Source organism: Mesocricetus auratus, unplaced genomic scaffold (genome assembly GCF_017639785.1).
Source record: "Mesocricetus auratus isolate SY011 unplaced genomic scaffold, BCM_Maur_2.0 Super-Scaffold_100006, whole genome shotgun sequence".
Taxonomy (NCBI): Eukaryota; Metazoa; Chordata; class Mammalia; order Rodentia; family Cricetidae; genus Mesocricetus; species Mesocricetus auratus.
This window is the reverse complement of record NW_024429190.1, coordinates 97,106,505-97,220,039: the sequence shown is the minus strand read 5'-3', so window position 1 is coordinate 97,220,039 and position 113,535 is coordinate 97,106,505. Positions and strand designations below refer to the sequence as shown.

At 41.3% G+C, this 113,535-nt stretch overlaps 1 protein-coding gene across 4 annotated transcripts; it reads right to left on the bottom strand.

The window, feature by feature from the left end:
* Nucleotides 1-3,693: 3,693 nt before the first annotated feature.
* Nucleotides 3,694-93,985, bottom strand: Bmpr1a (bone morphogenetic protein receptor type 1A). 4 transcript variants are annotated; one of them, XM_040747700.1, is made up of 14 exons: nucleotides 93,847-93,985; nucleotides 49,905-50,009; nucleotides 43,465-43,569; nucleotides 41,015-41,230; nucleotides 37,994-38,156; nucleotides 36,236-36,338; nucleotides 29,497-29,593; nucleotides 29,239-29,338; nucleotides 23,437-23,581; nucleotides 18,439-18,631; nucleotides 14,814-15,111; nucleotides 8,759-8,934; nucleotides 7,684-7,814; nucleotides 3,694-7,600 (listed from the first exon to the last, which is right to left on the bottom strand). In XM_040747700.1, the coding sequence occupies exons 4-14, from the start codon at nucleotides 41,079-41,081 to the stop codon at nucleotides 7,475-7,477; spliced, it is 1,599 nt and encodes a 532-aa protein (XP_040603634.1). In that variant the 5' UTR covers nucleotides 41,082-41,230; nucleotides 43,465-43,569; nucleotides 49,905-50,009; nucleotides 93,847-93,985; the 3' UTR covers nucleotides 3,694-7,474. The 4 variants fall into 4 exon arrangements, with proteins under 4 accessions (XP_040603634.1, XP_040603633.1, XP_040603632.1 ...); XM_040747699.1 differs by lacking the exon at nucleotides 43,465-43,569 and having other exon boundaries at nucleotides 49,905-50,012; XM_040747698.1 differs by lacking the exon at nucleotides 43,465-43,569.
* Nucleotides 93,986-113,535: the final 19,550 nt, after the last annotated feature.

Genomic DNA, 113,535 nt, shown 5'->3' with positions numbered 1-113,535 from the left:
ATTTCTTACCTTTTCCTCCTTGCTTCACTCAGTGTGGCGGCCAAGAGATGTCAACCAGCAACAAGGCTGGGTATGACCCTTGCCCCCTTCATTCTCCCACTATCTGACTGGCCACGCCCTCCCCGGCATCTCTTAGGAGGGAGGAGGGAAACTGAACTCCCCTGATAACTTTGGAATAAAATGATGCCCTCCAAAGCTCTGCCTTGCTTACTGCTGGGAGGGAAAAGTTTGAAGCCCTTGGGGGAGTGGGACAAAATGAAACCAGGACAAAGGAGACTCACCATTGTAGGCATATTTAACTATTACTACTCAGTTAATTGTACACACTCTCTAGAGGCCGCCTCACTAGGCAGGGACATGGTCAGTAGACAGGACAGTGAAGAATGACAGTTCTCTCTGAAGCATCTGCATGCGGTTTTCAGGTTTGCAAGTCTCTGGACCCTACCACAGGCTCAAGAAAGCAGCCACGAGAAAACAAAGCAGGCTTTGGTAGAGCTTAGTGTTCCTCGGAAGGGACCGTCGCCGTATTAAATGGGTTTGACTTGGTAAGGGGTTGCCAGAACTTCTCATTTCCTGCTGAGGTCCTCAGTTCAAATAACTGAGAATTTACTTACCAAGCTTTACACACTCAGTGTGCTGAGTACCAGTGTCTCACGAACAGTAAGTCAAGTCACTCTGTCACTGACAGTTTGACCATGGGCTAAGCCACAATTCTTCCACACATTAACCCAGCCAGCGCTTTCTGGGATCTTGACCACATCTCTGAATCTTGCTCACCTTGGCGCAGCTCTGCTGTGGAGGCTATTTCTGAACTAGGGCATGTGTGGTTGGGCCCCCGCAGACCAAAGCCTGGGGAGCCATGTGTGTGGCAGACCACCCTTGTTGCCCGCAGACCTGGGCATCTTGTGCTCCATGTTGCTGTTTCTGGCCAGTCCCTTCTGAGGACCAAGCTGGGATGTTAGCGCAATGCAGTCTCAGCACTACAGACTTCCACCAGGATCCCTGGCTTACAATACAGTGTGAATCAGTCCCCGAGAAAGGGTCCGTGTTGCCAGCCCTCACAAGAAGGTAATCAATAAAAAGCACTAGACGGTCAGGTCTTCCACTTCTAGAGGGAGAAATAATGGTTCTTTGTAGCAAGGGGCTTTCTAAGCAATAAACACACCTGATTACATCTGACAAAGCCTTAACATCAAGTTTAAGTCACATTTTCTGTTTAGACGTATTTCTGATTAGGACCCCAAATCATTAAACATTTTGTGTGTAGGCAGGTGTAATGTCTGTGTTCATTTGGGTATGTGGTTATGTGTGGGCATGCAGGGGCCAGAGGTTGACACTGGGTATCTTTTTTTCTATTATAATGAGACAGGGTTTCTCTGTGTAGCCCTAGCTGTCCTGGAACTAGTTTCATAGACCAGGCTGGCCCTGAACTTACAAAGATTCACCTGCCTCTGCCTCCCGAGTGCTGGGATTAAAGGATTGCACGACCACTATCCAGTGACCCTGGGTATCTTACTCAGTCATTCTGCACCTTACTTTTTGAGGCAAGATCTCTCACTGAACCTGGAGAAGATGGACTCCTGCCTGTGTCCCCACCCCCAATGCTAGCATTACAGATACACATTGTACCCAGCCTTTTACAGAGATGCCCGGGGGAGCCAAATTTACATTCTCAAGCTGGCAAGGGAGGCACCTTACCAACTGAACCATCCCCCGGCCTCACACAAGGTCAGTAAGAATTTCAAAATTTTGATGGAGTCTCATCTGTATTGAGATACCTGACACTAGGTGGAAACTTTCCCAGTGCTCTCCAGATAGACAGGAAACTGACCTAGGGCAGCTTAAAACACTTGTGGCCCCCTGAAAAGACAATGAAAGAGCACCAGAGCCCCATTAAAATGACTTAGTGATTCTTTGCAAAGATAGGAAAGATGTAATAAAATTAAATAGCAACATGGAATCCTAACCCCGAATATTAGGATTGCTGGAGAGCCTCAAGTTTAAACTGTCCCAAATCACTTGGGAGTTCTGGGGCAGAAGAAATAGGACAGCTGCTGGCCCTCTGGAGGCAAAAAGCTGAATCACAGGTGACAACAGTGATGTCAGAGTTAAGTCACCATATCCTGGCTAGTAATCAGTCTTATAATCAAGGACACACACTCACAATGGACTGACAGTCTCTCAAACTGAGTCGAAATAAGCTTCTTTCAACAGATTCTATTCAGAATTTCATAACAGCACTGTTTTACGAAAACATGAAATGGGGGCTCCTTCCGGCAAGGAAGGTGCAGCGGCTGACCCTAACTAAGCATGCGGAGTAACATAACCCAGTAATGAATCTTTTAAGATGGAGCCGTGTCGGGCTCCCTACAAGGAGGTGCAAATGAGAACTTATTGCAAGCTACCTGGCAGGTGACAAGTCTCAATGTAGGCAGGAAATAAGGCATTGTGGGCTAAAAGCAAACCAAGCCGGGGTTTCCGTCTCACTGCAGCAGGAACATTGTAAGGAGAGTTAAAGGTCCCTTATCAAATGGAAGGAATAGCCTCGAAGAGCATAACCACACACAGCGCAAATAAAATGTTTGATGATAGAACAGTATCAAGAGCCTTAACTTTCCTTTATTGCAAGTAAAATTGTAATATACATACCTGTATTTAGGATCTAACAAAAAATAGGGTTCATGTACAATGATGCTCAATATGTACATGAAGATACTACTCAGGCAGGGCTAGGGGATACAGAGTTTGAGGTTAACTTGGGCTATAAAAGCAAGAACCACTTTTATCCTTTCTCTAAAAATGAAAAAATAAACCACAACAAAAAATAATTGAAATAAAAGGAGATCATAAAAATAAGTTATTTCCTTTATGTGGTCACATGCTTGTTTTTGAAAGTTTTTTTGTTCTTGAGACATGGTCTGGCTGTCTTGGAACTATGTAGACCAGGCTGGCGTTGAATTCAGAGAATTCACAAAGGCCACCATACCTTGCTTGAAAATTGGGTTTTATTTCTTGTTTTCATTTTTTTTCAAGACATGGTTTCTCTGTAGCTTTGGAGCCTCACTGTGCAGATCAGGCTGGTCTCAAACTCATAGAGATCCACTTGCTTCTGCCTCTGCCTCCCAAGTGCAGGGACTAAAGGCGTGCACCACCACCCACACCCTGTGGTAGGCACCTACAGTCTCTACTACTTAGGAGGCACAGGATTGCTTGAGTTAAATTTAAGAGTATCTTTTGTGAGAATGGAATGGAATGAAATAATGCATTTGGTCTTTTTTCTTTTTTTCTGAGACAGAGTTTCTCTGTGTAGCCCTGGCTGTCCTGGAACTTGATCTGCAGATCAGACTAACCACCTGCCTCTATGTCCCCAAGTGCTGTGATTAAAGGCGTGTGCCGTCATGCTCTGCCAATATATGGTGTTTTCAACTGACACATAATAGAATACTATGATCTTAATGGTATTTTCAAAAATGCAGGAAACATTCAAATGTAAATAGTGGGGCTGGGGAGAAGGCTTGGCAGTTAAGAGCACTGGCTACTCTTCCAGAGATCCTCAGTTCAATTCCCAGCAACCAAGAGATGGCTCACAACCATCTATAGTGGGATCTGAGGTCCTCTTTGGATAAAGTCAATAGGGCACTCATACATATAAAATAAATCTTAAAGAAAAAGACAATCGAATGTAAATAGTGGTGTCTGTCAATAAAACGGAGTAGTTTATTTGCTTTATTCTTTCTTGTTTCCCAAAAGTTCTGTCATAAATACACATTTTTATAACCAGGAAACAATGTTTTATTTTTTTATAGAAGGAAAAAACTCCCCTCACTATAGTAGGTTCATTATCTCTACATAAAGGCAAAAACATATGGCCACTTACCTAGCCATGTTCCGTGCTGGGTTTCTGGAAGCTGAAAAGCATGTTCAGGAACGTATATATGTACACTGACTTACTTATTATAGAATCTCAACAAACGACTTCTGATACACAATAAATCCAAGAACAGCATCACAAAACACATCACTGAAGTATACTAAAATAAGGTTATTTACTGAAAAATGATACATTGGACATAATCTGTATATAGAACAAAGCAATTAATGGTAAACTTAATAAGGCACCTTTTAAATCAGATGCTGTACAAAATACATTTAGTGTGTTACATATCAAAGATGAATCCATATTTTTGGTGTTTTACAATTGCATAATAAAAATGCTTCCTTTAACCTGTCAATGCCTTATATACAGTTTCCCTAAGCTATAATATTTTCATTTTATACAATATATATACTACACTTTAGCTTTTAAGTGGGAAGAACAAAGGTCACTAAAGAGCTTAAATAAAATTCCACTGAAAGAGTACAGAGTACAACCTAAAATTATAGGGTTATGTCTAATTCTTTGCAAAAGGCATATTCATAAGCTTTCCTTATGGGATGATCCTTCCTGTGGATTCACACACTGCACCAGAGGAACAAGTTCTGAGGAGAGCAAACTGTCACTGCTTAATATCTGACCAGTCAACTTCTGTTATTACCAAAAGGGCTGCATAGCCTTCCTTTCTACATGAATTACACTTCTGTTGAAATTATCTTAGACATCTGGGACATTTAAAAACAATACATATCTGAAAAACAAGTGTTTCACTAAGGAAATCTGCCCTGGAATAGACTACTCAATATCCAACTTGATCTTGGGCCAAACCAGAGATGCATGGTTCTTGGAAAATTACTGTCTTTTTATTCTAAACAAGAAAAACATCTAAGAAGAAAAAAATATTGACTATCACTAGAGTGAGTGAATAAAAACCAGCACATTTCAGGACAACAGCTGATAAAAGCTCTGTCACTTTATAGGATTAGGAGCGTTTCTGGATAACGTAACATGCTGACTGAAGTATCTTTTATTACAATATTTCCAGAGAAATAGGTTCTAATTTTATATTCAGTGCTGTAGAAGCCTCAGAGAATCAAGCCGGGCAAATCTTAATGTGCCCCGTACCCCAGCAACTCCCGACCATACAAACCACTCATGACATCTTCCTGGATCATTTGGCATTTATTTAGGTAGTTTGGGTTTTGGCTTTTATATTTTAATGTTTTAAAGGGATGGCTGACACTAGCCATATTTTGTAAACCCTAGATTCAAAGTGGAATCAGGTTTTTACAAGTAATTAATACACAATACTTTCTTTTACCAGTCGGTTGTATTATTTTTTAAGTTACATTTGTGTTTGAATATGTGGAGTGCATGATGTGTGTTGGGGGTTGTGCCACAGAGCATGTGGATGTCAGAAGACAATCATGGGGTAGTTGGTTCTCTCCTTTCACAGAGATTAAAGTGCGGTTGGCAGGCTTGGCAGCAAGTGCCTTTACCCACTGAGCCCTCTCATTGGCCCTAAGGGCTAACATTTAAATATTTCACTTAACTGAAATTCAAATTTTAAAGTAAGAGGGAAGAGAGGAAAAAACAAGTTTAATGCAACTTTAGATTCTAGGATTCCAAATAAAGAATATAGCAGCATTTTCCTTTTAAATGTTACTATTTCTAATGAAAGGCAGCTTGGGAAGGCAGCAACTGGAGTACTCACTGTCTGCCCTACCATTAACTCCTGATAGCCCTTTTTCTTCAGACCAAGCTCATCAGAACAATCATTACAGTGGCCTCCATACACCATTCAAGCACGTCTAAGAACGAAGCCTGCCATTCTTCAGGTTTATCATCAAGATGATAAACCCTTTTTAAGACTTAAGTTTATTCAGGCAAAAATATATCCAGGTTAAATTGGCTTAGGTAACTCAGATATCCTATGTGTTCTCAGGTTTTGGTTACACTAGATGAAACTCATTAAACAAAATAGTCAAAACAAGTCTCAAATTTATAGAATAGGATGTGTAGGTATTACATTAAGTTTAGTTATAAATGAGTAGATGGACAGCCTCCCATTTAATTTAAAGCATTTGACTATATTAAAATACAATCACCTTTAATTCATGTTTCATCCAAAGAGACAATGCCACTTGATCCATTTATGGCTTGCTCAGAATAAACATTTAAATAGTAGGACACCAGCATGTAAGTTTGAACCAGAACTGTTCTTTGAGATAACAAGGCCACTATAAAAACCAGATCATTTTATTTAATAATAGCTGCTCAGTGTAAATATGGGTAGTGACCAGATACTGGGCACTTCTGATTCTTTATCTTCACAAGTTAGGGACCAGAAACGGTAAAACCAAATTTCAAAATATTTAGGTATCTAAAATACATTCACCAGTTACTGACAAATTTACATTAGCTGACATCCTTCATAAAAGAAGTATGAGGCGATATCTTAATAAAGTTTTTGACTGAAGTTTTTAAATGCATGAATTCTGAAATTCATACGTAGTTCTACTTTGAAACATTTCCCCCACTAAAGATCAGATGTAAGATCCATGTGAGCTGTTTTGTATAGAATTAAGTATGTGTGTATGTACGTATGTATATATGTAAAATATGGCTGTAAAGATGGTTATGTAAGTCTTAAAAATAAAAGCACATTACACATGATAAACAACTTCCCTTTTAAGAGGCACTGAGAGCAAAGACTTCAGAATTTGATCACAGACATGCATGTCGTTATCAGACACAGTAAGGCTGACTCCAGAAAGAGGCATTTTTCTTTCAAAGTATGGCTCAAAGCAGTGAGTTTCAACTCTGGACAGGTGTTTCATTAAAAAAAAAATTACCAAAAAAGAAGCCAGAATGGTGATAGAAGGAAAACAGTCCAAATTTATGGACACTTTAAACTGATTTGGCCTTTACAACTATTACGTTAAAAATAAAGTTGATGGAGGAGTTACTACAGTTACAAGGTAGATGACTTTTATGATATTGGCGATTGTTGATCAGATATTGCATGTTTAAACCACCAGCCACAAAACCCTCCTGAGCAACCATACATTCTTTTCTTCTAAGCCCACGGCAGCAGAGGAATCCTAGTGTGCACATCAAAGGCACGGTGCACCACCACGAACCAGGCAGTATCCCAAAGAGATCATAATCTACAGGCTGTTCACAAAGACAAACGGATGCTTCCTCTTACAGAAGGAAATGTCTCTCTCCATGTCTGCTGAGCTCATCAGTTCTCTCAAGGCTTTCACAGAAAGCAACACTTTATGGACAGGACACTGGGTATCCAGAGTTAGACCAGAGGCTTCTTACAAGATTGGAGTCTTGATGCAGTTCATAAAAACAGAAACACATAACAGGGCATCAAAACTACATTTAAAACAAAGCTACCCGTCCATGTAAAGAATGGCGTGTTTGGAGTCCCAATCTTGTATTCTGCAGAGTACTGAAGGGTTCACTGTTAGCAGCCCGTGAAGATGTGGCGGGAAAGTCTGAAAAGCCGACATCCTATTCCATGCTAATCACCCCTTTTCTCGGGTGAAGCTATTGCAGCCTAGATTCTCCCTCACAATGGTTTAACTGTCAAATCTTTACATCCTGGGATTCAACCATTTTTGCAAGTGTCTTCTTGATTCTCAAAGCTGTGAGTCTGGAGGCTGGATTATGGGCCCAGCATTCTGACATCAGCTTCAAAACTGCTCGAAGACACTAAAGAGAAACGTAAAGACAGTGTGGTGAGCAGAGTAACATGGCATTCACTGAGCACCGCACAGGGTTTGCCTGCAACTTACTTCATCACTGTTCCAGCGGTTGGACACGACTGGCCGCAAGCGTTTGACACACACAACCTCACGCATATCTTCATAGGATGGATCACTAGGCACCATGTTGTAATATGGTAATTGATATTCCTCCACTATTCCTGTAGGGGGCGAGAAGGCACAAACAGGGTAGGTCAATACACAGCACCTCTCACTGAACTACGGAACTAACAACAGATTTGTATATAAACAAGAAATATGTCCTGGATGGTTCGCTTTAACAAATACATGTTTTTCTATTATTTATGACCTGTTATTTTCCTGGCTTCTGACAGGGTGACAGTCTGTCAACAACGATACATTGTTTCCTTTGGGGGTAGGGCACTTGAGATCTGAGACAAGAGGACTGTGATTCAAAGCCAACCTGGGTTACAAGTAATGAAACTCTTAAACACACACACACACACACACACACACACACACACACACACACACACACACAAAGGGAAGGAGAAAGGAGATTTTCTTGAAATTTTTAGTGTAATATCTATTTACTTGTTTGTTCCTACTAGTGAACGTCTTTATTACTCTCTAGTGCAAGAGAGTCTGACCATTACCTGTGACAAGCTCATAAAGTAGGCCCACTACTGTTCTCATTGAAAGGGTAACCCTTGCCTCTTGTCTGGGACCCTGAATGGTGAGTCATTCTCAATAGAGGACGTCGCCTCTCAGGGGTTAGTAGTTCACAGACTAACTTCACGGTAAACTCTGATAACCTTCAGATGAGAGAGACTGAGCTTCTTTGGATGACAATGCCATGCAGTCACAGATGACTGAGGAGGAGCTAAACGCGTGTGAGAATAAATATACTAGGGAGGGATACTGGAGCATCTCAGCTCTTTCCTCTTGGATGACTGTAAGGCATTTTTACATTGAAACATGTGAGTAGTCAAGACAACTTTGTGCGAGACTTAGGGTAATTCTAGGGAAACCACAGGACCTGAGAGCGGTCCTAGGAAACCCTGACAGGTGACATATAAGTTAGGTATTACTTTTTAAATGACAGGTAAACAAACATAATCAAAACCACTATTCAAACTCCTACCTCCTGTAATACAACGACGAGCCATCTCCCAAATGATTAAGCCAAAACTATAGATGTCAGCCATGATGTAGGGCTGGAAATGGTTTTTATTCAGGCTTTCGTCAAGCACTTCTGGAGCCATGTAGCGCTTGGTGCCCACTCTGGTGTTCAATGGTATGTCAACTTCATTCGTATCACTAAGGCAGGAGGAAGACCATGGTCATACTGAGGGCCAACAATAGCTCAATCTGTACATTTTTATAAATATTTTTCTATCCAAATTCCTATATTCTTTACCACAAATCCTTGGGGTCAGATGTATTAGGAAATTTAGGACCTTTATATACTTTACATGCTGCATATTATATAACATCCCTAGCAGGGTCTGGAACAGTTATTCTAAGCCTTGGTACCATGCCTGCCACAAATCACTAACTCTGACTTTTGCACACTAAGCTGGATTAACACAAGTACCTTTCATAAATTTGGCCAAGGATCTATCACCAAGGAAGTTCTGCATTTCTCAAAAGGTCTACGGGGTGGCACAGCTGGTACAGTGCTTGTTTGGCTAGTGTACAGGAGACCCTCAGTCCCATCCCCTGCACCACATAAACACAGCACAGTGATCCAGGTCTATAATCCTAACACTAAGCACCAATGAGGTAGGAGCGGGATGATCAAAAATTCAAGGTCATCCTTGGCTAAATAGTTGGCTCCAGCCCAGCTTGGCTACATGTGATCCTGTCTTAAGAAAAAGAAAAAACGCAGTATTTTATGAAAAAGGACAGATAGTTACATCTGTAAATTGAATATGAAAATATAGGAGGAATTGTTTATTGTTACCATTTTTATACAATGAGCTTAGCATTTCCCCCCCCTTTTGAGACAGGGTTTCTCTGTATAGCCCTGGCTTTGCTGGAACTCACTTTGTAGACCAGGCTGGCCTCAAACTCAGAGATCCACCTGCCTCTGCCTCCCGAGTGCTGGGGTTACAGGCATGCGCCACCACTGCCTGGCTTATATAAGCTCAGCATATAAATACAGAATTATATTTTATTTTTCATGGATCCAATCTATTTAGTTATAAATAAGTAAAGTGATATCTATATAATAGTCATTCAGCAATAAATGATTTATTAGCTTTCTGGGTTTTGAAATGAATTTTAAACTTGAAGGTGTGATGCTTTGTTACTTGTACTCCTAAGTCTGGGAGGTCCTGGAAACTATTTTCCCTGGAGACTGACACAAAGAATTGTATGTGTTATGAAACGCCTGTGGTGGTTACTCTTTACTGTCATCTTGACTAGATTTGGAAGCTACTTTCTGATTATAGGTGCAGCTATATGAGCAGCTACCTCACATTCCCACCATGACGCTTTCTCCTTTCATAATGGACTACAACCTGAAAACATGAACAAAACAATTCTTAGTTTTTTGTTTTTGTTTTTGTTTTTTTTTCGAGACAGGGTTTCTCTGTATTGCTTTGGAGGTTGTCCTGGAACGCACCCTGTAGACCAGGCTGGCCTCAAACTCACAGAGATCCACCTGCCTCTGCCTCCCAAGTGCTGGGATTAAAAGTGTGCGCCACCAACGCCCCAAAACAATTCTTTCTTTCCTTAAAGTTGCTTTTGTTGGGCTTGCGCCATAGCTCAGCCATTAAAGGTTAAAGACAAAGTTGCTGTTGCCATTTCTTGTCACATCAACACAAAACATGGCATATGAAGTTGGTTCTCAAGGACAGGCCCGGTGGGTAAGAATACTTGTTCTATGTACCCCCAGTAACGTCACTGCTATGGCAGAGAAATGAGACTTTCTCTGGGACTGCGCGACACCAGCCTAGCTTCAGGATTAGTAACGGGCATCTAAGAGCACAATGCTGAAGGTGCTCCTCTGGCTTCTGCCGTGGGAAACGTGGCAGTGTGACTGATATGCCTGCAGCAGGGACTCATGGGAGGGATGTGGGAGAGCTTGTGTTTGCAGGCTGGAGAAGCCTGTGAGGGTTGAGAGCAGAACTTACGGGGCCACTCTGATAGGAGTCCGGAAGACCAGAGCCCTGAGTGAAGTGCAGAAAGTGAAGTTCGTGATGCTGTGGGGACAAGGACTCTACTGAGAGCCAGGCAAGAGACTACTTATGCTTTCCTTGGGAAGAGTAGGGCTGAGATCTTCCTAGGTCCTGAAACACTCACGCAAGGATGAATTAAAAACAATGAAGTACGGGCTGGAGAGACAGCTCAGCTGCTAAAAGCATGCTGCTTTTTCAGAGGACCTGAGGTTAGGCCCAGCTTCAGGAGGTTTGATGCCCTCTTCTGGCCTCTGCCGGAACTGTATGCATGTGATACATAGCTATCCACACATGCAAAATATCCATACACATAAAAGTAAAAAACTAAATCTGGGTGTGGTGACACACACTTTAATCCCAGCACTAGGGAGGCGAAGGCAGGCAGATCTGAGTACGAGGCCAGCCTGGTCTACAGAGTCAATTCTAGGATAGCCAGAGCTACACAGAGAAACCCTGACTCAAAAAACAACTACTGCCCCAACAATGAACTCATTTTTCTTTAAATATCCATTTTATTTGTGTTCGTGTGTTCACATGTGCTATGTGAGTACAGGTCTCTGCAGATGGCAGAGAGGGCAGTGGATTCCCTGGAGCTCCAGCTATAGGTGATTGTGGGTCTCATATGGGCGCTAGAAACAACAGTAAGTGTTCTTAACTACTGAGTCATCTCTCTAAGCCCACGAACTAAGTTCCATAGCAGAGGACACCTGAAGACAGCATGACAAGCTGTGGCATGGGTCATTCTTTCTTGTGTTGCGAGTGGGCACATGTGTGGAGGTCAGAGGACAATTGCAGGAGTGAGTTCTTCCTTCACCACTTGGATTCCAGGGACAGACCACTGCAGCCTTTACCCACTCAGCCATGCCACTGGACCGTACTCATTTTCTCAAAGGACTATAAAATTATTGGCTACTGTTCACCATTATATACAATAAAGTTAGTAATATGAAGTTAGGTAACATTCCAATACTTCCAAACTATATTCCTGACTTCTGCTGAACAAATACAAACACACAAAAAGGTAGAACCTAATCAGGCAGTGGTGGCGCATGCCTTTAATCCCAGCACTCAGGAAGCAGAGGCAGGCGGATCTCTGTGAGTTCGAGGACAGCCTCCAAAGCCACAGAGGAACCCTGTCTCGGGGAAAAAAAAAAGGTAGAACCTATATAGAAAGAATGAATTAGGTTAAAAAAAAAAGCATATAGGTCAATAATTTACACTGCAATAAATATTTTGCTCACTCACTTATGGCAGCCAAGTCCTAACCTGCCAACATGCCTAATTATATGATTACATTTTCATGAAGCACCTTTACTATTCCACAAGTCCTAACCTTTAGTGCACTGACCTGAACTCTGTGAAGGACTGACTCACTGAAGTCTGGCTTGGGTCAATTCAGTAAATCCAGCCTAGTTTCTCTAAGACAGGGAGCTACTGACAATGGTAAAATTCTGTCTTTCACAGATTGTGCAAAATAAGTCATTATATACATGACACTATATATTTATGAATATACTATATTATATAATCATGAATTTAAAATTTCCCAACCAAAACTTGCAATTAACTATTAAATACAGTTAACTATTAACTACAGAATCATCTAATGAGAAAAGTATGGTTTCAGGAAAAATTTTTATTTAACTGTACTCCAAAATGATCCTATAGAGAAGAACCTTCTCAGTTTGAGTGCCAAGGCACAGGCAGGCCACTGAGTACAGCTGTGGCAGAAAGGGGCCAGGCGCACTAAGTAAAGAGAGCAGAAGAATTCGCTGGAGTCACCATGTGGTTCAGCAAACACAGAAATACAAGTCACATGGCCATGGAGACTTTATCAAGGTTCTTCAAAAGAATACGCAGTAGGGTTGAATTCCCTAAAATAAGAGATCTGGGAAGTTGGAGATTCTAGAACTATGAATGTCTACTGAAGAAAAGCTGCAAGTATGGAATAGAGCCAGCCTAAGAGAGAGGGGCTACATTTACTGCAGGCAGAAAAACAGGATGGATGCTGCTATCCAAGTTCACTGGGGCCCAAACGATGCCATCACAAGCACCAGGCACCAGATGTGGAGTTGCAGGGCCAAGCGGTTGTTTTCAGGTTTCAGTCTTGCTTTGGTCTAGTTTCCTTGCTACGGGTGTATTCTTTCCTTTTGGAATGGAAATGTTTATTCTGTGACATAGTATATTGGAAATATCTACCTTAATTTTGTTCTCATAAAGGGCTCTCAGTTAAGGCATTGTTCCAAGTGTATGAGAATGTCTGACTTTGAGCTTTTGTTATTGTTGCTGCTTTGTTTATATGGGTGTGTGTGTGTGTGTGTGTGTGTGTGTGTTTTAACTCAAGGTATCTCTATTATGTACCTCTGGCTGTCCTGGAACTCACTATGTAGACCAGGCTGACCTCAAACTCAGAGAATTCACATGCTCTGCCTCCCGAGTGCTGGGATTAGAGGTGTATACCATCACACTTTGCACTGAACCTGGCTTTAAGCAACATTAGAACTATTAAGGCTTTAGGGACTCTTACAAAGAGCTAAATCCATTTTGTCTGAATACCATGAGGTAACTCATGAATGTTGATAATCAAGGGTGGAATATTATGACTTAAATGTCATGAGTCTGGGTGTCAAGTTGGCACGAAGCAGACCTGTGGTGCTTAGCTGTCTGTGTGGATGGATTTGGGATCTTACATTTAAGACACACAATTTTGGTGTGTCTTTTCAGTTATTCCTAGAGGTGTCAGTAAGGAGGATGACCTAACCTGATGTAGGCAGCACCAGCTGGAGCCCAGACGGAAAAACAAGGGGAAACTCAAAGCAATCCAAGCCTCTGCTTTTGACCTCACGCATTGGCACGAGCCACTGTAGGCTCCTGTCACTGCGTTCTCCCTGCCATGATGGACTCACGGAACCCTTAAACCACCAGCCACATTAAGCCTTTTCTTCCTTAAGTTGCTTTTGGTCAGGTATTTCATCTTGGCAAATAGAAAAAAAATAACACAACATCTGATGAATACTTAAGCCAACAAATAACATACTGATGCTTGCTTCAGCAGCACATATACTAAAACTGGAACAAAACAGAGAAGGTTAGCATGGCCTTCAATGAGTACTACCTGCCCCCCAAAAGTCACATGCCTTTAATTCCAGCACTGGTTGAGGCCAGTAGATCTCTGTGAATTCAAGGTCAGCCTGGTCCACAAAGAGTTTCAGACCAGCCAGAGTGACATAGTGAGCCCCTGCCTCAAAATAAACAATAACAAAAACTCATTTATTATTATTATTCAGATGCATGAATGTGTGGCTGCATGAGTTTATGTGCACCAAATACAGGTGTCCACGGAGGCCAGAGCCCCTGATCTGGAGTTATAGGTTGTTGAGATTGGAGCTATAGGTAGCTGTGTTAGGAAGCAAACTTAGGTCCTTGCAAGCATAGTAGTGCTAAGTCATCTCTTGTCCCTCAAACAGCATTTTTATTTTATGGCCTTAAATGAATTCTGAAATGTGAAGTAACTATTCCATTCTGAAACTACATTATAATATATTGTAGCTGCTTCCGCAGTTACCTGATTTTAGGGTGGGGTGTGCTGAGACAGGTTTCTCTGTGTAGCACTGGCTGTCCTGGAACTCAGAACTCAAGAGATCCACCAGCATCTGCCTCCAGAGTACTGGGATTAAGAGTATGCTTCACCACCACCCAGCTTCATGGTAACTTTTTAATACAGATGAACTGAGAGCAAACTTAATGCCCATTATTTGGGTCACAAGTGACTTGTATATAAAACGGACAACTAACTGAAAAAGCAGCAAGTACAAGTAAACGGAAGTCAAAGATTATGTAAAGGCTGGCTGGAAATGTGATTTAGTAGCAAGAGTGCAATTCCCAATAATCCACAGAAAAGTATAGTGAACTGCAGCTTTGTAAAAAGAAAAAAACAAACCCCAAAGCAACCCTAATTATAAATACCTGTTAGATATCAAAATAATTTCCAAATATAAATGAAAAATCATTTACCTGTTGAATTTAACAGCTAGACCCAGGTCAGCAATACAGCAACTTCCATTTTTCTTAATAAGGATGTTTTTGCTCTTCAGGTCTCGATGAGCAATTGCAGGCTTTCCTTGGGTTCCATAAATTTCTGTGTGGAGGTGGCACAGACCACAGGCAGCAGAATAAGCTAACTTGAGTAGGGCTCTGGTGTCTAGTGTGGCACATTTCAGGAAGTCATAGAGAGATCCATTTTCATGGTAATCGGTAATCAAATACAGCTGAGTCCAGGAGCCAGTGCCTTTAATGTCTGCAGCTATAAAACCTGTTTAGTGAATGAGTTTACAAGGTTAGCTGTCAGCAGAGGTGCTAGGCAGTTAAAATGCATATTCAGGATACTGGGAAAGAACTACTTATTTAGTACAGGCAGAAACTATACAAATTTCCTCTAATTTGATCCATAAAGTGTTTCGAATATGTAACCCCCCCAAAAAATTCATTTCCTATGTCACTACATATTGTAGAGTCACTACAGATTTACAATAACTTTATAGTATTTTAAAATGTATATGTTAGGTGTGTTTGTGGAGAAGAAAGTCGGGGGGGGGGGGGTGTCGGATCTTCTAGAGCCAGAGTTACAGACAGTTGTGAGCTTCCTAATGTGGGTGTTAATAATGGAACTCAGGTCCTCTACAAGAATAGTATGCACTCTTAGATACTGAGCCATTTCTCCAGTCCAAATTTACAGTATATTTGTTTGTTTGTTTGTTTGTTTTGTAAGACAGGATTTCTATGTGTAGCTTTGGAGTCTGTCTTGGCTCTCACTCTGTAGACCAGGCTGGCCTTGAACTCCTCCGCCTCTCAAGGGCTTCAATTAAAGACGTGTGGCGGCACCACCCAACTACCTTTACAGTATTTTTAAAGACAGGGTTTTGCTACGTAATCCAGGCTATATTCAAACTTGTGATCATCCTGACTCAGCCTCTTGAGTGCTGAGATTGTACACATGTGCCAACACATACAGCTAATAATTTATGATAATCCTAACATTAATCACAACAGTGATAATAATGACTAAGAAAAATAAATCATGTATTACACAATAACCTGCAAGTACTATTTACCTACATGATTTTCTGTTGAACTGGCTCTTTACTTGGGAGTGGTAGTACATGCTTGTAATTCCAGTGCAGTATTCAGGAGATAGAGGCAGGAGCACTACACAAATTGAAGCTGCCAAGGCTACAGAATAAGAGTCTGTCTAAAGACAAGACAACAAAAACAAAGCCCTATCACAGAACACAGAAATTAAAATAAAAGTTTTAATTTCAAGTTGGAAAGTAAATACTTAAAATTACACAGGAAACAGAATTTTTGTAGGTGAAATTATATTTACACAAAGCCATGCATGCTATAGACGGCCCAAATAAGCTGATTTATGAAATACAGAAAGGAAGGTTGTCTGCTGTGGAATATTAGTTGAGGATGTTTACATTCTTTTATGTTGCATTTGTTTAACTCTGTGAAGCTGTTATCACTTTGCCTGTCTAAAACACTTAATAGGTCTAATAAAGAGCTGAATGGCCAATAGCTAGGCAGGAGAAGGACAGGTGGGCCTGTGAGGCATAGAGAATCAGCAGGAGGAAAAATCTGGGAAAGGAAGATCAAGGAATTAGAAAAAGGAGAGAGAGAGAGAGAGAGGACATTGGAGGCCAGTCACCCAACTACACATCAAGCCATGGAGTAAGAAGTAAAAAAGGTATACAGAAACAGAGAAATGTAAAAGCCCAGAGGCAAAAGGTAGATGGGAGAATTTAAGAAAAGCTGGCTAGAAATAAGGCAAACTAAGGCCGATTATTCATAAGTAAGGATAAGCCTCCATGTGTTTACTTGGGAGCTGGTTGGCGAGCACCCAAAAAGCAAAGAGGAAAACAACCAATTAAAAGGGGGAACTAAACTCAAGGGCTTCACTTCTAATGATTTAGAAATAAAGGGACCAGACCCCCACTCAGCCCCCTGCTTTAGTAGCCATGACAGAAAAGACACACAGGAAACTCCAGATCCTCTGGCCTCTCGGAGTCTAGGGCCAAAACTGAACACAAACAAACTCCAGACAACTACCTCCCCCACCCCCGCCTCCGCCTTCACCTCCCAAATGCTTGGTTCCTGGCAACTGTTTGGCTACAAGAGAAACTCCAGGGGGGGAACCAAAACCTCCCCTCTAGTCTCCAGGATATAGTTCTGAAAACTATTGGTATCTACGTACAAAAGGCTACCTGCAAATAACAAGACAATGCCATAGAAACCACAGAATGTTCCCTCTCAGCACTGACCAATGAGAATAATAGGTACACAGGTATTAAACGCCAAAAACATGACTTTGAAAAATTTCTTGATTGTTCCCCAAATGTCAACCAATCAGAAACCAACCCGTACCTACTGATGTAATCCTGTAACTTTTGTCTTTAAAACCTAGTAGACAGGGAACTTCACTCCCTCTGGAGGCTGCTGTGTCAGCTAGCCAGACCACCAGGTCCCTGTCATGGTTGGATGAACAATCATTAAAACCTTGCTTTTGCAATTTGGTGGGTCTTCCTGGTAGTCTCTGGGGACTTTGCAACTTGGGCACAACACCAACAACAGTTTTAAGGGGGTGGGGGAATAATCAGCTGTTTTCCTTCTGTGTGTGCACAGATATCTGCATACATGTGAGTGAGCGCCTTTGGAGGTCAGGGGTCAGACAGCCTTACACGCTGTGTGTTCCTCTTGTGTCTCATTGGCCCAGAACTTCAACAGGTAGGCTAGGCTAGCTGGTCAGAGTGCTCCAGGGACCCACCTCTCCGCCTTCCATGCCTCGCCATCATTGTGATCACAAGCCTGCACTCTAGCATACTTAGCTCTTTAAGCAGCTTCAACAAGTGAGCCATCGTTCCACCCTGCTTCTGGTGGTTAGTTTGTTTTTCTTTTCTGAGGAGGGGTTTTAGAGATAGGGTGCAGCACTGGCTGACCTGGGACTCGCTCTGTAGACCAGGCTGGCCTTGAACTCAAGGCATCTATCAGCTTCTGTTTGGGATTAAAGGCTTGGGCCACCACACCTGGATATACTTCTGGTGTTTTAAGCCCTCAGCTCATGGTAATTTTTTACAGCCCCAATAGGAAATAAACACAAATGTCTCACAACAGATAGTGAGAAGCAGCTGAAAAGGAAATGCAGGAAAACAAGATCTGTTTATACCCTCTACTGGTCAGGAGCCTTCACTACTCACTACTGAATAAATGAGGCCACGAGAGGATCATATATTGGGTACGGAAAATACAAAGATGCTACACATTAGGTTCTTCTGCTGACAAAAGGCAAAGGCAGATACAGTTAAAGCTACCCTAGAAAAAGCACTGAGGTTCTCTACAAAATACTTCCATTATTATGTATGTTCAATAAACCAGCTTTAATTATCCTTTTGAAACTCAATGCTGTTTAGAGTAATGAAAAGCTTTCTTGGCATTCAGGATTGTGTTCTGGTTCACTATGAATTCTACTGGATTTCTTTCTGCTACACAAACACATTTGAATCCACATGTACTTGGCAGGTTCTCTCCACAATGGAAACACCCCTGCCAGAATGAGGAACTTATTAAAGCAAAGGACACTCACCAAGTATATTTTCATGGCGCATTAGGACCGTCTGGTAGATTTCGGTCTCTCTAAACCAGCTGGCTTCCTCAGTGGTAAAAAACACTTTGACTGCCACTTTCTCACCACGCCATTTACCCATCCATACTTCTCCGTAACGGCCTTTACCAACCTGCCGGACCATCTGAATCTGTTTGGCAATAGTTCGCTGAACCTATATAGGAAAGAAAAAAATGCAGTTTTGAGCTCTGGATGAAAAGAATCTATTAAGGCCGACTAAGCTGTGATAGGTCATCCCATTAAAAAGGCTGGCATATTCAAATAGCACCAATGCAAACACACTAACTCCAATGTTTAAACTGCAGTATCTAAGAGCAGCAACGACCAATGAATGCATTCTGAAATCACACACAGTCACCCTTGAGAAGCCTCCTTCCCCACAGATGTGGGTTTGGTTACTTGACTTCTCTTGGGCAATAGAATAGCAAATGTGTGACCAGTGAACTTCACAGATGCTTGTGGATCTCAGCCTACCCTTGGGAGCCCTGCCTCCCACAGAGAGAAGCGCCTTGTCAACTGTCAATCCTATGCACAAGCTATAAATAGCACATCAGTAGCTGAGCAAGTCTAGAAAACACACTTCCCAACAGACTCAGAATCATGAGAAATAATAAATGTTTTTGGCTTCCAGCCAATAAGTTTAGGGAAATTTACTATACAAAATCTAAATAATTAAAACCCCTCACCTCAGTCTCTAAGATCCTAGATGATCTGACCCAGCCCCGGTTTTCACTATTTACCTATATTTCCCTTATTCTGGCTTTTCTTTTTTTAATTCAATTTTTTTCATATAGCGTATTTTGCTCATTCTTTCCCCTTCCCAAACCCCTCCCAGATCCTTTTTAGTTATAGGTGGGACTTTGTGTCTAATTCCCCTTCTCAGTGCTGGGATTTTATCTTGTCTGAAGCTGTGCATGCTATCATAGTTTCTGAGTTCTATGTGGATTGGTCCTGTTGAGTCTGGAAGACACTGTTTCTGTGAGTTGTGCACCATTTCCGGCTCTTACAATCTTTTGAATGTGATGGTGATCTGGTTCTGACAGGATTGATTCAGCTGATCTGGATGGCCAGGCAGATCAGCTATCCCTTTCCTCTCTCAACGTTCCATGTGGATCCTTCTCAAAACTTCCCCAGACAGAAGAGGAATGGTCTTCAGTGAAGGATAGAGAAGTAACCTAGCTCCCCTACTGTAACCTCCAAACAAATCTTCAGGCTCTTTTTACAATTTATTCCTCTCACAGGATCTTACTGCAGGTCCAATTCTCTATACAGTACTATGTGTCTTGCTTTAGTATTCTCTCTCTCTCTCTCTCTCTCTCTCTCTCTCTCTCTCTCTCTCTCTCTCTCTCTCTCTCTCTCTCTCTCTCTCTCTCCCTCCCTCTCTCCCTCTCTCTCTCTCTCCCTTCCTCCCCCCTCATTGGCTGTACTGGTCAGAATTATACTTTTGTCTTTTATATACACCTTTGCTTGAATTCTATTCCTGGCTCACAGACCATAGGTAGTTATTAGAAATGATATTTGAAGTACATGTATACTCTATCTTTCATTTTCAGAAATGAAGAAGAACATGGTGCTCTGGTTGGAAGTGTGTATCTGAGGCTGAAACTACGCAAAGCTGACCTGGCCTACATCCTAAGTCACTTAGTGTGGACTCTTTCTGTAATTTTTTTAAAGTCAGGACCATTCAAAAACAATTTATACATAAAATAAATGTCTACTCATCTAATTACCAAAACCTCACTGAAGACTTAAGAATATTTCCATTGTCCAAAGCAGTTCCTCCTTTCATGATTCTTTCCTCCTGTGCTGGAATTGCTTACCTGTTTTGTTCCTACCTTTTCTAAGCTATATAAATAGAAACACTCTGTAGTTCTCTGTACCTGGCTAATTTATTTATTAGACTATATTTGCTATGGAAATTCACCTTTGGGTCTTTTGTGTAAACACATTTCTGTATTTCTAGGGCAAAAAGCAGAAGCACTGTTTTATTGTACACACCTTTAATCCCAGTACTCTGGAGGCAGAGGCAAGTTTGAGGTAACCTGGTTTACAGATCGAGCTCCAGGATAGCCAGGGCTACACGAAACTGTCTCAAAAAATAAATATAAAGAACAAAGTATATGCTTAACCTGTTAGTAAACTCTCAATTATTTTTCAACATGCCTTATCATTTTGGGTTTAATCAGCTATGTATGAAATTTCAAGTTAATCTATATCCCAGCAGTACCATGGTGAATTTAACCTGCATACCCCTCATGATAAAGATGTATCTATTTGTCATTTCTAATCTTTAGGAAAGTGTTTAAATCTTTTGTTCATTTAATACATTTGAGCTGTTACTTTGTATAATCTATATATTTGTCAGATCTATTTTACTAGCCCCTGACTCATCTTTTGATTTTCATCCTATTTTGTTGTTGCTGTCATCTGGTTTTTGGAACAGGGTTTCCCTGTGTAGCCCTCCTTAAACTCACAATGATTTCTTTAAAAATTCTTTTTTTCTTTTTCTAGTTTAGGTTTTACATTTCATCTGTCCTCCATTTTAACGTAATTTTGTATACTGAGTGAGGTATAGGAACACATTCACCTTATAGCAAATGGGTACCTGAGGTTTTCTTCTCTGCATCATCTCTTTAATAGGCAATTTATGGAACACTGAATTACTTCAGTGCTTTAAACAAATAATGACCTCATGTAACCTTTATAACAAAATCTTAAAAAAAAAAATCATTGAGCACCACTGGTGGTGGTGCACGCCTTTAATCCAGCACCTGGGATGCAGAGGTAGGTGGACCTTGGTGAACTCATGGCCAGCCTGGTTTACAGAGTGAGTTCCAGGGCAGCCAGGATTACACAGAGAAACCCTGACTCAAAAAGCAGGGGAAAAAAACTCAGTTGAGCAGGGTATAGTGGCACACACCTTTGATCCCAGAGCTTCCAGGCATAGGCAGGCAGATCTCTGTGAGTTCAAGGTCAGCCAGAGCTACACAGACAACAACAAACAATAAAATCAATTGACTGGGTTAGAGAGATGGCTCCGTGGTTAAGAGCACTGGCTGTTCTTCTAAAGAGCTTGGGTTCAATTCCCAGCACCTAAGGGTACACCACAACAATTTGTAACTCTAGTTTCAGGGGATTTGGACAGCCTCTTCTGGCCTCTTTGAGTACCAGGCACATGTCTAGTGTTACACAGATAAACATGCACATAAACTTTTGTCTAAATGTCCTTTTCTAGGCTCTACTCTGTCCCACAAATATACAATGCTAACTAGCGTAGCTTTGTAAGTAAGTTCAGAAGCAGCATAGTTAGTCCTGTGCTCTTTTCTAACAAGCTCATCTAGGCCTTTCTATTTTTATAAATCTGTTCATCCATTTCTGTGGAAGTTTGCTCTGATTTCTATTTGGATTGAAATGAAACAACCTTTCAGTGTGAGGCAACCTGACATCCTAATAGTGCTGCCTTCAATTCATAAGCAGACCTCCATTTATTTAGGTCTTAAGAATATTTAAGAATTGGGGCTGGAGAGATGGCTCAGTGGTTAAGAGCACTGACTGTTCCTCCAGAGGTCCTGAGTTTAATTCCCAGCAACCACCTTAGTGAGATCTGGTGCCCTCTTCTGTCATGCAAGGATACATGCAGGCAGAACACTGTATACATAATAAATAAGTCTTTAAAAAAGAAAAAAAAAAAAAAAAGAAACTACATACTTAAAAAAAAAGAATATTTAATTCACAAATTCTCCCACTGGAATAAATGCTTCATTCATAAATAGGCTACACACCCCTATCTATTTAGGTCTTAAGAATATTTAAGAATTAATATTTAATTTCAGGGATTCTCCTACTGGAATAAATGCTTCATCCTGTTCCAAATCATGGATGTAACGACCTCTGCTTGAGATGCTACAGTAATGTCTTTAAAAAAGTAGAAAACAATCTACCCTAAAAATTCTTAAGCACAATTAATATCAATTAATTAATAGTTAATATTCCAACAATAATTTTTGGTGTACAATTTTGCAATGGACATATTTTTGCTAAATATTTCATGCTTTTCACACTATTTTAAATGATACTATTTTCTTAACTTTCAGTTTCCAGACATGTGTTGCTATTGCATATAAAATCAGTAAAATTGAATAGTAACTTTGTAGTCTACAAACTGACAAGCATTGGTTGCTGTAGGTTTATTTGTACCAATCTTGGGATTTTTTTCATAATCATATTATCTGTATACAAATACCTCTAATCTCACATTTCCAATGCTGACACAGATTACATTAGACAAAATTTTAAACTGTCGATCAGTATTTACTTTCAACTAAACTATTAAATAGTATAAAAACCTACTTGGAAATGTAATGTTGTGATTAGGAGGATTGCCTCAGAATGCTGTTCTCCATCCACCCGAATTATTTGTAACCCTTTTTAGACTTAAGCATTATACTTCTCTCAGCCAATTAGCTTAACATTAAAGATACAAGGGATCTTACACTTGTTTCTTTGTTTTGTTAGTTACTAAAATACTTAGAACACCTAGCTGAGGATGGTGGCTCATGCCTGTAATCCCAGCATTTAGGAAGCAGGAGCAGAGTTAGAAGGATCTCAAGTTCAAGGCAGCCTGAATTCTACAAGAAGACCTTATCTCAAAAAACCAAGTACTAAGGATGTAGTTTAGCAGAGGAATGCTTGCCTGGCACCCCCAAAGTTCTTGGCTCAAACTCCAGCACCAAAGTGTATTTGCACAGGACTACATATCCTAACTTTTTATGTACAGATCAGACTTTTTTCTTACTTATGGCTTTTATCTTCCTTATGCTATTTTCCTTGGTTCACATATCTTACTTTTAAGCAATTTCATCTTTCTACTATTTCCTAGTCTGCAATAACTAGCTCACTTGCCTATGACGTCACTCTATGTCACCACGCCATTCGTACTAGTAAAGACCCTGCGCTTACCAATAAAGGTAGTCCAGACCCACTCCCAGAGCTCTGTGACTGGTCAATCAGGTCTTTCAGCGATTCTCCTACTGGAATAAATGCTTCATCCTGTTCCAAATCACGGTTGTAACGACCTCTGCTTGAGATGCTCTTACAGTAATGTCTTAAAAAAAAGCAGAAAACAATCTACATTAAAATTGGAACACTGCAACACTCTGAGCCTTGAGACTTGCCACACCATTATTCCTTCAGGCACAATCATAGCCTAATCAATCTTCACAGGAAAAAATTTTGTTACAGTCCACTAGAAATGGAGTTTATGAGGTAGAATGCACGCACGCACGCACGCACGTACACACACACACACACACACAGCACAGTGTGGTGGCAGAAGTAATGGAAGTTTAAGGCATCTTGGGTTACAGAGCCAGGCCTGGACTATGAAGTGAGGCCTTGTCTCAAAAATACGAACACACATCCCCTCCCCCATCCTAGAGTCCAGATGTAGTAGCACTAGGAAGAGGCTGGGAAAGAGGATCCTGGATTCAAGGCCAGCCTGGGCTACCCTATCCCTATCCCCAAAACCTCCAAACATTCCCTTCCCCCAGCACGTAACATGACACCATAGCTGTCAAAAGTATTTAAATGATACATTTTAACAATGTCTTTAAAAAAATCTGAAAGGATACCCAGCATAGAAAGCTACTTATCAGCCAGGCATTGGTGGCCCACGCCTTTAATTCCAGCACTTGGGAGACAGAGGCAGGCGGATCTCTGTGAGTTCAAGAACAGCCTGGTCAACAAGAGCTAGTTCCAGGACAGGCTCCAAAGCCACAGAGAAACCCTGTCTTGAAAAACCAAAGAAGAAAAGAAAGCTACTTATCACTTATATCTACAGACATACAGATTCTTAAAACTGTAATTGTATCTTTGCACTACAACAGCATGCCCCAATGAGAAGGGCAGTCATGCTGCATCCGCCCTTTTCCAGCAGCACTGCAGTTTCTCTCTTTGGTGCTAGAAAGACAGTTAAGATCATGGGCTAGGCGGAGGGTCTAGGCCCTGCCCCAGATCATATGACAGGCTTTGGAGACCCCCATGAAGGGCCTCAACCTCCCTGGAGAGTCGAATGGGGATTGGGTAGGGAGTTGGGGGTGCTTGTGGGGGGATCTGGGACTGACATGTGAAGCAAGCTTGTTTCTAATTTAAATAAATAAAAAGGAGAAACGCAAAACAAACAAGCAAAAAAGATCATGGGCTATTCTTCTTCAGGACCTGGGTTCAAATCCCAGCAGTCATTTGGTGGCTAGCACCCCTTTTGGCTTCGAACAATAAAGCATACATGTGGCACACAGGCATACATGAAGACAGGACATCCACACACATAAAACAAAAATAAGAAAATTTTAAAAAATTAAAAATTTTCTTTTTATTACTAAATTTGAGCAATATGACTATGTTGTGCTTTATTTTTTTTTTTCTTCTTATTTTTGGAATCTTTAAGAGTTGGTAAAATTTTTAGATTAATGAGTTTCTGGTTTTCATCCCAACTTGAAAACTCCCTGGTCATTGTTTCCTAAACATTTTTCTTCCTGTCCATTCCTCTCCATTGAGGATTCTAATTATAAGTGTATTGGATCATGTCTCATACAAAACTCTTTCAGAGCTGAGGAAACAACGTGTAAAGTGACTTCCATGCAAGTGTGAGGACCCGAGTTCAGATCCTCAGAAAACACAGAGTTGAGTGACGCGGTATCTGCATGTAGCTCCAGTGTCCCTGCATGGAGATGGAGGCAGAGACAGCAGAGTCCCAGGACTCTCACCGGCCAGCTGGATTGCTATGTGCAGCACTGAACAAGAGGCACTGTCTGTCTCCAATAAGGTGGGCGGCAGGACAGCTGCCCTGTGATTCCCACAAACATGCTGCAGCAAATGCACACACAAACCCTGTCTCACAGATTCTACTCTCATGACTCCATGTCCGCTTAGCTCTTAATTGGAATCTAATCTGACATTTTCCTTACCCATGCACGCTTATATTCAAGGTGTTTTAATCTAATTCCCTCAAGTTTCACTTAGATCTTTTTAAAAAGTTTTCCAGTGTTTCTACTTAAATTATTTTAACACCGCCTAGTCTACAAAGTGAGTTCTAGGACAGGCAGGGCTGTTACACAGAGAAACCTTGCCTCAAAAAAAAAAAAACAGTAACAAAACAAAACAGTAACAACAACAACAACAACAAAACCCCAAATATTGTTTTTGTTTGTTTACACAGTCCAGGCTGGTGTGAGCCTGCTATAGAATTGAGGGTGACCTTACACTCCTAATCCTTCTGTTTCCATCACTTGAGTGTGGGAATAATAGACGTATTCTTACAAATATTATTATTATTGTGTTATTTTTCCCAGAACAAAACTGAAAACAGCATGAACCCTCACATTTCTTTGTTTTGTTTAAAGACAGGCCCTCACTATATAGACCAGCCGGCCTCAAACTCAAGAGATCTACCTACTTTTGCCTGCTGAGTGCTGGAACTGACGTATGCTCCACCATGTCCAATTGGGTCATGTTTTTTGTTTTATGGATACAGGGTTTCTCTGTATTGCTTTGGAGCCTGTCCTGGAACTCAGTCTGTAGACCAGACTGTCCTTGAACTCACAGAGATCAGCCTGCCTCTGCCTCCTAGTGCTGGGGTTAAAGGAGTGTGCCACCATCACCTGGATTGGGCCTTGTTTTTAAAGTGAGACCAGAGCTACATTTACTCCAGGACTAATTTTATTCTCTGTCCCTGAAGCAGGGCTTATGATTTAACCAAGACCTATGGTTTCCTAGTCTCAAAGATGGTGGTTAATAGAGACCAATCCCAGCTTTCTGTGACAACCAATACTATTTCCTCTAGTCTTCCACATGTTCTTCCCAGCCTTGGTAGTTTTTCATATGAACAAGCTGAATACTGGATGGAGTCATCTGCAGAACTCAAGACTTCCTGTGAGGCTTTCTGCTGCAGAATATTTGTTTAACCATGCACAGATGTGTTGTAGTTGTTTAATTATGCAAAGATGTGTTGCTGTTTTATCTTGCCTGTCTAAGACACCATGATTGATTGGCCTAATAAAAAGCTGAATTGAGGCAGTGGTGGTGAACTCTCAGCACTCAGGAGGCAGAGTCAGGAGGATCTCTGTGAGTTCGAGACCAGCCTGGTCTACAGAGCAAGTTCCATGGCAGACTCCAAAGCTACAGAGAAACTCTGTCTTGAAAAACAAAAACAAAAAACAAACAAACAAAAAAGCAAGCAATCTGAACAACCAATGTGGAGGGAGAAGGTATAGGTGGAACTTCCAGGCAGGGAGAATTAAGTAGGAAGAGGATATACTCAAAAAAATGAAAAAGCAAAGGAAACGACAGGGAGACAGATGCCAGGGACCAGCCAGTCAGCCATGAAGGAAGCAGGGAAGTAGGGCACACAGAATAAAGAAAAGTACAAAGTTCTGAGGCAAAACATACCTAAGTAGAAACAGGTTAAACCTCGTTAAGAGAGCTAGTAGGAAGTCTAAGCTAAGGTCAGGCATTCATAATTAATAATAAGTCTGTGTCTTTATTTCAGAGCTGGTTGGTGACCCAAAGAAAATTTCAGCTAGTTTTCTGATGACATCTCCCCAGACTCTCACCTGTATTTTCTCATCAGAGATACCTACCCTTTCTCCGTGCTTCAGGCAGGAGCAGAGGCAATCTGATGCTCAACCCTCTGATTTCTGTCTCTAGGCATCTGTGTTCAATATGAGCGATCCAATCACAGGGCTCACTGGCATACGCTTAATCTGCCTAGGTCATTTAACTCTAGACAGTATCTTTAGGTCTTTTCTCCCAGGCTGCACAGGTTTCCCTAAAAATCCTGTCTGGCTTATAAATACAGTCATGACTGACAAGCCAAGGTTATTAAACTGATATTTAAATGTTCACCCATATCTTTTTTATTTTTCATTACCATGTCTAACCCCATAGTTGATAAACTGGTTTATTTTTGTTTTGAAACAGGATCTCATTCTGTAGTCCACACTGGCCTGGAACTATGTATGTAGTTCAGGCTGATTTGCTCAATCTGCTACTTTTATCTACAGGATGATGCTGTCTCAAAACCTACAGTGGAGAGTGACTGGGAGACGTTTACTGATGTGCACCTGTAGCACACATGCATGTGCACACACTTGAGCACACAGTCTTCTTTCATTTCATCTGGCCATTTGACAGACTAAAATTACCTCAAATTTTGTAATTTTTATATATTTCATATTCTTTTTTGTTTGTTGTTTTTGTTTTTTTCCTGACAGGGGTTTCTCTGTGTAACAGCTCTGTCTGTCTTGGAACTCACTTTGTAGATCAGGCTGGCTTGGAACTCACAGAGATCTGCCTGCCTCTGAGTCCCGATTGCCGGGATTAAAGGCCTGTGCCACCACACTGAGCTAAGAATATTTCTGTTGTTTGCTTTTTTAAAAGAGTCATACAGCTAAGAATGGAGGTATATACCTTTAATTCTAACATGAAAGGCAGAGGCAGGTGGATCTCCATGAGTTCCAGACCAACCTGGTCTATATAGCAAGTTCAGAGCTAACCAGGGTTACATCATAAGACTCTCTCAGAAAATAAAACCCTTCAGAAAGCCATGCATATTTCTTTTAAAAAATTGTATATTTTTATATATTTCTTTACTGAATTATACTTTTTTGGTTGTGAGCCTAACCTTTAACAGCTGAGTTATCCCTCCAGTCCAAATTATATTTTTTGACTCATAGAAGCTTTTTGTATGTGCAAAGCAATCACTTGTAGCAAGTACTAGCTGCCAAATTTTTCATTTGTTTCATCTTCCAACCTCTTGTGGGTTCTTTTTTGCTACGCACTACTGTTTTTATGTAGCTGACACTACTTTTGTATATTGTATTTACTTCCTTGTTTGCTTCCAAGCTGACATAGACTCAGAAAGGTTTTCCAAACTATGAATATGAATATATAATTCTAATTAATCTGGCTCAAATTTACTAAGTGTAGGGAATAGTCTCAATTTCATTTTTTCTATATGGCAACTCATTATCAAATTTGCTATTGAGTTTATCTTTTCCTCTTCTTTAAAAACACTGTATTTCGGGGCGGGGGGGGAGGGGAGGGCACGGGAGGAAGGGAGGGAATGGGAGAGGGACCTGGAACTGACTTGTGAAGCAACCTTGATTCTTATCTAAATTTAAACTGGAAAATAAAATTTAAAATAAAAAAAAATTCTGCCCTTTGGTAAAAAAAAACAAACAAACAAAAAAAAAAAACACTGTATTTCCATGTCACTGCTGTGGAGAGCACACAAGCACTCCTGTATGTCAGGCAAGTGCTCTACCACTGAGTCACATTCTAGCCCCCTTCCTCCAGGTTCTTCAATTTGACAGCTTCATCATGCTGCAAAATCCTTTGTGTACAGATTTATTTATGGGATTACCAACCTGTTTCAGTTATTCACATCCCCAATTTTTAAACTGGACATGTTATGTTATCTAAGAATCTGTTCTACAAATTCAAGCACAACAAAGATCATTATTCTACAAGTAAGAAAGTCACAAGTATTCTTGAATGAAGTAATATCCAAAAAATTAATTGGAGTTAAGTTAATCTTTCCTTCTAGGGAAGCCATAGCACAACTGAAAGGGTGTAACCAGAGAATACAACTTAATGATTTTTGAATTGCACACAGCAGTGTTTTTTTATCTGTTAGTTTAAAAACAAAAGACTGCTAATGTAGATTAACAAGATATTTTTATATAAAAATAAGTATGTTCTTACTTGTAACAAAAGCAGCTGGAGAAGATGATCATAGCAATTATACAGACAGCCATGGAAATGAGCACAACCAGCCATCGAATGCTGCCATCAAAAAATGGACCTGAGAATGGAAATCAACAATGAAGCTAGTATCTTCCTGTTGCATCTTACAAAGAGGGAGAGAATAATTCACAGCACTGAGTTCTAGGTTGCCTAGTTATTGATAGAGACAAAAGAAGTTACAGAGAATCGTGCCAGGACTTTTCTGGGCTGACCTACCTATAACCACAGGGGGCAGTGTAGGCTGCAAATACTGGTTGCACAAATTGGTTCGACAACATTCTATTGTCCGGCGTAGCTGGGCTTTTGGTGAATCCTTTAAGAAAAGAAACGGTAAAATTAAAGGGTTTGACATAGTAAATTGAGTTAGTATTGGTATATATAATTTATAATTGGTCTCCAAATCTTATGTTACAAAATATTTAGCCTGGTTTCGTGGCTCACACCTTTAATCCCAGCACCTGGGATCTCAGGAGGCAGAAGGAAGAAGCAGGAGGATCTATGAATTTGAGGCCAGTTTGGTTTACAAATGGAGCTCCAGGACAGTCATGACTTTTACATAGAGAAACCCTATTCCGAGGAGCAAAAGCAACAACAAAAGTGTTACTGAATATTTAAATCTTTTTGTGAAAATAAGGAAAATTATCCCACAAGTCTTATTTCCATAAAAAATAATCACTAAAATTCTTTGTTTCTCTATAATTTATAATTTTGTATTTTTTACCTTAAATGTTGGTATATTTAAATTATCATTCAGTTAATTGCTTTTAGTTTTAAAAAGTAAATATCTGCTGGAAAGCATAGTATTTTATTAGAATCATAAACTTGTCTGAAAATAAATCATAGTAGTAATAAGATGTAGGTGAGATTAAGATCAGACTACAAAGTAGAGGGTTTTCTAGTCAAACTGGGGTTGGGTGCTGGTTATGAACCAACCAGATAGAAAGTATGCCAGTCCTAAAACATCAGAAAATAAGTGCCATGGCTTTAGTCATGGAAGCAGATGTTAGAGATTATATGTTGACATTTCAGCATAGTCTAGGTGAAATGCATTCTGAACCAAAATATTAATAGAAAGAGCCTGTTCGTTATTATGAAGGTAGAAAGAATGTAAGCAGAAGTTAGCCATGTTATTCTTCAATATCAGATAGCCAGAATGGAAAGGACTCAGTGTAATCAGGAGTTACTTTATTTATTTATTTATTTATTTATTTATTTATTTATTTATTTATTTATTTATTTTGGTTTTTCGAGACAGGGTTTTTCTGTGGCTTTGGAGGCTGTCCTGGAACTCGCTTGGTAGTTCAGGCTGGCCTCGAACTCACAGAGATCCACCTGCCTCTGCCTCCCAAGTGCTGGGATTAAAGGCGTGCACCACCAACGCCGGCCAGGAGTTACTTTAAATAAGTGACCAAGAGTCTGTGGCTTGAAATCCCATCTGGGAAGATGGTCAATAACATTTAGAAATTTTCTAAAAATAAAGGAATAAATTCTACATTTTAACTGGATTTTTTACTTTTAAGATAATTTTTCCTTTGAAGTTATAAAGAGAAAAGAGATATGGTAGGGTTTATACTGCAAACTTCCAAATAATCCCGTATCTAGAGAAAATTAGCATGAAAGAAAGAGTGATTGCATAACTGAAGATGAATAAATGAAGTACCATGCAGTCAGTCCCAGGAAGGCTAAATGAGGACAGCTTTGCAGAAGATAAAGTAAAAGAATACAAAGGAAGGATTTCTTTGGCAGTCTTGGGTAAAAGATGTCTAAACCATGGATTATTGCCCATTAATAGCACATAACGGAAGAGGAAGACCAATCTTAAATTCCTCTTTGTCTCTCTCTTCTCTATCAAGGATGACTACAAGAATAAAAACAGACTGTACACCGGGCAGCAGTAACCAATGTTCCAAAGCCATGTTGACAGCCATGAGAGTTCATGCCTTCTAATGGGGGAGAGTATGGAAGATTTAGTATGACACTGCAAAGACAGGTATAACTTGTAAGATTCTAGAACAGTGAGTATGGATAACTAGCTGCACATCATATGACTTCATTTAAGGAAAAGAAAGATTTTCCAACAGATAGAAGGCAGCATGGTATAAATAATAATAACAATAATAAGCATAAATCCTCCCTAGCTTTGTCAGTTACTCACTTTTTTACCCTAAGTACCCAACTTTTTAGTTTCCTCTAGAAACCACTGGATAAAAAGTTTTGCCTTACAGAGTACCCATGAGGCAACAAGACGGCATGTACCAAAAACTTTGCAAACTACATGCAAATAGAAAATATTCAATAAATTGATTTCTTCTTCCTCTGGTGAGTATGACATGAATTCTGTAAGACCAGAAACCTTGGGCAGCCCTTCAAGAGCTGATGAGTCTTTACCACACACAAGCAATCAGCAGCACACACCTCATCTTTCTCATACAGGTTAAGGATACATTAGGAAAAAAAGGGGCATTTCTAAATTTCATAATGGGTGACACAGCTTTTCTTTCCTACATTCCTCCCCATGCCCCTTTCTCCACCCAACTCATTTTACCTACTTATAGACTAAGGTAGGGAATAAATATCCTATGGGAGTGAGGGGGAGGGAAACTGGAAACACCTCAGCAGTTAAGAGCACTGGATACTCCTCCACTGGAACTCACATGGTGGCTAACAAGCATCTGTAATTCAGTTCTAGGTGATCTGACACCCATCTGGCCACCTTGGGCACCAGGCACATACACAGTGCACAGGTATACAAGCAGGCAAAACACCTACACACATAAAAAACAAGTCAATCATTAAAATCCCAGATAAGAATGCATCTGGCAGCTATGAAATGGAAGAGCCTGGCTGAAGTGGACAGTGTCCAGGCAGAAGACAGTGAGTACTCATACTGCACTGAAGTCAAGAGACCAAAGGTGGGGTGAGGCTCTGACGGTGACAAGAACAAGAAAGACAGAGCCATCCTGTAGCAGGGAAGCAGCAAGAGCATGAAGCACATGGGAATCACTGAAATGTGCTTTGGCCTCTACCTAGCACTGACAAGAGGTCAAGCGTAAGATCAAGAAACTAGTCCTAAGTATCATGACAGTGATTGTGTTGTTATAGTTTTATGTCAACCTTACACAAACTAAGTAAAGTCATCTGAGAGGAGAGAACCTCAATCGAGACAATTTCTCCAGAAGACTGTGGTGTAGGCAACCCTGCAGGGCATTTTCTTAGTGACTGACAGGGCAAGGCCCAGCCCATGGTGAGTGATACCATTCCTGGGCTGGTGGACCTGGGTCCTATAAGAAAGCAGACTGAACAATCCATGGAGAACAAGCCAGTAAGCAGCTCCCATCCACAGCCTCTGCACCAGCTCCTGCTCCAGGTTCCTGTCCTGTTTGAGTTCCTGCCCTGGCTTCCTTCAATGATGGACTACAATAAGGAAGTTTAAGTCGAATGAACCTTTTCTTCCCAACTTGCTTTTTGGCCATGTTTCACTGAAGCAGTAATAACCCTAACTAAGGTAAGTGATGCAAAAGAAAATTACTGGTTAGACTCCTTAAGTAAAATTTTACTTTTCAGTTATGCTTGTCCTCTCTTTCTGCTTGCCTGAAACTCACAATGTAGAACAGGCTGGCCTTAAACTCAGAGATCTTGTTGCCTGAGTACTGGGATTAGTGGCATGTGCCACCAAACTCAGCTTCAGTAAAAATTTAAAAATAACATACTACTCGCATATTTTAGGATGACAAGCTATAGTTTCCAACATAAATGGAAGCAGAGCGGCCGGGCGTTGGTGGTGCCCGCCTTTAATTCCAGCACTCGGGAGGCAGAAGCAGGCTGATCTCTGAAGTTCGAGGTCAGCCTGGTCTACAGAGCGAGTTCCAGGACAGCCTCCAAAACAATACAGAGAAACCCTGTCTTTAAAAAAAAAAAAAAATGAAAGCAAAGCCAAAAAGATATTAATATATTCTGGCCCACTGGCCACACTAAATCAGACCTGTTACATCATTCCTTGTTCTATTAAGTAGAAAATAAACAATATAGCAATTTGGTAACAATTATCTTTTTTATTTTCTTTCTTGAGACAGGATCTGAGTATGCAACCCTGGAGGGCCTCAAACTCAGAGGCCCCCTGACACCCACCCGAGTCAGGGTTTCTCTGTATAGCTTTGGAACCTGTTCTCAAACTCACTTTGTAGACCATGCGGGCCTCAAATTCAGAGATCCACCTGCCTCTTCCTCCTGAGTTCTGGGAATAACGAAAACATGCACTTAAAATATAAAAGCACTAAAAATTCCTTTGATAACTTAACAATTTAATTTAAAGTAACAAGCGAAAACAAGGGTTGGGGGTGATGGCTCAGCAGAGGAGTGTGCTGATACCCAAGCCTGACAACCTGAGTAAGTTGCCTGGTACCCACATGGTGGAAGGAGACAACAGATTCAACCCGTGTCCTCTGACTTCCACACATATGCCACGGTGCACACACTCAACTAATCAATAAATGCAAATCCAAACACTGTGCAGAATTGTCAGATTTTGACATCCCAGGCCCATGATTTGTTAACTAGAAGGGTTTACTGTAGAAGAGAAGAAGAAAGGGGGCTTGACAGGCTCTGTTAGGAAGAGTACTTAACAAAACTATGTGCTCAAGATCCTACTGTCTAATAGTCTGTGCATACCTACAGATATGGGTGAGACAGCCAGATGCTGTTCAGATGAGGGAGATGTTAACATTTACTTTGTTACCATGTTATTTCATTTGATATACAAAATTCCTAAGAAAACAAGCTCCTTGCCAAAAGTTCCACTGCTCTGAAGAAGTAGCATGAGTTTGGACAGATTGTTAAGCCTGAAAATTAATTTATACTAAGTTTGGAACCAGCTTAGTCTAAAGTCTATAGGATACTTGTTAATAATGTTTTAGCTCAGAGCTTGTAACCACCGCTCCTCCTTGAATTTTTAAAAAAGTAGTTTGATAACATGTTGATGCCATAAAACTGGAAAAACCAAATCTGAAGAAATCTTAATGTTACAATCAGTCCTAGACAAATACAGGATAAGCAACAAAACCATTCCATCCCCAACTACTTGTATCAAAGGACCAACCAAAATCACTGTAGAGTAGAGGAGGTGTGGCAGGGAAGCAGAGTGAGTCAAAGACATGAGACTTTAGCTGGCAAAAGTTCAATGTACTGAGAACAGCACAACTGCCAAAGTACACGCAATTGCATTCAGAACCAGGGAGACAGGCGTTTTTCCTGCGTACACCACACTGAAGCGTGCACTATCCTGAAACGCTAGAGTGAAGGATGGAGCTGATTGTGTAAGGGCAGCTGACACTGTGAGGAGATGTGTGGAGGAAATAGCACACAAGGGCTATGGTTTTGGGGAGAGGTCAGGTCTGTTTGTACAACCAAAGAGAGAGAGAGACGGGAAGAATCTCAGTCACTGGCTTAGGCTTAGTGACTACAAGTAGAAACCTAGCACTCAAGTTTTCTATGAACCCTGCCAGTTCTGAAGAGGATTCATTTGCTGACATAGCTGACATATATACTGTTCCATACAAAGCTGTTTTTCAAAACCACTGGCAGGATCTCCTAAGAAAGTCACACGTACAATCTAGAAAAATCTGAAGGAATCCTCTCTGCTGCTCTTTTCAAGTACCTGCACAGAACCTTGTATTAGTTCTCTTCTGTGATCAAACACCACGACCAAAGCAACTTAGAGAGCAACACGTTCATCTGGGTGAGCAGGTCAGCGAGCCAAGAGTCCATGGTGGTAGAGCAGACATGATGGCAGGAGCAGAGACTAAAGGCCCACATCTCAAAAGGCAAGCAGAAAGCAGAGCGAGCAAACTAACAGTAGGTGAGGCTTTATACTTTTGTTTTTTAAGACAGGGTTTCTCTGTGTAGCTTTGGCTGTCCTGGAACTCACTCTGAACACCGGGCTGGCCTTGAACTCAGAGATGAGGTTTTATACTCTGCTTGTTTGTTTTCTTTTTTTCTGGAGATAACTGTGTCTCTGTGTGGCAGTCCTGACTGTCTTGGAACTCTGTACAACAGGCTGGCCTCAAATTCAGAGATTCATATGACTCTGCATACCAAATGCTGGGATTAAAGTTGTGTGCCACTACTGCTGGGCAAGGTTTTATATTCTTCTTTTTAAATAATAATTAAACTTGAAAAATATTACATGTCAATCCCTAGGCCCTCTCCCATGTGTCTAGGCTGAGAGGGTATCCCTCTGTGTGAAATGGGCTCCCAAAGTACATATACTATGGATAAATACTGATGAACTGCCAGAGGTCCCAAAGATTGCCCAGGCCACCTGACACCCACGTTCAGGTGGTCTGGGTAGGTCCTATGCTGGTTTCCCAGCTACCAGTCTGGGGTACATGAGCTCCCCATTGTTCAGGTCAGCTGTTTCTGTGTGTTTCTCTAGCCTGGTCTTGACTAATCACTCCTCTCTCTCTGCAACTGGATTCCAGAGTTCAGCTCAGTGTTTAGCTGTGGGTGTCTGCAGGTTTTATATTCTTAGAAGCCTGCCTCCAGTAAGGTCACATGCCCTACACCTTCCCAAGCAGTACAGGCAACTCGGGACCAAGTATCCAAATGCCTAAGACGATTTCGGACATTTTATTCCAATTACCTCATACTAAAACAAGGATTTAACACTGCTCTATTGGGGGGAAAAAGATACTATCCATTATCTTAAAGTTTTTCAGAAATAAATGTGACTATCTTTTTTTTTCATTAACCACAATCTGTGATGATTATAAAACTTTCTTGAAGTAAAGTAACCTGGGACTTCAGTTAGTAAGCTCCTATTACTTGACAAGCCCAGGCTTTCTTCAGAAAATGGTTCTGTGAGCACGGTAGTGTAAAGAGCAGTCCACTTCTGCTAGAACTCAGCTCCATTCACGAAGTTCTCCCCTTCTTTATTGCAGGGTTACAAATTAGATCTTACCTTGCATTGAAAATCAGAGCCTTCATACTTCATACACCCAGAAGCTAATGTGGTTTCTCCCTGATCATCTTCTTCTATAATGGCAAAGCAATGCCCATTAGTTCTACAATAGAGAAAAAGAAAAAGAAAGCACAAACAATTTCATATTAGGCAGAACAGAGCATGGCAGTACACATCCAGAACACTAGCATTCAGGAGGCTAAGGCAGGAGGATCTTGCACTGCAGGTCACCCTGAGCTAAATAGAGAGACTTGTCTGATAAAGAGGGCCAGAGGGGTGGCTCAGTGGTTAAGGGCACTGTCACCAAGTCTGAAGACCTAAATTTGATTTCTAGTGCCCAAATGGTGGGGAGAACTGATTCTGGAAAGTTGGTGTGTGTGCATGCTCACAATACATACACACTCCAATAAATCCATCTAGAAATTCTAAAAAGACATACAAAAGAACTGAAGATATGGCCTCTGGTAACTTGTTTTGTTTCTTTCTACATTAAATTGAATGCTCATATGATTACCAAAACCAATATAGATTTAAGCTAAATCAAAGGTAGTATGCATGAACTAAGGCCTAAAGGGTCAATAAGAACTCTATGTCAAATAGATAGGAATTCTACTAAATAACTATTCTGTGTGCGTGCTATTATGGAATTGCTCGGCTAGCCACACTCATGATCACATGCTAACATATACATGGTAAGAGATGAAAACAAGCTTTTCTGTGAAATGTTCAGCAGAGCCCAATAACACCTGAAAGTATATTTGGGAAGAACAGATGAAAAGATTCTGAAAGGTACTTTGTAGTGAATGAGACAGGAAAGCAGACAGACAGTCTGAATAACTTCATTTTAGAGACATTTACAAAAATATATTTATGTTTCATAAAGTTTTACCACTTTAATGTCAGTGTCCTTGAGCTTTTCCCTAAGGTAATACAAGAAGGATAAATAATATAATTTCATAGAGGAAGTTCTAGGTTTCATATCCAGTCTATTCAAAGAGCACAGAATGTGAGGGAACTATAAAACTTGGCCTTCATTATCACTTCTAAAACAAAGAGACAATTAATTGACTGATGAGACTGAAGTGCACAGGTTTTTTGTTGTTGTTGTTGTTGTTTGGTTTCATTTTGTTACTTGGTCTAGAAAGTCAATTCTCAAATGGGCCACAAGATGACTGAGCATGTGGAAGTGCTTGCTGTCTAGATTGACAATCAGTAGGAGAGGAGAGATGAGACTTCTGCAAGTTGTCCTCTGATCTCTTCATGTACAACCTACATACATATCGTGTACACACACAATACATACATGCTTGAAAATATGAATTCAAGTTTCATGACCATCTTTGAGTGGACTGAATGGTTAACATAAAACTAAGTAGGAAGTTAGCCAGGAGTTGGTGGCACACGCCTTTGATCCCAGCACTCAGGAGGCAGAGGCAGGTGGATCTCTGTGAGTTTGAAGCCAGCCTGGTCTACAGAGAGTTTTCCAGTACAGACAGAGCTATTACACAGAGAAACCCTGTCTCAGGGGTGGGGCGGCCACACTAAGTAGGAAATGCAAAGTCATATAAAGCAGATGTGGACCAGAAGTCTACAGAGAAATAACAAAACTATCACAATTTTTTAATGATAGCTAACAATATTTTTATATTCAAGGCAAGAATCCTTTCTTTGGAAAGATACCATATACAAAAGGGGAAAAATTTTTGTCTAAGTGTGCTTTTCATCTCCTAACTCTTAAGGACTGAAGCAAATACTTACATGCATGTGTTATTAATAGCATCATCTGGGCAGTGTCCTGAGCAATAGCACTTTAAGAAAGGCAAGGTATCCTCTGGGGCTAACGTCACTCCATTTTCTGGCTTCTTCTGGTCCGAGTCTGACTTCACACCAGTGCCATGGAGCATACTGTCTAGATTCTGCCCTGTATTAGAAAATGAAATTTGTAAACAATCATTCTTGAAAGCTTGTTTAATTACAGTCTTTAATGAAGAAAGTTTCTGAGTTTTCTTTTCATAATAACTGCAGTTAATACATCTTAAAAATAAATTTCAATGGGCTGTGTGACACTGGTCTTTAATCCCAGCATTTGGGAGGCAGAGGCAGGTAAATCTCTGTGAGTTCGAGAACAGCCTGATCTACAGAGCGAGTTCCAGGACAGGCTCCAAAGCTACACAGAGAAACCAAAAAAGAAGAAAAAATTCATATAATACCAATTTATAAACTATTATATACAGAACTGCCCAATTTGGCAGAGTGTATGGAGATGAGGCAGAACAGAGAGGTATTTGGCTAAGAGCTAAGTACTGGTAAACACTTTGAAAGTGTTAAATCCAGGACAGGTCCCTATTGCAAGTGCCCATTGGGCCGTGATTTTTCTTTAAATAAGCTAAACTATTTGAAACAGCCAACTGGCCATTTGATTGACAGCTGACAGACCCCTCCATGCTGCCTTCTTGCCTTAAGTGAGGAAATGTCACACTCTGACAGAGCAGCTGTTTTGAACACTCTAGAGATTCCTCTGAGGAAACTCAGCAGCAGCTTCAGGGACCACTGGAACCACTGGGACTGCTCAAGTTACAACCCAGCTTCAGGCGGCCTCACCCCTCACAACTGCTCCAGGCTCCTTTATCAAGGAGGTATTCATAAAGGACTTAAAAAATAAAAAACAAAAGCTAGTCCTAAGTCTTGAACCAAATCAAAATGAAGAGCCAGGAGGTTGTTCCACAGTGGCCACAGGAGACTACAGACTCCAAAGGACTGCCGACGCACTGAGGAGGTAACACAGCGTGAAAACTACGCCGGGATTGCAGGTAGCTAACTCAAGAGTCTCGAAAGCAGCCGGGCGGTGGTGGCGCACGTCTTTAATCCCAGCACTCAGGAGGCAGAGGCAGGCGGATCTCTGTGAGTTCGAGGCTAGGCTGGACCGACAGCCTCGAAAACAATACAGAGAAACCCTGTCTCGTAAAAACCAAAAAAAAAAAAAAAAAAAAAAGAGTCTCGAAAGTTTCCCAGAGTTAAGGGCTAAGGGATCTGATCTTAAGCTATAAATCTGCAATACTAGCTGCTGAGGACTAGTTTTCAAGGCCCAGAGTGTGCTCTGATCTGAGAACCAACAGTACTAAGCCTCTAATTTTCAAAGTCTAGAATCTGAAGTCTCCTTTGAAAGCCTGATTTGTAAAACTATGGCACTAAGGAGAGTACACAGCTGCCAACACTGAGGAATCTGTCTCGCCCATATTTGGTTACCCATGCAATGGGATCTCATCTGCTGTGTGTGACAGTTACAAGTTACTAGGTACAAAATGGGGAGAGATTTCAGGAAAGAAAGGCTGAGAAACTGTCCAATGATTTTGGGGTGGAGGGGTGCACAAGGTGATTTTTTTTTCTGTTTTTTTTTTTATTGCTTTGTTGTTGTTCAAAACTTGCAACTAGATTTAAAAATAATCTTCAAACACTTCTGTGGAAAAGGAGCTACTAAGCAACTTGCAGAGAACTCTAATTGCCTAAATAAAGGAACTGTGAAACATGAAATAAACCCTGTTATCCACCTTTCATTCCAGGGTAACTGGTTAGAATCCAGACCAGCTATCAGAAAGTGAAAGTTGCCACAGGCTTATGTAATAAAGCCAGGATCTTGCATTACAGAGCATATGGCTTCAAGTGACAGGTAACAACATAAGAGCACTGCATTTTTCAGGCCCTTCCAAGAGGAAGAATGGTAGAGCCAAAAGGACTAGAGAAGTATGAATTTTACTATAAAAATAAAGTGGTTCAGTATTGTAAACCCAATTTTAAACTTAATAACACTGAAAGACCACTAAAATGTTTGCTTTTTGAGACAGGGTTTCTCTATGTAGCTCTGGCTGTCCTAGATAGCACTCTGTTTGTTGACTAGGCTGCTCTCCAAGCCAAAGATCTGCCTGCTTCTGCCTCCCCAGTGTTGGAATTAAAGCCATGTACCATTACTGCCCAAACCATAACGTGAATGTATATGACCCTTTCTCAAATGGACAAATGGTGGGAAGACACCCAATGTCAACACTGGCTTCCACATGTAGGGGCACACCTTTGTGTACACATACACATACATACACACAAAATTTAATAAATCCTAAAGAAGAAAATGAAGATAGTGGTGATTTCTACCTCAAAAACTTTTATACAGCAATGCTAACAGTTCAAAAATACTGTCCTAAATAAACCACTGGGGAAGAAGTCTGTATGCAAATCCAATTCATCTGATCTTAGACATCACTATTAAGTTCCTGTTTGATCTATGGACATGCAGTATACAACAGAGGTCACAAATAAATTGTTTATATTCTATGGAGAAACTCTGCATAGACAAGTACATTTGTTTTCCACGATCTTCTCATGACAATAAAACAAATTTTGAATAATTATTTGTGCTTATTCTTTGTTGTATTTTAAAAGAGACAGGAATTTTAAAGCTCGGTCTCAAATACCTACCATTCTGTGTTTTAGGTCCTAAATTGCAGACTATTTATACTTACTCTCATCTGAGTCTCACAAGACAAGCCTCATGCTATATAGCTTGCCTGTTATAGATTAAAAAACGGTTCAGAAGCTAAGATTTTAAAAAGGTGTCTGTCTATATAAAGTTCACAATTCCTTCCAGCGTGTTCTTTGCTTCTTCACTTAAAGAGTTGTGTTGGTGTGGCTGACAAGTTTAGAACAAAGCATAAGCTGAGAGCAGATCAAGGAGTTTAAGTGCTTTATATACATAGAAATGACTTTCTGAAATAAGCTCAAATTTACCTTGGACATAAGAAATGATGAACAGACAGGCTCCCAATAATCTGATGTAAGTATATAGCTGAGTCATTGTTCAATGTCCACGTATCCTGTACACTGCCACTTTGAATTACCGGTCGTGCTGTTTCACTAATTTAAATGACTTTACTCAATGGGATTTCCTTTTAGAAGAAAGAAATCACTTGACAATGACTTTCACCTGCTACTTTCTTCAGATTCCTGGAAAACAAACAAACAAGGCAATGAATATTATGAAATTTTGGGAAGTTTTCAAGAGTGGAAGGGAAAACAAGCCTAACCAAGCTTGTAAATGCAGATATATGTTTTTTAAAATTTTGGTGTGTATTGGGGGCTAACTCTAGGGTCTTGTACATGCTAAAGAGTTCTATCACTGAGTTACAGTCTCAGATATGTTGGAATATATTTTTAAAGATTAAAGCTCTCGTTTTCTTAAGGCATTGTAATTATAAAGCCTAAATAATTTAGTAGAAAGTTGACTAATCACAAATCAGTCACAATAAATATACTGGATCTCAACTAACCAGTGCAGTATTGTACACACTCTTGGGGAAGCTGACAGTACAGAGATTTCTTAAGACTAGGAATTCTAAGAAAGCTGGGCAACAGCAAGACAATTCCAGCTCTAAAGAAAAGAAGAAAAACAAACAAAAACCTCATCAATAGCTTTCTCTAGTTGCCCTAATGCAATTAAATTACTTATTACGGAAGTGCACATTTTGGCTAGGTATGGTATGGTGGTACATGCCTCTAACTCTAGCTCTTGGGGGTTGGAGCCACAGAGGCAGAAAGATTGTGGGTTCTAGCCAATCTGGGCTACATAGCCGGACTGTTTCAGTTTACCCCACCACCACCACCCAAAAAGAAAGTTCCTTAGTATATTAAAACAGAAGACTGTGGTGTCAGTACACACTGTTTTAATCCCAGCACTCAGGAGGCAGAGACAGGTGGATCTCTGTGAGTTGAGTCTAGCCTGGTCTAAAGAGTGAGTTCCAGAACAATCAAGGCTACACAGAGAAACCCTGTCTTGAAAAACAAACAAACAAACAAAAAAGAAATCAGAAAAGGTTGAATTTAAAATAAAAGCTGTCCATCAATATTAATTTAAATATTCATTTGAATAAGAATATAAACACCTTGAACATTATTCCACAAACAGAAAAGACAGCCAACCTAGAAAATTTACATATTTAAATAAGCAGCATGCTCCTTTATCAAAGCAAAACCAGAAGCTATCTCTGGGGTGGGGGACTGAATGTATAACCTTAAGCTTGCTAAGCACATGCCCTAGAAAAATGAACTATACTTCCAGACTCTAGAAATGTACCTTAAATAAAGCTATTCTCCTAAAATACTCTAAATCTGAATTCATTAAGATAAAGCTGAGTTTTTAATATGGAAATCATGAAGTATAATCACTGTAGTTAAGATTTGGGTCTTAGCCAGCAGTGGTGGTAAATGCCTCTAATCCCAGCACTCAGGAAGCAAAGGTAGGTTAGTGGCTACAAAGCGAGCTCCCAAATAACAAACCCTGTCTTGGGGGAAAAAAAAAACCAACCAACCAAACAACAACAATAAGATTTGGCCCTTATTAATACACAGTAAACTCTTAAAAGACTTTTAAAACAAATTACACAGAAATAGGTAACGAAAAGAAAGGCTAATTTGTACTGAGGTTAATATAACTCTTTTTTTTTTTTTTTTTTTTTTTGCCTGTTTCAGGCAGCTTGGTTTCATTAATTTAGGCCTAAACTATTTCTAAGTGAAAAGGTTTTGCTTATTTATGACTTAACTATCCTTGGTGTGATTTCTACCAGGTAATATGCAATAAATAATAGTAAATGATCTGTGCTTTCTATATTACCTACTGAACAATTTTTTCGCTTTACATTATTGTGGAAATACAGGATATATAGACAGGTATACATTTTATAACTGATTTAAATCTAAGAGTTATTTTATATTGATTTGCTTTGGGGTTGTTTGTTTGCTTGTTTTTTGAGACAGGATCTCGCTATATAACTCAGACTGGTCTATAATTCTGGAACTTGGTGGTTTTCTTGTGTCAGCCCTCCAAATATTAGGATCACAGACATATACCACCATGCCTTACTGGTTTAAAAATCCCCACACATACAATCCCTTCCCTAACTTGTTCTTTCCTTGGACAAGAACTTATCTCCCTGAGGCTGGCAATGAATTCACCAGATAGTCAAGCATGGTCTTGAACATATGATCCTTCTGCCTCTCCCTCCTAAATACCTGGGGCTACAGGATTTTGCTACCACAATTGCTTTAAATTTTAGTAATTTTTAAAACTTCTATACTATAAATACAAACTGCTTCAAAAACATATTACCGAGATAATATAGTCTAAAATGATCAGATGAAAATGTTTGCAATGTGACAAAGCAGGATGTGTATAAAGAACATACCTCTTAACATGATCCAACTGTAATTCTAGGAATCCTTGTTGCTGGCTCCAAATTCAAAGAAAGTTTCCATATACTCCTAACCCTGGTCATTCCCTGTATTTCCATCTGCCAAGCACATATATATCTAAGTCACTCACTGCCTTTTCCTTCCCACTCTTCCAGATGCTAAGTGGAAAACAGCAACCCCCCCCCCAATAACTAGGCCAAATCCTGGTCTCTTTTTTTGCCTGCCTTGCTAGCTCTCAGTTTTTTATTCTTTTACTTATTTATCAACATTTGTAGAGAATGTATTATTGACCAAAGTAAAATACTAGAAATACAAGTATTCCAAATTCATTCACTTATTTATTTCCAAGACATGCTTCACTTTTAGCCTAGGTTAGCCTCGACTGTCTCCTGTCTCAGTTTCCAGGTGCGCATCTCATATCTAGCTTATGATTCTATTGATTTCTGCCTGAAGGAGCTCATAATCTTGGGTGGGGGCTCTACCGTGACTTGTTGTATTTCCTGTATTGGTTTCTTCATCAGTTTATGTAAAGGTGGCACTTGGGCTTGCTGACTACTACCTTACAAACTTATAGTACACAGGGCCTTTGATGTACTTTCCCTATCAGTCCTCTTCAGAGAAAAGGCTCTATTGCCATACTGACACAAGTCCAAATTCTAGATATGCCTTAAACCAGTAACTTAAAGTCCCTGAATGAGTTTTCTGTATCTTTACATAACCAAGGGGTACTCACTGGCTCACAGCTATCCTGAGAACTAATTAACACATTCTCCACTGGGCCAATACTATTATAAATGCTTTGTTAAAATTAATTTATAAAGTCCCCACAGCTGCCTCATAAGAAAGGTATAACTGAGGTGGGCTGAAAAGATTTAGTAAAGATCACACATGGCGATAGAGCTACAGTTCAAAAGGTCTGGTTCTAGACTCCATTTATTAATTGTTATTTTATACATTATATAAACTATACTATATAATATAAAACATACATTCTACATTGTAAAGTACTTAGGATTATAGTGGCACAGAGTAGGTACTCAATAAGTTTCACCTTCTCAAACATGACATGATGTGGTATATATGAGGGCAGCACCAACTGGGAAAGTCTTAATAGTTTAAAACATATGATAACTATAAAATCAATACAATAGCTGTACTAAGAACAATGCTAAGCCACCAATGTAATCTCAGGGTTAGTAGAAACACTACTATACCCCCAGAAGGTAAAAGACATAGTAATTATTCCATTTACATACAAATGGAACCAAGAGGTCCCAGAATTTAAGAGGAACAGACGGCAGAAAGGGAGAGAATACTAACTCATTAGATCCCCTATGTAAACAGTGTTCTTGCCATTGGATATTATTCCCTAATTATTGATTAAGAGCTTATTTTATGCATCAGCCTACTCCATCAAACACCAAGAATATAGTCATGATAGAGAAACAGAGCCATCTTTCATGGAGTTCACAGTCACTAAACGAGACTATTAAAATGCTATGACACGGGGTCAGTCGTAGCACAGAGGCAGAACTGTTTGTGGGAGGCTCTGCATCTCAGGGGAAGAAAATAAAAGATGGAAATACTTTTGACACAGAACAAGATGATTAAAAAATGTAAGCATATTTGCACTAAGCTGCCAGGTAAGAAAAATGTGGAACCCTGGACCTGACCGGCCAGAATTGTTCTAGATGGAAAAGCCGTGTAAGCAATGCTGAGGAGTAATACTTAAGCTGCTATGTGCAGATAAATACTGGTCAAGCTAATAGTCTGTGCAAAGATTTCTGAGAAACAGAAAAACAAGAAGCAATGCTTCTGAACCATGGCGAATTCAGTAGTGTAACACAGAAGAGGTTGAAAAGACAGAAAGGACAAGGACTCTATGAAAGATTTGGGTTTTAAATGTAAGAGAGAGGCATCAGTTACCTGGCTTTTGCATAATGAGCTAGAAAAGGTAAGAAGAGCAAAAGCAAAGCAGCAGTAAAAAGACATGAAAATAAGGAGAGAGACGACGGTGATTAAGATAAGGGTGGATATAATGAAAAACAAGACCACATAGTACGTGGTAATGGTTGAATGCAGGGGTCAAGGAGCATGACTCAAAGATGACTCATACTGCTGGTCTAAGCAATCACTAAAATGTGAATAAGCAGATTTTTGGACAAAGTGAAGAAAAAGGACTCAAGGGTTCAGATTTAGACATCTGAGATTACCCAAAAGGAATGTCTGCCGGGCATCTGGTCCTCAAGCTTAAAGGAAACATCTGGGGCTGAAGATACAAATCTTCCATTATGTCAACAGCACAGAGATATTAAAAGCTAAGGCTCTTGGATGAAAAGAGTCCCAGAGCGCTGTTTAGTTAGAAGCTGCACTAATGGCCAGGCATAGTGGTGCATACCTATAATTTCAACACGGAAGGCCAAGACAGAGCTAGAGATCAACACTGGCTACACAGTAAGACCCTTATCTAAGCTTCCTCTCCATAAGTCAAAGATCACTGTCAAGATCTGAAATACATCCACAAACACTTTGGTACATCCCTCAAGAGAGTGAAGTCTAATTCCCCTCCCTTGAGTATGGACTAGACTCAGTGACTCATTCTAATAAGTAAGATGTAAACACGGGTGACTTTTGCTACATCATTAAGAAGTACTTCAGCGTCTACCTTGATGTACTCTTACTGAAGCCAAATAGCCAGGTCTAAGCAGACTCAAGCAGTCCTACAAGGCTCATGTGGCAAGAAACAGACTTGCCAATAACCACTTGAGTGAGCAACCTGGGAAGCCTTTAGGACTGTGTTTTTTGGACATTCTGCTCACAATTTTATGAAAACCCTAAGTCAGAAACACCCTGCACCTGTCTTTTCATTTGCGTGATCAATTTTTGAGAGTGGGTCTTGATCTGAAATCAGGCTAGCCTTAAATTTGTGATGATTCTCCTGCCTCAGGCTCCCAACTGCTGGCATTACAGTCACGTACCACCATATCCCGCTGCCTTTGGTGGACTCGTGATAACACATGTGACAACAAATGTCAGCTGCTACGAGATACTGAGCTTTGGGGATCAAGAGATAAACCAATACCACTGTGGGAAACCCTGAAATGTAAAAGCCTAATCACCATGAAAGAAGTCTGAAAAAGTAGTCAGTCGAGGGAACAATACCAGCAACATCTAGACAAAATGCACAGAAAACTCTAACATTATAGATAATATGCTTCTTCAAAGAAGTAGCCAAAAGCATGCTGTTTTAAAATTATTTCTACAAGACTCATGGTGGACATGTAGAACTCAGACTCTTTCTAATTCTGAATTATTAGAGTTGTACATTTTCCTCTCTGTGTTATGGGCCCAGATCCATAAAAATGACATTAGATCATTTATCTAGGTAAAGGCAGTTTTTGCATCATACTCTAGAGAACAATTTTTAACAGACTAAATAGGATAGCAATCTGCTTAGTTTTAAATGTCAATTCTAGTGTTGACTTGTAATTTTGACAATGTTGGTTCATCTATTAAGGCCTTGCATTCCTTCATCACTAACCTAGGAGTTAGTACCTCCTACTCCGGTATTACATACTCAGTAAATAGGTGTCACTGCTATAATCATTAGTAGCAATTAAAATGTTGTGGACTTCCCTTTGTCTCACAACAACTGTTTCTACAATTATAATACAGCAGCAAAACTGTTAGCTGATTTATTTTTTTATTTTTTGAGGCAGGGTTTCTCTGTGTAATAGCCTTGGCAGTCCAGGCACTCACTTTATAGACCAGGCTGGCCTCAAATTCATAAAGACCCTCCTGCCTCTGCCTCCCGAGTGCTGGGATTAAAAGTGTGTACCACCACACCTGGCATGACCTGATTTTATAACCATACCAAGACTGATTATTTTCATTCTAACATCTGAAAATAAAATATGTGCTTTTTAAATTGCTAAGAATTTCATCAGAATCTTAATTTTTAAAATTATTGTGTGGTACTTGAGTGGAGTTCAGAAGACAACCTTTGGGAAATCAACCCTGTGCTACCACTGAATCTAGTGGTAGAACTTGGGTTCGTCAGGTTGGAGAAGGACATTCATCAGCTGAGTCATCTCACTGGTCTTCATCAGAATCTTTTCCATGAATTACAAAACTACTTTAGAAATGATACTAACAAAAGGACAGAGGCTAAGAAGATGGTCCACTCAGTAAAGTATGGGACTAGAGTTTTGATTCCCTATAGGCACATAAAAAGCACTTGGAATTATAGGCATCTGTAAAACCCAGTGCTGAGGAGGTAGAGATAGGAGTCTCTTGGTCCCATGGCGACATGGTGGACACCCTAGCTAGGAGCTCCTCCAAGTTCAGTGAAAGATCCTGCCCCAAAACTGTAAGTGACAGAGAGCCAATGGTGCACGCACACATACACACAAATACACACGCATACAGACATTTAAATGCTGCATAATCAAAAATGTAAAATGATATAAAATTAAAAAGCTATCAAATTGTCATCTAACAATTGTATATACAGATAGTTTCTTCAGAAAATAACATGAAGCAAAATTAAGAGGAAACCGTTTTTTAAAGAAAGATGATGATGATCATTGGTTTCTTGGTGGATAGCCCTAGTTGGAACTCACTCTGTAGACCAGGCTGGTCTCAAACTCTCTGACATCACCTGCCTCTGGCTCCTGAGTGCCAGGATTAAAGGTGCATCATCACCATCTGGCTAAAGATTTATTTATTTTATGTACTATGACTGTCCTGCCTGGATGTATGTCTGTGTGTATCTAGTGCCCTGGAAGTGGAGTTACCGAATCGTTAATTGCTGTATAGGTGCTGGAAACTGAACCCACGTCCTCTGAAAGAGTAGCATGCTCCCAACTCATCAGACCCACTAATTTCTTAAGTTAACAAAAAAATGTAAAACTTTACAAACAAGAAGGCTGAACTAACAGTTTAATCACAACTGAAGAACAAACAGAAAAAGAAAATCCCAAACAAAATAGGGAAAGTCTGAAGTCAGCTGAAAAAACAAGCCTGGAGTCATTCTTTCCTTTTCCTGTTAAACTTCTCCCATGCTCTTCGTTTTTACTGAATACTAGAAAGGTGTGGGAATTTCCAGCAAGTTGGCCAGCTGCCAGTTCCACAGATCTGCAAGGAAAACCCCCCTTTCCAGGGGTCTCTCCCTTAGGCAGCTCCAGGCGCCTGGCCTGACAAGCTTTCTGAGAAGGACTATTCTGGCTGCAGACTCTCTGGCTCCACAGCCATTGTTTGCATGGCAGCTCTGCTCCTTATCCAGAGCCCGGATTAGCATAAGAATATCGTCTTTTCCCTTAACAAGCAACTCATCCGTTGTCTTACCCCAATTTCTAGCCTCTTTCCCAGCAAACCTAGCCCAATATGCGCATGTGCAACTGCAGCAACGTTGGTCTGGGTTTCTCTAGTCATGATAGTTTTATAACAGTGGAAACACAATCTCATCCAAATCTGAAGAAAATAGTTTGCTTCAAGAGCTATAAGAGTATATCTGTGACAACACAAGCCAGTTTTTAACATCTAAGGGAGAAAAAAATTCTTCAGTTTGAATGTGAATAGGAAGTAACAGTCTCTGAAGCTGCTGGCAGCTACTTTGGGACCAGAAGACAAACCAGACCCTAGGAAATGATGGATACTCCAGCAATGAAGCCTCAATTACTCAGGCAGAGCCAGTAAACTGCCAGTTGTGCGGTACACACCAGCAGGACTTGCTGATGGAGGAGAAGGCAGGCAGATCTTTAAGTTCCAGGACAGCCAGGGCTACACAGAGAAATGCTGCCTCAACAATCAATCAATCAATCAATCAATCAAACAAACAAACAAACAAAAAGAAGCAGCAGTCCACAAAACAAAATGCCCACAAATTCCAGTGAAGTTTTGAGATCACTGAAAGTTTTTCTGTGACAATCAAAAGCATTCCCCAAGATGAAGATTAAGAAACAAAGGCACAAAATCCAATAAAAAGAACTAACTAAATAAAAAGACAGGCAGACCTGAGTACTCTAGGTTAGTTTAACATACAATGAGTGGCTGAAAGAGCTCGCTGTTCTTTCCCAGACTCAAGTTCAAGTTCTAGCCCAGAGACCACCTGACCCACAACTACCTCCAGGGGACACAACACTCTTTTCTGGCACCCACAGCACATGCGCACATATGGCAAATGAGTGTGCATGCGTGCATGCATGGACGCAGACACTCTTGAAGGGATGAACATTATTTGTAAGATGGAAGTATTAAAGTTATTAATTCATAAGGAAGGTGACTCAAGAAGCTGAGCAGTTACCGCCAAGTTCTGGTGTGACAAGGAAACTGAAGACTCTCACATGAAGCTGCAACGGTGACACAGAGAGACTATTTTCAAAAATTAAGAAGGCATTTTCTATGACTTGATTTTTAAAAATCTTTTCCTTACCTCAAGGATGTGGCTAGATAAAACGTTAGTTCCAAGCAGCTTCGACCTATGCTTCCATCTCATGAATTCCAAGACAGTATCAAACCGATGCATATTTTCATAAATCTGCTTTAAAAAAAAAGACTTAGTTAAGAAAAATGTTTATTGTCAAAAGAAAATGTATAAAATAAGCACTAAGTATGTCAGAGGTAAAATTAATAGTTTTCAGGGTAAAGTCAATGAATAGCTACTGACCAAAGAAGAGCATATAGTTCTATAGAAAATAAAACAATTAAAAATGTCCACATTAAGCTTCAAATTCTAATGAACAGTATTAAAAAGAAAAAGCATCCAGGAACTGCTGAAAACAACATGAAAGGTACCGTTCTCTTCCCTCACTCTTCCTCCTGGTGCTGTGCTGTAATTCTTGTGCATTTACTGTGGCGGGGAGGGATCCCCCACCCTTGCAGTGCCACTGAGCGAGCAGAGGGTGGAGGGTGGAGGGTGGGGGACAACCTGCAGCCACTGATTCTCCCGCAGTCCACCACATGGGGCCTGGAAATTGAGCTCAGGCTTGGCAGCCAATTCCTCTGCCGGTTGAGCTATCTTGCTAACCCTCTTACCACAAAATTTTTTTGTTAGCTTTCTGAGGCAGGGTCTTACTATGTAGCTCGGGCTGGCTTCGTACTCCTGGTTAGACCAGGCTGGTCTTGAACTCACAGAGATCTTGTGTCTCTGCTTCCCTAGGGCTAGAATTAAAGGTGTGCATCACCATTCCCAGGCACAAAATCTAAATAACCAGTTTCAATTTCATTCCAACTCCTATTTATACTAGGATTTGTAAGGGTATTGCATTTGATTGTACTGGTCCAATTCTGGGTGGCAGATTTCAACCACACTAATAGCATCTTTAAGGACTATTGCTTCAAGGGACATTTGTAAAAATGAAAAGTGGAAAACACTAACAATTTTTTATTTATTTAAAAATATACATATTTGGGGGCTGGAGAGATGGCTCAGCGGTTAAGAGCACTGGCTGCTTTTCCAGAGGGCCCAGGTTCAATTCTCAGCACCCATATGACACCTCACAACTCCCTGTAACTCCAGTTCCAGGGGACCTGACACCCTCATACCAATGCACATAAAAGAAATTGTTTAATGATATATATGTTTATTTGGAGCTTGTTTTCTTGTTTGTTGACACAGGTCTTACTATGGACTCTAGGGCTGGCCTGGAACTCATGATCCTCCTTCCTAGCCTGAAATTTTAAAAACAATTCCACTGAGGGCTTTTTTTTTTTAAGCTAAGATTTCAAATAGGAAAGCACTATTTCATATTTCTGAAGGAAATCTGGGGGAGGGGGCTTTCTCTGTGGCTTTGGAGCCTGTCTGGAACTAGCTCTTGTAGACCAGGCTGCTCTGGAACTCTGCCTCTGCCTCCTGAGTGCTAAAGGAAAATTTTAAAAGCAGTACAAACAGAACCTATGTCCCACTACAAGGTTAAATGTCTTTGCCTTCAGAACATTTAATATGACAGCAATAATAACTAAATTCACATCAACTGGGACAACTCAAAACGGTCCAGCATATCAGTCTTCCTTAAAGACTCTATGCAGCAGACAGGCTGCCACAGCTAAATCTCTCATTGTCCAAGAATGAGCATGACCCTGACAGCAATTAGTAAAACTGCCTGCATTGACTTAGCTTTTCAAACTCCTCATATGTAATCTACAACATAGCCAGGCTTAGAATTTTTCAGATCTACTCTTAGACTGTCACAAGAGAAATGAGGGAGGATAGAAACAGATTTGAAGGACTGGTGCTGTATTTTTCCAATCCAAAATCTTTATAATCTTAGAAGAATTTCCCCTAAATTAATAAAAAAAAACCAGCACATTATGGGTCTACTTTTTTGTTTGTTTGTTTCTGTTTTTCAAGACTGGATTTCTCTGTGTAGCCCTGGCTGTACTGGAACTCACTCTGTAGACCAGGCTGGCCTCAAACTCACAGAGATCCATCTGCCTCTACCTCCAAAGTGCTGGGATTAAAGGCATGTGCCACCACTATCCAGCTATGCTTCCACTTTAGAAATGGCATATTTTACTCCAAAGTCATTTGGGGGAAACTGTGTATGAGTCTACCTTAAAAATGTGTACAGAAGTAGAGATGACATTATCATTGTGCTAAATTAATTTTCATAAAAGTAAAAATAGTTCACTGATGTATCATTATTTAAACATCAAACTTTATTCTAATTCTATCAGATATTTGCAATGGATCAAATGATTAATAACATGCAAAAACTATTATTACAAGAAAGAACAAGATACAGGCTTGAAGATTATATTTACGAAGTACACATGTTAACAAGTGACTCATGAATAATATATGAAGCCACCTCAAAACTCAACAATAGGGGTGTGAGTATAGTTTAGTGGTTGAATGCTTGACAGAACCAACACGGCTCAAGGTTCAATATCCAGCACTGGCGGAAAAAAATAAAATTCTATAGTAGAAAAAAAATTGAACAAGCAAATAGTTTTTTGAGGGTGACAGACATCTTATTTAAGAGGTCATATGAACAGCAAATAAGCACGTAGTCACTGAGAAATGCAAATTAAGCCTGGCAGAGATATCACTGCACACCTAATAGGATAGATAAATTTAACACAGTGGCCAAGGACCAGTCAACATGGAAAGAAAACAGATTTTCCCAAATACAGGTGATGAACATGCAAAACAACACAATCGCTTTGGAAAAGAGCTTGGAAATTTCTTTTTTTAAATTTATTTTATGTAAATGAATGTTTTGCTTACATGTATGCACTATGTGTGTGTCTGGTGCTCAAGGAGGCCAGCAGAGTATTGGATATCCTAGAACTTAAGTTACAGACAATGGTGAGCTGCTGGGCTGAAACCTTGGTCCTCTTCAAGAGTAACAGTGCTCTTAACCTCTGAGCAGTCTCTCCAGCCCAGCAATTTTATTTGAAAAACTAAATTTACATAGCAACCAGGCCACCATGGTGCACCCCTGTATTCTCAACTCCCAGGAAGCTGTGGTAAGAGGATAATATGTCCCTGTCAATCTAGGCTACATGCTACATAGGAAGATTGTGTTTCTTCCTTCCTGAAAACACCCTAATTAACTCACAACCCACTGACTGACTCCTAGACATTGACAAAAGTTCTCTGCTTGGCAAAAGTTCTCTGAATTTTCTTCTATGCAAATCTGTTTGCCTTCACCTAAAATCCAGCTTTAAACTAAGCTGACTTATCAGGACCCTCCATTACCACATATCTGATCAAGTCCCTCTGTCCTCTTTATCCTCCCAAGTGATGCTGTATCACCTTGATCTGGCTCGACTTCAGAAAAAAGAAATCCTGTTATATAGGTTTAGCAAGAATATCTGCTTAGCCTATGGCTCTCTTCTTAGTCATTTTCCATTCACAAACCCCCATACCCTGCTCATTGGCTCTAGATACCCACCAGTCATGTATTTGGAGTTAAACTCAATCTTCCCCTATGATAAAACAAGACTTTGATGTAGTGATGCTACAGCAATGGTCCTCAAAAGTCTTCTTTGGAGGATTAGAGAAGTGATTCTGTAGTTAAGAGTGCTTGCTGTTTCTCTAGAGTTTGGATTGCAACATCTACATCAGGCAGCTCACAGTCATCTCTAACCCAGTGTCAGGACGCCCCACGCTGCCTGCCTTCCTTCTGTGCTCCACCGGCACCTGCACATACGTGCCATACTCTCACAAGGACATATGAAAGTAAAAATTTATTTTTATTTTTGAGACAGGGTCTCACTATGTAGTTCTTGCTGTCCTGGAACTCAGACATCTCACCTGCCTTTGCTTCCTGAGTGCTACAATCAAAAGATGTATGTCACCAAGCCCAGCTAAAAAAAATCTTCAAAAACACAGAAAAGAAGGTCTTCCTTTATTTACCCTATTTAAAGTCATCAGCAAACTTGCACTTTGCCTAGCACGTTGCAAGATCAGGGTTCAATCCCTAGCACATCAAAAAACAAATACATAAAACATGAAATAAATTTGGAAATGACCCCTCATAACTAACTACATAAAACTTTGGGTCTTGGTAGAATGTTTAATAGGTTTGAGGCCTGTGTTTAATCCTCAACAAAGAAAGAAGGGAAGCCGGGCGGTGGTGGCGCACGCCTTTAATCCCAGCACTTGGGAGGCAGAGGCAGGCGGATCTCTGTGAGTTCGAGGCTGGGCTGGACCGATAGCCTCCAAAACAATACAGAGAAACCCTGTCTCGAAAAACCAAAAAAAAAAAAAAAAAAAAAAAAAAAAAAAAAAGAAGGGAGGGGATGGGAGGGGCCAAGAGAATTAGTAAGGCGGAGCTACATAGGCAACCAGGGCTAGATGAGACTTTTGAAACCCAAATGCTCAGAGTACCTTTATTTTAATAGGTTAAAAACCAGAGAAACAAATTATTGTGCTTTGATAAACTAAGGTCTGTCATAATCATGAAATCATACTCAGCCACTGAAAGGGACGAATGGTTGATGGACATAACTTGATTAGATGCCCTGTGCATTTCCACCTAAGAGCATTGGGTTTACAGCTGTATGCTGCTTTTTACAGTGGCTAGAAATCCACACAAGCATTTTATCTACTTTTACCCACTCAGCCATCTCCTCAGCCCTATACTTTTGTTGAATGGAAAACAACTGTTCTTTTTTTTTTTTTTAACCCGCCCTTTGTTTTTCAAGACAGAGTTTTTCTGTGTAGCCCTGGGTGTCCTCAAACTCAGAAATCCACCTGCTTCTGCCTCCTGAGTGCTGGGATTAAAGATGTGTGCCGCCACCATCCAGCAAAAAGAACTACTCTTACAAAAAGTTCAAATCAACTTCAGTTTTGATATTGTGCTGTTGGTAGTAAGAATTAAAGGAAAGATAAATGGCAATATGGAGCTTCTCTTTACTGTATTTCAAAATTATGATTTAAAAATTTCTAAGTGCCTGGGTTGTATAGGGAAGACGGTCTGGGGGAAAGGCACCCTTGGAGCACAAGACCAAAGAAAACAGCAGCTCCCAAGCCAACTCTTGAACCTTCAGTCTTAGGTAAGGACGGTTCCCTGCCCTCCTGCCTGGCCCTCCTGCCTGGCCCTCCTGCCTGGCCCTCCTGCCTGGCCCTCCTGCCTGGCCCTCCTGTAGCTACTTCTGATGATACCAACTGCTCTAGGCTAGCACTGCAGCAAAGCTAATCCCACATAAGCACCTCTGTTTCTTTTCAAATCTGTCGTTCCGAATAATGACACATTAACAAACTCTAAAACCTTAATTTTCTATGTAAATTAACATTTGCTAATCCTCCTTCCCTTTCTAAGTAAACAGAATCATAGAGAAATACATATTATCCTTTTTTGTGTGTCGGTAAGAATTAAGCAATTATCAACGGTATTATCAGCCAATAGGTAAAAGTATCATCAAACAAGTTCCTTTGGATAAATAATACACACAGACACAGTAAAATTTCTATTATCAAGAGTCGACAGAAAGTTAACTCTAGATTAGTAAGTGTTCACTGGTCCCAAAGCATCCACTGGTGTACTTTCTGATCATAAGGAAACTTGTAATTAATATTATAATTAAATTTGTAAAAACTACCAATACTGAGAATGCCAACAGCTCTGCTACAATAAAGTGAATCACCAGGGATGATAATATACAGTTTGCTCTAGTTCTAAAGGCCCCAGGGTCACTGCCATTACCTCCTCACTTCTGCATTTATTTCAGCTTAGACCTTCATTTTTTTCTCCCCTTTGCTAACAAGTTCCTCACTTTTTATTTATACCATCCATGGTGTCTAGAAAAGTATTCTAATATCTCAGTTATTCAGGTTCTATAAAAATAAAAAGACTGTATATGATGGCTTGAGATCTAAGATACGAGAACAGAGCAAACTTTCTATTATAATTGTAAGCTGTCATAGTATGATGGTGGTGGCAAAAACAACAACAACAACAACAGTAATAATAATAAAACCACTCCGAGAAAGAAAAGACATTATCAGAATGAGTCAGCCCAAGTAAAAAACAAAGACAGGTGAAATTAAAAACCAAACACAGCTCAGATGCCTGTTCAGCACCACAAACTAGGTTTGCTAAAACTCAAAACCACAGACCAGAACTCATCTCAATTTTCCATCCTCTTACAGGCCCATTCCTCTTAATTCTAGCCCATTCGGTTCAATCTACAGCTGCTGGAAAGAAAACTCTACCATTCTTCAGTAGAGTTCACACTAAATATACCCAACACCACCAAATTCTAGTTCTATAACCTTCAGGTACATACAATTATATTTACAGCAGTATTTCTTTGTAGCAAACCTATAAAAACAACTCTAAGGTATACTAATAATAAAACAGGTAATAGTATATTCATAAAATGGAACCATCACATAGTAGTGGCAATAAAGGACCATGACACCACACCAACATAAACAAAATCTCAAAATTGTAACTTAACTAAAAAATAAAATAAAAAAAAAGGCTTGTTCTTTAAAAAGCTAACCAAAGGACTAGAGAGATGGATCAGAGGCTAAGAGCATTGGCGGCTCTTCCAAAGGCCCTGAGTTCAATTCCCAGCAACCACATTGTTGTTCACAACCACTTATATGAGATCTGGTGCCCTCTTCTGGCCTGCAGGCAATAACATAGAACATTATACATAATAAAAATAATTAAAAAGCTAACAAAAAATCTGGGAAAATAATGTACTTATTAGCTATAAGATAGTTATATACAGAGGTTTAGTAAACCATTTTGTTATGGCAGAAGTTATTAAAATCAAATTGACAAATCTACAATGAAGTCCCAAAGAGCATTCTTTAACCAGCAAATTTCAAATTTTAGAAACTTATTTTTTAAAAGATATCTCAACCCCAAATTGTTACTTATATAAACTGAGTGAAAAATTAAATTGTTCTTAAAAAAATCAAAGATTTAATGTGTTGTACAGCTATTTCTTAATTAGAATATTGATCCTACAGAAAGAAGGATAATTCTTAAGACTTAGAAAGCTTTCAAAACTTACAAGACTTAACAAGCCCCCTCCCCAAGAGTTTCATAACAAGGAGTAAGAAACTGTTGGCGGAAAACTCCAGTGACACAGTTCATCTGATGATATTGGCCATGCTCCTGTGAGTAACCCAATAGTCTCACCAAACTAGACTTGATGTGTTTCCTTGATCAATTGCATATACCCTATCTGGAATGAAGAGATATTCTGTTCACCTTTCCAGGAAAAAAAAAATCATACAACTATGTGTAATAAATGATCTAGAGGCAAGTACATTGGAGGGTGAGATTGTTTATTCTACATATAGTTTACAAAGATTTTATTTGACAGTCTGTTAAAGTCTACCCTCCCTCTGTTCTTTTCTTCTCCCCCCCCAAAAAGCGCCTCACTCTGACCCAGAACTTTTAAGTTAAGTTACCCAGGCTAGATTTAAACTCATCCCCATGCCCCGTACTCTAAAATGACAGGATTACAGATATGTGCCATTAAGACAAAAGCAGCTATTCCTAAATGTCCTATTTAGAGAAGAGAAGAATGCTGCAAAATTTCCTTCTCATAACACTTATTTTCTAATGATATATAACTGAGATCAAATCGTTAAGATTACCAAAGCAATGTAATTAAAGTATAATGAATCAGTTTACACAGTCTCCTAAAAGAATTATACTTCATGAAAAGTAGTTATCACTTTAAGGATATACTGTTTATAATACACTTTAATGCCATATATTTGACTTACTTATTTACTAAAAACTTAAATTTACTTTCATTTAAAGTCCAAACCCTTTAAGTTCTATACATGAATAAAATTAATGACATTCTTAAAACTGCAGAAAAATTATTTTCTGTTAACTGTATCCCTATAAAACCATCCATTGTATAGGAATATGCAAACTAATCATTTCCAACAAGATGAAAAACCAGTCTAGAGACTCATCTTCAGAAGGTGAAGTAGGGAGAGTGTTGCTACATGTCAACAGAGGAGTAAACACTTGGGAAAGAAAGTGTTAGGTAGGAAGCCACATTTAAATTCTCATCTCTATGTAATGAGAGGCAGGTAGTTAATAACTACACTGTCCCAGCTTTCAAATAGTGAGTCACATGCCTAAGGGAGGGGCATGTATACAGGATGAGCAGCAACTAGAGCAATCAGGGAGATTTCACAAGGAAGCAACAACAGGTCTGGAGTTTCAGACAGATAATTACAAGCAACTGTCCCAGCATGATGCACATGACCCAACTGCCTGCCAGGGAACTATTGACCTTCTTGAAAGAAAAAACACACCATGATCTCTGGGGCTAAGTTTGTAAGGAAATCAGAAAGAAACTGAGAAAAAGCATACCAGTTGTTAATACTCCTAAACGTACTGTGGAAAAACGTAAAATATTTTAGACGGTCTCCTGCCAGCAAGCAACATTAAATGACCATGAGTCATGGAGCCACAAGAGAGAAGGAGGTGGATCCAAGCGAACAGCAAGGACACAAGGACGCCCCTGAGGGGGTCTAGCTCCACCCCAAAGTTCAGATTCTAAGCTCGCCCGGAGAACCACCATCAAAGTGTAGCTGACACAGATAAAAAACACCAGCGGGGCTAGAGAGATGGCTCAGAGATAAGAGTCCTTGTTCTTCCAGAGGACCAGACTTCTATTCTCAGCACCCACATCAGCTGCTCACAACTGCCAGCTCTTGGGAATATGACACCCTCTTCTGGCCTCTGTGGGTAACTGCACACCTTAAAAAAACAAAACCCACCTGCACTCAGGGACCCATGCCCACAACAGACATCACAAGTACTGTTCTAATTGAACACTAAAGATATCACAGTCACTGCCTATCTCGATACAAAACCACCAAACAAACAAGGTACTGGGATACCTGAGGTACACATGCCATTCTTTTGGAAAGTAGAGATGGACACAAGGATAGGAGCATGGGCTCTACAGTCAGAATGAGAACCAATGCTAGAATCCTACCTCTATTGTTAACCTACTATAACCCTTTGACCAAGTTACTTGCATAAGCTACTATTTGATTTGTAAAACAAGAATTAAAACGGCACAATCTGAAAGGAAAGATCAAAGAAGTTAGAATAGGAACAGCTTTTAAAATATTAGCAGGCGGATCTCTGTGAGTTCAAGGCCAGGCTGGACCGACAGCCTCCAAAACAGAGAAACCCTGTCTTGTAAAAAAAAAAAAAAAAAAAAAAATAGCAGGCAAACTGCAAACACTTTCTAAGTGCAATCATTCCCAGAATACATCCAAGACAGTGACAGAAACGCCACACAGGAGTTAATAACATTTGTCCATTAGTATCAAACATTTTCTGGTTGGCTTTAAGAACAAAAGCATGGTAAGTCCAGCAGTGGTGTACCCCTTTAATTCCAGCACTGGGAGGCGGCAGCGGAGTCAGGAGAATCTCTGTGAGTTCAAGGCCAACCTGGTCTGCAGATAATTCCAGGACAGCCAAGGCTACAGAGAGAAGCCCTATCTCAAACTAACATACAAACAGAAGTGTGGTAGCAATGAAAGATAGATTGAGTCCCATTTTACTGAACACTGCTAGTTATGAGTTAAATTCTACACATTTATTGTCTTGTTCAGTTCTTTTAAAAACCTATTAGAGAAGCATCCCTAATGATTCCATACTACAGACGAAACTCAGACACAGAGTATTCAAGTAACCTGTCAAGTTTCAAATCCTAGATTCAATTACTCCCTACCTATGTGGGCTGGGGCAAATTACTAGTCTTATTTCATTATTTCTCTTTGCTTCTTTTTGTTATTGGCAGAATGTTATAACTATAGAGCTAAATTGCAATGCACATTGTAGGGTAATTTTTTGTTTGCTTGGCATTAAACTTTGTTGTTAAGTTTGAGACAGCATCTCACTATGCATTCCTGACTGGCCTAGAACTCAGCTATTTTGCTCAGAATAATCTCAAATATACAGTTATCTGCCTGCCTATGCCTCCTCAGTACTGTTAAGCTTGTCAAATGGCCAACTATTTTATTAGTATGTGTGAGTGTGTGCATGCGTGCACACACATACAGGCATGCAGAGGTCAGGAGTCCTTTCTCTTGTTCCACCACAAAGGTCTCAGGGATTGATCACAGGTCACCAGGCTTGACAGCAGGTGACTTTACCTTCTGAGCCATCTTGCTGGCACCATAATTGTTTTTTAAGTATAGGTTTTGAATCGGTAAAATTACTAGATTAGTATGTGATACATATTGCAAACTTCCCTCTCAAGATGTTATGAACAGTATAGGTCACTAACTTCTATTTTCTAAGAGATTTTTATACTTTACCTACCTTTTACAGTACCTTCCTTGTTAAAAATGAGCAATAATATAATAGGCATGTCCCATTATTATAAAAGCTAGTATTAACTGTCAATAATTCCTTTTGCATATTACCTCATTTAAAGGTAAAGCAACAATGCATGTAAGAACAATATCTCTGTTTTCAAAATGGGGAAATGGTAACCCAGAGTAGTTAATTTGCCCCAGATCACAAAGGTAAGGAGTAATTGAAGCCAAGTTTTCAAACTGGAAAGTTTCAACACTGTCGATTTGTATGGCATGGCCACTACATGGTACTACAGAAGAACAAGTACTATGGGAAATATTTGTCCTTTGTTAAAGCAGGAAAAAAAAGTAAAATAAGCATGGAGGACTTTAAAGAATTAGGAAAAGAGAAGTAAAAAATATCGTCTCAAATTCAACAATGGCTAATTATAGATTTCAAAGTTGACAATTTTCTTCTTCATTATTCTGTGTTTTCTATTATAAAAGTAAATGGGGGGGGCTGTTGAGACAGGGTTTCTCTGTTCAAACTCACAGAGATCTGCCTGCCTCTTCCTCCCAGGAGTTCTGGGATTAAAGGCATGTTCCGCCACAGCATGGCAAAAGTAAATTCTTCAATGTGAGGCCCTTTTCAAATAAAAGTAAGTTAAAAGGTGGTCATTTGAAACACATCAAAAATGAGAATGAAACAAACAAAAAGACAGACAGGCTAGCAAGATGGTTTAGTGGGAAAAGGTACTTTGCCACCTGAGTTTAACCCTGGAATCCACACCCCAACACACACACACAGAAAAGACACAAGTGGGAGGGGACAAACAACACAAGAAGTCGGGGGTACCTCATGCTTATAAATCCAGTTCTACCAAGTCAAGAGAATCTACTGCAGGACAGAAGCAACCTTGGTCTACACAGCAGGTTCCAGAATGAGCTACTTAGCAAAACCCTATCAAAAAAGCAGTTTCTCCTACCTGCCCCCACCACCACAGGAAAGGGAGGGAAGAGGAAGGGAAAAGAGGAGGGGGAAAAGAGGAGGGGAGGGGAGGGGATTTAAGATACTAAATAGAACCAGCTAAGCAGTGGTGGGGCATGCCTTTAATCCCCACACTTGGGAGGCAGAGACAGGCAGATCTCTATAAGAAACTCAGCAGTTAAGAGCTCTTGCTTGTCTTGCAGAGCTTAGTTTCTAAGGGACAAACAGAATGTCACACTATTCCTAGATTAATGTTTTTTTTTTTACTTTATTTACTTACTGGGGAAGGAGCACACGTGTCATGGCATGCATGTGGATGGCAGAGGACACCTCTCAGGAGCATGTTCTCTCCCCATATTTTGTGGGTCCTAGAGACAGAACTCAGATCAGGCCTAGCAGCAAGTGCCCTAACCCACTGAGCTATCTTGTTGACCATATTAGATTCTTTACCCACTCAAATGAAATCTTACATGACAGGAAAAATCTATACATGAGTAAAGACAGCAGTCTATACTCAACCACCACAAACAACCCATGTCTTCTGAGAGAGAAAGTTATAGAAAAGGGACAAAAAATGGGCTGGCTGGGTAGCATTTGGGTTTGGAGAAGAGACAGGAGGTTTAGAAAACCAAAAATTATACTACAAATTAAGTCAAAGTCCCAGGGCACTGTAAAGGAACCATTTTTTACATGCACATTTAAGAAAGTGATATGACAGCAACAACAAAAATGTGTTAACAGAACTGTAGCACTTCTTAGTTTAAAAATGGGTTTCACATATTCTAACTGCTTCACAACAATCATTCTCATTAAGAAATATTCCTCTAATGCACAAACTGACTTAGTGGAGCCCATTCTATATGGAGAGAAACCTTGCTCAGCCTAGACACAGGGGTGTGGGGGTGGAGAGGTCCTGCCTGAACAAGATGATGGGACAGACTTAGTAGACTTCCTAGGGGAGGCCTTACCCTCTCTGAGGAGCAGGTGGGAGGTGGGCTGAGAGGAAGTGGGGCAACAGGAGGAGAGGAGGGAGGGGGAACTGGAATTGGAATGTAAACTAAATTAATAAGAAAGAAATATTCTTCCTGATGGGCGGTGATGGCGTAGGCCTTTAATCCCAGCACTAGGGAAGCAGAGGCAGGCGGATCTCTCTGAGTTCGAGGCCAGTCTGGTCTACAAAGCGAGTTCCAGGACAGCTAGAGCTATCACACAGAGAAACCCTGTCTCAAAAAAAAGGGGGGAGGGAAACCTATTCTTCCTGCAAGGAAATGGTGAATACGGTGGCATACATCTGTGATCCCAACATCCAGGAAGCTAAAGCAGAAGGATCATGAAGTTTGAGGTCCATTAAAGCTATACAACAAGACCTAGTCTCAAAACCAAACATTGCCCCACGTTATAGGCACTGGGTTCACACAAGCAGCAGAGCTAGATCTCGGGTTCAGTGTCAATCCTTAGGAATAGCCCATGGTATATAGATGTACCAGATCTCCGTTTGTCTACCAAAGACTACAGCCTGCTCCTTGTTTGAGGCAACTATGAATACAGATGCTAATCATAGCCACACACAGATGTTGGGACAAATTTAAGTTGTCATTTCATTAGTATAAAATTTACAAAGGGATGTTTTCTCTACTTTTTCAACATTTCATCTTTCTTCCCCAAGTGCTGGGGGATTAAAGGCATGTGCCACTAGTGCCTAGCTGTTATTTTTTAAGGAAATAAAACTGCCAGAAATAAATGTGTATTTTACTTCACTTAACAACCTTAAAAAAGGTCTTCCCTAATGATGTAAATAAACATTTACCTCTAACTCTAATTAATGATGTATATGTGAAGTATGTGATGTCAGCAATTTAATTTGCAATACATAATAAAGTGAGCTGAATCCAAACAGGGTAGCATGTGCACAGAGTCCCAGCTAAGGTGAAAGACCTAGGCAGGAAAATAATTCACACCAAGGATTTCAAGAGCAGCCTAGATATGTAACAGGACTCCACGCCCTGAAAAAAGTAAACTAAATGACATCATTAGAATAGCAGATGAACAGGTATGTGATAGATGAATAGGTGTTAATGATACAACTGAACTGATTTGGGTGTCTGAAAGTTTCTATCAGTATGCCATGGAAGAAGTACAGTATAGTTTCGAATGGTAACATGTAGCCACAGATACCACTAAAGGCACAATAAATCCTGATGCAGTCAGTAAATACTTCTGAAAGTAATTCCTGCCTCCTAAACCAGGAACTACCTTAAAAAAAGACATATGTTGAAGAGAGAGCCTTAAAATTTCTATTATAAAATCTGAGTACTACAAATTACAGAATAATTGCCTAATTTAAAAACAGCTATTGTACTTAAATTTACAGTCCAAAAAGAAAATACCAACTTTGAGTTTCTAGTCCAGCATGTAATTTGCTTGGAAATCACCACTCAGACTTAACAATTAAAAAGCTGACCAAACTGAAAGTCAACAACTCTCTTAAGATCTATCAGAATAGTGATGTTGCAGCATAAACCGCTGTCCCCAAAATTAGAGACAGACAGCTTAAGCTTACATGAAGAGGATCACAATTTACTAGAACAGAAACCCATGAATAAAACTCGGCAATCTACAGAGCCAGCTCCAGGACAGGCTCCAAAGCTACAGAGAAATCCCATCTCAAAAAAAAAAAAAAAACAGCAAAACAAAAACAAACAAACAAACAAAAAACCCACAACTCAAAACTGGTGCCAGGATAGAGAAACAATCTGAATTGCAGTCAACAAAAAGCACCCTAAAGGGTGGAGAGAGGGAGGCTGGGCCATTCAAGGGTAAGTTCACAACTGTACAACCAGCACCCTCAAGCTTCTTAAAAGGAGTAGGTGGAAAAGGAAACATTTTGAAATGTGCCAGATCTTTTTCTTTTGGAGTGTGTGGAAACAACCGGATCTTATTTAGTCCAGGTTGGCCCTGAACACATGGTAATTTTTTCTGTCTCAGTGTAGTTTTACACAATACCCAACAGGAGCATTATTTTCTTCTTAATAATGTCTCTCTTCAAGAGAAACTATTTACCAGAGGTGAAACCACTGGGATTTTATAAGAACCTAAATCACCTGGACAGGGGGGAATGCCTAACTCCAAACAGCTCTATCCTTGCAGGAAAAGGAAATTAGCTAAATCCAGAAAACACTAAAAATTATTTAAAAGATCTATGCAGAAAGACTCCTTGTTATAGAAAGACAAAGAATTACATTCAACACCTTCAAAAACGATTTATTTATTTTCATGTGCATTGATGTTTTTGCCTGAATGTCTGTCTGGGCAAGGGTGCTCAATTCCCTGGAACTGGAGTTACAGACAGTTGGGAGTCACCATGTTGGTGTTCTCTGAGCTACATTCAACACCTTCTGAAAACTAAGAGTAATAAAGTCTTGGGGAGGACAACACAACTAGAATTCTACATCCTGAGAAATTGTCCTTCAAAACTGATGGGTGTCAGTAACACGAGTCAGTAGGTGAAGGAACTTGCTTCCAAACCAGATGACCTGAGTTTAACACCCAGGCCCTACATGGTAGAAAGAAATCACTCCCATGAGAACACACACACTATATGTAATTAAAAAATTTTTTCCAGTGAAGAAGAAAACCTTTCTTAAACAAACATTTGAGGAAATGTTGCATGAAGCAATGCCCTCGTGCTTATCAACTCATTCTAGCAGATATGGAAGACTATTAAAATAATACAGAATTCAACCAAATAACAGACTTGATATGCTAGAGTTTCGTTCAATACATCTCTCTGAAATTTTTGAATCTTTCAAAGCCTCTTATTTCGTCTTTCAGTCATTTGTCTAGGCCTTCAAAGTCTTATCAATAGGACTAGAGTCAGGTATAAAATTAAATTAAAAGATTCTGCTAAGATCCTTACTCTAGTGGACTAGTGAATTGAAGTTCTATTTGAACTTCAATAGTTTCAATCACTTTGTAAGTCAAGGTTTGTCTATAAAGGGGAAGAAATATTTTATTTAAATATAATATTCTAGCCAGACATGGTGGCACCTTTATACCCAGCAGACACAGGCAGATTTCTTTGAGTTTGAGACTAGCCAAAAGTCAAGGGGTGTGTGTGTGTGTAGAGATAGAGAGAGATCTCATACCAAAAGAACAAAAACAAAAATAAAAACAACAAAAGTTTGAACACACACACACTATCCTATATCAAACCTCTACAGTCTCTTCTCCCTTTCCTTCTAGGCATATCTTCCCCGGAGTCAGAAGGCCCCATATATTCCAGAATAGCTGTTTGTGACTCCACACAAAAATCACAAATTTGCTTTAACTATTATGTGATGTTCTATGTCCTGGCATTTTTTGCTGTAACTCAATGGTGAAGTTCTTGAGTGGGACCCTGTGAACGACAATGTTGTGTCACGATGTCCAAAGGTTAGTCACATCAGTTACTTAAGCACTTATATTTGCAAAAGTATTCCCGATAAGCAAAGTATAGGCAAATGCAGTTCCAAGTCTTCAACTTTTTGAATCCTCTTTTGTCCTTTCATAAATCAGTCTAAAATGCAGGGTAGATAGAAGAAGCCCTAAATTGCAACACTGATTTTACACAGGGCAGCTCTCATTTATGTGTCCCTCAGCCATCACCAGGACCATCTAAAAGACATGTAAGACTGTAATGTGTCACCAGAAGCTGAGAATTTGGAGCAGTGTCTCTTCACATATGAAGGAAGCCCTTGGGGCCATCAATCACACAAAATGCTCCAAGGGACACTAACTGTGCTGGACAGGTAGTATTAGAATCAGCAGCAGAGGAGCAGCTAAGGAAGGCAAAGAAAGGAGGTGTCACTGATGAACCACTCCCCAAAGCATCTGGCTCCTAAGACAGAGGAACTGGCTGTTCTTCCATAGGACCAGGGCTCAATTCCTGGAACCCTCATAGCATTCACAAACTGTGTGTATCTCCAGTTCCAATGGATATGGTGCCCTTTTCTGGTCTCTAAGAGCACCTCACGAAGGTGGTACACAGACATTCTGTCAGAAACACCCACACATAAAATATTTTTTAAAAATAAAATGAATCGCCAAGCACAGTGGCATATACCTTTAATCCCAGCACTTGGGAGGCAGAGGAATCTCTGAATTCAAGGTCAGCCTAATCTACAGAGAAACTCTGTCTCAGAAGGAAAAGAAAATGAATAAGGGAAGATTCCATAAATACCATGAACAAGCAAAACTAACTAGGCGGTATTTATTCATAACTCCTTAGTAGCCCCAGTGCAAGTTATTTGACATTTTGTATACATTGGCCTGTGCAGGCTAGTATTTACAAATGATGGCAGTTGTTCAACACATAGAAATTTGCTTACTAATCTAAATAACTCAGGAAGCTTCTCATCACACACATACAAGAAGTATGGGGTTGTTTTATTCACGACTTCAAAACTAATTATATTTTATTCTTTAATATAATCCCTGTTGGGCAGGCAAAATGGATCAGAAGATAAAAAGCATTTTCCAAGCCAGCCCAATGACCTAAATTCAATCTCCAGGTCCCAAGGTGGTGGGAATGAACCAATGCCACAACATTGTCCTTTGATTTCTACATGTAATCTGTAAAACACGCATACTACTAATAATACGAATTTTAAAATTAAAATGATCCCTAGCGATGTTTGAAATCCTGTTCTAGTTAAAATTTTCATTACATGTATTTTCAACATAGCACATTGACTTTCCTTTTTTTTAAATATTTTTATTTTTTGTGTATGGATATTTTGTCTGCATGGAATGTCTGGATCCCCTGGAACTGGAGTTAAGAGACAGTGGATGCTGGGAATCAAACCTGAGTCCCTAGAAGAACAGCCAGTGCTCTTAACCAGTGAGTCATCTCTCCAGCTCTCATCTTCCTTCTGATTATGAGTTAAAGTTTAAAAGACAAGACTTCCGAACCGGGCATTGATGGCGCATGCCTTTAATCCCAGCACTTGGGAGGCAGAGGCAGGTGGATCTCTGGATTCAAGGCCAACCTGGTCTACAGAGTGAGTGCCAAGATAGGCTCGAAAGCTACGCAGAGAAACCTTGTCTTGGAAAAACAAACAAACAAAACAAAACAAAAAGACAAGACTTCCAGAGCTAGAGAGACAGATAGATGGTTCAGCAGTTAAGAGCACTGACTAACAGCTCTTCCAGAGGACCCAGGTTTGATCCCAGCATTCACAACTTTCTGTAACTCTAGTTCCAATGGTTTCAACGCCCTCTTCTTGCTTCCACACACACGTGGAACACATATGGTATATTTCCCTCCAGGCAGATATTATGAGTCTTTTAAAGTTATAAACTTCACTTATATTTTCATATTGGTCTTAAATAAGTAAGAACTTTTTAAATTCACAATTACTTGAGAAAGTATTTTCTTGTACCTAGAGAAATATGACACAACATTCACAGAGCACCAACAATACACCATTAGCAAGTGTGGTGGTGTGAATAAAAATGCCCCTATAGGCCCATAAGGAGTGGAAATATCAGGAGGCGTGGCCCTGTTGGAGGAAGTGTGTCATGGGGGGTGGGTTTTGGGGGCTCGGATGCTCACGTCACACCCAGTGTAACATCCTCCTCCTGCTGCTGCCAATTCAGATGCAGACCTCTCAACTCCGTCAGCCTCATGTCTGCCTGCCAATTCAGATGCAGACCTCTCAACTCCGTCAGCCTCATGTCTGCCGCAGGCAGGTAGGCTTCCTTCCCACCGCGACAATAATGGACTAAATCTCTGAAACTGTAAGCCAGCCCCAGTTACATGTCATGGGCATGGTGTCTCTCTCTTTCCAGCAACTGAAACACTAAGTCAGCAACAAGCACTTTCCCTTACACTGCAGTAAAGCACCACAAGCCTGTGGCCCATTCCTCATTTCATTTACAGACGACCTTCAACAGTTCTCAAAGCTCAGCTTTTACCCAGCAGAAACAATGCTTAGGCTTGCCTTTGACAAGTTTCATCAATCAAGAATGAGTACAATCATCTTACATCACAGTATCAAAAAATGCAAAGTAATGGTTCTAAAGGACAGTGTTCTTTGAAATGGGGGGGGGGGGTGCCCACACAGACTTAAAACCTTAACTCTAAGTCCTTCAATTCTCTGATTTTACTGGCTTTCTCTGATGGTTATTGACTCAAGTGAAATTGAAGTTAGTTCTTATTTTTGGCTAACAAGTTCCTTTCCCGGGCATCTTAAGAAAGCTCTAGAAAAACCAAAGTTTTTAAAATTATTATTAATAAAGCGGGAAAGAAAAAAAGAAAGCATTGACTGTTGCCGCAAAGAAACTGTTGCGCACATGCACAAGGTAAGGCTTCTAACACAATACCCAAGTAAGACTTCTCACTTACCTGACACCTGCAAAGCTGAAAAACTTGAATCAGTCTCAAATAAATAAGTATATAAGCTATAACTTACTGTGATACATACTACAGTGGAGATTTAAAACACGGTGCTCAAGAATGCTACACAACTCACAAAATGAAAAAACTTCAAGTTCCAACAAATTATTTTTCTTGGCCCTTCCAAAAACCATCTTTAAAAAGAAGCCTAAACAAAAATGACCTATCTATCCACCCCATACTTATTAAACATATCATACATTTAAAGCATCCAATGTGTGTAATGTAAGTCAAAAGGAGAAAGATGAACCCCTGAACTTCCTCCACAATGTAGCTGCCGGTTTCTTTCCTTAGATATTTGCTAACCCCTATGCTGCCATATAATTTTAAAAACTCACAATGATACAGTAGTAACCAGTTCATTACTTAAAATCCAATTAGAAATGCAGAATAATGAAGAAGAAAAGGAGAGTACGCATGGGCATTATAACCTACAAAGGCTGGTGACACCGGCCTTTAGTTCTAACACTTGGGAGACAGGCAGGAAGATCTCTGGTCTACACAGCAAGTTCTAAGCCAACCAGGGCTACATTGTTAGACCCTGTCACAAAAAAAAACTACAACAACAAACAGAAGCACAGAAAAGAAAGAAATGACATCTTCAAGAAGGCTGGGGCTTAGACAAGGAGGGACACGCAGAAGACAGACAAGTCAAGAGAACTGGCATCCCAACAAAGAAGAGCCAAGTATCACAGCAAAGTACTGAGCACACAAAAAAGCAGTATTTTAGAAATATGATGAGCTAGGGAGAACATACAGTGCACGAGAGAAGCAAAACAGGACATCAAGTTCCAGCCTAGCACTACTTTTTAAATGTTTAATTATTCTTAGCACCCACACATGTGCACACGTGTGTGTGTGTGTGTGTGTGTGTGTGTGTGTGTGTGTGTACACATAGAGGCTGAGGACTTCTCTCCACTGTGAGATTTGGAGATCAAATTTTTAGGCCATATTTGCAAAGCAAGCACTTTTACCAGCTAAGATATATCTCTGGCACCACTAGCTTCTATTGACTATATCTTTTCTCTTTTAGAGAAAAGTATTCTAAGGCAATACAATATTCTGTTAATAAAATACAACACCTGGGCAGGACAAGTAGCTTAGGTTAGAGCAACAGCCAGAATCAAAAGAAATAGCAGTGGGGAAGGGGATATATTAACACCTACTATCAAAATACTAAAACATATAAATAAGCATGACATCTGATATAATTGTTACTAATTTTTGACATTCTTTGGAAGAATATTAAGCAAACTGATAGATTAAAATGACCTAGACATAAGGAAAAATTATTTTCGTAATGGAAGGTAGTGTTTGTTAGAGATATAATTACTTTATAGGTAATAAACCTCTAAAACCCTCAGAAATAAAACCAATTGCATAAACTTGTATTTATAAAGTACATTCAAATAAATAACAAAAAATTACTTAAATGAGTAAAGATTTTGAAGTTGATACTCTAAAACTGAGCTAGGAAAACCATCAAAAAGTCAAATTACAACTCAGAATCATTCAAAAGACTTTTAGTAACTGTTTCTGTGAAAGCAAAAGTGCCTTTTTAAATCTTCATTTATCTGCGAACAAGAAGAAACTGAGCAAAAGCAGAGGAACTGCTGTGGGTATTTTACTCAGTCTATAACACAATGATCCCATTCATTCAAATTTATTTTATGCCAACAGTCATGTTTTCTTCAAAATATAACTAAATTGGTTCCACATCAACTACAGACAAATTTACATTTAATTGCATGGCTAGGATCTTTGTTTCTCAAGAACTAAACTATTTTTTAAAACAACTCTACACAAAAAAAGAAAGACGTTTTGCTTACCTGTTAGATTATATAAAAGGTCTTTAAATGAAAAGGTGGCGACTTTACAAATATCGAGGCTAAGATAGTCTGTTTGGGGGCTGTCAGGGAGGAACTCTGCTCCCCAAGTTGGGGCAGGGTGGAGGCTGAAGCCATCACACCCTAGGCTGGCTCCACACTAGCAGTGAACAAAGAATGTGTAACTTGATCACTTCTTCACAGCAACACCCAGGAGTAACTTAATCTCTCAGGCATCTTTGGGCAGTTAATAGGGGAAAGGATTTACTCACTATTAGCGCCTAAGGGGAAAAAAATACAATCACTTTTTAAAAAGTGGTTTTTGTTTAACATGTAGTAATATTTCGGAGCCAAATGTAAGGTGCCTAGACAGACAATTACAAATGAAGACTTTGCTACCTGAGTAAGATTCCATTATGTAAGAGTCCATTATGCAAGACTAAAAATGCAACTGGAGTTTTAAGAACAATTAGTCTTACTTATCCAACATGGCTTTAGAATTGATTTTGCTTCTACAATGACGACAGCAGTAATTAGCTCCTAAGAAGTCTTCAGAAAAGGAAATAACTGAGATTTTAAAATCCAGATACATTTGAATTTTCAGTCCAGTTACTAAAAGAATCATCCAAAATTTTGATTTTTTGTTTTGTTTTGGTTTTTTGAAATATAGTTTCTCTGTGTAGCCTTGGCTCTTCTGCAACTCACAAAGATCTGCCTACCTCTGCCTCCTGAGTGTTGGGATTAAAGGCTTGCACCATCACTGTCCAGCAAAATCATAAAGTTGTATACTTTTAATTTTTAATCAACTTTCATTTGCCCTAATAAAGGAAATAAGTGAATCTGAATGTGATAATGGTCAAGGAAAACCTTGCTAGCCAAAACTGTAGTGAATTTTCTCAACACTGGCAAACACTCCTTAGCTTTCTAACAAAATGTCAAAGTACTTCTTCATGCATGACTTAATGGATACTCACAACTCTGAGTTAGGTAGGCCACAGCCTTCTATTGAAAACAAACACAAGAACTTGGTGTAGGGTGTCTCTGAACTTTAGTTTATAGAAGACACATGCTGGGAAACAGTACCACCTTCTTTCACCAAAGCTATGCCACCAGTGACCTAACTGCCCTAAGTCACAGGCTAGCTGTCATACAGCAGAGTGATTTCACCATTTAGCTGCCCCATATTCATCGTTAGCAAGATAAATAAAATGAAGAGGCCAAAATTATACAGCAAACTAAAAATAAACTATGGTAGCTAATGATGGCTCCTGGAAAGATGTTGAATCCTAATTCTTGGAACCTGTGAATGTATTACTTAAAATGGCAAAACAGATGGCAAGCATATTTATAAAGTGCATTCAAGTTTTAACAACCAAAAATTATTTAAGTGATTGAAGATTTTGAAAAGCTGAGCTGTGGAAAACATCCAAAGGTCAAATTACAACTCAGAATTGTGCAGAAGATTTTTAGTAACTGTTTATGTGACCAAAAAATTTGAGGTGGGGAGATTACCCATCTACTCCTTGAGTTCCCAAAAGTAGAAATATCTTTTTGCACTCTGGGAAAAGAATGAGAAGGCAAAGGTCTGAGACACAAGAGCTTGCTGAGTGTGAAGAGAGGAGGTCACAGGGCAAGCCATGTGGCCAGTCTTTAAAGGCTGGAAAAGGTACAGTGCTAGACAGTCTGTTAGAGCTTCCAAAGAGGAACCCAGCTGCTGAAGACACCTCCATCTAGACTGCAGAGACACTTGTGCCCTACAGAACTGTATGCATAGCTCTAAACCAGTATGCCTGTGCTAAACTGTTAGAGCAATAGAAAACTAATAAACCAATATAGTATGTAATTGGCTGGTTTGTATTTTCAATTATTGCCTTACAATGTTTTTTAGAAATCTGTCAAGTGAGAGAATATATTACTCAGAAAAACAAGTCTTGCCTCTGTCCACATAAAATACAAATACTTCACTATGTAACTATGTTCTTTTTTTAGCCAAAAGGCCAACAATTGACAAATGTTACTTTGTTACTTAGTAATATTCTGGGCCAATGCTCTGCGCTTCTGAAACTTTACTATAGCACTCCTATCAAATACAATTCCTCAAATAGCAAAATACAGCACTCACTCCTTTGCGGCGATAGACTCTATGTCAGGGAATGCAACTGGCTCAAGCGGCCAACAGGGTTAGTCACCTACCCAAAATACAATTAAAGGTGCAAGCAAAAGTAAAAAGCAGAGATCTCATCAATGTAGTGGGAAGAGAAGCAAAAGGGTTCAACCATCCCAATTGTGCCTTAAGGAACTGACATGAATTTAGGTTTGAACTGAGGGAGCACTGGAGCAAGGAGGAGGGGGGCATGAATAATTAGCAACCCTGTTTCAGCTCTGGTACTGCAAAGGAGACCATGATTATTGCTTGAGAGAACAAGTTGCTTCTTAGGAAATGATCCAAGACTTGTGAAAAAATGTCCTGCAAGGTATGCAGCTACTGAAATTCTAGGTAACTGCAGTCTTAATACAATGGCCTGTATAGTACTCTCATCCTTCAAGTAGGATGAGATAGGATAGGTTGTCACCAATCCTTAGTGCAGTCAGGCATGAGGCTGACCTGAAATACAGGAAACTCAAATGGAGGCTGAGGGGATAAACAGCCTAGGGGCTTTTACCCTCCTTCTAGCTATCCTATGGGTCCAAAGTCAAGACTTCTTTTGAAAAAACAAAACAAAACAGAACAAAACCCTGTGAGTGCCTAAGAGCTGGACAAAACAGTGAAGTGACAAAAAGAACGGGGTCAGAAAACTGAAATGGAGAGTATTTACATAGCAGTGAGGGAATGGACTAATGAGCAAGAATATCCAACACTGAAAGCAGGTCAAAGAATGTTTGCCAAGAAACAGTGCTAGATAACTAAGAAGTGACAAAGATAGGATTCAAATCCAGATATTCTGCATTCAACCCTTAGCTAAAGATAGAAGGGAGACCAGGCACTGTGGCACACACCTTTGATCCCAGTACTCAGAGGGTAAAGGCAAGCACATCTCTAAACTCAAGGTCAGCCTGGTCTACAAAGTGAGTTCCAAGACAGCCAGGACTACACAGAAAAACCCTGTCTCTAACAAAACAAAACAAAACAGAGGAAGGCAAGGCAAAACAAAAAAGGGAGGGAGGGTGAACTATGGGGGGGAGAGGAAGGGGAACGGGGTCGTTTTGTCTTACACTAAATTTAGGTCACTTTACTACGCTGCTATAGTTGTGCTATTAACACCTTCAGCAGAACAGGAATAATCCCTACCTTAAGTATAAAGCAGCTGCACGCAGAGCACGTACCAAAGTACCCCGTATGTATAACTCACTTGACAAATGACAGGTGCTACACTAGACATTTCTCTTATCTGACTTTAATTCTCATGAGAGCTCAGTAAGCTGCACCACTGTTTTTACAATTGAAAAACTGATGGTAAGGTCACATAACCATTAAGCAACAGAATTCCAAACATTTGACCATCACTGGCCTTAACATTTTCATTTATGTATTCAACTGCAAAGACCTATCTACACAAGCCCTCTCACATTGTGTGTTCTGTGTGGTGTTTGCCCGTGTGAGTGTATGCATGTGTACTGCAGGTGCATGTACATTTGTGTGCCCATGAATGTGAAGCCAGAGGCTGAGGTCCGAGGTCTTCCTTAGATTGCTCTCCCTCTTTTTTGTTGGAAATTTTTAAAAATCCATTACATTATTATTTATCCATTATGACTGTGCACAAGTACCACAGTGTGCCTGTGGAAGTCAGGACAACTTGTTGGAGTGTGTTCTCTCTTTCCACCAAGTGGGGACATCCTACAGATTGAACTCAGGTCATCAGCCTTGGTGACAAGTGATTTTGCCCTCTACACTATATTGCTGGCTCTATTTTGTTATTTTTTTGGAAAGTAGCAAGGAAACTTCAAAAGCAGAGTGACAGTGAGATCAGGCTACCTGAGTGAGAAAGTATTCAAAGGCCTCTCTAGCTTTATTTTTCTGAAAGTCTCTCAGCTGACCAGCCTCTGCGCTGCCATGCACACCCCACTCAATCATGAGACGGTGTGAGCCACTGTTCCAAACTTTTACGGAGGTTCTTCTACTTAGGCCCTCAGACTTGTGCAGCAGTCATCTTACTGACCAAAGCATCTCCTAGCCCCCTTACACTTTATGTTGACCATAAAATCCTCTGTACGCTGAACAAATATAAAAAAATGACTCCTAGCATTTTAGAAATATTGACAGTTTAATAATTCCATAGCACTCTTAAAGGTGTTCACCAGAATCAAAGCACTGTGAACTGACACTCACTAATCCATTTTTTAATAATTTATTTAAGTTTACTTTATGGAAATTGGTGTGAAGCTGTCAGATCCCCTGAGAATTGGAGTTACAGAAAGTTGTGAGCTGCTGGGAATTGAACCCCGGTGCTCTGGAAAAGCAGCCAGTGTTCTTAACCCCTGAGCCATCTCTCCAGCCCCTCACTAATCCATTTTAAAATGAAAAATTCACATCACTTCCTTCTACCCCAAACTCATTTTTCCATGATATCTGTCCCAAAATTATTTCTACTCCTTGAAATTCTAACTACTCAAAGTGATTATTTTCAAGTTTAAGTGAAAATCTTTTGTTCTGTTTATTTACAAATGGAATTTTAAAGAATTTCTCATTGTAAGTAAACCATTAGGTAAAAATAATTGAAAATTTATTGGAGATTCAATTATTATCATTATTAGCAGTATACTACTGATTTAAGGGACAAATGTTACACAGTTTAGTAACAATGTAAAAAATTTTCACACACACAAAAAAAATGTGCTTTGGCCAGGCATTGGTGGTGCACGCCTCTAATCCCAGCATTCAGGAGGCAGAGACAAGCAGATCTCTTGTGAATTCCAGACCAGGCTGGTCTACAAAATCGAGTTCCAGGACAGCCTCCAGAGCCACAGAGAAACCCTGTCTCAAAAAAAAAAAAAACAAAACAAAAGTACTTCTATGTGATGGGCACCTTTTTAAATCATTTTATTTTATGCTATCTTTTAAAATAATGTTGCTAAGAGAGTTTAGCAAATTTACAGAACAAGTTCCAGGACAGCCAGGGCTACACAGAGAAACCATCTCAAAAAACCAAAATCACAACTTTCAAAATCCCTTCTAAGTTATGCATTGAAAATTTTAGCATGATTTACCACTTAAAACTTTTTGTTGTTGCCAAGGACTGAACCCTTGATATTCACCACTGAACTTACCCCAGCCCTAAGATATTTTTAATATTCTAGCAGCTAACAATTTATTTCTGAATAATGGACTTGAGAACTTCTTCAGTTTCGTCAGAAGCAAAAATAATAATTTTTCATTAAAAGCCAATCAAAGACTGGGGCCGTATAACTTTCTTATTATTAGCACCAGCATTTGGAACTGCCATTTTGAGGAATATTTTTAAATGTACTTTGGTGTTTTAACTGCATGTGTACCTGTGTGAGGATGCCGAATCCCCTGGAACTGGGATTACCAACAGCTGTGAGCTGCCATGTGGTTGCTGGGACTTGAACCCAGGTCCTCTGGAAGAGCAGCCAGTACTCTTAACTGCTGGGTCATCTCTCCAGCTCCAATCATTTTGAGGGTTCTTGAGGCTTTTTTCATTTTTGGAAATATAAAATTCACATAGCACAAAATTCCCTTTGATAACTGTAAGTATATACACAAAAAGATCACTACTAATTAATTACAGAACATTTTCACCACCACCCCCATCAAAACAAAAATATTTATAGTCTTACTCAACTTCCCACTGGCAGCACCCCAGTAAGGTATTTTTTCTTCTAACGACTTGCCTTTTTCTAACAGTTTTTATAATGAATGTATACAATATGTGGTCTTTTGTGACTGACTTATTCACTCTGCTTCTCTTTTCTTGCGGGAAGGGGTAGATAGGTAGTCTAGGTTAGCTCTGAGCTGCCTTTGAAACTGATGAAGACTTTGAAGTCTGGTCAGCCTGCTTCCACCTCTCAAGGACTGGGATGACTAGCATGCACTCCAGACTGGCTAGTGGGGCTGGAGGTGGGATGCACGGTGCATGGTGGGCAAGCACTCTGCCAGCTGCGCTAGCCCTGCCCAATGTCTCCAAAGCCAATTCATGGTGTAGCTTAAGTCAATTTTATTTTTCACAGGTAATGTTTCATTGCCTAGAGCAAGATCAAATTTGTTTACTAGGCGATGAATATCCAGGTTGTTTCTACCACTTGGCAGTTATAAATGAAGTTGTGAACTTTTGTGAATACTTTTTGATTTGTTTCATGACAAGCCTTACAATGTAGCCCAGGCGTCAAACTCAAATTCTATGGCTCACATGTAGGTTTCTGTGTTAAAGTGAAATGAAACTGCTGGTTACACAGCAGTTCTATGTTTAATCTTTTTTCTTTAAAGACGTTTACTACTTGCCAGGTGTACACGCCTCCAGTCACAGCACTTGGGAGGCAGAGACAGAGAAATACATGTCTCTGAGTTCCAGGCCAGCCTGGTGTACACAGAGAGTTCTACGGGCAGCCAGGGCTTCACAGAGAAATCCTACCTTGAAAAGCCAAGAGGGAGGGAGGGAGGGAGGGAGGGAGAGAGGGAGGGAGGGAGGGAGGGAGGGAGGGAGGGAGGGAGGGAGGGAGGGAAGTTGCTACAGTTTCCAAGGCAGCTGGAATATCTTTTATTCCCTAATCATTGTCCAAAGACCCCCATTTCTCCAACTCCTTACTAATACTTAACACCTTTCAAATCATAGACATCCTAGTAGGCAAGAAATTGTTGTTTTGATATGAAGTTGTCTAGTGAATGAATTTTTACCTGACTGGTCATCTTTTGGAGACTTACCAGAAACTTTTGTCTCATTTTAAAAACAGGGTTGATTTGAAGATGAGTTATTGGTCAGTGTTCTTTACGTATTCTGAGTGTTAAGTTCCCTCCTCCTATACCTAATTTGCAAATATTTTTCTCATTCTGTGGGCTCTAGGATTGAGTTCTCTGAACCTGGATTGGGATGAATGGATGGACACACACACACACTTTACTTTCATTAGTCTCTAACTTAAGTTTTTTAGTTACTTAATTATACACAATAGTATTTTTAATGATTTATTTTTAATTCCAGGGGCTCTGAGAGAACAATTGGTGCTCTTAATCTCTGAGCCAACTTTCCAGCCCCCAATACACAACAATATTAAGTACAGCTGTAACTTAGTAACCAAAGAAATCAGATAATCTCAACCAATGCCACTGCTGCAGATAACTCGGTTTTATTTATAATCATCACCAAAATACGGACAGCTGTAAATCCTACCACTGGGTTATTTAATGACCTACTGAAAGACCATCAGGGGGCTGGGTAGATGGATCAATTGGTAGTGTGTTTGCCACAAAAGAATGAGGACCTGAGGTCAGTTTGCTAGCACCCACAAGGTTCCTCTGTGTAGCTCTGTAGACCAGGCTGGCCTCGAACTCACAGAGATTCACCTGCCTCTCCTCCTGAGTGCATGGATTAAAGGCCGTGCACCACCATCGCCTGGCTCCATGTTACATTCTTTTTCTTTAATGCTAGTTTTAGAGGCATCCCCTTCCCATTTCTCTCAGTGTGTGTGTGTGTGTGTGTGTGTGTGTGTGTGTGTATATACACACACACACACACACACACACACATATATATATGTATTCTTTTAGTAAGACACTAGAATCTACAGCCTCCAGAGCCCAGGCAACTCAGTGATACATGCCCTCTGATTATAAACTTTACAGTTTACTTTTACAGCAGAGTGAGATGTGCACCAGATGGTAGTCGGCTCTCTAGGTGCACTCGGAAAGCAACCAGACTTGCTGCCACTAACCATCAAACTAAGCATTATTCTGTAGAGGTAAGCTGGAGACAGGAAGCTTTATCTTCCAGAGCTCTCTCACCATTCAAAACAGGTCTGGGATGGGAAACTGCCCAGTAGGCCAAAGATCAGCAGACAGATGTAGCAAATACAGCAACTGTTTAAAGTCTCAAATTGGCTATTGCTGGTCTATAAGAAACCTCTTATTCAACATATTCATAGCCTACTCACCTAATTAGTAGTTTCTCAGTTGACCATCTTGACTTCTCTTAGACTGTACGCCTGGCAAAGCACATTGGTAAATACTATATACTCATGACAGTCTCCACAAATGAAAAAAAAAAGTGACACACACACACATATCTTTAAAGATTTCCTCTGAAATTATGTGTATGTGTTCCTGTCAGTACCCATGGAGGCCAAAGGAGTCAGATGCCCCTGGAGATGGAGTTACAGGTGGTTGTGAGTTTCCTAACACGCAGGGGATAAATAAGTGCTACTAACCACTTAGCAATCTATCCAGTCTTATACTTTTTTTTAGCTTCTAATATTCCAACAGCTAAAGCCTCTATTAAAGATGCACTCACTAGAGAATAATACTCTATTTGTTTTTCTTCAATTAAACTGGTCTTCCTTATTAATATAGTGTAAATGATACTATAGATTTCTGAATGTAAAATTACCCTTCAATCCTTGGGCTAGTTTTATTCTACAGATTTAACACACCTGTTTTTGATTACTCCTAGCTTCTGTGGTGATAGATTCCTTATGATTTATTAAAGCCACTGGAGATCAAAATAGCAAAGCAGCCATACTAGTTAGCTACAGAAGCTAGGCAGTGGTGGCACACACCTGTAATCCCAGGACTCAGGATTAAAAGGTAGACGGATCTCTGTTAGTTCAAGGCCACACTGACTACAGGAAATTGATCAGGTCTTAAAAGAAACAGCTCACACAAATGTGTTCTCAGCACCTGGGATCACATGCCTTTGATCCCAGCATGGGGAGGTGGTGTCTGGACCGGTAAAGGAATAAAAGGAGGAGAAGCAGGAACTCAGGGCCTTTGCCTCTGAGGATTCAGGGAGACAGGGCTGCCATTTCAGCTGGGTAGAGGTAAAGTACTGGTGTGGCTGCTTTGCTTCTCTGATCTTCAGTTTGAAGCTTGAACCCCAATATCTGTCTCTGGGTCTTTTATTTTATGTGCTACAAGCGCCTCTTTTATTTGTTGATTTTTTTCCTTAATTTTGTGTAATGTAAAATTTGTGAATTTATTTTGAAATCTTATTAAAAAAAAAACCAAAAAACCCAAAAACCCTGCCCTTTAAAAAGGAGTGTGCTGACAACCTTCTCTACTCCTCCCGCTACTGGTTACCTGGGGCTTTTCTGTGCCTCCTCACATCCCAGTCTGGAAACCTAAGGAGGGAAAGCAGTATACAACAGCATCGCACGCCACGACCACAACAGAAGAGCTCCTGACTGTAATCTCATAAAATATTGATTCAGCACTGAGGATATAAGCAGGAAATCTAAATTTAATCCCCGAAAAGTGCTGTTATTTTTAGAAAAAGTCTGCATGACTCCTAGGAAATGAAAGCAAACTTGAATTAAACATACATTTAAAGGTAAGAATTAACTTACCATAGTTACTGATATGAACATATACTGAATGTATTTCAGACATACTTTTCTTTTTAGAAACGTGTGTCCAATAGATGTTGGGACTCTGTTCTTCAAGCTAGAGGTTCTACGTTTTATCACCACCTGGTTTTCTCCTCCCTTAGTCTAGGTTCTACCTTCCCACACTTCATTCTACTTTAATCCATTATTAGAAAAAAAATAAAATCATATTTGAAACACTTTAATGTGCTTTAAAACTTAAAAGCTACAAAGCTCACAAAGACAAGAACACTGGAGGAGGAGGAGGAGGAGGAGGAGGAGGAGGAGGAGGAGGAGGAGGAGGAGGAGGAGGAGGAGCAGAAGGAGGAGGAGGAGGAGGAGGATCATGAGTTCCAGGTCAGCTTGGGCTACACATTTTGCTGGGTGATGGTGGTCCACGCCTTTAATTCCAGCATTGAGAGGCAGAGGCAGGAGTTCGATGCCAGCCTTGTACAGACTGAATTCCAGGACAGCTAGGGTGGTTTTTACAAAGAAACCTTGTCTTGAAGGGAGGAAAAAAAAAAAGTAGGGGAGGACATAACTGCATATATAACTCACAGTCACATCTTCAAAACCTTGTATTTGGACACTATCCCTTACTTTGAAGTTTCTTACAGTTTAGGTTCAAGCACCAAGAGAAGTTTATTCAAAATCTTAAGTTATGGTAGCCACTTAAGTTAATGATTTCAACTTACAGCATCTATATTGGTATTGACAAATGTTACTTTTGAGTAGTATGCATAAGAAGTTTTTTTCAGCTCTGTAGACTATGCTGGCCTCAAATTCACAGATATTGCTTGCCTTCTGAATGCTGAGATTAAAGACATGGGCCACCACTGCTCAGCTCAGATTTGCTTTTTAAATTAAACTTTTTCATGGAAACTTACTACTGTAGGAGCTTCCTAAAATACACACACACACACACACACACACACACACACACACACACACATATATATAATACATACAGATATATAAATTATATTTAAATGGAGTTAGTTATCACATAATAGAGGAAGATAATGCCCCAACTAGACCTCAAATCCTATCAGATAAAACTCCCAGGATCAGGAAGAATGGGTTATGTCTTTTTGGGTTGTTGGCTAAAGGGGATTACCCAACAGTCTTTACAGGCTACTGCCAATGTTATTAGTTCCTCTCCATGATGCCAGTAAGACACTATTGCTGAAAACAGCACACACTTATGTCATCCAACATGGAGAAATAGACCTAGTGCTCAACTAGAAGTTTCACTCCTGCAGACTAGTTCACAGTCTCAAAGGTACTCCACATGCTACTACCAGAGAAAAGGAATCATTTGCCTCACCAGCTACAAATCCTACACTATCAATCTGCCTCAAGGGTAGCACACATGTTACATGAATAAGCAGCTACCTTTTGACTGAATTTAAATTTAATCCATGAGATAGAACCCACATCTGACATGGTTAATAAGACCGAGAACCTCAGACTAGAGGTCACAGGCCCTAAGGGAAAACCCACTACTACTATTACTTTGCTAACATACCAGACCAATAAAAGGACTCCACAGATCAGCGCACTGAACCCTGCACTAACACAGAGACTCACAAGCGAACACCATGAAGAGAGTGAGAGACTGAAGCACCTAACCCTTAAATGGCTCCACATTACATCCCTCTCCTCAAGGCCTGGGAGTCTATGTAAAAGAGGAGGCAAATGAGTGATTTGAGAGCCAAGAGAAGCAGACAACTCCAAGGAAACAGCATTTCCAGAAACAACAGGACCGGTGCACATAAGAACTCAATGCCTGGGATGGGACGCACAAGACCTGCATGAGTTCAAATCAGGTACAGTCTCAGCATGGAGAAAGGGAAGGGCCCAGGATCTTACCCCTAACGAAGAAGGTAGAGTCTCAGCATGGAGAAGGGGAAGGGCCCAGGATCTTACCCCTAACGAAGAAGGTAGAGTCTCAGCATGGAGAAGGGGAAGGGCCCAGGATCTTACCCCTAACGAAGAAGGTAAAGTCTCAGCATGGAGAAGGGGAAGGGCCCAGGATCTTACAACTAACGAAGAAGCTACTTGCAACTGACGGCCGCCAGTCCGCTGAGGAAAGTTCTGTTATCTTCAAAGGAGCGACACTGGGTATATTAACTGTGCTCCAAGGCAGGCCCCATGCTCAGGAATAGTTGGCCAACATAAAACAACTCCATTTTTGTTGTTATTGTTTGCTTTAGGGGTTTTTGAGGGTGATTTTTTTATTGTTTTTTTTAAGAGAAAAATAAGAAGGGAAATCTGAGATTTAGGGTAAAAAATAACAAAAACATATTGTGTGACAAATTTTAAAAATAAATAAAACTTTAGGAGCTGAAGAGATGGCAAGTTCTGTTCTTGCTAAGAATCTGAGTTCAATTCCCAGCACCCATACGGGCAGCTCATAACTGCATATAACTCCAGTCACAGGGGGATTTGAGATCTGTGGCTCTAGATATCTATACTTACATGAACATACCCACACAAGCACACACATAATTAAATATAATAAAATTTTTAAAATGCAAGATCTAGTTATTTTCTTGACAAATATTTATCTTCATTAATGTTTATTAAGCTTCTATATAAAGGCAGGCTAAGTGTTCCATGTTGCCCTCACTGTAACCCTCTGAGGATTGTTACTGTTCTTACTATAAGACTTTATAGAGTTTTAACTCTTGGGCTGAAGGCAATAAACCTGGTAAGCAGAGTATAAAGTACACAGCACAATAAACATAAAAGACTAAACATACAGGCTCAGAGGTTACACTGATGGCTTTTACAAAGGACCGGGGGTCAATTCTCAGCATCCATATGGCATGTCAAAATGGTCAGCAACTCCAGTCCCAGGAGATCTGACATTTCCTTCTGGAGTCCGTGGTCACCCGGCATACACATGGTACACATACATGCATGCATGCAAAACACGTACATACCCATAAAATAACAACTAAACATATAAATAAGTCAAGTCTTGCTTAAATTATAGTGTGTGGGTATCCAGATAAATGAAAAGTCACTGTAATCATTATCAAGATTGATTGGTTTCTATTTGTTTTATTTTGTTTTTAATATCTTGTTTTGTTTTTTTCAAGACAAGGAGGGTTTCTCAGTGTTGCCCTGGCTATCCTGGAACTCACTTTGTAGATGAGGCTAGCCTTAAACACACACAGATCCATCTGTCTCTGTCTCCCGAGTGCTGGGATTAAAGGTGTGCACTACCATGCCTGGCAGATTTTTTTTTTTTTTGAGACAGGGTTTCTCTGTATATTCCTTTCTGGCTGTCCTGGAATTCAATCTGTAGACCAGGCTGGTCCTGAACTCTCAAAGATCCACCTGCTTCTGCCTCCTAAGTGCTAGTATTAAAGAAATCAGGGTATGGCATGGTGGTACAATCCACTAATCCCAGCACTCAGGAGGCAGAAACAAGCAGATCTCTGTGAGTTCCAGGCCAGCCAAAGCTACACAGTGAGATCCTGTCGATGGATGGATGGATGGATGGATGGATGGATGGATGGATGGATGGATGGATGGATGAGCTTGTAACCCCAGCACTCAGGAGGTTGAGGATTTGGGCCAAGCTGGGCTACTGGAAGGAGGACAGATGGAGGAACGGATGGATGGAAGGAAACTTCTTTGTGTAAAAATTAAACTTAGGGGTCAGCAAGCTGAAAGGCACTTACTACATACTATGCAACTGGAGTTCAGTCCTTGGGACTCACGTGGTACAAGGAACTTAGCAAGTCCTTCAAACTGTCCTCTGACCTCCATATATACATATATACACACACACACAAAATAAAAAAGAAATGTAAAGTATTTAACTTAGCAAAGTGTGGTCACTTTAATGCCAATATTCAGGAGGCAGAGGCAAGCAGAGCTGAGTTTAAGACCAGCCTGGTCCACATAGCAAGTTCCAGACTTAAAAAGGGGCTGGAGAGCCGGGCGGTGGTGGTGCACGCCTTTGATCCCAGCACTCGGGAGGCAGAGGTAGGCGGATCTCTGTGAGTTTGAGGCTGGGCTAGACCGACAGCCTCCAAAACAATACAGAGAAACCCTGTCTAGTAAAAAAAAAAAAAAGGGGGGGGCTGGAGAGACGGCTCAGCAGTTAAGAGCAATGGCTGCTCTGCCAGAGAATCCAGGTTCAATTCCCAGCACCTACATGGCAGCTCACAACTGCCTGTAACTCCAGTTCCAGGGGACAGGGCACACTCACATAAACACATGCAGGCAAAACACTAATGCACATAACATAAAATTTTAATTGAAAAAAATTTTGCCGGATGGTGGTGGCGCACGCCTTTAATCCCAGCACTCGGGAGGCAGAGGCAGGCGGATCTCTGTGAGTTTGAGGCCGGGCTGGACCGATAGCCTCCGAAACAACACAGAGAAACCCTGTCTCGTAAAAACCAAAAAAAAAAAAAAAAAAAAAATTTTAAATTATCACTACAGCTGCAGGAATATATGCAGGGAAGGGATAAGCACATAGAGAAGTACATTTAATAGTATATTCAATCTCACTTAATAAAGCTTTAGTTTTGGAGAACAGATTTTAGAAAATTCAGTTTAAAGCGATTTTACTCAGGCTTGAAGTATTTTTATATATTTTTAAATAATACTATTTTTAAGTATGTTTTAGAGAAACCTCACTTTGCTTATGTTCACCCAGATGCTGGAGTAGGGGTGAATCTAGCTATTACTGAACAGAAAAAGATTTTCCTCTACTCTCTTTAGTTTCCACAACTAGAGCCTAAGAGTTAAACACACAGCACTGTCTTAAGAATTTGAAGCAATCTATCTTACCAAGGAAGTCCAAGTAACACACAGAGCATAAAAAAAAAAGTAACTTTTAGGAACAACAGTGGTGACTCGGAGGCAGAGAGATGATAGCTTTGTAGCAGTGTCTATTTATGCATGGTGACAAATTCTCTCTAGTAAGACTCAATCTTCCCAGGTTTCAAAATTCCAAAAGGAGGAGCTTTGCGGAGAGCTTATGTATGACAAGTGAGTTCTTTTGGAAAGCTCTGCTTTAGGCAAGTAAGGAATTCCAGACAAAATTCCATTTGCAAATGCCTTCAGGTCAAAATAATTTTCATGACACAGACACAGAAGCGTACTTTGGACCTTGTTGCTGTTAACAGACACAAACGTGTGCACTTTCATTGTACAAAATATTTCATTTGCAATACAAAATATTTTAGGGCAAAATTCACCCACCAAGAAGTTTATGACAAATTCAGAACATAAGCTAATTCTCAGAACAGCAAAGGAACTTGGTCACAGGAGTAACTGTTTCAGACGGCAGAGTAGAACTGACACTTGCCGTGGGGAAGAACACACACACACACACACACACACACACACACACACACACACACACACACACACTCACTCACTCACTCACTCACTCACTCACTCACTCACTCACTCACACTGTTATAGCTGGGATGGAAGCCGTAAAGCTCTGACAGGGCAAACAGCAACTTTCTATTGAGTTTGTGCACCTTCTCTTAGAGTAGATACATTTGTAAGAATTTATCCTACAAAAGTTTCACAGAGAAATTCAAAAGAAAAAACTGGAAACAATCTTACCTTTAATCAATGGGGGACTGTCACATGCAATCAAGATGTCACTAGGGACACAGACTAGAGGATAGCCACTGTTAAACAGTAAGGCCCTGTCTCAAAAGCAAGTAAGACTCAAGTGTATCCATAAAATGGAATGCCAATTATTTTAAAAGAATGAAAATCAAAATGTACTGACATAAAATTACTACCCACATAATCAATGAAAACACAACAGTTTTTTTTTTTAATGGCCTATTTTTGGATAGGGAAGGGAAAGAATGGAAGAAATGAAGACAATAGAAAAGAAGGATTAAACTAAACCCTATGTCTGTATCAGTAGTAATGGGAGGTGAGGATTACAGAATATTCTCATTATGTCACCCTACTTAATTTTAGGCACAGATATGGATTGAACTTCTGCTAACAGGAAAAAAAGGATGGGGTTAAAAAAAATCCAGGTGCAATAGCATACACCTGTAATTCCAGCATTCAGGAAACTGAGCCAAGAGACTGTGAGTTCAGAGTTCAAGGCTATTGAGAGTAATACCGGTAGACTGTCAAAAAATAAAACGACAACAACAAAAACCTACTAAATAATTATTTCTTTAACCCAATGTATCCAGAGTAGTATTTCAATGTGTAATCAACATTTTGAAAGCACAGGTATTTTATATTTTTGCACTATTAGAATGGCTGGTGTGTAGTTGAATTTACACCATTACACAATTCAGACTAGCCACATTTCAAATGTCTAACAGCTACATGTAGCAGGGGTACTGCAGTGATCAACACAGATCCGAAGATTTAGAATGCAAATCCAGAAAGGTAAATTTAGGCAACTTAGACTAACAACAAGGTAGTAAGTATGAAGCAAACACTGCAGGAAATGCAGCCTGGGCCAGAAAAAGTCTCAGAGGATTTAGATTTCACACTGTAGTAAGAATGCACACACACCCCCAATTTAACCAACACAAATGATGAGACTTATTTTGGTAATGTTAGTAATTTTTTTCTTTCTTCTCCTTTTCTTTTGAGACAAGGTTTCTCTGTGTGTAGCCCTGGCTGTACACCAGGATGACCTTGACACCACCATACGGGTGCCATTCCCTTTCTTACTTGCAAACACTGTCAAGCTAAGAGTGGGTGTTCTGGCAAGTCAAGAATCCAGCAATGCCATCAGGAGCCAAAGCACAATATAGCCTGTAATATCAGCAACTAACTACTCTGCACTGGTCATGGACTTTTCCTTCAGTTTTATTTGAGAGGGCAGTGCACAACTTGCAGGACTAGGTTCTCTTCCTCCAGTGCATGGATACCTGGCATGGAACTCAGGTTCCCCTTAAGACCAACCCTCTTCCTTTCTTTCTCTGCAGTAGGAAAAAGACCCGAAAGGTCACGTTCTCTTTCACTTTCAAGACAGATTCAAGTAGTTCTGTGTGATATCTGAGGCTGCATAGCTACTTCGCAGTAGAAACAGTTCTAGACATTTTCCATCAAACTGGAAGCTCAAAGTTATCCTTTTTACTGCTTTTTTTTTAGGTAGTTTTTCATAGTACCTAAATTATCCATACTGGATGTATTACTCTCATAATTTACAAAAAGGAAACAAAAATGTTTGCTTTTAAAACAAACATCCTCCCTCTTACTCTACATGCCACATTCTAACACACTTTTGTTCTAAACAGCCAGGTTCCTTGGTCACTCTACTGCAAGACCTCTTGCTAGTCAGTCTTCTCTACTCAGGCCTTAAGTTGTTATTGCTTAGGATCTTTACTGAATATACAAGGAGACCTTGGGAAGAAGTTCACAGTATAACCATGAAATTGCTCCAAAATTATTTTGTTGTGTTTTTCTTCAGATTCTAAAAGAATGACCTTTAGAGCCAAAGTGGATTTACCCTTATCTATCCAGAGTCATCTTTTGTTTGGGAAAAACTACCACCTGCCCATCCCACATGTTTCTACAAAGATGACTATGGTGGTGTTTAAAAGCTCGGTGCCTAAGTGGGTATGGAAGGAAGGCACAGACACCAATGGCACTCTATCCTTCATGTACACGCATAAGCATCTGCAGGAGACAGATTTATACCATTAGAAAAGGTTTCCTTCCCCTCTGAATCCACAGCAGTCAGGTCCAGCTGAGCCTGGATTAGTTACCAGTGGCCCTCCTCTACCAGATAAATGCCTTGACCAGAAATGTGAGAATCAGAGAAGACAGAGGCCCAATTGCACCATTAGATCCAGTCACACTTACTTTTAGTTGTTTGTTTGCTTGTTTTAATATAGTGGGGCCTTTCTTCTCTTAAAGTCAAACTGCAAGCAAGTCACTTTTGAGAACCACCCAATCCTGCTGTTAAAATATACAATCTATATGATAATCCCTCCAGATAGTCTTCCTCCAGCCCAAACCTCTGTGAAACTCCAGGTCCATATATACAGTAGCCAAAAACATCTTTTAAAAAAAAAAAAAACTGGTGCTAGAGACTGAACCTACACAAGTATACACTCTACCACTGAGCTGCAACCCGAGTCCCCGAAACCTCTACTTGGTTGTTTAAAGGATGTTTTAGACTGCTTAGATAAAAAAATACACTACGTGGTGCCAGTGAGGTGGCCCAGTGGGTAAGCGAGCTTGCCACCAAGCCTGTCAAGAGTTCAATGCCCAGAGCCCACCCTGCAGAGAGAACTGGGGCCCACGTGCCCACGCAGGCACGCAACCAATCAACCAAGGCAAACACACTGTCTTTTTCCCACAGACCAGCCCTTCCTCCACACTTTTTCATCTGTCACCAACGCAAACCACTGTGCTTCCCCAGTCAGATACTTGGGCATGAGCCTTAATGAAATCCCACCCTTTCTCATCTGTACCTAGATAACCAAATCTTGCCAGCTCATTAAAACCTACTTTGGTTCTTTCTTCAGACTGATTCTTCAGTGAGTAATTATGCCCAAAAGGAAGGCAAAGCTGATGTCTTCTCCCTACCTGGCATACCTCAGCCCCCTCGAAACATTCCACAGGAGCCCAGCACCACTGCTTAGACACTAGCACTGCAAGTCTACACAGTAAGAAAACAAGGTTCATGAGCAGCATAAAAGAGAAAAACTAAGACACTCAAAAAGAATTTCAATGTGTATTCAATTTCTATTCATTAGTGCTATATTTAACTGCCCAGATGAACCTGATTTAGAGATGCACTAGGCCCAAGCTGAGATGATTTCCACTGTCTATCAACTTCCTTAAACCCCTAGCTAATGCTCTAAAAATAAATAAATAATAAATGTCTCCAAGATCTCTTGGCACATTGTTGGGTGGGGGGCTGACCTCAAGCTCACAATGCTTCTACAGAGTGCTGCGATTTGATTTCAAGCACAGGCCCTCCCTCCCTTCCTATGTGTTTCAATGTAAAGCCTGACTGTCCTGGAACTCACTCTGTAGACCAGGCTGGCCTCTGAACTCAGAAATCTTCCTGCCTCCACCTCCCCAGTGCTGGGATTAAAGGCGTGCACCACCACCACTGTCCAGCCCCCAACTTTACCTTTTTTTTTTTAAGAACAGGGAGTCTGGTGACATACACCTTTAATTCCAGCACTTAGGAGGCAGAGGCAGACAGATCTCTGTGAGTTCAAGGCCACTCTGAGCTACAAAGAGAAACCCTTTCTTGAAAAACAAAACAACAAAATACTAGTTGAAAATATTAACACACATTAAAATAATTGTTTAATTAAAAAATTCAAAGACATTTTTATGTTTACTCGTTTTGGGTGTTTTTTGTTGGTTTGTTTTTCAGACTATCGTGTAGTCCAGGCTGGTCCTGAATTTAGGATCCCCCTAACTCCATCTCGAAAATGCCAGGCTTTTAAGTGCGCACCACCACACCTGGCTTATAATTCACTCTTCTGAAAAGCTAAGGACAAGCTGGGTATGATGGCCGGCAGCTGGGTTCCCAGCAGCTGGAAGGAAGACTATTTATCCCAGGAATCTGGGTCCAGCCTGAGCAACACAAGACCTTATCCCTTAACAAGAACATGAACTAAACTGGAAAAGAGGGAATTATAGCAGAAACTGAAGTGGAACGGGGCAAATAAACTCCAGGTAAAATATGTTATTCTGTCATGACATGGAACCCATGCCTGGCACTGTTAACAGGACCAAGAAACTGTGAGTCCTAGGGGAGAACTTGAGAACTTAGTACCAATAGACATAGTACTAAAGTGACTCCTAATGACTCATTGCTCTACCCATAGATCAGACCATCTCTCACTCCTCATCAGAGAAGTTCCTTGCAATAGATGGCAATTATCACACCCCTCCAGGAAAGGTTCAAGGACCTTCCTGTAAAAGTCAAGGAACAGGAAGACTGAGATGTTGAACAACTGCAAGGAAACTGTTTTCTGGACACAACACGGCCGTTGCACACAGGAACAGCAGCTACGACAGCATGGGCAAGACCTGCACAAACTCAAACCAGACAAAATCCCAGCATGGGGGTGAGGGGTGGGCATGAAATCCCACCAGTAGCTGAGGAGCTATTGACATCTGATGGTTGCTAAGAGAGGGAATCAGTTTTATTTAATGATGTGATCCCTGGTAGACTATCATACTTCAGGGCAGGCCCAAGGGTAGCTGAGCAGCACAAACTGGATGATGAGTTTATTTTTTAAAAAATGTTTAGGTTGGGCAGTGGTGGCACACATCTTTAATCCTTGCACCTGGGAAGCATAGGCAGCAGATCTGAGTTCAAGGCCAGCCAGGGCTACATAGATAAACCCTGTTTTGAAAAACAACAAAAACATTGTTTTAAAAAGAAAAACTCTAAGTTGGGTGGCTAGGGAGATCAGGGTGAAGGGTAGATCTGAGCCTGGGGGACTAATACAATCACAATACACTATATGAAATTCATGAACGAACAGAAAACATTTTAATTCAAAAATTATTTCTGGAAAACTCAAGAAATACATTCCTGGGGGGGGCATATGAAACCCAGGGCTAAAGTGATGGCTCAGAAAGCAAGACTCTTGCTGTTCTTGCAGAGGACCAAAGTTTGCTTCCCAAGACAGACTTTGCGTGGCTCACAAGCATCTGAAACTCCAGCTCCAGGGAACCCAACACCCTCTTCTGACCTTGTGATATACACATTCACAAGCACATACAAACCCACACAAAGACATACATGCATACAGCTAATTAAAAATAAAAACAAATCTTAAAAAAATATGAAGCTCTAAAATTCACAATAGAAATTTTACACAAACTAATAAATATTAAATAAATTGAAAAGTCTTCTCCAAAAAAAAAAAGATCTAGGCCTAAATGGTCATATATATATGTATATATCTCAGCCATTCAAGGGCAATAATCCCAGTTCATACTGCTCCTGAAAAGACAGCAAGAAGGAAAGCTACCCAATTATTCTACAGCTACTAGAATCCCAAGACCAGCACAAACTAAGACTTGTATCGGAGTTGGCAGGAATACAAGTAAGGGTCACAGTATCAGGATCTACAGATGCTGGCTACAGACTAGACTCGGGAAGGACTGGGGAGAGAACTGGGCTTGATCTATTAACAGGGATAGGTAGCACTATAAGGCAACCACTAAGGAAGCATCCATCTGAACTAGACTACCAGGTACAGTTTTTTACATAAAGCAACCAGAAGGCCTCAAACGTTCAGAAGGCAGATCAGGATTTGAGAAACAGTCAGACAGAAAAAACCTGAACAATAACTCAAGGGAGGGCCAACCAGACGGCTCAGCAGGTAAAGAAAGGTGCCTGCCACCAACCAAGCCGATGGCCTGAGCTCCCGGCACACATGGTGGAAGCAAAGACTGGCGTCTGCAAGCTGCACCCTGGCCTCCACAAGCCTGTCATGGCAGCACACACGCAGAAGTAAGAGAAATAACACAATTTATTTAAAATAGTCTTAAAACCGATGTGAACAGTGAAACCCAGAAAACACTGAGCATAACTAAGAGAAAGGAGGGAGAACAGAGGTAGACAGAGGGCAAAACAAGAATAAAGTCACCATGTCGCCTAATTCTTTCTTCCTTCACAACTGTGTCAGGGTGCAAAATAACATTTTAGGGAGGTCTTCCTAGATGGTCCTAGCAACACCAGCACCAGGTCAGGTCTCCACTTCAAGCTTTTATAACCCCCTACACTTTAATTATCATCACAATTACACTTAATTATACAGAACTCATCCTTCCACAAGTTCCCCCACTAGACTTTAAGCTCCACAAGTATAGGACAGGACAGTATGCGTGGTGCCTCCCCCCACACCCTCAGTGTGTCAGCAAACAGTGCACACTCCGCGGATGAAACAGGCAGGTGAGCGGACAGCAAGGATGCGGTCTACGGACCGGAAGCACAGCTGGGAGCGTAGCTCAGTTGCAGGGGCTTCCCTAGCAGACACGTCAGGCCTCAGAACAGTGCTTGGATCTGATTAGGCTATACAGTTCCTTCCTGAATGGGAAATCCTGTCAACACAGCGTCAAGTCAACGGATGATCACAGTGTCCAAGAAGGGAAAGTAAGTCTACTCCTGGGAGTATCTCCAGGAGGGATTATAGATGACTGTATTTTAATTTTACTTCAATTTTGCTCTATTTTGCAATTTCTCTTTAACAACCACGTATTACTTTTATAAGAAAAAAATTTTTAATGTTAATGACTTGAAAAGAAAATACAACACAGCCTGAGAGACTAGCAAAGCTATATAAAAGTTTTTGTAAATTAAAGGATCCTAAGTACATGTGTACTTTTTTAAAAACCCCAAAATACCAGCCAAGTCTACATAGCCAGTTTGAGGCCAGTCTGAGCTATGTAGTGAAACTGTTTCAAAACAAAAAACGAAACAAGACAACAGGTCAAGCTCCAATAGGTAGGAAAAGGGTGTTAACTAGTAAGGTGGCTGGGACCCTCCAGAAGGAAAATAGATCTGAGAAGGAATCCAAAGCAAAGAGCACCCGCTGTATGCGTCACTCTTAAAGGGTACGGAGAAATGAAGACAGTTAAAAAGGTTTCAAAGGGCTCCACCGAGAATTGGGGGGGGATATAAACCAACAGAGGATCTGTTATATTAAAAACCGCATTCCAAATTTAAATGCACCTTCCACAAACTCTTGAGTTCCTACTGAAGTGTTCGTATTTTTAAGTTCTGACTTTAAAGAGCTAAGATAAATTTCAACATCCTTTTAGTTCAACTGAAAGCAACGATAAACATAGTTACCTTTTGCTTTATCTCCAAGTTTAATTCCCCTCACTAGCAAACACAAGTCGTTCACAGCTGAAGCAACGCGGGGTTTCATGCATAACTGGAAAAACGCTCTTAAGTCTTTGCACAATTTGCTTTTGTACGAGGGCCATACCCTTGAATACCACTGAGTCCAATCCCGGCACACTTATCTAAGTTATTTAACCTCTGCGTCTCGGTTTCCTCCTCTAAAACAACAAAAAATACAATAACCAGGGTTATCTTAAGAAGTGGCGCGACACGAACGCTAAGCTCGTATCTCGTCCTCAGAAGAGTTTGTAAACCGCCTAAAAGAGAAAACCGGCAGCCCCTTAACCAAATGAAAAGATCAATCGACGGAGTCTTACAAGTCACAAAACGCCAGGCACTAACACACAATGTATTATTTTTCTCCCTGACCCGCTTTTCTTTCTTTTCTTTCTTTCTTTCTCTCTCTTTTTTTTTTTTTTTTTTTTTGTTTCTTCGCCAAACCTTTCCGCTAGGAGTCTGGAAGGGGAGGGGGCTGTGCACGCAATCCAGCACAAAGTTTTTCGAAATCCAAGTGCACAATCACAACAGACATGGCAGCGGAGGCCGCACAGAACAACAGGTGAACCAACTCGCCGGGACGGAGGGAGAAACCCGGCGCCTTCCCGCAGCCAAGTTGGGAAGACGGGCCGAGCGCTTAGCCCGGCCTCCATGCCCGCACCGAACACGCTCCGTTCTCCTCTCGCTCTCCCTCTTTTTTCCTAGCAAAGAGTCCCGAGACCCAGCCCCAGACTCAGCCCCAGACTGAGCGGCGCAGCTCTGGAGCGGGAGCAGAGCGCCGTTCCCATTTAAGGACTCCAGAAGCGTCCTCCGAGGGGTGGGGATGCGAACAAAAGGGCGAGCGCGGCCGGGCGGCCGGGCCGGGCCGGGCCACGGGGCCGGGGTCTCCCGCAGGCCCCGCCGAGGCTCGTCGCGGCCTCCCCCGGCGTCGCCACCGTCGCCCCAAACTTCGCCGGCCTCCCGCACTCCGCCAGCCGCCAACTCACCGGGATCCCGAGAAACTCATCCTCCAGCGCTCGGCGCAGGCGGGCACGGACAGCCGCGGGGCGGCGGGGCCCGGCTCGGCCTCCGCCCTCGGCGCGCAGCGGCCCGGGCCCTGTCGCCCCTCGCGCGGCCGTGCGGTCCTCGTCTCGCGCGGGAGCTCGGGCCTCCGTCCGTCCCTCCCTCCCTCCCTCCCTCCGCCCTTCCCTCCGCCCTCCTCCTCCGCGCGGCCGGCGAGCAGATTCCAATCTCTGCCGCCTCAGCCGTGGAGGACGCGAGCTCGCCGAGGGGGGGTGGGGGGGCGGCCCGTGGGGGAGGGGCGGCCCGGGCGAGAGGCGCCGGCGCGCGCGCACTGGGGAGGGCCCGCCAGCTCCGCGCGCCCCCGCCCTGGGGCGCCGGCCCCGCCCCGGACACGAACGGAGCCGAGAGCTCGACGGAAGTGCCCGAAGGGCCCGTGGAGCCCGGCGCCCCTCTGCCGGGAAGGAGGGCCGGCGGCCGGCACGGGGGCGCCAGGTTGCCGCGGGAACGGGGGGAGGGCCGCCCCTCGGCGCACGCCGCCGCCGCCACCCGCGTGATGGAGGGGCTGCTTGGACAAGGCTGCGGGAAGGAGACCGTGCGGGCACACCCCTTCCCGAGCCGAAGCTCCCTCGCTCGCGCGGCGTGCTAGTGAGACGCGGCGGCGGACTGGCTCCAAAGGCGCCGAGTCTCCACGGTGCGGGGTCGGCTGCCCGCTCGCAGTTGTCGCCGGGAAGAAAAATGTAGCCACGCTGCATTCATTACTCACCCCCCCTCCCCGCTCCCGGGTCCTGGTGGTGGCCCGCGGGGAGGGACGTGGGGGCGCACACGTTCTCGGGGGCACGGAGCGAAAGCTGCCTCTCGGCCCCGAGGCCGGGGCGCTGGGGCGGCTGTGATCTGCGGGCCCGCGAATTCCTCGGGCGTAAGATAAGGAGCGGCGGGAGCCGGCTGAACTGAAGTCAGCGAACTATAAATACGGCTCGGCTCGAAATCCACCTTTGGCTCAGCCGAGTGACCTCGGATACCCTCCAGAGTCCCATTCCCTCCTTTTAGAAAATGCAAATAGCAGTCACTAGCTCTTTTCCTCTCGTTCTTGGTGCAAAATGTCGTTAGAAGTATCCAGTGACCTGTTTATGAAGAAAGAAAACCCCTTTAAACCAGATGGTAAATACCTAACTTCTTCAGTAAGTCAACAAATATAGTAGTCGGTTAATTCATTTTTCTGAAAGAACTTTAAATCTCCTGGAAAATCGTTTAAAAAAGAAGAGACTGTGGCAGGCACGGATACTTGTGTCTTTATACACATTCTGGTCTGGGGAGGGGGCGGGCAACTTAGACTCCAAGTATTCCTTCAGATTCAGCTGAAAGTATTTAAATTCCCTTATATTCCAGTTTAAACTGTGTGTGTGTGTGTGTGTGTGTGTGTGTGTGTGTGTGTGTGTGTGTACGCTCGCGCGCGCGTGCTCGCTCCTTTCTCCTTTACCCACTTTTGCCTTCAGAACCCTCAGTGCCTCCGTGTTAGTCAATTAACATTTCAGTCATGTTCTCGCATTCTTTTTTTCCCCTGAACTCTTTCTTGGGCTGTCTCGGTTTTGAGTCATTGCAGCATTCTCGCTGTAATGAAGGTATATTGTGATTTCAGAGGTTTCTTGTGTCCACTAAAGATTCTCACTTTTCTTCCTTGATATTTCTATATACTGCCCCTCTTTAATTCCAAGGAAAAGAGTGGCCCTTTTGTTCCAAACTCGTTGACCAAAAATCTTATGCCTGTCCATGTACTGTAGACCCCAAGTATCTCAGGTTGGAGCTCTAGGATATCAAGCCTGAAATGCACAAATGGGTGTTGCCTGACTTTAGTTACATGCTACTGAAATGCTAGCACAATGGAAGCATCAGATTTTAGTTCATATCTTTGCTTCTCTATAAAAAAGATCCTTTTCAGATATTTGGGGATGTAGCTTGGTATTCTCATGCTCTCCTTAAATCAGCTCACCTAGTACCCAGCTTAAATCGGCAGCATGTCAGAGAGCCCACAGCCTGCCTGCAGACGCACGGTTTGCTTTTTGGCTCCTGGCATGTATAAGCATGCCAGCCTGTTTCTCCGGTTTGCCTGCCCACTAAATGAACAGAGAGCCAAGAGCCCAAGGAGACATCTGGACACGTATGGTCTGGCCCCCAAAGTCAAAGGCAACACTTCAAGGTTCAGTTTAACATTCTGTAATGCAGTAGAGTTCCTTTAAGTAGGTTAATAGAAGGGACTAGAAATAGGCCTTTTCCTCTAGGCAGTTAGTTTTATCATCGGTCCTAAGAGTGGCAGTTGTTGCCTGAGCCAATCAGGAAGCATTCCCTCCCAATAGGTCCTGGCTTTTCCACCAGTGTTGTTTTGTTTTTTGGGACCAGGTTTTCTGTATAATAAATAGCCCTGGCTGTCCTGGAACTTGCTTCGTAGACCAAGCTAGCCTTGAACTCATAGAGATCTGACTGCCTCTGCCTCCCAAGTGCTGGGATTAGTGGGGTGCACCACCACACCTGGCTTCAGAACACTTTTTCTAATCTATATTAATACCCCAGATTTTGTTTTCTTTCTATTACTTTATCTGAAATTCCCTCACTTAGTTTATGACCTGAGCCCTTCCATCCTGTGGAGTGTAAACTCCAAGAGAAAAAAGACTTGTTGGTCTGTTCTCTCCACTCTCCTCAGATCTCAGTGCCTGTCATGAGGCACTGTGTTTGTTAAATGCTCAGTGCCTGGTGTTTGTTAAATGACCGAGATAGATAAGCATGGATTTCCTCTGAGCTTCTGAGCCACGAGACACTAAGACCCTTACAGTGTCAGAAGGTAGCTTGACCAGACGTGAGAAGGTGAGGATTGGCCAGGGAAACTGTGAATTACATCATCCTTGGTGAAATAGGGACTTCTGCCTTCAGGGATCCAAGTTCAATACATTAATCCAAGTTAATCTGTCCAAAGTCATTTTCCTGTTGTAAAGATTTTACGAGGCAAAAGGCAGCAGTAAGTCATTGTGGGTATGGAGATAAGAGCTCAGTAAAGACTAGTGAAGGGATGCCCTTGGTAGGTGACACTTAAGTTTGTTACAAACCCAGTATTAAATGGATAAACGTGTTGTGTTATGGGAAATAGAGGGGACATATGCAATTTTCAGCCTGGACACTACCATTTCATTTTATTAATGACACTCCATCTTGGTTTACATACAGTATTTTATTTCTCTATTTGTTACTTCTAAATAATTTTCTTCTTTCTTTTCTCCATGTTAACTTTGCTTTGCTTCAGAGCACTTGCGTTCTGTGACAGAAAGATGTTTCCTGGGGCTGTCACTACAGAGTAGCACCACTTGGGGCCCTTGGTCGGTGTCTCTGTTGCTTCCCATCTTAGAACCCATCCTCTCCTAGACCCCGAGGCAGAAAGGCTCCACAGAACTCCTGCCTCAAACACAAGTCCTGACTTCTGTTCAGTGTGTCTCTTCTGTGTTTATGTGAAGAACCTTGGCCCTTGTCTGTGAATTGACCCACAGCCATGTATGTATGTATGTATGTATGTATGTATGTATGTATGTATGTATGCATGCATGCATATTGTTGTTGGGGATGGTACGTGTCTGGCATAGCCTGCAAGAAGAAACTTCCAAAATTGGTTCTCTCCTACCATGTAGGTTGAACTCACTGAGCCATTTATTTAGTTTTGAGACAAGGTCCTAGCTGGCCGGGAACTCTTGGGCAAAGGGTGCCCTTGAACATGTGACCTCCTGCTCCCACCGGAGTGCTGGGATTCACCAGGTTTATGCAGTACTGGGGCTCTGACCCGAGCAGCCTGCATGCCAGTCAAGCACGCTTCCTCTTAGACTACAGCCCTAGCCTCGGCCCTTCTGTTTCTAAATCCTGCACTGTCAACTTGCCTAGACTGCAAGTTTCTCTAGTGTCAGGATTCACCCCAGTCCTAGGGGACAGACTGGCCAGGCTATGAGCCTCCAGCTCTTTTCTTCCACGTTCGTTCGGCGTTCCTGGCTGCTCTAATCGGCAGTTCTTTCCCTCATTTCCTGGGGCTGGGTGTCCTGGTGCCAACTGCTCTCCTAGACTACCACCTGTTGTTTGTTCGCTCTCTGGTTATCAGGTGCTGCTTTCGGGAACTGCAGGTCCTCCAGTCCAGCCCTCACTCAGCCCAGCACAAATCCTGTGTCCTTCCCCATCCTGCTGTATAGCTCACTGCCCCGCCTTCCCCACATCGAGAGCAGTGAGCTGAAGACCTATTGCACTAGCGTTTTCAACCAGAAAGAAGTGTGTAATATATATGTGTATATACTATAAAATGTTATATAGAGGAAATAATAAAGTATATGTACTGGATATACTACAAATAATTTTTGCCTGATAAAAATACCCTGGCTTGTGGTTGGGCAATGCTGTTTTTTGTTTGTTTGTTTGTTTTTGCTTTGTTTTTTTTCAGTACTGAAGGTGGAACCTAGAGGCCTTGTTTATGCTAAGCAAGTGTTCTGCTATATAGTGCCAGGCCCTTGCCTTTGGTTTCTAACACACTGCTTGCCACACCAGCAGGTGATGAATATTTATTAAACAGTGACTGTGTGACAGTATGGTTTAGGCATCACATATGCTGCTGTCCTCTAATGATTGGCACAACTTTCATTGTCTTAATAGCCGCTTCTAACAGTTAAAACGGCACTCCATTTGCTTTTGAGAACAACTTTCTCACTTCTTCAGAGAAGCACCATCCCGTATTTAACCAGTAACAGAGCCTGTTTCTCTAAAACGTCAGTTATTTCTATTTAGTTTGCTGTGCACCTTGAAGCCTGCCTTCCTCACTGTGTGCCTGAACTACACGGGCTCACCTCCTGAGTGGTTGTCCTCTCAACGAAGAATGGCACTTTTTCTAGGCTTCTTCTAGTGAAACATCACATTCCCATTAAATCTAGAAAGCACTGCATTGTGACAACATCTGTTAGACTTTTCTCCAAAGATCATGCACCCTAATTGTGAGTAGGTGCTTCTCAGCCTCCCCAGCTGGGAAGCCGCTCTCCCTAGGAAGAGATAGCTAAGATCATCAAAATACAAAAGGTGTCCAAACCTTTGCCTCTGCTGACTCATTGTTTTCGAAGACCAGCTGGAGGAGGGAAGAAATCACACACTGCATAGACTGTACCGTTTTCCTTTTCTTCTTGTCCTCCCCTCCCAGACACTCCATCATTGCTGTGGTCTAAGGGCTGGACACCGGGGTTGCTAGGTTACCAAGGGACTTACGACTTACTATTCAAACTGTCTTTCATGACTGGTGTTGTCCAAAGTTCGCTTTCTCTCTCTCTCTCTCTCTCTCTCTCTCTCTCTCTCTCTCTCTCTCTCTCTCTCTCTCTCTCTCTCTCTCTCTCTCTCTCTCTCTCTCTCTCTCTCCCTCCCTCCCTCCCTCCCTTTAGAGACATAGTTTCCTTGTGAAACTTGGCTTGTTTGCTTGTTTGTTTGTTTTTAACACTTGTACATGTAACAAATACCGGGAAGTACTGTTCCAGTTATTTTCAGAGAACCTAATCTCTGTGTGTGTGTGTGTGTGTGTGTGTGTGTGTGTGTGTGTGTGCGTGCGCGTGCGCGCGCGCTCGAGAGAGAGCATGCGCTTTGCTGAAGGTCAAAGCCAAGGCTTTCCACACCTGTTACATATTTCAAGCAAGAAGAATGTGAAGACAGACACTTGAAAGCTCTAAAAATGATAAGGAGACGGAATGAGGATTGTCCAGATTGAATAAGTACATATCTTAGACTTGTTTTGAAATATTAAACAACATAAGCATGTATTACATGTTAATCTAAGAAGGTGTTTAAGAAATTAATTGCTAATACTATGTACCTTTTTGGGTAGTTGGGAAGATGTACTTAAGCATTTAATTTTCTGTTACAAATTAAGTATATGCATAAATAAAGGGAAATCAGGATAGAGTATTGGGAGTGCTCTGAGTCGAAGTCCAATGCACAGTCACTATTTTCTACAGTTTTGCCTCATGCAGCGGGCAATAACACGTTTGTAACCAGAAAGCTTGGAGCTAGAGCAGTGGGTAGCTCTCAGTAGAGGGCTTGCCTAGCATGTGCAAAGTCCTAAGTTCCATCTCCAGCACCAGACAATTTAAAGCAACTGAGTGTGATCCAGGTATGGTAATGTGTATCTGTACTGGGAGGGGGCAGGTGAGCAGAAGTTCAAGGTCATCCTCAGATACATATGGAATTCCAGTCTGTCCTGGGCTGCATGAGACTGTCCAAAAGAACAAAAGAAAGAAGAGCTAGAGAGATGGATCGGCAGTTAAGAGCACTTACTATTCTTGCACGCATGTGCAGGCAAAATACTCATACATCAAATAAAATTTTCTAAAAATTGTGTAAAGAACAAAATTGTAACGGTAATAACAACAAATGTTTTTTAAAAAGATTGGGGAAGAAATGAAAATAGCAAGCTTCATATTTGTCTTAATAAAATTAGAATTCCCAAATAAGATGTAGTTGAAGCTTCCATGTATTTGATTGATATGTTTTTTTGTTTTGTTTTATTTTTGTGGTTTTTTTTTTTCACGACAGGGTTTCTCTGAATTGTTTTGGAGGCTGTCCTGGAACTCGCTCTGTAGACCAGGCTGGCCTCGAACTCACAGAGATCTGCCTGCCTCTGCCTCCCGAGTGCTGGGAATAAAGGCGTGTGCCCTGCTTGTTTTTCTTCATAACAAAAGTTACTGTTGTTCTTTCCATAGTAGCAAAGATATTATTGGTTATAAGATACACTATTATTTTAGATTAAAAAAATCTCCAATTAAACTACAACACATCAACAAGTAGAAGGCATTGTGGTTTTAAAAGGTTTTCTAAAACATGCATCTACAAAGTGATGAAATATGGTATTTTGATGCATCTAGAAGACAAAATAGCATACAGGCAAACAGTTTGGAATGTTGAGTTTTGTAGGTTTTTAATGTGAAATCATTTGTTTAGCACAATCCCTAAATAGCCACAGTATCAATATTAAATCACAAAAGAAAAGCAGTACAGTTGACTTCTTATAAACATGTAAAACAAACAAAAGTGAGTAACTTACAATTCAGTCACATAAAGTTTAGAAGAAATGCCACCATCAAGTCACAGTCACATGTTCGGACTACACTGCAAATAAAAGATTAACTTCTGACAATTGCTTACACCTCCAAATGTGTGATGACAAGAAAAGCTGAGTTTCAGATGTTAGCACGTTTTTATCTTTGGAGAAGTGACACTAGGCAATCAGAAAATCTCAGTCTGCCAGCAGCAGAATGACTCTGCTCCTGTCCCGGAAGCTGAACAATAGTGCTGGCTGCTTATGGGGCCATCAGGAAGAGCCAGCTGTGGATTTCGTTCTAGTACAATTAATTGCTTCCGCTGTATATAAAATTGAAAGAATCGGGTGCTTTAGTGCGGAAGAAGGATATCCTGCTACACAGCTCCTATTTCCTCACAAAGGCTATCACTGAGCTCTTTGCCCTTAATTCGAATGCATTGGATTATCCTGTGATGAAAGACCAAAAGGCTTTTCATTTTTACGGTCTCTTGTCTCCTATTTATTTGGCACCTCCCTGGAGATACCTGCTCTTCTCCCAAGCCTGGCTAATTGTTAGGATGTCAGAAGGTAGTTAATGACTGACTTCCTTTTCACAGACTAATCGTGAGCCCCTCTCCATTTTTATCATGGAGTGTCATTTCTCCTTGCTGGGTTAAAAGGGAAAGAAAAACCAGTGAATTCTGTCGCTGTTTCAAATGATAGATGCTGCACATTTTCAATGCCAATTTTCATTCCCTGTCCACAGTATACTTCAACACCACTAAATTTTTTTTATAGATTCCACTATGTAGAATTGCCCAGCCAACATAATGCCACTTGACCTGCGTATGTGTGACGACATGGATTACAGACTAGTTACAAGTCCTCAGGTACAGAGGCATAAGCCTACGGACACAGGATTTCAGAATCTTCTGTGGGTATAGTTCAGTGGGGAAACTCTTCTCCTCGCATGACAAGTACCTTAAAAGCCAAGGCAAAGTTCAAGGCCTGCTTGGGCAGCTTGAGAATCCTGGTCTCAAAGGGGGGCTGGGGTAGAATTGCTCAGTGGTATTAGGACCTGGGTTCAATCTCTAGAGCCACCAAAAATAAACTTTGTTTTTTTTTCTCTGTATAGCCGTTCTGGTTGTCCTGGAACTTGCTTTGTAGACCAGGCTGACCCTAAACTCATAGAGATCCATCTGCCTCTAAAATTAAACATTTTTTAAAGTGAATAAAACATAAAATTAATCTTATCAGTTTAACCTTACCTGCTCACATTTTTGCCTTCTCTGTAGCCACAATCAGTGCTGGACAATGTAAGGTCAGTGATTGCCAAGATGAGACAACGTGGAGTGGGTGTTTCCATTTTCACGGAAATTTCTAATGGACAGTGCTCAGTGGGAAGCTCGTGTATATCAGACAAGCAAGAGCTCTAGTGGCTATGCCTTCAGCGCCAAGTGTCTTTTCTAGAGCTCTTACTAGGAAAGTGTCAATGAGTACTGGCAATAGATGCTACTACTCAGTAGACAAAGTTTCCGATTTACGTGCTGTCTGGGGGCTGGAGAGATGGCTCACTGGCCAAGAGCACATACTGCTCTTGCAGAGGACCTGTGTTCAGTTCCTAACACTCAGGTTGGGCAGCTCACAACCTCCTGTAACTCCAGCTTCATGGGCTCCAGTGTTCTCTTTTGGCCTCCATGGGGACATGCACATGACCAGAAACACACATAAATAAAAAAGTAAATAAATGTTTTTTATCCTGATTTAAATTTACATGAATTTTTTAAAACCACAATAAACTGTAAGAAATGTTAACCACAATCCTCTGATAATAGAAAATTAGTCAAAATGCTAAGTAAGCAGTGGTTGTTTCTGGGCAGAAGACCATGATCGCTTTTTCTTCTTCCTACTTACATGTGTTTTTAAGATTTTATTTAATAAACACATACTCTTCTTACTTAGCAAAAATTAAAGATACCGGGCCAGTTTCATATTAAGGTGATTCCATTGAGCACCTGTCTCTAAGAGGAATAAGTCATCCTGAACCAAAGTGCTCCTCAAAACCACTCAAGCAACACTCTCTACCTGACAGTTACATGTTCACCCAGCCTAGCAAAAATGACATCAGGTGTCCTGCAGCCCTGCTCAGCAGGATGTGGAAAGATGGAACATAATTACCAGTAATCCCCTCATGTGGCATTTGCTGGGTGTTTTCCAGGACCTGTATATATTCATAGGCTACAGTCCAGAGTTCCGTAGTTGGGGCCCAATAAGCGAAGGAGACTTATGGATTCCAAAGGGCTCTGATTTTTACCACTGAGGAGCAAACCGTAAAAAGAAACCTTGTTTCCTAAAAGTTCAGGCATGATCATACAGGTTTAATTAGGGACAGAAGCTGTTTACCGCAAATTATAAACTGTACAAAGCAGACCTCGGTGGACACTCCCAGGGGATGGTCCATGCACCCTTCCTGCCCTTGTCCAGGCTCAACACACATAGCATGGTGCAAAAGGGCCCGCTAGAGGGGCATCCCAGCAACAGCTCGGAAGTTTCCATGACCAAACCGCTCATGGGAAGTCTGCCTGCTCTTCCTTGAAGCTGCAAGCCAATCCCACTGCTTCTGCTTCCGTTACCAGCGGGACCAGGAATAGGGTTCAGCCTAGAGTGGTGGGAAGAGCATAAACTTCATAGGGTCAAACTCTCGGCCTTATGTCCTACTTTTAGCCTAAGTAGCACACAGCATGTCGGCCTCTTAGAACCCCCATTGCTATATCTACAAAAGGGAGATAATATGTTCTTAAGAAGCGTGGACATAAATTTACTAGAGAAAAGTGAGAATGAAATCCTGGGAGCAAGAATCGGCTCCAGAAGAGGAATACCCAAGATAAATATTAGTCACCTAATGGAACAGATGTGGGAATTAACTTAGCTAGTACATGCCAGTGGTTAGCATGAAGTCAGTGCTCAATTTTAGTTGCTTTTCCTTTGCCTTGTAGAAAGTGATTTGTCCACAAGTGTTTATGCTGAACAGGAAAGAAAGCAACTGGTAAACGCCTAATAAGCCACACTCAAATGCAGCCCAGCACGGCGCAGTGATTAGCAGACGACTCCTGCCACAGCTTGGGCTGGAATCCAGCTCCTTGCTCCTGCCCTGCTCTGGAATTGCCCCCTGGAAAACTTTGGTTGCTCCCTACTGGACCATAACGGGGTGGAGGCAGGGCGGTGCCTTCTGCTTCTCAAGCAAGGGTTCCTGACACTGAGCGTGAAGTGCACAGTGTCGCAGGGATCTCCAGCCTGTTTTTTCCTGTAATGAGTAGCAGGACTGGCAACATCACCCCGTTGGCAGCGTGCTTGTGTGGCTCATAGGAAGCCCTGGGGTCAATCCGCAGCACAGTGTCGGCTGGACCTGGTGCTGCACCTGGAATCTCAGCAAAAAGATGGAGGCTGGAGTACCAGCAGCTCAATGTCATCCTCCGCTATGTAAGTTCAAGGCTAGCCTGGGCTACACGTGGCCCTGTCTCAATAAAAAGGTGACTAACACCTTTCTTTAAAAAATTTTAAAACAAAATGGAAAGAATTTTTTAAAAATATAAAAATAAATATATAGGCATGTACCACCTTTAAGGACATGGTTTTTTTGTTTGTTTGTTTGTTTTTGTTTTTCGAGACAGGGTTTCTCTGTGGCTTTGGAGGCTGTCCTGGAACTAGCTCTTGTAGACCAGGCTGGCCTCGAACTCACAGAGATCCACCTGCCTCTGCCTCCCAAGTGCTGGGATTAAAGGCGTGAGCCACCAACACCCGGCAAGGACATAATTTTTAAAATAAAACTAATAGATCAAAAAAAATTTCATGCCGGGCGTTGGTGGCGCATGCCTTTAATCCCAGCACTCGGGAGGCAGAGGCAGGCGTATCTCTGTGAGTTCGAGGCCAGTCTGGTCTACAGAGCAAGTTCCAGGATAGCCTCCAAAGTCACAGAGAAACCCTGTCTCAAAAAACCGAAAACCAAAAAAGAAAGAAAGAAAGAAAGAAAGAAAGAAAGAAAGAAAGAAAGAAAGAAAGAAAGATTTCACAACTGCTGAGAGTTCCTATAGTGCCTCCCTTTGCTTTTATGGCTTCCTTATGGGAAAGTTGCAGAAACATTTGCTACTATATGATACTATATGATAGGGAACTATGGCGTCACATGTCTGTTTCCTCCACCAGCTTCCTCTGAGGCCCCACAGAAGCCTCATTTGCCTCTAATTAGAGATCACTTATTTTTTCTTCTTCTTTCTTTCTTTATTTTATTTTTGCAGTCCTGAGAATGAAACCCAGGGCCCAACACATGGTAACTTAGTGCTCTGAGCCTTACCTCAGCTCACTGTCTGCTAATCCTCATGCCTGGATCATAGTAAGAGTTCGATGAACGGAAACCAAACTCACCTGGTTCCCGATGTTTCTGATGAACATAACATTTCCACTAAAGAGAGGTACAGGTTTTGAGACTGAGTTTCTAATGGAGCGAGGTATTGTAGGGCGAGGCATTGAACCAATCTGAACCTTGGCTTAAGGTTGTAAAGATTCAGTAGGAAAAATATAAAGTGCCAATCCCCAAACATAAACAAGGAAAATGTACTATTAAATAAGAATAAAATGTGTCTTGTATTCCCAGCTACTTGGGAGGCTGAGACAAAAAAGAAAAATTGTTTTCTTTCCTTTAAAGTCACATCCTGGTTATGAACCTAAGAGCTATAGATGCATCTAGTTATTTTAATCATCTGAAGCAACTCAAAGGGACCTAACATCTCTGGTTCAGATCTGAGCCACTGCCTGAGGCGTCTGTAATACCCTTTCTTCCTCCTAACCTCCAACCTGATATTACATTCCTTTTGACAGCTTGCTTTTCTTAGGGTTACCCTCACATTCAACCTTCTCAGATGGGAACAACGAGAAGGCAGAGGAAGACAACCACTTGTGTGGAGGTGGGAGTTGTGGAACTGTTTCAACCTCATCTCATTGGGTAATCTGATTTAACCTCTCAACTCCAGGGCATGTCTTGGTCCTGGCTCTGAGAACAGCCCTGAACAGACATTGCCAGGTTCTACCATACTTGAACCAGGGAATTGGGACCCCAAAATGGGTGGGTTCTTCGTTCTAGTGGCCTGGACCCAGAGTAGCTTTCCAAGAGCCCCTTGTTTTGTAAGGCTCAGAGTTGCTGGTCAAGAGAGGAAGCTAGATTGTAATCAGGGGAGTGAGCATTCCTATGTAAGCATTTCTGACTATTTGCCTAAAGGGATTTCAGGAGAGAAAGACCTAGAAAGCTGTCATTCCAGTCTCTTATTGCTTTCTCCCTTTCTTATTCGAAATGTTTGGTTTTGTTTTCCTCCTTCTCCTGAGGACAAAGTTTGAAGCAGGGTCTCATCCTAACCCAGGCTGAGCTGACACTTACTGGGTAACCCAGGCTGAGCTGACACTTACTGGGTAACCCAGGCTGAGCTTGAACTCAGAGGGAACTTCCTATCTCAGCTCCCCAAGAGCTGGCTGTCTTAAAGACAAGCCCACAAACCTGGATCCCAGGCTGGCTCCTACTTTTCACCAGTTCATCTCTCTTGACACCCAGCAGAAGGGCACAGTACAGCAGCAGGGGGCTCTGCAGGGGCTACTGAGAGTGGCCACAAGCTAGTTAGACCGATTGCCACCGCTTCCCTTCCGTCTGGCCCAGGCTCACACTGGTTTCTCTGTACCCAGCTTTCCCCAAAGGCAGCACCTGCAATTGCTTCACTAGGGGAAATCTAAACAAGTAGTTGCAGAGTCTTCACCCTTTGCTGTCTCACGTAGCTTTGAGCTAGAACTAGACAAAAGAGTAGACAATTTCCACATGGCAGAGAATTCTAAAAAAATTTTTTTTTGGTTTTACGAGACAGGGTTTCTCTGTTTTGTTTTGGAGGCTGTCGGTCCACCCTGGCCTCGAACTCACAGAGATCTGCCTGCCTCTGCCTCCCAAGTGCTGGGATTAAAGGTGTGCACCAGAATTCTAAAAATTTATGTAATAAAATGCTTTAGTTTTTAAATAGAATTTGTAAAAAAGAAAAAAAAAGGCTGTACGTTCTCAGCTAAGTGACAACAATGGTGACATTCTTTTTTGTGTGTGTTTTGTTTTCAAGCCTTTCCAGTCAAACGCCTATCTATATCTGGAAAAACCAAAAGATAGAATCCAGTGAAGAAACAAAAATTTGACATTTAAATCTAAAAAGCACAGCCCATCCTGCCTTCAGATAGCCATTCCTCACGAACTGCTTCCTGTGGAAACCAGTGAGAGAAGACATAAGCCGACAGTCATTAGCTGGTGAATCAGTGTGGGGGCTGGAGAAACTCAGAGAAGTGGCCAACACAAAACTGCTGGGAAGGTAGACACCCAAAAGACGGGGAGGCCAAACGAAATGGCCAGTGCGGGGACTTGAAGGCGCTACCACAAATAATGGGAAGCCTTACCTGATCGTCATGCAGGTCAACGGAATGGATGGTCAGATCTGTTTTGAGAGGTCCCAAATGGGAGATGGTTGGAGAGAGCAAGATGGACACAGATCAGCAGAGGAGAGCTGTCAGGAGACAGGATCCCGAGGATGGAGAGAAGAAGACAGGGTCAGGAAGTACGTTTGGCAATCTGGAATAATTGCTGTTTGTCAGTAAGAACCATCGTGGAGAAGATAGGAGCTAGGATAACGCCGCAATTCTAGTTTCCATGACAAGGTGGAACCTACAGGTCCGCAGGAAGACCAGATACTCAGGAGAAGCAGTCCGGGAGGTAGGATAGGGGCTCAGCCAGAGGCAGGTGCAGAAGCCCACTTGGAAGGATGTAGGACAGCAGAGCATTGGGATGTGTCTGAAGAAATGCAGGCAGACTTCTTTGCTACAGTGTGTGTTTAGAAACGTGGCATGGGCAAACTGAGTGGCAGACTGCTATCCTTGTTTAGTGATCATTTTATTTTTCTGTGCATGAGTGTGTACGTGCGTGCATGTGTGTGCATGTGTGCGTGCGTGTGTGTTTCTTGCAGTGGTAGAGATCAAACCCAGGGCCTTTTATGTATCTGTAACACTCACTGAACAACATTCCCTGCAAAACCACTCCCAACTTAAAAAGGCTCAAGGAAGACTGCCGGGATGGCTCACAGGTAAAGTATTTGTCATCAAGTCTGGCAAGCGAGTTGCAGCCCCAGAACCACGCACTGGAAGGAGAGAGCTGCCCCTACAGGCTGCCCTCTTAGTCCACTTGTACCGCCCTCTCAGAATGAACAATTAAATACATTCAATAAAAATCTTTTATTTTGAGACAGGGACTCACTGTGTAGCTCTGATCAGGCTGGCCTTGAGCTCACGTCTGTGAGCCTGCCTCTGGCTCTCAAGGCCTAGGACTAAAGGCATGTATCTCCTCACCTGGTTAAGTAATGGTAATAAAAACATTTTTTAAGGGAGCTCTTGGATAAAGGGAAATTTATCAAACCACTGAAAAGATAGTCATGGAGCCTTGGGAATGAGTGGACCCAGGAGGCTGGAGGAGCCCACCTATTTGGAGACTGACTTTTCCAGTTATTATTGGCTTTGTTCTCTCCTACAGAGGATGTTCTTGGACTTCTAGCATAACCACTAATGAGGAAAGAGGCTATCTCTGTGTGAGCTCCAGGGTTAGCATACTCTTGGGGGAAAGATTCTGCCTTTCCTGCCTCAGTTCACGAACTTCTTGAACCAGTAAAAAGAGGTTAGGAAAGCGCACACAGTCGTTCCTCCACCAAGTGGAACAAATGCACACCTGCGGACAGCAGCGAATGCACACCAGCGGACAGCAGCGAATGCACACCGGCGGACAGCAGCGAATGCACACCGGAGGACAGCAGCGGATGCACACCGGCGGACAGCAGCGGGACATCCAGATGAGGCAAAGCACAAACATGTGAAGCTGAGGCTCCCAGAGATGCACAAACAGGAGATGCAGACACTGAATGGCTCAGAAAAGTAGTTGACAGAATTAATGGCCGCCTTTATCCGCCACCCCAGTCAAGAGACGAACTCATTCACAGTCCTTCGTCTCAGATAACCAACCCTTCAGCGGCATTTTATAGAGGTGTAACTTGGGCCATACAATGGAGTTCACAGTTACAAAATCAATGGTTCTTAAAAGAAAGCAAATCTCAGAACAGTACATGTAGTGTGATTGTACACCAAAGGTGTTCTGTGTGTGGGGGTGTGTAGGCAAGCATAGATCTGTGCTTCCCAGACATCAAACCCACACAACACTGCTGTCTCCCCAGGCTTAGCCAACTGCATTCCAACTGTAAGAGTTTCCTCGCATTCATCTAGCGCTGTGGAATGGTCCTTCTGTATGCTGTGAATGTGTTGCTCTCAATGTTAACAAAGAAGTTGATTGGCCGATGGTTAGGCAGGGTTTTCAGGGCAGAGTGAATGCTGGGGAGAAGGGCACAGATGGAGGAGAAGTCATGAAATGCAGAGCAAGCAGGATGGGAGGCATGTAAATGAGGTAAACAACCTCCGGCAGCACAGAAATTGACAGCAATGGGTTAATTTCAGTTATAAGAGCTAGCTAAAAACAAGCCTAAGCTATGGCTGAGCATTTATAATAGATATTAAGTCTCTGAATGGTTATTTGGGAGCATCTGCCAGGACAGGGGAAAGTCTGTCTACAATCTAGAACTGCTTGAACTTTGGACACTTCTTCCAAGTGAAATGTTTTAGAAGAAAAATGAAAGTCTTGCTTTTTGTCGGAATTCAGTTTCTTTTCCTTGTTGTCAATCATTTATTCTCTCCCTTTGTAATAGGCAGTTTTCTTCAGGGTAGCCAAGGCCCACTGTGCTTTCTCAGGATTCCAGTTGCTCCCCTTATGTCCCTTCCCTGGTCTTTGTCCTTCTGGCTGGCCTCCATCCCCAAACTTTGGTGTGGTTTATTTCTTCTCATCATTCAACTGTCACCTCCTCAGAACGGTCTTTCCCGACCACACAATCAAAGCAGCTTATGGACTGGCAAGCTAGTTTAGCAGGTGAAGATGCTAACTGTGCAAGTCCAATTAATGATGACCTGAGTTCATTCCCTGGAGCCTGGGCAGAAAGCTGGATGGGATGGGACAGGATGGGTTGCACCTGTAACTTCAGAACCCCTGCTTAGAGATGTAATTCAGAGACAGGGTAGTCCATCAGAAGCTCCCAGGCCAGCTGGCCTGGAGTAGCCAAGGACAACAGGATGACCTTGAACTTCTGATCCTCCTGCCGCCATCCCTTGAGCACCGAGGTAACAGGCAGATGTCACCACACTCTCTACATTTTTGCTACAGCTAGAAGCCAGGGCTTCATGTATGATAGACAAGCACTCTACTATCATCTACTGACACCCCAGTTCCTTCAATGCAGTCTTTACTTACGATATTGTCAGCTCATGAGTTTACCGGGACATAAACAACATACATCAAGGAGCCATGTGTTGCCCAGGTTGGATGAATGGTTTACAATGTGAGTGGAGCACTGAGAAGAAACATTGGATTCTGGACCTGTCCTCGGAGACCAGCCTGGTCTAGGAGAGCTAGTTCCAGGACAGCCTCCAAAGCTGCAGAGAAACCCTGTCTCGAAACACCAAAGAAGAAAAACTCAAAGCAGTGTTTTACATAGATTTTACAAGCCAGAGTTACACATTCCTTGGAAAGCCCGCTGCTAAGCTCATTTCATCTGAAACTCTCTCTCCATGCCTTGTCCTTATCACAAATTCGGGCAAGTCTTGCCATTATTAGCCTGGAGACCACCTTTAAATTGCCCAAATATTTCTTCCACTTAGAATGGACCCGACACACGTTATTTCTCTACTTTGGCTGATTCCAACTTCCTGGGGTTTAAGTTCCTGGAAACTGGATCATTTGTCTTTTGAATTCACAGTCTCGTTTTCACTGTGCAGAGCAGTCCCCTCGACACTTGGTGAGTGCTCAGTGCATTGTTGTTTTATCCAAAATGTGTTTTGGGGATGGCTTCCGATTATGCTCAGAGTGCTTCCTCCGCAGGGACATCCTTCTGTAAGCTTTGCTTTCTCTCCTGTAGTCTGTCACGGGGCGCAGTGGAGCAGACGACACACAGAACAACTGTCTGTTGGTGGGGGGACAGTCATGCACGTGTGACATAGGCTGGAAAGGAACACTGGGTAGAAAGGTGTAAGAGGAGATAGGGAGCGCAGCCAAGGGGAGAGGCGGGGAAGGGAAGGTCAACCCAAGCTATGAACACGCCATAAGGAAATCTTCTTTGTAAGCTAACTAAAGCTAACAAAATCACAAACACACACCATGTGTGCGTTGCCCAGGACCGCTGAGGACTAGTCAGGTAGCTCTGTTTTTAAGACAGGGTTTTACCAGCTTTGGCTAACCTGAAACTCGAAATATAGACCATCCTGGCCTCTGAGTCACAGAGGTTTGCTTGCCTCTGCATCATGAATGCTGGGGTTAAAGGAATGCATCACCACCCTGGGCCATGGTGGTCTTACAGCATCATTGGGGTAGGAATTGAGGCTCTGTACCAGGTCTCCTTCATCTGGAGAGGGTGGGGATCCTTTGGGAGAGGTCTTTTTTCATAGGTCTTTTTCTGTCACCACCAGAAAAGACCAAATATTGTTGAATGAATGAGTGAGCAAAAGAACACGCTTGTTTATTTGGTTTTGAGACAGGGTCTCGCCATAGGGCTCTGGCTTGTCTGAAATTTACTGTGTAGGTCAGGCTGGCCTTGAACTTCCAGCCTGGTCTTCTTCTGCCTTCCATTCGTTGGAATTGCAGATGAGAACTGCCATGCGTAGCTCAGACAAATACTTTTTAAATTTTGCCTCCAACCCCCAGTCAATGATAGTAATTCATGATGTCAAATTCTGATTTCTATTTGTTATCCATTTATTCTCACTGCTAACTCTCACAGAAGACTGTGTGTGTGTGCGTGTGTGAGAGTGTGTGTGTGAGTATGTGTGTGTGAGTGAAAGTGTATGTGTGTGTGAGTGAGAGAATGTGTGTGAGTGTGTGTGAGAGTGTGAGTGAGTGTGTGAGTGTGAGTGTGTATGTGTGTGTGTGTAGGGAGTGGAAAAAGAGCAGGAGTGAAGAAAATGCAGCAGGGTCGATGGCTTTGGTGCTGGCAATAACGACATTACATTTGGTGAAAATTTGAATTGCAGTTTCTTCAGAAGTTTTTACGTTTGATTTGTAGAATATCTCTGTGGTGCAAGTGTCATCACCTTTTTCAGATAAACAGTTGAAAAGGGTCTTATTTAATATCACTAAAAGTGTATAAAATAGCCTTGATCCAAGCCCAGGTCTCCTCATGTCAAAGTTTATGTTTATTCTATGGTTTCTGGCTGACTCTATAACGGGTCAGCATCCCTCCAGACATTAGTCTCACATTTAGAAGGGCCCTTGAGGACTCTTAGTCACCTCCAAATTTATGATTTTATGAGATTTTCTTTATTGTCTATTTTTTTTGTTTCGCTTTTTTTTTTTTTTTTTTTTTTTTGGTTTTCCGAGACAGGGTTTCTCTGTATTGCTTTGGAGGCTGTCCTGGAACTCACTCTGTAGACCAGAGACTGGCCATGAACTCACAAAGTACCTCCCTAGTGCTAGGATTAAAGGCATGCACCACCAATGCCTGGCTTATTGTCTATTTTTTAAGAATGCTATCACTACTAAAATAAGTTTGTTTGTTTTAAGACAAGGTCTCACTATGCAGTCCTGGATGACCTTGAACTCCTGTCTCTACCTCCTGAGTCATGGGATGGTTTGTAAGGTCTAGGAACCAAGCCTAGGGCTTTGTCCATGCTGGATATTATTTTTTCTCAATGCCACTAAATTTTCCTCTGAACTTACTTGACAAAAAAAAAAAAAGAAATGAAAGGAATACAGAAACCTTTTTACATTTGAAGCTATGTGGTAAAAAGTAAAGATTAATCTGTGGGGTTGGAGAGATGTCTTGGTGGTTAAGAGCATGTGCTACTGTTGCAGAGGACCTGAGTTTGGTTCCCAGCACCCAAGTTAGGTAGTTCACCACTTCTTACAGCTCCAGGGAAATCCAGTACCTTCATCTAGACTCTACAGGCACCTATACTCATATGCCTAGACACACACAGACACATACACATGGTTAAAAAGCAATGAAAATAAAATTTAAAGTTGGGCCTGGAGAGATGTCTCAGTGGTTAAGATCACTTGTTGCTCTTGCAGAGAACCACGGTGGTTCAATTTCCAGCACCCATAGAGAGGCTCACAGCCATCAGCAACTCCAGTTCCAGAGGATCCAAAACCCTCTTCTGTCCTCCAAAGATACCAGGCATACCAATGGTGAACATACACACATGCAAGCAAAACACTTATAAGCATAAAATAAAAACAAATGCAAATTTAAAGCATATATAGAAGTTTGCAAATAAAAAGCAAAACAAACAAATAAAACAGCTGGGCTACGGAGCTGGCTCAGTGGGTAGTGACACCTGCTTCTAAACATGGTGATGGTCGTCGGGACTCAGAACCCACAAGGCGGAAGGAGACTCCTGAAAGTTGTCCTCTGACCCCTACATGCACACCATGGCAATGTGCTCTTACACCTACCCCCTA

What these genes read in the sequence shown, in the direction of transcription:
- Bmpr1a (XM_040747699.1), bottom strand. Translation starts at nt 41,081, where the DNA reads ATGACTCAGCTATATACTTACATCAGATTATTGGGAGCCTGTCTGTTC. An exon ending in CATCATTTCTTATGTCCAAG is followed by an intron (nt 38,157 to 41,014) that starts GTAAATTTGAGC and finishes TTTCTAATACAG; the next exon opens with GGCAGAATCTAGACAGTATG. An exon ending in GCTATTAATAACACATGCAT is followed by an intron (nt 36,339 to 37,993) that starts GTAAGTATTTGC and finishes TCTCTATTGTAG; the next exon opens with AACTAATGGGCATTGCTTTG.